Genomic DNA, 114,777 nt, shown 5'->3' with positions numbered 1-114,777 from the left:
CATAACCATAGTGGATAAGTGTATTGTTTTACCGTAACAGGACAAAAGAAATAAGGGTCTTCCATTACTGTGATGAGAAAAGGGGTGGAGGTATCATAATGGAATAAACTTGAGTTACGCTTGGCCTTACGCCCCTCAAAATTGTTCAGCCTTTTGTTTGCCTCTTTTGCATCGTGTTTCATCTCGAAGTAAGCAAGTATTTTTATGGTAAACGGATACATTTTACCCAACATGATAACCCAACCTAAAGCATCATCCGAGTGATCCGTAAATCACGAGTAAATTAATCACGCGTTTCCCAGATTTGCCGCGAGTAGATCGCCCACATCTCTTCGCAGGTATTGCCTACTCTCATCATCTCTGTGTGGAGATTGGATGGTCGCGTGACGTGGCAGTGCCCTATTGGATAATAGTATTCACGGGGCTGCGGCGAATACCTGGGGAATTAACAATGGTATCATTGGTGATTATAAAATGGAACCCGCGATGCGAAATTGGACACAAATCAAGGAAGGAAACACTACGCTAGACCTGTTGTCTCATCATGTATCTTTAGAGCAAGGGAACGAAAATTAGGTAAGTGATTTTTTTCTTCTTCTCCCTGTCTAGTTGTTGTAGAAGTCATGTATGTTCTTTAATTCTCAGCGAAAACCACCATGATTGTCGAAAGGGCTAACTGGTAGGCCAATTGACATGAATTGAACCGTTGTTTGTCAACGTATTCATAGTTCTCCTCACGCTTATCGTTCCTGACGAGATAGTAAAACAAATATAAGCCAACTAGCTTAAACCCGTGCTCTGCACAGTGGTTGAGGGAGCTTATATAAAATAAAGTGTCAGTTTCATTTGTGGTGAAGTTGTTAGGAGCGTTTTTTGCGTACCAGTATCTTGCCGGGAATGTGATTGTGTGCGGAAAATGTCATAGATTGATCTACAGTATTTCTTTGAAGACAACGTTCCGTGTTATGGTTTTGTCCTATCGTAGTCCTTGGTTGCTGTTGTTGTCGACTTTGACGTGTATGTTGTTGAATGTCCTAGCGCCGGAGAAGGCGACATAGAGTTGGCCATGTGGGAAGACCGGGGTGGGCAGATATATGCCTAGTCTATTGAATGTTTTTCATTGGGCCTTGCTGATTGTAATTGAGTAGGCAACGCGCACTGGGAACTGTATTCGTTGTAGGGTGAACGTTGGCGTCGGACGGCGCAAGTCTAATCCTGGGTATGAGTGCCCTAACTGCTGAAAACAGCTCTGAGGCTGCCTGGCAGGTCAAGTAACTTACATATTTTCCTCATAGATAGCAGCACTTGCTGATGATGGAGGTGGCCCATTCATAGGGCAAAAATCACGAAAAACAGCATATTCCGATGAAAATTTGGTTTCGAAATATAGCGGATCGTCTTCGGGACGTCCAAATACCCCTAAATAACCCTCAACATGGCCAATTCATTCAGTGGTTTCAGAGGAGATAGAGCAAATTACTCTCCAGACGTCTCCAGTAATAATATATAGATCAAGAGGCCCTATTCGGTGGTAGTTCAGATGTAGAAGTTTGAAATGTCCCAAGGTAGAATGTCAGTCCCAGGAACTAAGTAAGGATTCTATCATGCGATTTAATATCTGAACGGCCACGATCAACGATATACATTACAGTAATCCGTCAGAATATTATACGGCCGGACACTTTTCCTTTTTTTACTTTTACAACGGTCAATTTCAGTTTTGGATGATTGTGTGGTTGTAGTTGGGATCCTTTTCAATTTGGCATATAGCCATTTTGGTCAGCGCCCTCAGTCCATCACGTCCCGAGACTAGGTCCCAGCTTCCTTCGGGGATGGCTCTGTTATCTATCAGACCGCCCCCGTAGTCCGAGACTTGCTCGAAATAGCGGTGAAAGTTGGTGGCCTGCACTTTGGAGTTGTCAGTCCACATCCATGAGCCGTCCACCCGGTCCCTGAACAGCCCAAACCAGAATGTTGCAGCGGCCTTAACGCCCGTCGCTATTTGCGTCAAGGTGTAAACTTCCTCACGTGAATTTGCACAGGCTAAATTCGGCTTGTAATACGGGAGAGAAAAACATGTCTGCTCTGCCACCTCCCAGTCTAGTTCCGATGAATGTTCGAACGCCATGTAGCACCTGTTGGTCCCGGCGTCAATCCAACCCTGTGGGCAGTTGCTCGTGACCTCAACCGGAACGGGCAACGTCCTTGGCGGATTGAATCCATTCCTCCGTCTGCAAATAAACGCTGGTAAAAAATCTCCGCAATTCATGGTCTTCCATGAGTGAACTTTAAGGCGCTGCCACCAATCTTGCTTCGTCGGCTGCTGGACGCGAAGTCCGGCACATCTTTGATTTCGATTGTTGAGCCCGATGCTCCACAGAACCGTAGTATCCTCAGTCATATCCGAAAAAGTCCATTTGCTAGGGTCTTTTAATCTATTCGCACCTGTCCAGTAGTACACACTCGAGACATTTTCTCGTATCACTTGTGTAGGCATGACGCTGTCTTCACGATAAAATGACAACAGTTCCCCTTTTTCTGAGGCGCAAATTTCCTGGCCATCGTACCATGTGTATCCTTTCTCGAGTTGGTGCGTCTCCACGACCGCGTACTCGTAGACAGGGTCCTGAATCCAAGTGAGTTGGGACGCGAGTCCGCGAAACAAGCAGAGTAACGTGCAAGTGACCAATAGTTTCGCCATGTCTTGTGTACTCTCTCCTTTCATCCTGTTTTGATAGTTTAATTTGAAAGTAGGCCAACTGTGAACACGTCATAATTGGGTCATGCTTTACATTGTCTATGGCTGAGTGTTTCGTATCAACGATGATATAAAATGTATACGACAATAAACAGACCTACTCGTTTAGCATCCGTTTTCTTTTTAAGCACGGGGCAGCCGTTTCTTTTTAGACTTAATGACATTTCATGTTGAGTGACCCGATATCTCACGTGATAGAACTTGATATTTAATAAGGTTTGAATGGCGTGGAATGTAACATATAAACCCTCCTGTTTTTACCCGCTGAATGTCAATGGGGTAGACTTTGGTGTTGGTAAAAGGACTACCCATAGGCACCACTTTGGCTAGAACTTGAAATCTTACTAGAACTCCTTCAATTTGAAAATGAAGTGAATGTAAATTTCAAGGGTCAAAGACTGTTCTCTGAAAAACAAAGAACGGACTCCCACCTTTGAAATTGGTATTTACATCGTTTTGAAAGAGTTCGCATCGCTTTTGGATCTCAGGTTCTCGCCGAAATGGTGCTACCGATGGTCAACCCTTAACGTTCCGTCGCTGTCAAAGCCCCCGAAAAACCGACCCTAACGCCGATCACTTTTGTTCGAAATATGATGTCGAGCAGTAGGATAGGCTGGATATGCATTACGCAGGCATTTTGCAATAAACCCTTAATACATTAACTGCATTACCCGGTACTCATTCAAAGCGACTGTCAGCTTTACAGGGCATATACCGTCATATCATCAGATAATACCGATTGGACCCCCAAGTAGAAATGTCAAAATGATATATTTTATCTCAAGCGGTTTTTCTTTTTCTCTTTTCAGTTTGGTCTATTCCACTTCCGGTTCCTGTTCGAAGAGCGTCGCCATGACGACCGTACAGACGATGGCTGCTCTTTTGTTTCTTTTAATCTGCGTCACGTGCCATTCGGTGATCGCAGAAGATTGCTCAGATTTGACGAAATGCGCCGTAAAAGAGGAAGGTATACTTAAAGAGGAGGAGGAAATAGTCGATAAGTTGTTAGAAGAGGATGGCAAAAGAGGTTTTGGTGAAAAGAGAGGCTTTAGTGACAAAAGAGGTTTTGGTGACAAGCGCGGTTTTGGAGACAAGCGAGGTTTTGGAGACAAGAGAACTTTTTTCGATAAGCGAGGTTTTGGTGATAAACGCGGATTCGGCGACAAACGTGGTTTTGGAGACAAAAGAGGTTTTGGAGATAAACGCGGCTTCGGTGACAAGAGAGGTTTTGGTGACAAGCGCACCTTTTTTGACAAACGTGGCTTCGGCGACAAACGAGGTTTCGGGGACAAAAGAAACGAAGCCGAAATATTTGAATTCTCTCAACCTGCAGAAGAGTACGCTTATATTTGTGAAATATTAGGTTATCCGTGTGAGCCCGCTAAATACGCAGAAATGGCCGCTCGGGATTTGTTAGAAGAGGAAAGACGTGGATATGGTGAAAAACGTGGTTTTGGTGATAAACGTGGTTTCGGTGATAAGCGAGGATTTGGTGATAAGCGAGGCTTTGGGGACAAACGTGGTTTTGGTGATAAGCGCGGATTTGGTGATAAGCGAGGCTTCGGGGACAAACGTGGTTTTGGTGATAAGCGTGGATTCGGCGATAAGCGAGGTTTCGGTGACAAAAGATGAAAGTTTCCTCCAAAACACTTTTGATGACCGAACCCGCCCGTTTTAAACATTTACCACTAATTTATGGCGCTTCCACTCTTTACTCTGATATTGACAAGGAAAATGATTGCATTTGTATACAAATGTACACTGAAGAAAACAATAAACCACGTCATAGAATACATAGTTTGACCATGTGCACAACGGACAAAGATCGAAATGATCAGTTTTATTTTAGACGTAATAGAGAAACTTTATAGGTTGAACACCCAGATAACATTATCTTACAAGCTAATTCTTCGTAAAGATCCTATTCAGTTCTGTATGCTCTACATGTGCATCTACGATACATGTATTTACAAGATTCGAGTAAGATTCTTAGTTAAGAGTTTGACAATCTGAAGGAATCTTGTCACTTCTCAGTAAAGAACTGAACTGAGAATCTTACAACAATGATGTCACGCATGTACATGTGCATTTACATGTGCATGTACATGCACAATTAAAAACACTTACATTTGCATTTACGTTTACACGGAACCTAAAGAATTATCGCATCTCGATTTTCGACCCGGGTACTTACATCCAATGACATACTTAATAGGAAGGTTTCCCCAACCAAAATAAACGATGAAGTACTAAGATCATCAATTCCTACGCGAATATGATGACCCACTCTCTACTAAAAGACTTACACTATTTGAGGTATGTATTTTGTGACAAGGAATCGAGCAACAACCAGTCAATTAGTAGCGATAGCCATTGAATAGAGACCGAATTATCTTGTAAAAGTCCCCTATTGTCAGAATTTAGTACCTTGATCGAGCTAGTTAAGATGCCGTAGTAATGCTTCCACATTCTTAGTCTTTATTAACTTCTGGTAACAGTGATCAACTTACATGGGTATGATCTTCAACAATAAAAAACACAAACTGTTTCAGCAATTTTTTTTTCAAAGCCAATGGAACAAAGGGAATAAGAAAAATCTTTACTATGTCTTACAAATGTTCTCAGTCTTCCTTTGGATAATGTCTGAAACTCTTCCCAACTTTGCCTTTTTTACCCAAACTGAATATGTGTATAGTACATAACTTGCCAATATATAGCAGTTCGTAGGGTACCGCTTGCATGTCAATTTGAAATGAAATGGATTAAAATATTATTTGTTTAATAAATGTCTTATGATTTTGTGATATTACCATTTAGTTTACCTTTATAGGTTTGAAAAACTAGGTTTTTGAAAAAAAACCATAAGGGTTTTTCGGCCAACACATATGTACACCCCGAAGAGTTTTTTTGCTAAAATGAAAAAAACTCATGGTTTTTGAGATTGCGAACACGATACAAAAAATGTGGGCAAGAAAGAGAGAACGTCAACCTTTCGACCACATCGAACCAGCCCCGCCAAGATCGTATCCGTGAGCCTTCAGACAGCAAACGAGACCGAAGCGGATTGGGCTAGATCGGTTTGGTTCCGTGAATGGTCACTTGGCATCAGCGGGATATCATGGATAAGGGTATAATGATCAATGATGGCAAAGTACGGATTGCGGTTGCGGGATGTCGTTTCACTACCTTAGCTGCAGCACACAGTTTATTATCATGCTATTATACTTAGATAAGTTTAGATTAATTAGAAAAGTGACGAGGGTGATTCTATTCTATCTCCACAACATTACTGAGCCTCGGCATAGTTTGTAGGTAACATGCCGTATTGCCCGGTTCTTTGGACACGTCCTTGCATCCAACCCTCATCTATGACCGTAGCGTCAATGATGATGTCGCCCTCCTGGAAACTGACCTCATCTTCATCAGCTGCCGAGTAATCGTATACTGCCACGTACGTTTTTCCAGCTACCTGGAGATAAGGTAAAACAAAACTTTAGTAGGCTGTTCGCACTCGTGGTGCCAGTCGGACACGTCGCACTAAGTCGCCAGGTAAATAACTGAGATCTGAAATGCGCAAATGTAAGCAATGTACCCAAAAAATTATTTCCGTCGGGGGTTTTGAAAAAGGTTTTTCGCAAACCTATATATTACCAAGCATAGATTATTAAAGAGAACATATGCTTGATCTTACTTTATGTTACTTATTCAGGTGCGAAAATCTTTGAAACGCAAAATCTCGTACAGCAGATCCCAGAACGAGAATGAGAACGGGTTGACGACGGATCACGCGTCGAATGTTGCCACAATGTATTAAAACAGTGTGTCTTCGATGTCTGGTATGCCTGGAAACATTAGTACAAAAAAACAATCGACTTGACTTGATGACGTCAACAAGAGAAAAATGACCTCCTTCTCGCTGTCGTTCTCGTTCTTGGATCAAAATCTGTACCTCTCTCATAAAGAAGGACAAGCGTAATAAATCTGTTTGCGGGATTTACCGGTGTTGGTGGGGGGACTTCAGTTGGCAGTCTATGTCTATTGGGTGGTTTGGTGCTGATCCTAGGAGCTGGTTTTCCCGATATATTGGTGGTGTATCCAATATCACTGGCTTGGGCCTGTGCTTTCTTTATGCGAAGTGACTCCGGGTCATCCGCTACGACTGTGTAACTTCCCTTCCCAGCCTCGAACTCTTTGTGGTACACCTGGTCAAAGACAGTTTACAGGACATTTAATACATCGTATCGGGTGGCCCATTAAAAGTGCATTCAGCCTTGGGGAGATGAAAAATGTGAGGCATTTTTAACATGTATGTTATATCATGGAGGTATTATTAATAATACCTCCATGGTTATATATACTGTGGCCAATTTAGCCAATTATGTCATCCTTCACATAGGCCTATTACACATAATATGGGTATTTTGTGCAGGTGCGTATCAGCTGGCTAAATAGTGTCTACACTGTGCAAGAGCGCCTGCACAAAGGGCTATTTCACGCGTGATAGGTCTCTCCGAAACAGACCAACCAAATCTGGCTAAATAGCGTCGACACTGTAGACATCTAGAAAATAAACTGGCGTAGAAAAGCTACATGAACAAGCGCACACCTTTGCATGTTATATGAAGGAAATACGTCGTAGAGTTCGTTAATTTAAGTGTCACCCCTAATAAAAGGGCCAGTCAGCTTGAGACTATGAGACACTCTTTATTTACACTGTACTTTCAAACTCGTATCTCCAACAGCGCCTGGCGAGAAGGTAGTTTATACCATATTTTTAACCAGTCGGCGGCTGACCAACCGGCCGCATCGGAAGAGGCAACCTTCGACCTTCCAAGAGGCATACGCCTTAATCACCCAGCCATCGGTAGTTTAACGTATCTATCACACGAACCTTCAGCACCATCTGACAGTAATTTTGAAACGATGCACTTGGACTTTGGAGCGCTACCAAATAACCGGTACCCATGCGAGAATACAATCGACTCTCTATTAAGGATCTTGCATTGCTCGCTTACCAAAGTCGATTGTTCCTTTTCGGCCTGTGCCAGACGCAAATTTTCCGGAGTATCTGCCACAGTGGTATGCTTCGTTGTCGGGTAGTGACTGAAAGTATGAGGAATGTATTAGTGCATCACACTGACATACGTTACTGAAGGATACCTTATGCATGCAAATTGACACGTTGACCCGATGCAAGTTTTCTCCCGCGATCAAGGTTTATAATCTAACCAAAATACATGTACTAGCATCATCACAAATAATAGTCGAGTGGTATCACAATCAACTTGGTTGAAAAGTAGTGCTGGCTTATCGAAGGAGGTTTGTGGACCTACTTATACATCGACAAGTCTTCGTCATCTTGGATTTTTTTAGGGTTCTTTCTCCTGTAACGGTTTTTGCACTTCTTGCTATTCTTCAACGCACTTATTGACGTCCAAAGACAATGCACAAGATAAATATTATTGGAAATATTCCTCAGAAAATTTGAACCAAAATGGCTGCTGGTAACAAAACCCTAATTTATCTATGTGATTAATGATAACTTACGCATTGCAATACGGCAGCTTATTGAAACCCTTGTAGGTCTTCATGTCTAGGGTCTGGTGGCATGTTTCGCAGTTAAAACATGCTTTGTGCCAGTACTGAAAGTTAACACATAAAAAGATACAGCACCGAAAATGTGGATACGGATACAAAAAAGAGCTAAGATTCTAAACTGTGACGAAATCAGCCGAGTAGCCTTCACACAGCAGCCCAAAATGACGTCCACATTCATCTCATCCGAAGAGAGCTTCCAGTTATCATAAATAAGGAGTCACTCGCAACAATTTCTCACCTTGTCCAAACAATTCAATTTTTCCATTGGGTAGACTGTCTTCGTGCACCTGCTGCATTGGGGATTCATCTTCAGTGTTAGAGCTGTAAACAAGCGGATAGATCAAGACCTGTGCGGTTTGCTTTCCTTCGTCTGAATGTTAGTTCAAGAGGCCTAACATTTCAAATTAAATACATCATCAGGCCAACTTGCCTGCCACCTTTTGTCCAGCCACCTTTTGTCCAGGCACCTCATTCCTATATACGTGTCGGACTAACATTTGTTGCCTGCGGGCCTCTGTTGTCTGTTGATCAGTGCATGTACTGCATTCATCAAAAGGCCATACATTGAACACAGTGCAAGGACTGGTATGAATGGGGCAATATTTGAAAAAGTTTATCACACACTGGTAACTCTGCAATGCATGTCAAAATGTTTAATGGTTTAGTGGTTTAACAGAGTTCATGACATTACGACATTCTGATCCAGAGAATGCAAGTGTGCGGCGAACCTTTAGAATTGGCAAATAGTGTAACTTCACTTTCTTTTGGAAGAAGTTTTCTCCAAGAGGAGGAGGCGTTTTTATCCAAAGTAAACATCTGATGTAACAGATTCCTAATTAAGCTGGGCGCAAAGATAAAAAACGTCTGCTATGCAATGTGTTAATTGTTTGGATATATATTTGCATTGTCTTCGCATTTGGAATTAACCTACACGACCGTAGTATCGAGCGAGATATATGGACGTGGTGGGCCTTCACCTACCCACATCTCAAAGTTGACTCCAGGCCCTTGGAATGTGTGCAACAGCCAGGTATACATCAAAGCTGTATGTCAGGGTCGAGTCCAGGTCGTCCTCTTTTCCTGTGCCCTTCATCCTGGATTCGCGTCCAAACGTTTCTATATTACTTGTATACATCTACCGTGATTGCAGATGTTTACGGAGGACTGCGTGAAGAAAAAAGACAGAAATGAAGAACACATCGAACGCACGCGTCTTAAAATACTACTCAGTAATTTTTATTTATCAACTTTTATAAAAAGCGGTGAGAACCAGACTCCACCTGACATGCACATCTTGAGAACAATGCGTTGACGTCTGATTTTTCATGGAAAGGAAAGTGGAGTGCTGTCAGCTATGAGTACACAGATAAAGCTGCATCAATGATGAACCTCTGTCAGTAAATAGTATTAAGGTCAGAGGTTGCTAATACACTTAACTCATTTTTGACCAAATTGTTATTTTATAGTAGACTCTGGTTTTTACCGCCCGATTTATAGTAGTATGCTCTATCTTATAATAAAAATACATAAGAGCAAAGCCTTTGAGCTAAAATTCATTTTCAAATCTGTTCACGAAATGCCCTTGTTTTCTTGAAAACGACTCCTTTTTCTGAAAATCTTAGCTGCGCCAATGGATATGATACACTGGGTGAGATCATGGTTTTTTCATGTAGGCCTATATATGGTTAATCAAAAACACTTTTCTTGAAGAAATGTGTTCTTGTTTTGATAGAAACTAGAGGTGCGAAAATAAGAGTTCTTGACCTTTATCTTGAAGGATTGTCTTCTTCGACCACGATACGCGCGGGAAGGGGGTGGGTAAATGATGGTTTCTTCACTAATGTCACTATGTATCATCCCAGTACTGATCTACCCAGACCCAATAGTACAAAACGAATTTTTCCTTTTTTTTGTCATTGTCTTTATCTTCACTTCCGCGGTTGAAGGATTTCTGCGGAGTTTCCTGACTTATGCCGGCACTGTTACTTTTATTTTCAATATATCTATTACCATGGTCACCACCATCACTGTTGCTTTTTCCCTTTTCAGCAACACTGCCATTAATATTTTCCTCCTCCTCCTCCTCCTCTTCATCTTCATCTTCTCCCTTGCCACTACCACCACCAGTACCACTGTCATTCCCATTGCCACCAACACTACTTATGTCACTACTGTTGTTACTGCCACTACCACCACCACTACCACTGTCATTCCCATTGCCACCAACACTACCGCTGTCACTACCGTTGTTACTGCCACTGCCACTACCAGTACCACTGTCATTCCCATTGCCACCAACACTACCGATGTCACTACCGTTGTTACTGCCACTGCCACTACCAGTACCACTGTCATTCCCATTGCCACCAACACTACCGCTGTCACTACCGTTGTTACTGCCACTGCCACTACCAGTACCACTGTCATTCCCATTGCCACCAACACTACCGCTGTCGGTACCGTTGTTACTGCCACTGCCACTACCAGTACCACTGTCATTCCCATTGCCACCAACACTACCGCTGTCGCTACCGTTGTTACTGCCACTGCCACTACCAGTACCACTGTCATTCCCATTGCCACCAACACTACCGATGTCACTACCGTTGTTACTGCCACTGCCACTACCAGTACCACTGTCATTCCCATTGCCACCAACACTACCGATGTCACTACCGTTGGTACTGCCACTAGCACCACCACTACCATTGTCATTCCCATTGCCACCAACACTACCGCTGTCGCTACCGTTGTTACTGCCACTGCCACTACCAGTACCACTGTCACTGCCATCGCCTCTACCACTGGCACTGGCACTGCTGCTGCCACTGTAATTGCCACTGCCACTGCCACTACCTATGCCAGTACCACTGTCACTGCCACTGTCACTGCCACTGCCACTGCCACTGCCGTTGTCACTGCCAACTACACTGTCACTGCCACTGTCGCTGCCACTGTCACTGATGTTGTCACTGCCAATTACACTGCCACTGTCACTGCCACTGTCGCTGCCACTGTCACTGATGTTGTCACTGCCAATTACACTGCCACTGTCGCTGCCACTGTCACTGGCACTATCACTGCCGTTGCTACTGCTACTACCTATGCCAGTACCGCTTTCCCCAAATGTAGGAGTCTTATCTGTATTGTCGTCATCATCATAATCTTTATTGCGACCACCACCACCACTGCTACTGTCACAACTGCTTCCAGAACCGCACTCACTACCATTTTCCTGAACAGTAACAGTGCCATTAGTGTTATCGTCATCACCATCATAATCTTTATTACCACTACCACTACGACTACCACCACCACCACCACTGCTGCTGTCACAACTGCTTCCAGAACCGCACTCACTACCATTTTCCTGAACAGTAACATTGCCATTAGTGTTATCGTCATCACCATCATCATCTTTATTACCACTACCACTACGACTACCACCACCATCACCACTGCTACTGTCACAACTGCTTCCAGAACCGCACTCGCTACCATTTTCCTGAACAGTAACAGTACGATTAGTGTTGTCGTCATCACCATCATCATCTTTATTGCCACTACCACTACCCATACCACTGCCACTACCGCTGCCACTGTCACAACTGCTTCCAGAACCGCACTCGCTACCATTTTCGTGAACAGTAACAGTGCCATTAGTGTTGTCGTCATCACCATCATCATCTTTATTACCACTACCACTCCCCATACCACTGCCACCACCGCTACCACTGTCACAACTGCTACCACAGCCACTACCACTACCATTTTCCCGAACAAAAACAGTGCCATAAGTATTGTGGTCATCACCACCATCATCTTTATTGCCACTATCACCACCAACACCAACATCACTTCCACTATTGCTGTCACTACCACAACCACTGCCACTACAAATTTTCGGAAAAGTAACAGTGCCATCAGTTATGTCGTCGTCGTCTTCATCATCATCTTCACTGCCTCTACTGCTGCCATTACCACTACCACTACCACTGCCACTGCCACTTTCCCAAATAGTCATATTGCGATCAGTATTGCCATCAGTATTGTCGTCATCTCCATCATCATCTTCGTTAGCACCACTACCACTGCCACCAACCTTACCACGACCACTTCCACTTCCCCAGCCAGTCATAGTGCCATCAGTATCATCGTTTTTATTATCACCACTACGATTTCCGCTTCCCTCAGTAACAGCAACACTACCATCAGGATTATCATCGTTACCATAATTATCAACAAGGCCACTGGCATTGCCACTTCCACTTCCGTCGATAGCATTAAGACTGCCATCAGGATTATCATCGTCATCATAATCACCACTATGACCGCTGCCATTGCCACTTCCGCCAGCAGCAGTAACACTACCATCAGGGTTATCATCGTCACCAAAATCGTCACTATTACCCCTGCCATTGCCACTTCCACTTCCGCCAGCAGCAGTAACACTACCATCAGGGTTATCATCGTCACCAAAATCGTCACTATTACCCCTGCCATTGCCACTTCCACTTCCGCCAGCAGCAGTAACACTACCATCAGGGTTATCATCGTCACCAAAATCGTCACTATTACCGCTACCATTGCCATTTTCACTTCCTTCCAGAGCAGTAACACTACCATCAGGATTATCATCGTCACCAAAATCTTCACTATTACCACTGCCATTGCCATTTCCACTACCTTCTATATAAGTAACAGTACCATCAGGATTATCGTCGTCACCATAATCTCCACTATTACCACTGGCACTGCCACTGCCATTTCCACTTCCTTCAACAGCATTAACACTACCATCAGGATTATCATCATCATTTTCACCACCCTTTGTAACGAGGTCTTCATCAGGTAACCACTGGTACCTGTGGCCGTTCCACACCCATTTTCCAACTATCCACTTGGAAGTAATGAGTGGTGGTCTGCCATCAGCTTGTACATTCGCCTCTTGCTTTGTTCCAAACCGACGAAACATTGCTGCCATCCCCCTTTCACTCATTTTCGACAACGCGGCCAAAGTTGGAAACTAGAAATAATGATACAAGTACAATCCATTATTGCAAATGAAAAAGGTAACATAGAGGGCGTTAGGTGTTGACATTTTCGAGCATGTGGTTGGAAATGTCCTACTCTGATAAGGTTCGTACTATACCACCATCCCTCCATATAGACCTCATCTTCCCTCAGCAAGCCTTTGGGTCGCGTCTACTTTGTGTGAGTGTGTTTTACTAGTCATAATAACCAATTCCGTAGCTATATGTACGTCACAGAAGAGAACTCTCGCACAATTGATGGCTTGACCCACTGTGTCGTAGTGTAAAGGTAAGTACGTAAGCTTCAGACCGGCGATCTGATGCATCGTTCTCCATCTGGCTATTGTCGCACAACTCTTGTCCCTTGACCCAAAAAAACTGCTAATATACTCACCGACATTCCGTTACTAGCACTGTTCTTCTTTGAGCAAGTAGTGGACATATCAATTCTCGACCCTGTCTCAATACCGGTGACGAAAAATCGTATGTGCACTGTCTCTGAAAGAAGGTAACCACATAATTTTCGGCACAACAAGTTCAGTGCAATTTGTATTGTTGGAGAACGGGTCCGCCCTCTTTATGATAATAGTTTATTCAGATTTCATAAAATGTTCTTGATGGTATATCCGGTTTTCTTCTACCCTCTCTCACTCTCCTCCTACTTCACCTTCGTGGCTTAAATTCATAAGAGCCCGCTAAAATCTAAGAATGAAAATTGTCCGAGTACAACGCCCGGGTGAGTTCTTATAATTCAAGTAGCACGAAAGAAGAAAATGAAGACCAAATCTATGCAAATTGACGTACACAACATGTAGAATTACAAAAGTAAAGAGGCAATTTGATTTTCAGATCAGGTTGCTCAATGAGCGCAAGGCCGCATAAAAATCATACAATATGTACAAATCCTATGTTTTTCGTCCCATCTTTACAGCGAAAAGTAAAGAAAAACTGCAAAAGGTCATGTTTTACATCTAGCAAGTCTTTTACAGACCACTTTTTTGAGACACGGCGTATACTTACTGCCTAAGCCCGTCAATATGGCGATTGTTTGTAGTCCTCGAGGTTCGCAAATATGATAGTCGTCATCTGTCCGTCTGAAGGTACCGAACATCTTCGCAAACTTTCCCAGATGAACCTTGTACATGTAGGATTGTCGAGTTATCCTTACAAACTTCTTGTTCTCTGAATATGAAATAGACACGTTTCATTCCTTATAATTTACGACCATTTCGGATCAAAAAAGGGGTAAGCATCGACGCCGAGATACGGGACAGACTTGGTGAAATGCATCCTTCATGTATCTTATTTTCGACACCACCTTTAGTTTTTCGCACAACAGAAAAGCCTGTAAAGCGTTCACGTTTTTAACCCAACTGATATCAATAAATCTGCAAAGGAAACATATGAAGCAATCTTTCCTCGTCAACCTTCTGCTTTTAGCACTACAGAAAAATTTGTAAAGCCATTAAAAGTCGAAAATTCCGATAAGATTCGTATCAGATTCTTAAGATCGTATTCAGTTTTTGTGTCCATGAACATATGCATTCGTTACAAGATGCGTGTATAAAGTTACTAAGTTAAGATCTTGACAAAGAATATTACAAGGATATCGTGGACAATGTACATGCACATGTGTACAAACTAAATATTTAAGTTAAGATTCTTATAACAATCATATCAGGATTTTCGACCAGCGATAAATATTAAACGATGTTGTTTTTTGGCGGAACCGATTTGAAGACTTACCGAGGAAGCATCTATAATCCTTGCCCAACTGGCCGTGGAGAGGATGAACATCACACACGGTTGGCTCGTTGTTGGTCCGGCGAGTATACAATAATTCACGCTGAAAAATAAATTCATCTTATTTTTATGAACGTCTGCCAAAATTAGTTGGTATCTTAGGTTAAGCAATATATGCTTTCGTCTCTTTCCCATGGATCTTCACCAGTATTTCCAACATAAAGTATATGGATATATTCCAAAGTTGTGCCATTGCACGTGTTACATACCTGGCAACCTCATTGATTGGGGGAAATTGAACACTCGGCAGGTTTGCAAGCCTTCGTAGACGATTTCTTTTAAAAACTTCCCCGATTAATCCTAAGAATATGAGAAACCATATATAATTTCCCTTGAATGAAATAGCACGGTGCTGTTTCTCAAAGAGATTTGGTCAGTTACCTTAACGAAGTCAAAAGTCCATCGGTTTTCGACAGCTGTATCCCCTGGTTCCCTGGTGAAAATACCGAATTTCTGCTGGCCGAAATCAGCACCGAATCTAAAATTGAAACATCAAGTTATAAATTATGCATCCATGTTGCCATGTATCGTAGTATATGATGTTACACGACATATATTCATTTTACTGATTATTTTAAGAGTGTACCTACCTCCCAAGAACATTGTACGTACGCCTATCGCCATTTTGTTTCATCTCATCGATTCCGGCGAGGAAAGTCATAACGAACCTGTTTGGCAGACAGCACGCGTAGGTGGCAGTCAGCAGCGCAAGCACACCGAAGAAGAGGGACAGGAGGGCCCGATAGTACTGCATAACTGAACCTGGAATGCCGATTCAGTAAATATATCAAAAGGGGTAGAAAAAAACGGGTCGTACTTTATTTGGCATTGAATATCTATGGAGTTGATTAAAGGAACGTCTTGGCGACATAGTCCTATCCCAGTCTTGTAGTCGTCTATTGCTTAACTTTTTGCAGCTCAGTTAGGAAATTAAGATCCTGTAGTGCATAAATGTTATCCCAGGTCGAGAAAGCATAAAAGATTCTTGTAAGATTCTCACTTAAAATCTTATTAAGTTTTGTATGTATGAAAGACCTTAACTGGGTGTCTAACTTTGTAACGAATGTCATGTACATGATGTACACGAACTTAATAACATCTAGACTAAGAATCTAACAGGAAACGCCACGGTATCTGGATTTTTGATCTAATAAAGGTACATTTGATAGGTTATCTGTTGAAGTTTGCGCGATTAATGGAGTAGAAAGCACTAAGGTCGGTTGTAATAGCTTACCAGAGTGATCTAAAATCCGCTTAATTTGATGGCGTCATAGGTCATGTTTCAGCCAATAGAGTCTTTACGATATTTGGAAATGTTTTCATTGGATGTGAATGTATTTCAGAGAGAGAGATACATTCAGCATGCTCATGCCGATACCGTATTAAGTAGGTGTGGACATTAATATGCACACGACTGTACATGTCAGGCAAGCATTTTAAAGTAAAGCATTTTAATAAGGTCATTTCAAATGTTAAGAAGTTGCTGCTTGTAGGCGGAACATTCGGTAAAATAATAGTTCAGAACAGGGCCTTACCGTTTATTCAGTTCCTGTTGTCGTCTTTTGACCCCTCCAAGACTGTTGATTCACATCCCTTGATATGCCATCCAACAGAACGTACATGCGTGTAATTTTAATTCATAACTAGTATGATATAATAAGATAAAAGAACAACCGCAATTATCGACGGCCTACTAACATTGCGTCTTTTTTATTGTGTAAACTGCAACGGATACACTTATGCAGTCAGTTTCCGAATAAATTATTAAGTTTTTCCGCGGTTAATTAGGACAATGACAAAATAAATTGACAGTAACAAAATATTTGCTCATTTGCATTTAAGATTCAAACTCCCACCATGCAAATATTTCACATACAAACTAACAAATTCATTTTTGTGGGCTGTGAAATTGTACCTCCTTTTTCAATCCTGACGTGTTCCTTCTAAACCTATCCATGTGAGTTCTCTGACGAAACTCGCATCAGGCATCCTAATACAGTTTTTGCTGCACAGAATGTGGGTCTGCCGTGTATGGTACTCCATCCCAAATGAGTCTTTTGAGGACAAAGTCGAGTGACAACCAGAATGCCGGCGTAACATATATATCCCAGTGTTCTCAATATTTCAGTGTTTTTCAAACCTTGATATATGGCCTTTAAACAGAATAAGGCCATCACTAACGTTCGTCAATTGACTCAGGCGTAATACCATGACATGTAACGATATGAAGGTGAAACGTGAATCATATGTAGCCCGCTCTTTGGAAACGACTAGTTCGTCTTAAAGTGAAACGTTATAAAGTGACAACGTGAACCCTATTTAAATACGCTATATATAGTATGTGAAACTTCTTTGCGTTCAATTAACAAATTCATGCAGAATTGTGGCAACCTTTTGGTGACTAACGACCATCATACTGCGCTTCCCAATCTTCTATAGCCTGGTCTTCGTCCTTCCAATAGTACGACCAGTACTCTCTGTCATAGTCATCATAGTCCCCATCACCATCGACATCACCGTGGCCTGAGTCGTTTACAAATTCTTCCTTACTTTCGCTTTTATCACCATCATCATCTTCGTCGTCTGTATCTCCATTGCCACTACCACTACTACTTTCATCGACAATAGTGCCATCGGTATTGTCATCATCGTCGTCGTCGCCACCATCACTACTTCCACTGCCTCCCTGAACTACAACTTCATCAATCACCCAAGCCCAGCTATTACCTTGCCAAACATATCTACCACCGGGCGTCGGAGTGATTGGTTTTTCGGTGGTTGGTTCGATAGTAGTTGGCCGGGCAGTGGTTGGTTCGGCAGTGGTTGGTACGGCAAAGGGTGGTTCGACACCAACACTACTACTTCCATCTTCGTCGTCTGTATCTCCATTGCCACTACCACTACTACTTTCATCGACAATAGTGCCATCGGTATTGTCATCATCGTCGTCGTCGCCACCATTACCACTTCCACTGCCTCCCTGAACTACATCACCATCAGTCACCCCCACCCATGGCCTGGCAATGGTTGGTTCGGCAGTGGCTGGTTCGGAAGTGGTTGGTTCGGCAGTGGTTGATGTGGTAGTGGTTGGCCTCGCAGTGGTTGGCACGGCGGGCACATCAGTTGACCAGAGCTTACTGAACATTGAGGCGATACCCTTTCCACTCATTTTCGAAAATGTGGCCATAAGGGGAATCTGGAAATGATAAAAATTATACCGTTATATAGAGAGGGCTTTATTTTTCGGCGGAGTAGCTTTTTAATGTATTTAGGGTAATCTACGAGCAGAAAATTAGAATTTGAGGGAAATTCTAGTCGTCGTTGATAACAATTGTCAAGTCACCGATTTTGATAGTTTTCCGTCAATAAATCTAGGGAAAGAAACCATTACCAGTGAATTACTTGATGGATGAGTTAGGTACTGATGCCAATATTCCCTACCCGTTCTGTCCACGCACGCGTAACAGCCATGTATTTTACATCGAACTGTATAGAAATAATATTTCACCGCACGTGTTGACAAACGGCATATTACACGCGGCTTTACAATCTAAAAAAAAACCTAAGGCATTTTCTTTTTCCCGACTGCGAGACGATCCACCTTGTGCGGTGCTAGGCTTCCAATTTTAGAACCGGCCTCAGATCCGTAAAACAATACTCGTATGTGTGTTCATCTGCCCATCCACTCACCGTAATGACATTCTGGCTGAGTGGCCGCTGTTCGGTACAAGTTGGAGTGACGTCGATCAAAGGCCCTGTCATGAAACTTGTCACCAAGAGCCCCACTCGCAGTGCTTCTGCAAGAATAAAATGGTAATTTTTGTGTAACAATCATCTTAATCATGTAATTTATATATAACAAATCATATAATTATCATTTTAGGCTTCATGATAAATTTTTCATCGTTGCATTGGTATTTAGAGAATCGGCAAAGGCACTAACGTTGGTGATCAGTCCTAACGGTTAAATTGTAAATGAGATTTTCTGGAGGAGGTCTCTGTACTCTTGAAAATAAAGGCTATTGAGCTTTTTTAGAGTTTTTCAGCAAACACAAATATATGCACCCAAGTCAAGCAGTGAGAGTTGGCCACCTCATGATAATTTCACAACTATCACTGCGCCGGTGTATCAGTGTATCAGTGTATCAGTGTATCAGTGTATCAGTGTAGCCTGTACTTACTGCCCGACCCAGTCACTAGTGAGAATGTTTGTAGTCCCTGGAGCTCACAAATATCCACATATTCACTCGATCTCTGGAGAAATCCCGTCATCTTCATAGATTTTCCAAGTTTAAGTTTGTATGTTTTACCAATAGTCTTAACGAGTTTCTTGTTTCCTGAAATTGAAAGTATCATTTTTACGCTTTAGTCCCTTTTGATCAAAATTCTCTTGTGCTTTATACTCTTGGCAAATTCATAACTTGATATAATCGTTTCGGAGGGCATGCTATCATTGCATACAATTTTTTAATCATGCTGTGATTTCAACTGATATAATGGGCTCTCAAGTTATCTCGACCAAAGCAGTATACGGTAAATAATGAAAAGGAAAGTAGTGAATACTTACCTAGGAAACACCGGTAGTCCATGTTCAAATAGCCATCAACACCCTGAGCCACGTGGCAGACAGCTGGCTCGTGATTGACTTGGCGCGTGTGGAGGAATTTATCCTGGAAAAAAATGTTTTTCCTTATTATATCAAGTAACGGATGTCGATTTGGGTGTACATCTTTACTAGCAAACTTGTACATAATGATGCACATACAAAGTTGACTGCTAGATACCGAGAAACGGAACCAAAACGCAACCCTTTCCCTGCTTTATCGCTGCTTTTTTCGATTCCCCGCTTTTCTGTCATCACAGAGAGTCTAGACTGCTGAGTTTTGTTTGATCAGGCACAAATATGCGAAAAAAATGTATCATTTTCCTTTAGTTATAATTGAAAACATTTAAAGCTTTTCAAGACCTCAAGGGTTTTTATCATCATCACCATCAAGTTCGGTGTCATGCTGGTTCACAGTATATCGGTTAAAAGCAATGGATATCTCTTGGAAATCTTCCGTGACTTGCCTGTAAAGGTTCTAAGATCAATATCTCTTTGACACGCGAGTCGAAACTGTATTGAAGGCTGAATTTCTGGGTGTAGAAGTTGGCACCAATGCTAAAAGTTAAACAAATGTTAGCATCACAAAACACATATAATAGAATTCGCAAGTTAGGATGAATTTATTATTAGTACCTGATTTGCTAATACAATGTATATGTAATTGTAAGGTTAATTTACTTAACGATAATGAGTACAGCACAATTTACACAGATTGCCATCATAGTGCATTCATGTACTGTACTGTACTGTACATGCATACGTTGGTGTACGCACTGAGCTCCAGTTAGTTTTTAGGTCACACATTTCAATACTTTGTAACACCAACTGGCACTCATCGGCGCCAGCTGCCGTCGTCGTCGACATCATCGTCATCATCACCGCTATTGTTACCATACAGGCTTCTTCATTTTAATACTTACGCTAACCGCGCTAGTGAGTAATATTGACCAACCAAGTACAGTTTTGACGTTGTGACGATCAAATGCTCCAGGAAATGTTTTGAAAAATCCTACCTTCCAGTGATGTTGTAGATTTTCTTGGCACCATAATATTCCTCGTCAACCTCTCCAATGAAATTCATAACAAACTTATGCGGCAGGCAGCAGGCATTGGCCATGGCCAGCAGCGCAAGCGCTGTGCAGACAGCAGACACGAGAGCCCGAGAGTGCGACATTACCTTATCTGCAAAGGGATGATAAAGAAAGGTTCAGGGATGATAAAGAAAGGTTTATTTCTGAACAGACTCCTGATAATAAATATTTTGCCAAACGCCGAACAAATATATTGAATGTCCAAAAAATTAAGCGAATAGTCAAAACATGGAAGGTTCTCGTGCCTGAGTGTCTCATTTTATGTCACCCCGATGATGGCCAGTATGAGTGGTGTTATCGGGGTTAAGGGTGAACGTCACACTGTCATCTCCAAAGCTCCACGCTACACATTGCTTATGCACCGATCGGCACACAAACTCACGATCAGGTTAGAGACTCGAAATCAAAATCGGAGAAACCCAGCAGTTCTCGGTGTTTAAATTTTACCGTGTATTTTGATGATAGACAAGCTACTATAACTGTACTGTGGTAGGCGACTGGGCAGTCGACAGTGTGGAAATTATGCACCTATAACCACTCCACCATGTGCACTCAGTCTGGTCCTTCAATAAAGCTGGAGACTCCTACAAAAATCCAACGTGTAAACCAACCCTAAATCACCATAAGGCGCTGTTAGAACTCCACTTTACCGGGAGATGGAACGAGCGTAAGAAAAGAAGGAACGACAAAATTTAACAGAATTTGGAAATGTTGACTTGCCGTTCTCGACGCTTATCCTGGCCACTTCCAAGCTCTCCGTGGCAGTTGATCCAAATAACTTGACATTTCAATATTCTACATATACATGCTCCGTCAAATCTGTGTAATTACACAACAATCGTCATTATTGCAACCTACTTATAATTGCCTATTTCTATTAACAGTAACGGAAAAATATTATATATTTATAAAATTATCCGCTGTTTCCGATGGACACAGATTCTGTCTGTTTACCCTTAATGGGTTGTCTGAATATCACCAAGGATAATCCAATTGATATCACCTACACATAGACATTCTGAATATCTTGATTATGATTGGCTGGGACGCTGTGTTGTGTTAGCAATGATGCCGACTCCCGCCCGTCGACTTTTCGCCATATCGCTCGATCGGTTCACAGTTGTCGGGCGACGCCCATATAGTTGACGAAAGTTGTTTCGGTGAAAATGTACTGCATGTGAATGTATTTTTTGATGATAAGCAACCGTTAGAACATCTCAAATGAATTTTTATGACATCGACAGCAAGTTTTGTGTCCGACAATTGATCGCTGCCGACCAGAGAACGGTAGGCCTACAGTTATTATCAAGATGATTTTTGTTGCGAGATAAGCAATATACCCCAACTCGCCGGGCAACATACCGAATGTCGTCACTGTAAGGTGCAATGTACATACATGGCTGGTTAGACACTAATGAATCGCCCATGGAACGCACTGCGAGAGGACCCCAGCAGGTACACGGACAAACTATCACAAAACATTTCCCTGTGTACCTGATGACATTTAACTTTTACCGCGATGTACATTGAGTAGGGAAACTTGGCTTCGAATGTACTTTGGGACGCTATTTCACTACTGAATGTGGGTGTCACCACACACTCGCACCATTCTATTATTTTAGGGGAGCTTCAGTTGAAAAACGGCCTGCGGAAAACATTTGAAGAGGCTCTGTGTGAGAAAAGCCCGGATGTGGGCAAATTAGAATGTTGGATGACCATGACTGTAGTGATAATTGCGCCATTGAGAGATACCCGCACGCCTTTGTCAATCAATCTGCCGGTGTGACTGTACATCATTTGTCGATTCAGCTACGTATATGTATGTTAGCTTGAGCCAACCTTTGAGACGGCCCAGAGTTAATAGCTAACACACTTGTGGTGACATTTTGCAACAATGACCACTTACATCGGGGTCAAAACATCTCTTCATTTTATTCTGATTTAATGAGTGTTCGTAATTGGGATAGGATTCAACCGTTTAACTGATAACATTATTGGGTACGATAGACTAACTGTTATTTATGAATGTCGCAATTTTTCCAAACATAATTGGCGAATAGTAGCCTACTTTGCGGTTGTTGTCATCAAAGTTATGATAGAATAGAAAGTTTCATTTAAACATATTGAAGCAGGTTCTCGTTATTTTTCATGAGGGGTTAGTGCCGAATACCGCAAAAAACACTTAATGACAGAATCTCCCGTCTAAAATTTTGTAGCTATGGGCCAAAACTCACATTTCTGATGGAGAAAAAGAAATTTGGCTTACATTTATAAAGAGGAATAAGATTATGCGTTAGTTCTCCTTGGATTTTTTCCCTTAAATATTGGTACAAACGCAAGTATTTGTGCTTTCCTTAAAAGTACATTGACATGAGTCGATTACATACGTCAACTGCTCTCGCAAATTTCGAAGAAAGGAAGCAGCCTGACCATATAGGCCTCCTGCCGATTATTTCCTGAGACTTGGAACTTCGATCAACTGCTCCACTTGTTTAATTGTTGAATATGGATTGTACTTCCTCTGCAATTATCAATAATTAGACAGAAGGAGGCATTGTTACTGGAAGTTGAGGCGAAGAATTGGGTCATCTTGGTAAAAAAGTGCCTGCCTAATAATGTTATTGTAGGATGCAGAACAATGCTCCTGGGGACAAAGTTGTAATGTGCATCACCTATTATAATAATATACTAGTATCTTGGTAGTGGGAAGTTCTTTCTGATCATCCTCTCCGATTTTCATAAAGGATTCTGTTGAGTTGTATTCGTGACCATATCGTATCTAAAGGAGTTTATTATCACCATTCTAATTGTTTGGAGAAGGTAAACTTGAAACGAATTTTCTTCGCATTTTGTTTTACCTGTTCAACATTTCATCGTTGACTTAAACGTATACACGGTTGCAACCAATGCATGGTTTGCTGTGTCGCAGTAGTAGTAGTAGGAATAACGAAAACGTTTGGCGCAGAAAAAAGTGTCTGTAAGTTTGTAATGCTGACTGCACGTTTATGAATGCAATGTTGGTTGGAGTCCGTCCAGGTATTTGCCAAGCCCAGGTAGAAACTTCAGATAAGATTCTTATAAGACTTCATTTTAAAGATCGTTTTCAATTTCGTGTACATCGCACACTCTTTACACGATTTTGCCCACTCTTTATCCGATTTTGCCTACTCTTTCCACAATGTGAGATTCAAAAAGACTGTAATGTAATGTATAATGCACAAACCCACAAGACTACATAAAACAAAACTGAGTATCTGAACCAAACAATTAGCCATAATAGGCCAATGGCAGAGAACCAATTTTCTGTGTTTTTCTTCAGATATGAGGATGAATTCCCTGATCCTGATGACCTGTCTCGCGGTCATGGCCAGCGGAATTAAAGCCTGTTGTCTACCGGACAAATTCTCCATGGACTTCTCTGCTGAGATCCACAAAGAAGACTATGAGGGGAAAACGGCCCGGGAAACGGAAGTTTACGATGTATCCGGAAGGTAAGGAGCATGGGTAATTGAGTGACGTCACAGCCAAACTTACGCATCGCCAATTTGGTCAAACATTTCATGTACATGTATGTGCTGTATTTCGCTGTTTTAATGTGACGACCTGAGATGACCTACACACATTAAAAAAATCAGTTCTGAAATTGAAGCTGGTTTCGGTCATGAGTAGTACAGCAAAAGAAGGACGAAGGCATGATGCATGAAAATGTTCATTCTTTGAAATACCATGGGGCACCTAAGAAACAGAAATTAAAAAGAAGTTTGGCCTTGAACGGGGACTATATAACGTATTAGGCATGAGCCATGGGGTCAAATTGGTCATCTGCAGGTGACTAGGATCGTGATTGGTTAGGAATAAAATATATTTTCCTAAAAGCATGTCTGAATACCGTTGATGTACTGCCAAATGGGAGAGACCCCTATAGGTGGCATTATGTAATTAACTTTGTCTCTACTTCTTGGCTCCTGCCAAAAGACTACACTGCGACTAATTGCACCACTGACTTCTAGATATAAATGTTTTTGAGCTTCTGAAATACCTTATAGGTTTTTTAAGCAAATATTCACCCCGTAGAGGTTTTTCATCGAAATAGAAAACCCTTTAAGATGTTTCATGAACTCAAATACATTTAGGGGATTGTCAATTCTCTGAAAAACCTCTGTGGCTGCATATATACAAAATCTTTGTGTTGGTTGAAAAAAAACCCAAAAAGGCTTTTCAGAAGATAAAAAACCTTCATCTTTAAGAGTGCAGGATATCTAACTGCCATCTTCTTCTTCAGCCTCGGCGCAGATTTCGAAAATGAACGATTTCGTCTTCACTACACTGATCACAAGAAGAAAACATCCAACACCTGGTTCTTCGACTTTGCAAAGGTATGTTTTTGCAATATTCCTGGTAGAATGATAAAACATTGCTGAACAACAAAAATGACGAAGGCCAGTTACTAAATAGGTCTTAAATGATAGGAAGAATGACAAAAAGTGGCCATTACAAGGTAAGCAATACATTAATGGTAGGCCACTACATTCAGGGTACCGGTATGTCTTTGATATTGAAGAGAAAGAGCAAAATTGGTAAACGGACTTGGCAAAACTCCAAATTATTATGAGATTCTTAGTCTTAACAGATCAGATTCATGTAGTTCATTCGCTGCACGATTCATATGCATACGATCAGAGTTTTCCTTTTTTTCAGGGCGAATACGTCTACCATCACAGAGTGTCGACAGATAAACGCTCAGAAACATGTCGGATTCATCCACTCACCGGACAGATCAACAAAAGCTACAAATGCATCCTGGGTAAGTCCAGGGGCGAAAATGGCGCCAAAGAAAAAAGTTGTCTTGGATAACATGCACCAGAAGCACCTCCTCCTCGCAGCCGTCACCCCTAGCTGAGTGGCGGTATACTCGAACATAGCTCTTGGTACACAGCTCATAAGGCGAAGAGATTCTCGTCCCCAGAAGAAGCTGGGAGATGTAAATGAGAACAATATGCAGATTGATTTCATACATTGATTTCTTGATAGACTATTCGTGAAATAAGTGAAGATTGAGTTTGGGCTGATGAGGATCAACTGGGACATTGTTGGCTCTATAAGCAATATCGAGCGATTGAAATGTAAAGTAGGGGTAAACCTATCTCTATCACGTGGGTATAGAGTGACCTACAAATATTTGAAACCGGGACTTCAGAGTTGACATGTTCTGCATGATGTTACCTCTGATTATTTTATAATCATTGTCATGCACTTTAAAGCATCGTCCACCATAAGACCGTTGCCAGTTTTATTTTTTTCATTTTTTGTGCCAAGAACAGCTACAAATTAATATCGTAAAGCAATATTTTTACCTATCAACCTGACCAAAAATTGAGTCAGGCAATTTTGACGTTATTCTTGAATTTCAGGCAACAAGAACCTGGTCAAGAGGACAAAGAAGAATTATCAACTGGTGCTCGCAAATGTTGCCAAACTGTACGGACACTTAGACATGAATGAAGAAAACTGCCAACTATTTGGAAAACAAGTGCTTGCCATTATTCTTGGTGCTGACAGTAAGTATTAAATTATGTTACACATAACGTGTGATGTCTTACTTTGCAAAAAAAGAAAGGAGATGGTTTCCTTTATGACACAAAAATATTCATACAATTTAAGGGTGAAAAGACCAACTCATGACGTCAAGGTTGACACGGAGAAACATCTAAAACAATTCCTTCTTATTTTCCTACTTTAACAGAATACGTACAGGCGCGAATCGACGTCCTGGAGGTCAAGACATTTGGCATCAAGCTCGTGGCCCCGTGCTATGAGGGACGGAATAACAAATATGCCATATCGGTAAGTTAGCGTTCTGTACAATCATTTTACCTCGGAAGTTTAGTGTCTTGGTCCGGATTTATGTCATACGGAGGTTGCGCCTCACTTACGGCTTCGACTTCAACTACGAGTGAATTATGGTCGTCTTATGACAACTACGATTAAAACTAAACTAACGAACGTTTTCACATTGATAAACAACATGAAAATGTATCGGTACAAACATATTTGAATTCTTGATCTTTGCCTGTGCGTGCGGAAATAATGAAGTCGTATTTCGAAGTCCTGCTGACAGCCTCCGACTTACAAAACGAATTCTTACATCCTACTATTCTCAGGGATTTTAATTATCAAACATTGCAGGTGTAATAGCAATACGTGTTAAGCTTTGGTCAATTAGATTAATCTAATATATCCCGAGATAGTTGTAATTCAACTTCGGGAATAAAACCGAAGATGGGAGTAAGGACGATGTGCACTCTCTGTCATGTCATCACCCTCCAGAGCGCCAGCCGGGACCATTTTTGTAATGTTTATCATGCATTTATTGATAAACTAGTCTCATATAATTACGATCATACAAAATCCAAATTCACTTTCATCTTCCGCGCGTTGTTGTCAATGTTCAGTGAGGAATGGGTAGTGCATGTTCATGTATCGAAATCGTTGTCTTGAAGAAACTGATCAAGAATTATGATGAATTATGATTATAATGCTTGTTTTCAGTTCCCAAGCGTGGACGAACTGTCAGCTATGCGCAGTGAGACCCTTACAGTGCTCTTCGACAAAATTACACAGTTCCATTCTTCAACGGTCGTAGACGTAGACGAAAACGACGGGGAGACAAGTCCGCCACCAGAGACATCAGGAGAAGACACTGACTTTTCCGGGCACGGACCCTCGGAAGATGATTCGTCCGGACACGGGCATGCTGTCTCGGAAGACGATGAGGATCAATACTATGATGACACCTACTACCCTCATCTTTATCGTGACTTGTATGATGATGCCTCAGCGGATGGGGAAGGGCAAGATTGGTAAACTCTTAAACATGAATTTGGTTAAAGTGATGTCATCCCACTGTCAAATCATCTATTTCTGTGGACTGTTATGTAAGCTACATCCCGCAATATCAGGGGTTCGTGTACGTGGACGCGAGTGCATAGTAAGGCATTTTTATGATAGGAACTTATTAGTCTACCATTATGAGGGCTGTGCGAAGAAAATATTTTTTGTTGTCTTTCGATTATAGTTTTCATTCGCTCCAAGTTGGTCTCAGAAGACCAATGCATTTAGCTTGATCCTTTGTTTATACAAAAATGTCTGAGACAAAGTCACAAGGACGTTTAACGGAAACGATCGAAGCCCATTTCCCACTATTATATTGTAGATAGGCTCATCACGAATCATCATCGACGAATAATAAAAAAATCATATTTCAGTAATTTTCCATCTTCTTCGGCAACTCTTAAAGACTTCCCTTATCGAGAAACCCAATTGTTGATCATCTCCCGGCCGCCATTGCCACCAGAAGCGAAGACAATGCAGCTGGTATCAGCATGGTGACTTTGCGTTTGCGATTATTTCTCCGGCGTTCAAAAACCAACTTGGTGTTGACAGTCGGCGTGATTTCTAAACCTTGATTCTAAGTGTGTTGCCAAACGTGTTGTCAATTTCTCGGCTTAATAGGAATTAGTAATTCGTGAAATTTGCGAGCACACGATCATGTGTGTATTTAGCAAACTACGACCTCCGCTACGTGGCGCTAACTGTCACAAGGTCGAGGGTAATCGCATTGTTGTAACAGACGAGATGTCCATTTTGTTTTGGTGTCCTCGTGAAAATTAGCGCCGCCTATTGAGATGCCGACACGTTATCATCGAAATATGATCCTTCAAATTTTGTTTTTCAAATTAAGAGATTTTGAAGGAATTTGTGCCAAGAGGGGTGGAGTAAGATGCCCTTGTGAATGTCTTGATTACAAATATACAAATATTTTAATGGTAAACAACAATGTATTTTGTTAATAAAATAACGAATAAACAAACAAATAAGTCTAACACTGCTTTAATTAGTAGACAAAATACGTCGTCTGCATGAATCATTTAAAAGCAAAAAATGTAATAAAGGTAAACTTGAGTACATGTATTTTGATTGGTAAATGTCCAATCTTATTTCTAAAAGAAAGAAAAAGGGTGCCTTTCTGTAATATACATGCTAAAAATATGTCAGCTTTATCACAGGGATTATGCTTGATCACAGATGCTGCTGATAGGCAAGCTAGCAAGCTTGGCCAATGTAGACTTCAGATGAGTCTTACATTTTGACCCTACAATATACAAAAACTATCATAAAGATATGTACATTAAACAAACCGGCCATGATAGTACAAATGTGATCTTAAGACTATTTACAGAATACGCCAATTTATCTCATTGACGTTACGTCAATCAAATCGATTCCTACGGCCGAGGTGTAAATTTGATGCCACTCTTTACAAATTGCGTAATTTTCATTACTGTAGAAGGGTGTTCTAGCATGTCCAGTTAGGTCATATTACTTTCAGATGTATATGTTAGGCTGGAGCTACACAGTATTCACGCTGTCACTTGCCATGTCTCACTTGTCACGAGTTAACAGACTTAGACCTGAAAACACGATTTGTGGATGAAAAGTGCCACAGTGAGTCGTATGTAGCCCAATCTTTGTTCCTTCTTTTTGTCACGCATGAAAGAGAGCGACACCATACAGGGAGTGCCTAATCTGAGAGCCACGAGCCGAAGAGCCCAAGAGCCCAAGAGCCACGAGCCAGGAAGGACTTCCTTGCAAATTTCGTTCACCTCATTGTAATTTTAGGCTTAGGCTTAAAGGGACAGTTATGAGTTAGTCATTCACAAGAGCCTGCTGTGAGCCTATTCAACTTTTTCGCCGGGGGGGGGGGGGGGGGGGCGGCAATAGATCTTTGGAGGGGATGGGGGCAGTAGCAAGTTTAAAATCAGGCTTTCGCAGGCTAGGCATGCCACTTTCCTCGGTCTACTCTAAACAAGACAGTAGTTCAAATGCATGGAGAATCTAGCACCTCCTCCTCCATTGTTATGTAGGTGATGAGAACCGAAAGGGATTCAGGAAATCAAGACTTCCTATGCAAAGTGTATGGGTGGGAGAGGAGACCAGTCATAATTTCACATCTATTAATTTCAGGCGGTGAAGAGCGATGACATATTATGTTGTGACTCGTGGCTCTTGGGCTCTTGGGCTCTTTGGCTCTTGGCTCTCAGATTAGGCACTCCCCACCATACACGGGAAAAGGTTAACTGTGTAACATCGTGGCCTAAATAATGATGCTATATTTCTATCTCTCGCTTCGTATGAAAGTGACCATGCTAGACATCGGACAAGGGGTCTGCAATTCGTCCATTTTATGGTGTCAAAGCAGGCGTTATGAAATTAACGCTGACACTTGACAGTTTTCTCTCTGCATTCTCTGGCGTTTCGGATGCTGTCGATTCTGATGCGCGTGCTTCTGTTTTGATGTCAGCGGCGGAGGGCGGGCCGACAGATTTCTTCCTGAAAAGATAATATGCATGCGTGCATAAGTTGTAACAGGCTTTTAAATATCTGTTACCAGGTCGCAAATTCAGATAAGATTCTAAGATGTTTCATCCAGGCCCCACCTTTGCACCAATGTCACTTTGACAAATACATGTACTCACTTCTACTTCATTTCTGTTTAATTTCTACATTCTTCACTCCCTTTTTTACAGATACTCTGGCCAAACATGATTCGTTTGGCCAAAAACTTCACGGAGAAGAGGTTGTTAAGTGTTCAAATAATGATTCCTCAAAAACTAGAAGGTGTCGCGAGGCGATTTGTAACAAAGACGATCAAAAAACGTACCTTCCACAAAACTTTAGTGTTAACACAACAATGATGATGATGGCTACCACAAGAACTGCAGCTGTGGTTACTCCGGCTATGAGAGCAATATCATCACCTGGAACCTTTGTACAGTTGCTGTATGCTGTAAAGGATTGAGGTGGTATTTACTTGTTGGAAAATATTCAAACTACATGAACTAGTAAATTATTTCATATGATCGACAGAAAGTCGATCAATGTGTTAAACCATTCGCTGAGAACTCGAAAGTAAATTAGTGGTGACTCCTGACCAGGGGTACGCGTTTTCCATTGACCTCTGCAGTACTTGGCCCGTATCTCTTCAAATTCTGTTTCAAACAAATTAAAGGCCTATGCCATTCGTTAAAAATTTGAAAATTGTAATTGAATTTGAATTTGAAAATTTCATAGATACGTACTAGACTTCAGCATTGCGGTTGTGTGGACAGCTGTACAGACACTATAAATACCAAGTTTCAGCAAATTCATATGCACAATAACTGCACTTAGTCTGAGGCATTGTGCATAAACAGCATTTCTATTTTCCTGGGTCATCAGTTATGGCGAACGGCGTGTTCCTATAAACGTGCACAGGTGAATTAAAAAGAGCAAGGTAACTTGCCTGTGTTGACAGACCAGTTATCGATGTTTCGATTTGTGTCGCATATCCTGCATATGCTTTCTTCGTCGACTTCGCCGTCAAGGTAACAGGCTAATCCAACAGCGCACCCAGTAGTCTGAAACAATACAATTCGATGTGTATTCGGACAAGACTTGCAGAACCCAGCTGGGTTCGAAATTATTATACACCGTATGAATGCATTTTGATTTAATGATTTGCGCTTGTAATGATATTCTTGTCAATTTTAAGCTAAAGAAATCGACCATGCTTTAAGCTTAAAGGCGAATGTGTATCTATGAACAATCTGCATACACACGCATCACAAGTCAACGTCAAAGAGAACATTCTTATGAAGGATTTCTCTCCCGCTTGAACAAAATGATTGTCAGTAACGTGCGCCCACCTCTTGTGTGCATATTGCTTTCTTGTCTTCCTGGTCGACAGATGAGCAGCTGTGACAAGCGGAGTCATAGGCCAAGAAGAGTAGCTCATCCTTGCTGTAATCTTTTCCGTTATTGTTGCTGACCGCCACAAGGAATGTTCCGTTCTTCTCGTTGTGGGGGCAGGCTAGCTTGTTGAAGTTAAGGTAAATGGCACTCGAGGTGAACTGACTCTTTAGGTCACGAATGCCACTGTGGTACTGGAAAGATTATATTTAATGCATTAGGTTCGAATTTGCTGCTTGCACCTAACAGAAGAAAATATCACAATTATGATATATCGTAGACCGCCAAATCTGAGTTATACATTCACATTGATGAGCCAGAAACAAGAAAGCGAGGTATCTCTCATTGACGACCGAATAGAGAATTGGCAGGTTTTGGAACAATTTCGGAATTTATACCCTATGTACTTACATTATACGGTGTCATCCTGCACTTCAAATCTGACGAATCGATTTGTCCAGTTCCATATATGTAGCTCTTCGTACAGGTCCGAGTTCTGGTGTTGCAGAGACCATTGCGGGCCATGTAGACAATATTCGGTGGGACGTCCTTTGTTAGGGAACATGTACTGCCGTAGAATCCTGGGTGGCACACACAAACAGCTACGAGAGTAAAAACCAGCATATTATATCAGCATATTATATTAAAGTGTTAAAGTGTTAAACTTTCGTTTTGTTTTCAAGGTGATATCATAAACGGTAGAGATTACCATCCGGCTTAACCGGCACCTTTACCCCAGTCTATACTGAAACCTTTTGTTAGAACGCAGATGATCTGCTCAAGCAGCACTATAAGGCATTTCCAATCGGTATACCCCTTAACACTTTGGTGTAGAATTGATTTGGAGCAGAGTGTCTTTCACTGACAATGGGGATCGAACCAGGGACCCCGTGATCGCGTATCAATTACTACAAACACCACGGTAGCTCTTTATCATAATGATTTGCAGTGCCGGAAATCGCGCGGTTTCCTATTTGACGGATATCTGGACATCTAAATCTAACCACCTACCATCCTTGCACACTCCATTATTGCTGCAATTGTCCAAACAGAGTGATTCGTAAAGAAAAGACCTCTGTAAACCGCCTGGCAGGACTGTGGTCGTAGCAGGATACTTGTGTGCCTCAGAAAGACATTGGGTAATGATACTCTCAAGGGTTGATTGGGCAAATTCGGTTCCATCTGTGGCCTAGAATTAAATATAATTTCAACCTGGTGGCAAACCTCATACAAAAACAAATTTACAAGCGTGCAACAAGATTTTTTGGGCCATGTAATTAAGCCATCCTCCGAACATCAAAATCTTCTACTCTCAGATAAGTGAATTGAATACATGTAGTTATTCAAATAGTGTATGAAACAAAACTTCGGTTCTCAACTGACTTTACTTCTCCAAGTGCATCACTTTGAGAAAATGGCCTTCGCCTACACCATGAAGAGAAAACGTATCAAAGTATGGAGGAAAGTCGTCATTACTCTCTTTTTTTAGTTCTTTGAGCGAAGTCAGAAGTTTGACTTATTTTCAACTATCATTTATTAAGCTTTGCCCTTTTTCTAAATAAAATTAGAGTTGTATCAAAACCTATACAGCCCTTCGTCGGATTTCTAACCCTTTAGACAAGGCAGTTATTCGACAAGCTCTCTAAATGGTTATCGAAATGGCTATTTGGTTCCCATTTTTTATCATGCCACATGCCTCGCCAGTATTTAATTTGCAAAACAAAACTTTGGTGAAAAAGAACGGTTTTTGAAAACTTATAATTTTTTACCAAGAATTAGCAATTCATTTATCAAATTTATGAGTAGTAAAAAAATAACTCAGTCGATTATTTGTTTGTGAAGCGGATGCCAGAGGGTAATGCTCAACCCTTTGTGCTTTGACCAAGACAAAAATGTTCCCCAAACCGGGGGCATTTCACCGGGCATACCTAGTTTTGGGGCAAGTGATACATGAGATATAAACCTAAGGAAGTAATTAAATCATTGAGGAATCTTTCTTTGGAAGCAATCAAGTGACTATGACGATGACTTTTACCATTACCTGAATGTCAAATACACAGGCGTTGATTTCATTCTCGAAGGTTTTTCCCATAAATACTTCGCAATTCTTCACAGCGGCGTTTGTACTAAGGAAATCTTCGCAGTATTTCTTCGCCTTTTCCTTAGTCCAGCCACTGGCTGTCGGCCAAGAAATACTCTGAAAAACAGACGGCATTAAATAACAAGTGGTTAGTGAAAACTGATCGAAACACCAAAGACCTTAGCACATCAAATGTTTTCTGTCTGTCATTTCGCATGCAACTATTGGCTTTGTTAGGCCAGAGTCTTTCTAGAGTCAGGAAACGAGGGAATATATGGTTTAAAGCTGAACTGCATGCACAAAACAAGAGCATCCCATGCGGCAATAGTAAGAAATTCAAACGACCGAAAGGTTCTTCTGAATACGGCCTGAAATATGACAGACCTCCAATGCTTCGATGCGCTTGATTTCACAAACCAGCAAGCCACAGGACGATGCGGACAGTCTCGGAGAATTATGGAAGAGAAAAAAATATAAATATTCTCCAGGGATTCGAACCCGGGAACTCGGGCTCAGAATACGAACGCTCTAACCGTCTAAGCGAGGGGGGCTTTCTTGTGAACTGCTGCCAGCAAATATATCTTATATGAATGGCGATTATGCTTTATTTTTGAGAGATGAACCAGAAATTTTCTCAAGTACATGTAATAGAAGAAGATACCAAGACAAAGGTGAACATTGCTCAGAGAAAACGCATACATAATCACGCACAGCAAAGAAAAAATGACTTTCTTCCTGCAATTGCCCACTGGAAGCCGCTCAAAGATGTTGAACAAAGATTACACACAAATGCTTGCACATTCTATAAATGCGTATAAGACGACAGGCATTTCAAGCAGTCCAGTGGCCTTGAGGATAAGAGTGTTGGTAGATAGAACCAGAGGTCTCGAGTTCGAGTCTCGAGTTCGAGTCCCGATGAGAGGACCTTTTTATTTTTTTCCTTCCAGAATTCTCTGCGAAGGTCCGCATCGTCCCACGGCTTGCTGGTTTGTGAAATCAAGCGCATCGAAGCATTGGATGTCTAACATGTTTCAGGCAGTATTGAGAAGGGCTTTTCAGTCGTTTGAATTTCTTACTATTGCCGCATGGGGTGCTCTGGTTTTGTGCATGCAGTTCAGCTTTAACATCAAAGTCACTGCCTGTTTCGCTAGGCGCGTGTTATGACAGAGCTCTCTCGTCGGGTCATGCATTGATGGCTGTAGACAATAGCGTAAATATATATGGAGCTTTATTTATTTATTTTGGAGCTTTAATCACCTTTGGAACAAACTTGGGGTCAAAGACAATTGACCGATACTCGTCATCCTCACCAGCAGGTGGGGAATATACCGCTTCACGTTTCTTTCTTCCCTTGGGAATCGGTTTCTCTTCACATGTATTTAGGCTTGGTCTTCTAACCGGTAATTTCTCAGTATCATCAGTAATATCAGTAACTGTACAAATAAGAGAGATATGCGCATGAGTAGAATTCAAAGACGTTTAGTAAGGAGCCTACTTTGATAACACAAAAGAATTTGAATAAATCACGAAATAACTTCATTTGTAACGAAGGGGTTGTTCGGTCAGGGATCTATTTCCCAGAGTCATGGATATTTTATTTCGTGGTGAGAGTCTGATTTCATGGTCGCAGGATTTGAAAAAGTGATATTTTCATGATGGTATTTTGCACGAAATGTTTTTAAACTGCATGGAATCGGACTCATTGGGTAAAAAACGCTGAATCACACCAGAAAACACTCGAAATATTACTTACAGTAGCTAAAGGGAATCCACAAAGTGGAAAAGAAATAAGAACCTGTTGCTCACCCCATGAAGGAAGGCAGGGCACGGAGTCCGTGTTTTCGCCACAGTCCCACGAGTCCGAACCGACGACACAGGCACAGTAAGTTTTGACAGGGACCGGCTTCGGATCCGGGGTGACTCCCTTAAAGATTGATTCGCACGGCTTGGTGTCATCTTTCCTGGAAATATCAGGGTGAATTACGCTATTAACTAAACAATAACAATGTTCTATTCTCAATCATATCAAAAATAATACTAGTTTCAGTTTCAACACTGATCTTTTGTTTATATGCATGATTTTTAGTAGATCGTGATAAAGGTTGGTTACCCTATAGCAGGTTTGCGCGCAAACGTTGGGTTATATCCTTATTGATATGCTTGATGTTGCGAAAGTTCAGGGCAAGTTTCATATTTTTGATATCGCCATCAAGCAGCTTAACATTTAACCTCATTTTGTCATATTAGAATGACATCCTAACATGTCTAGCGGTGCAATAAGCAATTGTTATGTTGACTTACCATTTCTTTGTATAATCATTGAGAAAAGGAAAATAAGAGCGATTATTTGGCACCGAAAACACATTGCCACTCTTGTCTCTGAGGTCATCAGTTCGATTTCCATCGTGATACCCACACAGGCCTGGAAAGACGACAGAAAAATTTAGGAACTTATCGTTTTCATTTTGCGACACACAGTCTGTTTTAACTCGACGCCACAAAATTGTTCCAACGGAAGCTGCGGGTAATAAAACTGCGGAAATGGCCTTGTATCCCAGTGGCCGGCCGCGTCCGAGCTCCGGTAAGAGCATTGCGAGACCACGCTTGCCCCGATAATTCAATAACGAGGTGTTCAGAGAGTCTTATAGGCAAACCTGTCCAATCACCCACGTGTATCAATATACATAGAACCCCAGTAGTCAAGACACCCGAAACACAACACTTACTTCCCCATTACCCCAAAGTTAAACCCCTAAAAACCCGACTGGATCTCCTTTACATGTATGCCACTAATATTCATAATTTCTATGCAGCTCTGTGGATACTCGTGTAACCCTGTGCATACTCCTATACAACCATTTGTGTCTACAATATATTTCTGCACATTGGGCCCTCCATGCCATGCATCAACCATTTTGCTATGCCCTGAATAAAGGTTATTGGCTCCAATTCCTTGCCTAATGCTGCTCTTACCGTGTCTAAAGTTAATCCAGTTGCTGGACATAACCAAGGCCAAGGCACGGGTTAGCCTTATTCCTTTCCAACATGCCCAATGTAACCCCGTACCCTTTCGTCCAATCAGCATTAGTAAAGCCTGTGTAACCTTAACTTCGCGGTGTACGCCAGCCTGGGGGGCATCACTCTCCATTAACTGCGTTATAACGACGGAGTTACCTCGTGAGTTTAAAAGATTTACTGGAGGGCTTGAGTTCAAGATGTTTCCGAGAAATGCCGAGCTGGAGACTTCGGAAGATTAAATGCAAACTTTTTTTTCCATTTTAAGGGTTCGTTATCGATGAAAGTTGTTGGTACAGTCTAAAGGGTTTAATTTATGGAGCAGGGCTCAGTAAAAAAACGCACATTTAGCATCGTATTCCTCTAAAGTACCATTGGTATCATCAAGGGCAATATTACCAAACTGTCGGCTGCCCAGTCACCTCCTATTCTATAAAGTAGTTTCCATCAACAAATTGCACCAAAAAGGAATTCAAAATCTGACTGAATTATCACGCTTTTCCGATGTTGACTCCGATTTGACCCGAGTTAGCTCTCCATGCGTCGATCCTTTACATGTTGAACGATGCACTAGTAGGCGCTTCCTGGAGCCATAGATCTATCCCGTGACGACCTGGTGTTGACATCGATTTTTCCGACGTCACTCTGATTGCGCTCGATTATCCCGCTACTGCGACGATATTAGGAATGACGTTGCGTCGTAATAGCGGGGTGTCGTGAACTCAGATCTCGGTGTACATTCACGTGGCGGGAAAGGTCTTTCGTGCCAGGACTTGTGCGTACTTAATATGACGAATAACGTTTTTTCCTACTATCTAGGAGCTGAAACAAAATTGGAAAAGCAACAAACACGTTCAGAAAAATAGTTTACTGATGAGCTCGAAGAAAAACAAACATACTGCAGAAAAAGCGGCCAATTCCTTTAACGCAAACCTGCACATACCTTCCGTTTCACCTATATCGCCCAGGGCTGCTTGAACCAACAGGTTAACAGTCCATGGATACGACCACACTATAATGTACGTACCTATAGGTAGGTACACCTGAAAAAGACAACATAACATTTTCAATGTAAGAGGTAAAGAGAGATTGTCGATCTTAAAATGAAGTCTCACTTAAGACAGCCGCGACTGTTCATCTTATTTTTTAGGTGAAGGATTTTAATCAATACTTTTCAAAATTGGTTTATCTGTCACAAAATAAAAGAATAGCATTCTAGGAAAGTACTGGTGTAGCCATTGCTATCGTGATTCACTTCTAAAGAAGTTGTTGTTTTTTGATATTGCAATTTTAATATTTGAGGAACGCTGTGTGTACTTTAGTATATACTAGTATATTTCCTTTATTACAAATCGAAATGACGTCGAGGAATTTCACCAGCTTCGGAAGCGCGAAAGCAATTCCCGCGCTAGGAATTCATTGAATCTTTAGGGGCAAAGATGACCGAAAACTGTGTTTTTTCAAAAAAAGCGTAATAACAAAATTAAAACATCGTCAAAATGTTTCAGAAGTATACGTTGCTTATACAAACAAGGGGAAAAGAACCGTATTGAAGTAAAAAGGTGCCCATTCTTTTAAGCGACCTATTTCGAATTTTGGCTCAGCCTTGACTTACAAAAGGTACCGCTGTGATATTTACTCACGTGATATTCGAAACGGCTGGAGGTGTAAATCCTAAAGCCTGGAGTAAGGTCTCCATTCTGCCAGACGTAAACATTCAGGAGATTTGAACTAGGCGTTTCCGTTGGACAACGGCTAAGAACAACTACGTCGTCTCCTGCTTTGACCGCAACACCGCAGGTGCAGGTTGCCTCTTTCGACCAAGAACACGGAGTAAAAATAGCGTTAATCTGGAATAAACTATGAATGCTTAATGCTGTTACCGGTGTAGTTAGGGCGGGTGTGATGAAATAAAATGCATCATCCATTAGCCATAGATCCAATGTTAAGCTCGTTTTTTAGCACCACCAGTGACTCCGTTTCCACTATTTTTGTAACGTTTCAGAAAGAGACTGTGGCTGTGTTGCCTGCCAATCATGTTTTCTGTACACTCTTGGGACTGACCTCTTAATATGTAAAATAGAGTATCACACATGCAACACGCGTGCAATAAGCCAATATTGGTTTAGAGAATATGCTTGAATATCATGTCTGCTTCATTCAAAGAACCATAATCTGTATTCATGCATAGAAGAAAGAGGCTAAAAACTTACTTGTAATCTGTGTTTGTTGTTTCTGTAAAGGATGAATTCGCCTTGAACGTGAGTCTGGTAACGTCTGAAGAAAAAAAAACCCAAATAATTCGGATTTGGTTCCGCCATTCTTTGATTTGAATTATATCAGAATTAAAATAGGTTTATCTCCTCGGTTTATCATAAGTTTATAAATATATACCCTGTTCATCGCTAACAGAGGAAATATCCCTGTAGTCAATCGACGACACGCCAAAGAACATTAGTCAAGCTGACGAACTCGGGTCGCAGAGAGTACAGACGAAATGCAATAGTCATTTTTATGGTTTGCTGGTCGAGGGGGTGTTGCCGAACGTGCGCTTGGGCTCTGCAGATTCGGCTATTCCAATCAAAGCAACCAACGTAACCATCGCAACGGACCCCAGGTGCATTTTTCATTCAGGAAATACCTACTAGCAAATCCACGTCGAGTGCCATAGAACAGGAATTATTTGCTGTTGAATCTGCCTGAGTTTTCAAATTTGTGATTGTCGTCTGCTACAGCGCTGTGGCAACCACAGTAGAGTGCCTTGCTGACACGGTCCTGTAATCCCCACACTGGTCTGAATATTTTTTTTTTGTGTCACAATGCATCGGCTGCTACGTACATACATGAAATAATACGTTAGTAACTGCATCGATTGCAAAGATTCTTAAAGTAGAATGGACCCGCTCCATCATAACGTTTAGTGTTTTGTCGGCAGCGTTTACCAAATAGATTTGTGTAAAAAGTAGGATGACTTACAAATGGTCGAAAGTATAAAGGTGTGGATCAGAGAATACACTACATGCATCCCATCCACGACGCCAGGAGGATTCTACTACAACCTGCAATATACGTAACAAAGTTTGCATTGAGAGTGAATTGCAACGCATCTATTATCGTGCATATGGGCAGTGAGTGATATGGCCGAGCGTATGGTGCTGTTGTAATGAATGTTCCATTAGAAGGTAACGTACGAAACGGTATGGTTATTCACCTCCATTTGCCTGTAGTAACCAAGGACATATAAATGCGAAAGGAAATTTTCAAATATTTCACTTTACTTAGTGTTTTGTCGGCAGTGTTTACCAGATAGATTTGCGTAAAAAGTCGGATAACTTACAGACTGTCGAAAGTATTCACGTTTGGATCAGAGTATACCTTACAGGGTAGATGTATATCTTAACTGAGAATCTTAGAATCTTATCTGCTTTTCGACCAGGATATGATGTCATATTTTCCAGGTTACCAGACTAATCCCACATGAGCGCAAATTTCGGCTGAGATGTACCACTCTCCAGACCTCTACAAGGCACTATTCATGCTAGGTTGCTAGTTAAGTTGAAAGGCATCCTAACGATCAGATTGTCGGTCATTTGGGGAACTGATTTTCATCAGAGACGAAAAATCCTATCATTTAAATTTCATGGTGGTTCCTGAACTGGTCCTTAGTATCAAAAGTGTGTGTGGGCGGGGGGGGGGGATTAGATTTGATTTACCCAGTAAATTCATAATGACACGGGATGTTCAAATTAGGGATAGTGATGTTATATAACGAGAAACAAAAAATGGGGAAGGGGAGGCAAATTAGGGAATCAATGAGTGGAAAGGACAGGGGACTGGGCATTTTGACAAGGTAAACTGATGATGTGCTTTTTGAACAGTGTGTCCGTTGTATTATCCTTTGTATTATTTGCTAACTGAGCAAATTAATGCTCAAGTCACTGTGATGCACCCTCGCACAAATTGTACCTTGAGTGTACGAATAAGGTATATTTACTAAAAACGATCCTTTGCATTCTACAGGAGCAGTTTCCATCCTTTAGAAGAAAGGAAAAAGTTATTTATTCATACACATGGATTAACAAAAATCCAAAAAATATTGAATTATTACGGACGCTACATGTATTATGGTTTTAAGTGATGAGATTGACCATCTTGATCGATCATTGGAAAAACTAAATGTACGTACGTCAAGTAGTGTCTTCGTTAAATTGGTTTTCCATATATGGTTACTACTGTTGTCAATGTGTTTCAACTCGAAAGAAAATCTTCGGGTGACTTGTGCCGGACTGTAGAGACCATGCGTTACTGCCTTCAGTACGAGCTTATGCGATGTTGCCCAATTTACTGAATTTACATCGCGACCACAGCTGCAAGAAAACAAGATCCAAAATGATAAAAAAGAACCCCCTCGCTCTGCCAGTGTCCTTTTGAGGATTTTTGCATTCAAATTGGTACATCATTTGCTAGAAATGTCGTAGCCAGGCCATAAATTGGCCAAAAGAGCCAGTGATGCACTCATTGAACGTCAATAAACATAGTTATTCGATTCAAGTTTTCTCTCGTCATGTTTTACACGCCACTAATCACTTATGTCACTTTTGCGGCAATGCAAATGGGGTTCACAATTGAGCGCATTTTGTGGTAATTTTAGAGATCCTGCTGATTGTTCCTTCAGGGTAAGAGCTTATTTACGTAATGTAGTAAATAAATAGGTAAATTCGTTCCCAATGTATATGGATTACGGTGTGTAGAACCGCTATGTTTTAATTTAAAGGCACGGTGGTGCTATTTTTTGTTTTTATTATCGTCATTGCGTGCCATACAGCCAAACGGTCAATTTACATACATGGCAACATACATGTACCATAACAAGTTGGTGATATTCTGGCCATTCGTTAACGAGCTAGAGTTCTTTTTTTGGTGATGTTTTAACATGTTGCCCCTCCAACCGAAATTAGTTTTGATCGGAACACAATTAGATCTTTCCTAGTGCTACATATGTGTAAAGTTTCAAGTGGAAAGCCCCAGCGGTCACGAACCGTGCCGTGATAATGACCAACGGTATTATGCTCACCAGGTGAGCAAATATTGTTACTGTGCTAATATTTTTGCAGGCCAGTGTACTTTGCCGTGTCCAAAATGGCCAGGACTCCTTCATACTTTGTCGATATTATGAACAAATGAAATGGCCCGGGCCATTGTACTCACCTACCTCACAGAAATGTGATTGTTTTCAATTTTAGCCACCTGATGGCCAAACCAGGAATTGAGCCGGAACGAAATTTAGTCTGCAAAGTTTCAGAACAAAGGGCTACGTACCGAGTTTCAAGTCAATAGCTCTAGGAGTTACGAAACATGGTTAGCTACTTACACATGCAGAAGTTTTACGTCGTCTCGTCCTTTCGTAGATGTTTTGCATTGATCGTCAGGGCGTTTCTCGAATAGGGCTTGGACCAATACGCTGCTCCCATGACTTTTCAAATAGTCTCTCTTGAGGAAAAGAACTGGCGGAGCATTCAGTTTAAAGTGTATAGGAACTCCATCCCTTCCCATTTTAAGTGTGACATTGCTCTTTCCAGTTCCTAAATCATACTAAAATAAAGATAAAGCAACAGTCGAGAGCAATCATAAATAAGCCGTAGTCTGGAACGAAATTAAACAAACCATTTACTTTGTGCAGCTTACTCGTCAAATTCATGCAAACTCAAATGAGAGCTGAGAAACTGCATCTAATCCTCGCTCTCTCGCGGGTGCCCATTCTCCAAAGCAGATCGCAGGAACTACGAACACTGCTTTCAATTACACTGATGAATAGATCAATTAACGACCCATTGTATAGTTACAACAAAACATACATGCAACCTGGACATATAAGAGTAAAATGTACAGAGTTAATTCAAATATCTGGACATAATTAATTCTGGGCTGATCGATTGCTACGATTGTGGTGACTTACGCTCCCCACAGATCGACGAGTATCGATTCCAAAATGGCGACCTGTATTGGCAGTCACATCGAAACGATGATGGCGTTTTAAGACATGTTAGTTCCAGAGGTGATGTGCGCGTGTGGGATCATTACCGTGTTTCTGGTTTATTTACGTAGGAGTATCATGTTCCTCGAGTTCCATACTTCCGGATATTAAGAGGGTTCTATGTTATAATTGTTCTCTCTTCTTCTCCATGTGCACCCGTTGTGTGCGTTAACTATAGGGTTCGAACTGCACATGAAAATATAGCATCACGACCAATATCAACACTGCTCGCCACATTTGAAATGTTTGCAGCCGACGTGGTCAGAAAGAATCAATCACTAATATTTTGCCAGTATTTTTGAAAGAAGAAAAAGCCAACCTACCGTGATGTTTGGCAGCAGCTCGTTGCTCTCCTTTGGTGAACTCGTCCAATCAGTACAGCCTGTTGCAGGACATGCAACTACAGAACACTTTAACCCCTAGCCAAATCAAAGAAACAATGTTGGATTTAACTGCCTACATCATACGAAGTCGGAGGTTATCGCCCGCTGTCAAGTAATGTCAAGAGAGCTAGTTCATCTTCATTATCAAAAACTCTTTTATCGTCTTAAAGCTTTAGGCCCTTAGTGTTTACGCAAAAGAACCTTTGTTACCGATAACCATCACTGTAGGTATTCGAAAACCCTAGTCACTTAGCTTAATAATGGGCATTGGCCTCTGGGGAAGGTCACCTGGATCAACCCTCGGCAGTTGTAGGTCTCACAATTGCAAGGTCTCACTCCAGAAATGGGGTGCAGACAGCACCTCGCGCGGATCAGGCCCTGTGGCCTCCATGTGTACTGTCTGCAAGATTGTGAGTTAGCGGGAATTTTAAATAAATAAGGGGAAATAAATTAACTGCGGGTTATTTTTGGAAAATATAATTTAAATGACAATTTTTATCTTATGAAGAGGTTAATTTAATAAGCTGATTAAGTCGTTGTCAGCAAGGAATTATCTGAAGAACCTTTTATAAATACAAAATGTATGTCAAAGATGGCCCATGCAGTGAATTGTTATGAGGCTAACGTATGATTCAACTCCCTCGAAACGTAAGTACAGTAGCACCTCCCTATTAAGGACACCCACGGGACTGAAAATTGCTGTCCTTAATCAAGAGGTGTCCTGATTAGAGAGGTGACATTGAATGGAAACAACCCATTTGGGACCAAAACTAGTGTCCTTTATAGAGAGGTTGTCCTTAATGGAGAGGTACGAGGTGAAACATCCTATAGATGCAAGGTTGATCCAGGTGACGGAGAACAATGACCTTCTCCTCAAATGTTAAGTGCCTATGTGTTTTCGAATACCCCACTATGCTGTTGTTGTAATATGGTTATCTTACAGAGGGCGGGTAAAGCAGACGGGTCAAATATACATTCGCGAGTAATAAAGTATAAGGTCGATGCCGAGCATGCGGAAATGTTCGTGAGTGTATATACATTTCTGGTGAATATACCTCAATCTCATTGAAATCTCCAATCCGCGATCTCAAGTTAGAATGCATTTTGAGAAAGTTAAGAAAGTATTTTAAGACCTATTTGATATTAAAAATTAGAGTGATGCATTTACGTTGGTGTTGATTTTTAGAAGGTAAGACAGTTTGGTCAATTTATCTTTGCACTACAGTGTTTTAAAAAAAACAATATTTGGCAGTTTACGGTTCACTTTGCTGATCACTTTATCCAATACTTAATCTTGTTGATCACTTGAGTATCTTATACTAACCCCGTTGTGTTGATTCGAACCGATGAGTGGAAGGTGGTCATAGAATTTACTCTGATGCTGAGTGCTCACGATAATGTCTTTTGTTGGATTGGCCGTTTCATCTATACTCAGATTTTTGCTGTCATAAATCCAAAATGCTTTGTGCAACACGCCATCTGGTTTCGAGTCACGATCACTAATACGGCACCGGAAATGCACAGCGTTTTCATTCGCTCCTGTATCCACTGCATCCAATATTGGTGGATTCCACATCAAAGGGCAATCTGGATAGAATATAACAGTGGATATGATGGGGCAAACTGATGAGACCATTTTTATTGACATTTGACGTGGTTGGATCTTTTAAGGTTCAAATAACTTCCGAGTTGCCGTAGAATCGTTCACTTTTTCAATTTTGAGATTCGCGCTATTAGTAGACAGAATTTGCGAGAGAAGAAAATATAGAAAGTTAAATAATGGACCAATTTAGACATATTCGTGACAGCAAGTTTGATCGATGTCACAATTCGCCACTCTTCCTCGATTGAAGCCTGCCAACAACTGGCCGGAGGCCTTTGCCGATCACTACGCCCTCAGTGTGGGGATTCGGACGGTGTCAGCAAATCACAGTCCGCTGTGGTTACCTAAGCAGCCAGCAGACGACACCAAATAAATTGAAAGCATAGGCAGATTCAACTGCAAATATTTCCTGTTCTATGCGCTCGACGTGGATTTGCTGGTTGGTATTTCTAGATGATAGCTTAAACACACCCGTTAAAAGGTTTTTATTGATGAAACTGTCCTGAATAACTAAATAAATCGTTGTTTTTGTAGCTCTATGCCAAATGAATGGCACAATTTGCTCTTATTTTTACCATAATTGCCTGAGTTGTGGAGATTATTGTACGGGCTGTGTTGTGTAGCATGTACACCAGAATAGGAAGATGTGATTTCAAGCGCTTGGCTCAAAGTATTCTATAAAGTGACTTAAAATGCAAAAATATACAACAGACTACTGATTACCTCTGTGCACCTTTTTTACTTTCCAGAAAATCGCTATGGGGCCAAAGCTGAGGAGCGACTATTCGCTGGTTAGCAGATTGTCAGAAATGACATTTCGTCAACTTACTTCTTCTGCGTTCGGAATTTTTGGATGCACGATAGAGATTTTGTCAACCAATTTTGATGACAAATCATAGCACTTAGAGGATTTCCTGTATCAATCTCTTGTCTCGCGAAGATAATAATAATAAATGATAATTCTGACTTTAAGGGATAAAATAGTGTAAAACACATCTTCGGAGCACAGTGCATGAAGACAACAACACAGTTTCAAACTCTACATAAAATCCCAATCATTTCCATAATAAGATTCTGGTCCAGACCAATGTTGTCGAAGTATGGTCAGTATGGATTACTCCAGACTACTCCAGAAGCATTCTCTCTTTCGCAGGGGGAGATATCCTGGAATCACGATGAAATCACTCAAAATGAAATGAATTCTTACCAGTTTCCGAGCATCCCAGGACTTCCATTCTCAGACAAGGCTGGTTTTGAAACGATTCAATTTGAATAATAAACTTTTCCACTATAAGAGCTTCTCTCCCCGCTAACGAAATGGTCTGTTCTTTATCACTTATCGCCGGATCATTAGCAAAAACAGTCCATGTCTAAAAATGAAAAGACCAAAGGCCATGATTGTTCTCATCGATGTAGAAGTAGAAAATGTCCCCCTGGAAAAAGTCCCCAACCATACTTCTGTATTCTGATAGATTTGGTTTATTGTTCCATAGAGGCCATTATACCCTCAACAGCTTAAAGGTTAAAGGTTCAATCGACAAGCGTGCGTTTTGACTCATAGGAGAACGATCGGTACAGGGAAAGGCATACTAGTATTTAATTCCAGCGCTTTCTGGCGCGTACGAAACGCAACAAAAAAATATTCCATCACATTTCAAGGCTAAGTAATTTAGCTCACACACAAGTGCACACACCCTTGTTCCAAAATCTTTAATGGCTTCCCCGCGACAACAAAACACGAATAAAATGTTTGGGGCCGTATAAATGTGGAATCAGTATTATATATCCATGAGGCAGGATGGGAAAAAGTACAGCACAATGTGTATCATCAGTTTGTTCTTCCTGCACCACCGGCAATGTCTGAATTTTCTACCTTCCATATCTTGAAGATGGGTAGTTCGATATTTATGCGGTTTTCACCACTATGATTATTATCCTATGCCAAATTATTTTTTCCCCTAGTGAGCATCATTACCACACTGTTGGCTGCCCATTCTTCTGACAGTACTCCGCTATTTGTTTCCATCACTTACGTAATGGAGCCATATCCTGAGCTAACTCTTAGACTGATTCGCTGCGAATGCTTCCACCGACAGCTGATGACATTTTTTTTATAACGACGGCGGAGAGTCACTTCAAAAAGTAATGGCCTTGATTAAATAATACGTGCAGAAAAAAACTTTCTATCATCACTTACTTGTTCAGGTTTAGTGAAATATAATACACCTTTATCGGCTTTTCTCTTCTTGTACATGATTTTGAACGTCTTTATATAGCCGTAAGAGAAATCTTTTGGCGTCTGGATTAAGAGAGTGTCGACTAAGGTTTGGTGTTCGAACTCAATTTCAATGGTTAGGTTGCTGGTGGGGCTGAGACAAAGTCCACTTGCGGTTCCCGCTGCTGTAAAACAAGTACCGAAAAGGAGATAAGACTTCTGCAAGCGTACAAGTAAATATAACTTATTTCGGTTCTCTTATCATAGGCATGCTATTTTGTATAGCACAATTTAAAAAAAAAATGTATTCATTATTTCTTCGTCAATTTTTTCATTTTGGCGATAAAGTCTAATCTTGTGACTGCCGGCCGGATTTGGCAGGTTTGGTTTTTCAAAACAGTGCACCTATGATTTTTTTGGGCAATGAAAACAATCTGTCTGGTGCCGCTTTGATCTTCATTTTGTTTACATACTACAATGTACATAGACGGTTGTTGCTGCCTGACCCACGACGGCGAGAGTGCGGAGGGGACTGCAGGCTATCAAAATTACAAACCGCTGTCGATACCTATTGTGTTCAAAACACCTCATGAGTCTCAAAATATAATTTACATCTTTTGAATACTTAATCTACGGTGGCTAGGAAAGGACATGGGGATTTTTTCTTTTCTTCAATGACGACATTTATTTTTTATCTCAGGCGCCTGCCTTGGTAACTCAGACGCCTGACTTACTATCTCAGGCGCCTGAAAACTTACGGAAACGTGGTTGGTGAGTTCAAGATGGAAGTCATCGTAAGTGAGGCGCTTGAGTTAGTAAGTCAGGCGCCTGAGATAAAAAATAAACGTCGTCATTGAAAAAAACCCACACACTATGTCCTTTTCCAGCTACCGTATTAACTAGTCTACACTCAAACAGAGCTAGAGCTATCAAATTGATTTACCCGTTTCGCAGCAATCTTGTTGCAGTCTTTGTAGTACTTTGTTATCCGTGATCCCAGATGCCGTAATCTGTGAAACCTTGAACTTTCCATCACTATCCACTAATAGGGCGCTACTTGTTTTTTCTGAAAAAAAACAACAATCAAGTTAGAAAGGACGACTTCGATGCAAATTCTGATTAATTTCAAGTATTCCTACTTAAAGGATATCGATCCCCCACTAGAACCTCGCAAATGAGATGGGGCAATTTAACTGTAGCGTTTTTGTGTCTCTTTCTAAACCACAGTATACTTTGCGTTGAAACTTATGCAGTGTCCAGAGAAGACAAAAAGGGTAAATTGGGTGAATTTGCTAAATCCAGTTCACCTTAGCAGCTCAAGTGGTCATAGAAAGCGAGGTATGTGTGATCGAAAAACAGGCTCACCTTGTGCTACTTAGTATACCGTATACATATATCGTACATTGCATACGGCAGAATCAGATCAAATTTGGGTGAGGTGCACCACAAAATTAGGAGCGCGATATACAGAAAAAAGACACGTATTTCTTTAGTGATATGGGCGGAGGCTATATATGGAGGCAATACCGCTCGAAGTTCAGTACGGTAAAACTCACCTGCATCCGATCCTTCGATTCCAATGAACAAATTCACCCACAGTGTTAGCAAAAATATTTGCAAATAAACCGACCCCATGTTGACATATCAAATTGCGATAGGGTCTTATCTCATCTCTGACTTCCGAAATTATGACGAAACATCACGAACTTGAAGTATCTATACCCACATTGAACTGGCAAAAACTATTTTTAAGCCAAGCTCGTCAATCAGCTGTTAATGTTTTCAAAGTCAGACGACCAATCTACTGTTGATATTGCCATTCAGGATACCCGGAAGATGTTTTGTACTCGGAAAAGGTCTATAGGCCTTTTAAGTATTTGGCATCGATGAAGGTTCATTGTGCCGGCACTTCTCCGATTGAATGCCATAAAGGCGACTTAAAAATTAAAAAATCGTTTCATACTTGCAATTATAATGAAACATAATCAGGAATCCCGGGAAAACCGTGCAATAGGAAAATCCTGCAGAACAGCCTTAATAATGCATATGAATGGTCAACGAAAACCCTGTACCCCCCCCCCCCCCCATCATGATATATTCAGCAGTCACCCTGCATGAAATTCAAAGGCAATATAAACATTCATCGTTATTGTCGATCGGCTTTAGCATTTCCATTATGCACCCGGGATTTTCCATCCCGAAAAAGATTTGTTGGCAACATCGCAACTTATCTCCAGAAGGCCAGGCCAATTGAACGTGACTGTCCATGTGATATACCGGATGGTCCAAGATCAGTGCACCCAACCATCTAGCATGCGAGTAGATGAAACGATAGTTAATGTAATTTTGCAGGCGTCTAGACATAGATCTTTCTACCTCCTATAAAATTACTTTTGAAATCAGTTTATCAAAAAATGCGAATTTTTCGCTTTCTACTGGTAGTGAGGATGTTGGTTAGGAGAGATTGAAGTAGTCCGAGTTTGAATAAGCTGACTGCAGCATCGAGGGCGTTCCGGCACAGACTACATGTATATACAACGCTATGACATTGGAAGACGACAAGTACAGTTGAAAATGGTAGATTCGTCCCTTTTATGAGGTCTTAGCAGGAAGCCCAGCAACACCATAGAATGATCAAGGCGAAAAAAATCGCGTTTTTGATGAGCCGAATACCACGGTGTCCGATCAGAGACAAAATTATTTTATTTGCAGACGATTTCGCTCATGCATATCTAATCGTGGTGATTACTTTTACATTTGTTAACGGAGGCAGCAAGGGTAACAGTGTATTATGTAATCACCCGGCACCCCTTCAATTTGCCAGATTAACTGCGAATACGACAACCAAAATTAGTTATACACGAGCGATATCGCGTACGAATAAAAAAAAAGTTTTAGATCAAACACCGTGAATACTCAATAAATTTGATGTGTTGGTCGCCCAGAGTGACATCACGTACAATGGACATATCTCAGCTACCTGAAAATTTGAGGCATAGGGTTAGAATGTTTAATAACACACGTAAGCTTACAGACCGAAGGTATTTTCGGAACAATTCATTGACATCATGTTATATTCAGCAGTCACCCTGCATGAAATTCAAAGGCAATATAAACATTCATCGTTATTGTTGATCGGCTTTAGCATTTCCATTATGCAGCCGGGATTTTCCATCCCGAGAAGGAAGTATAATCCTGACCAATCAGGTGTCCGATATTACAACCCCCAGTGATTCCAAAAAAAATTATTGTTTGTTGACAACATCGCAACTTATCTCCAGAAGGCCAGGCCAGTTGAACGTGACTGTCCATGTGATATATCGGATGGTCCAAGATCAGTGCACCTAACCATCTAATATGCGAGTTGATGAAACGATAGTTACTGTAATTTTGCAGGCGTCTAGACATAGATCTTTCTACATCCTATAAAATTACTTTTGAAATCAGCTTATCAAAAAATGCCAATTTTTCGCTTTCTACTGGTAGTGAGGATGTTGGTTAGGAGAGATTGAAGTAGTCCGAGTTTGAATAAGCTAACTGCAGCATCGATGGCGTTCCGGCACAGACTATATACAACGCTATGACATTGGAGGACGACAAGTACAGTTGAAAATGGTAGATTTGTCCCTTTTATGAGGTCTTAGCAGGAAGCCCAACAACACCAGAGAATGATCAAGGCGAAAAAATCGCGTTTTTGATGAGCCGAATACCACGGTGTCCGATCAGAGACAAAATTATTTTATTTGCAGACGATTTCGCTCATGCATATCTAATCATGGTGATCACCTTTACATTTGTTAACGAAGGTCGCAGGGGTAACAGTGTATTATGTAATCACCTGGCACCCCTTCAATTTGCCAGATTAACTGCGAATACGACAACCAAAATTAGTTATACACGAGCGATATCGTGTACGAATAAAAAAAAAAGTTTTTGATCAAACACCGTGAATACTCAATACATTTGATGTGTTGGTCGCCCAGAGTGACATCACGTACAATGGACATATCTCAGCTACCTGAAAACAGAATTTTCCCGGAAAATTTGAGGCACAGGGTTAGAATGTTTAATAACACATGTAAGCTTACAGACCGAAGGTATTTTCGGAACAATTCATTGACATCATGTTATATTCAGCAGTCACCCTGCATGAAATTCAAAGACAATATAAACATTCATCGTTATTGTTGATCGGCTTTAGCATTTCCATTATGCAGCCGGGATTTTCCATCCCGAGAAGGAAGTATAATCCTGACCAATCAGGTGTCCGATATTACAACCCCCAGTGATTCCAAAAAAAATCATTGTTTGTTGGCAACATCGCAACTTATCTCCAGGAGGCCAGTTGAACGTGAGTGTCCATGTGATATATCGGATGGCCCAAGATCAGTGCACCCAACCATCTAATATGCGAGGAGATGAAACGATAGTTAATGTAATTTTGCAGGCGTCTAGACGTAGATCTTTCTACCTCCTATAAAATTACTTTTGAAATCAGCTTATCAACAAATGTCAATTTTTTGCTTTCTACTGGTAGTGAGGATGTTGGTTAGGAGAGATTGAAGTAGTCCGAGTTTGAATAAGCTGACTGCAGCATCGAGGGCGTTCCGGCACAGACTATATACAACGCTGTGACATTGGAGGACGACAAGTACAGTTGAAAATGGTAGATTTGTCCCTTTTATGAGGTCTTAGCAGGAAGCCCAACAACACCATAGAATGATCAAGGGGAATAAATCGCGTTTTTGATGAGCCGAATACCACGGTGTCCGAACAGAGAAAAAATTATGTTATTTGCAGACGATTTCGCACATGCATATCTAATCGTGGTGATTAGGAGGATCTGAATAATAGTTCTCATCATGTTGTTTACGCCTAACAGATTTCGACCTCTTGATTTCACGCACTGGAAAATCTCCCACGTCACAGACGTCTATTTGTGAGCTAAATAAAAGTTTCCTTCCCAGTATTCTGCACAAATCATAATCGGGTCGAGTTGGCACCGAGGGAAAAAAATGATAGCATATCATTGCCTTTTCTTATTCTACCTGTGTGATTTTTTTATATTGATATACTACACTCAAACCGTCTATAGCTGAGAGATATAAGCAGTAAAGGATACAAGATGAATATCGAAGACCATCTATAGCGTTTTCTCAAAAATTCAATCGACGACAAGTAACTTCCTTGTTGAGAGTAAGTCCCTAAATTTACACGATGACGCGCGAACGTGGAATTTTTTGTCCTCATTCGAACACATAGGCCTACTGTGTAGACGCTATTCAGTTGGTCGAGGGACGACTGTACAAAAGTCCGCTGTAAAAAACCTATTTCACATGCACAGGCGTATATGTACTGGTGTAATAGACGCATTACTCCCTTTCATCGTATGGAGCATGGCTTAAAAAAGAACAACATTTTTCATTTTTTTCTGAGTATTGGTCAAAAATCGACCAGCATTATCAAAAATTCATGTTTTTTAAATTGTTTTTTTGAGTCCGAAATTTCCACGATGGGCATGCGTAATATTTTTTTTCGTAAAATACGTAAAATGTCTACAGGGAATCCCTTATTAGCCATTGACAGCGAAAAGTTGCCAGAAGGGCTACTCCTCGGCCCTGATATTTACTGCGACAATACTCATTACATAAAGTGTCGTGTCCTTCGTGTATACTACCTTACTGCTGGCACATGCACGGCATTTTCGAGACGATATTTTGAACGACCTTAGGCTAAATGATTGTATTTGTTGTATATTTAGGATTAAAAACCAAGGAGTAAGTCTCTTGGTGCAAGACGTCCAAATGAAAGGATAATACTACTATCTTTGAGCATGTTTCGAAATTTCAACGATCTGCGCAGAGCGCGGATTATACAAATCTAACGACAGATTTTGTCTTCACTATTGTCCGCTAATCTCAAACACTTAGGAAAAGCGTTAAAGGCCGGCTCCATTCGTGTTCAAGATATTTTCTTGTAACTTAAGTAAATAGAAGTCAACTTCCCCATGGTGCAGTTATTAAGCACTCAAATTTGCTGAAATTTGGCATGTATAGTATTAGTTTATCAGTCCACACAACGATATTGTTGACATTTATGCTAAGTACGAATTTACATAATCAGAAATATTCAAATTCAAGTTCAATTTTCAAATTTTTGAACGAAAGAAATTGGCAGTTAATATTCCAAACTATTTTGAGCTAGAAAACACACGAAAGCGCTGAGCCTGTTGAACGCCTGTGCGGTAGACTTTTCTATTTGGTGATACTTACTTTTGAAGCAATTTAAAAAGGAGGCAAGATGACGGTATTCTGGAGTATTTTACTCCTTCTCTCTCTTTTCCCTTGCTCTTTCGCTTTTCTGACGGAGTCGCCGCTTGTTCGTAAGTAGAAATTTTTTCTTTGTTTTTGTTTTTTGTTGGATCATGAATTACTCCAAGTTTGTCGTTTTTCATTGTTTTTAAACTCTGCTTCTGATGATAACCATCAATTCAATACATTTTTAAAACGTTTCCTTCAACTACGAATTTTAAATCATAATCTCAAAGATGGGACCAAAACATATGAAAGTACCTCATAAAAATCGAAAACACCTTGGTTACATGAATCTTCCATTTTTATAACGTATTGACCACAGATGTTTTGGTGAGACAACCATAACCTTTTGAGTTGGTATGTGTCGAAAGCAGGTTCATAGTCTGATCTACGAATGCCTCCCGTGTTTTTCATTTAGATTACGCCTTGTGTAGTTGTCGCCCTTGTCGTTAATTTCAGACAAGACTGGGTACACTTGGCGACCAGGTTCATGTTCCGCCAACAAGATCAAGGGGCCGACCAAGGGAACCACAACCGACGCCTGCCTGGCCACATGCACCGGCACCTGCAAGGCAGTCAGTTGGAACTCGAAAACTTTGAACTGCATCACGCATTCCAAGTCTTGTGCGAAGTTGGACAACGTACAGAACAAGCACGACAATTTCTATGATAAGTTTGGTGGGTAGTCCTGGCATTTTACATTCTCTACGTTTATGTCAAATGTTCAATCATAACACAACAGGAAACCCACTGCTATTTTGCGCGGTTGGCGCGATTGCTGCGGTCAAATGTCTGTGACTGGTAACTGCACCCTTCAGTGGAAGGAAATATTTTAAGACAAGCAAATATTTCATTTTGAGGAAATGATTCAATGACAAATGTTTCAAAGAAAGCAAATGTTTCGATTGAAGCAAATAATTCATTTGCAGCAAATGTTTCATTGGACCCAAAGCAGATATTTCAATAATGAAATGCTTCAATGGAAACAAATCTCATCAATGTTAAAATTGGTCAAACCTTTGATATTCTGTTGTCAATCTACACATTGTCAATCATTGCATCCACAGAATTATGCAACCCATCTCATTATGATACTATTTCTATTTGGTGAATTAGCACACGCGAAACAGGTGGCATGGGCAACCGGTATGTCATCATCAAGTGAGTACAAAGTTATTTCAATTGTACTTTTTTAACTTATACATAAAATAGTTTCTTCTGTTTTGTGTTCCTCCTGCATCCTACTGCATTAAGCTAGAAAAACACCATCGGCAGGTAGCGTTGAGGTGGCCACCCTGAGCAAATTTGAAAATGTTACAATTTTGTCACTGTGAGTGGATTTTGCTTGATTGCCCTACATAGAGTAGGGCCCTGGTATTGGCAACTGGTACAAGGAATCTCAGTCACATATCATTCAGACGGCGTTCTAGTTGGGGAACAAGGGTGTGCCCAGGGCTTACAGGCGATGTGCTAGGTAGCAGACCAGAAGTGATTGAAGCAAGTAAGATGATCGTAGTATGCACAACGTCATTTAACTCGTTCAGTATGACTTGTGTGGAATCTCATAACATTCTTCTTAATGAGATTGAATCTAAAATGTGTTTTTTTTTCAATTTAGATCTTGCCTATCGAAAGCCCAGCGCTCAGATGCGAACCAATGGTGTCCAATGGGCCGAACTGGCTACGGACGGGAACAGGGACAACAAGGACGGGAAGTCATGCGCCATTGCCGACAAAGACACTACCATGGGCTACACTTGGTGGTATGTTGATCTTGGCGCTGCGTATGAGGTCAAAGTGGTTACCATCGCCAATAAACAGGACGTCAAATGTAAGTTAAGAGTGTAAGACACCTATGATGTCAAGGTGGTAACCATCACCAATATCAACAGGACGGTAAATGTAAGAATAGTGTGTATCAAAGAATGTAATCATGACATTGTTTTCCACTTGCTTCGCTGCCATCTTGTGACCAATGCTTGGCCTGAATAAAAACACTGAAATATGATTTGGAATTGCGATCCTGCTGAAATTGCATCGTATGCATTTTGCCATCGACTCGGCAGTTTAAAAGCCCACAGTAACGTATCCTGTAAGAAATGTTAACCCTGTCAGTAGAGTATCTTCCTCTAGGCACACTAATTCGTGAAAGTCTTTGAGGGCAAGACAGCTGTGTGTGGACACTACTGCATCGCCTATATCTTTTTGATAACACTGACAAAAACGGCCGTATTTCTTACAGCAACGAAAGCTAGAGACTTTAAAATCTTCGTCACGAATCACTTCGATGCCTACGACGTTTACAAGTATCGTAATAACTTCACCTTGTGTGCCGAGCAGGGCAACGCCCCGATGACACCCGGGGAGGTCAGGCCCTACCACTGCCAGTACCCCAAGCTCGGCCGATACGTCGTGATCATCAAGCATCCAGTCTGGGAGGCCATGGAGCTGTGTGAGGTTGAGGTCTATGACACAAATGTCTTTGGTGAGTTGGGAACAGTGACTTGTTGGAAGGCAGGCAATGAAAAGGTAGTGATTGGGCAACGAGAATGCAAATACCTTTTCATTCCCCCGTCACGACCTGTTCATTGCCTTTTTTATCTTTTGTTTCTAACTCAAGTCTGAAGCTTACGTTGCACTACGGCGAAAAAAGCAGGAAGCCGCGCAACCTTTGCAGTTACGTTCTTAGCTCTGACATGGTGCCTTTTACAATTGCAGAGAATCTTGCACTGCAAAAGGTGGCCTACCAGTATCCATCCCCCAGTACTAATCCAGCAACTAAGGGCCTTGATGGCATTCTCAACCCCGAGATTGCCAATGGCGGTTGCACCGAGACCGCGGCGACAAGCAGTCCGATGTGGTGGCAGGTTGATCTGGGCGCTCTGTATAATGTCCGAGTCATCTACTTGTTCAACCGTGGAGAGAAGAAGGGCCCAAACACGGCTGATTTTCACATAGCAGTTGATTCAAAGGTAGAGAGAGTATCAAAACCCCTCTTGCACTTCTCTTCCGATTTAGGAGTTCCCGGGAATTCACAATATTAAATTTATATAACTTCAAGTGACCATGCAGACGATCATTTCTATTTGCACCTGTGACAAAATAACCTTTCTAATCGAACACCGGAATCACAAAACTGAGCTGATGAACATGCTTCATTCAAAAGAACAAGATACTGTATTTTTTATCTTGAACAAACGAAAATCGTATTATTATCATTTTTTCGAATTCCTTTTTTGCAGGTGTGTCAATATTTTAGTGGAAAACTCACTGATGGCGCCGTGATGCGTTACACTTGTTTCCTACGCACTGTTGGCAGATATGTTAGGCTGGAGAAACGAAGTGCTCAGGCGCTGAGTTTCTGCGAGTTGGAGGTTTATGGTCATGAACCGGGCGGTATGTGAAATTCTAGTACTCGTATGATAAGACAGTAGAACAATCATGGGAATCTAGGCCTGGGTGCAACCGGCCTTTGTTTAAAGACAATAGACTGTGTATTTAGCTAGGCCTGATCAAATGATTTAATTGGGAGGTGAGGGCCAAACAACGCACGCTTAATTAATTCGCCGCACGTTTATTATATTTCAGAAAACGTTGCTTATTTGAAGCCACTCATCATTTTGGACAAGAAAACCGCCAACAGCGCGTCGACCAATGGTATTGTGAACCCTGGCCGGGGCGCATTCTCTGCTGCGGCTGTCTCTGGCAAAGAAGCCGAATTTCTAATTATCGACATGCTGGCCATTTACAAGCTGCGGTACTTCGTTTTGGCGACTTCAGGAAATACCGGTATGTCGATCTGGGGGAAATTTCTTCCTTAGCCCGCCTAGTGGGCAACCAGTATAGGAGAGAAAGCTCCGAAATTAAACCGGGTTGTCCCCGGCTCGTCGGCCAGGAAATTGCAGCTAGACAAGAAGACGGAAACTCCAAAATACTGAATCGGGGCGCACACAACTCGAAATAATGCTTAGTATACAGACTACTTTATTTCTTTGTGACGTCAGACCTTTGGATCATCAACAATTCTTCGCCATAGCCCTGCAATTAAAGTTTAGACAGTTTGAACGCAGAAGAAGGAGGTTTGTTGTTGTTACTCAGGGGTCCGAAAAAATAAAAAAAAACGTATCGAACTAAACATTTCGTCAGCTTGTTCATGATCAGCTTTCTATTGCAAGGAAGACGCTGTGTAAATAATGATAAGTTAGTCCCTCGAAATTTCAAACTAAAACTCTTGATGTTGCATTGCAGCGAACGCCCTTAAACAGTTTTCAATCTACGCATTCAAGGAACTGAGAGATGCTACTTGGAAAGGTGGAACCGGCAACACCGACGGCGGAGAGCTGTGTGCAAAATATGATGGGACGGTGCCACCCAAAAGCATACTCCCGATTTATTGCACCGGTGGGAGGCAGGTCGTTGGAAGATATGTCTACTTGTGGAAGAAAAGCAAAGGGACTGGGAAGCTTATGTTATGCGAGATGGAGGCGTACGGAGAACTCCACGATGGTAGGTTTGGCGTCGTTGCGTAGCTTTTGTAACATTTTGCGATGTCTAATGCGGGATCGTCGAGGTTGAACTTGATCTCAATCACGGCGTGGTGATAGCAAATAGATCAATTAGAAGAGCGTGATAACATGGTTATTATTATATTATATTCAGATGGCCAGTGTAAAATCTCCCTACCCCCTCTGCTTCAGACTCTATCACCTGTGCCTCAGGATCTTTGCGATCCAGTAGAGATTTAGAAGAGACTGATGATTGACGTGCTTCACAGTGCTTTTGATGGCTCGTCATTTCAAAATTTGCAGATCATAAATAAATGCATAATGTCATTTATGTCATAACGCCAGGTGACCTAGCACACAACAGAGCAACCAACCAGAGCACCTTGTATTCCGTGTTCGATTCCGACCTTGCCGTTGACGGGAATGAAGACACAATGTTCAGCCGAGGCTCGTGTTCGCAAACTCTTACCCCCAAGGCGGGCCAAGCTTGGTGGTCTGTTGACCTTGGGGCCAAGTTCGACATCCATAAACTTACTATAGTCAACCCGGATAAATGTAAAGGTAAATCTTGTGTTTGAAAAACTAGGCTTTAAACATTCCATGTCGATGATGTCCTTGGAATCATTGCTAATGTCAATTATTGTTCGATTGAAATGATATCGGAATAAACTGTGTACATGTATTTCGATAAAACGGAGGACTAACTCTCTTGCAGAGACATGTCTACGTCAATATCAAGTTCTTGTGGCCAACTCGAGCGATACGCCTACCGTTTTGGACACCTCAGACTATGTTGTATGCTACGATGATAGCGCCAAACTGAGGGATGGGGAGGCGAAGACAGTCTTCTGTAAACCAGGCAGCGTAGGGCAGCACGTGATCATTGCTACGACGGGGAAATATCCATTGACGTTATGCGAGGTGAAGGTTTATGAGCGAGGGAGATTGGGTAAATATACTCTCAGCCTGTTCTAATGCCTGTTAAACTTTCCTGTGTAAAGTTCTCCCTTGCTGACATCATGCTCAATTATCTCGTTTTGTTATCATTAATAAATGGAAATATATCTGGACGTAAGAATCTTCTTGTAGGTTCCTGGTCAACGACCTAAGGGCATAAAAATCCAACATTGAATGATATTTCAGACAACGTTGCTTTGAAGCGACCAGCCGCTCAAAAGGGAAACAAGCTCAACAGACACGGCCACGCCCAAGCTGCTGTTGACGGGCTGTCTTACACCAACTTTAACACAGGGACCTGCTCCATGTCCTGTGGGTCTAGCAAGGACGAATGGTGGTCGGTCGACCTGGGCTCACGACACAGGGTGTATCTCATTAAACTGGTATCGGCAAATGATAAGGAAGGTACGGGGATATTAGTATTTTTCTTCTTTTTTGCGTTCAGTCTCAGTTATAGGAACGTAACACGTAGGCAGCGCAGAAAGCAAAGACCAGAGAGAGTCAAGAGTGGGTCTGTACAGTAACACTTGTAGAACGTCACAAGTGGGCATCGCAGAAGACAAAGAAAGGTCTAGGGTCGTGGTGTTGGTTAGTAATATAAAGAGAACATGTATGGAAAAGGTGAAACAGTAACACTTGTAGAAGGTCACAAGTGGGCATCGTAGAAGGCAAAGCACAAAGAAAGGTCTAGGGCCGTGGTGTTGGTTAGTAATATAAAGAGAACATGTATGGAAAATGTGAAAAGCAAGGCGATCCCTGTCGTGTATTTTTGAAACATCACGCAGTATCCATGCTATTTTTGGTTAAAAATCAATTTTGGTTGCTACCGGGCCTATACCCATCAAATAGATCCTTCCGTGATTGTGTACTTATGCCATGTACTTATCTCACTACGGTTATGCCGAAAGCATACTTTTATGTTCGTGGTAATCCTTTTTTTCATCTTGCTCTCCTACAGCAAGCACAAATGGCACCCCTTTGATGACTACGTCCTTTTTTCTGATAGGTTATTTGCAGAACTTTGAGGTCAATGTAGCAGAGACGTTTGATCCTCGTCAACTCTCAAAAACACTCTTTAGTCCCTGTTCAAAACACCAGGATGCCCTAAGTTATGGAATGAAGAAACACGTGAGATGCCATGGCATGGCAACCGGGCGCCATGTTGTTGTTTTGAAGCGGAAACCAAGTTACGTTCCCATCGTGCTTTGCGAAGTTGAAGTGTTCGGGCTACAGATATGGGATAATGCAGGTAGTTATAATTCAATACATGTCTGGATATTTGTGATCGAAACGAATCGCTTCGAAGTGTTAATGTTTCAATTGAAAATGATATTCTGGCGATTGCAAAAAAATTTCTGCACTCAAAAGCGATATCGTGTCTGCTGTCGGGAAAAGCCGACAATTTCAACCCGGTCGCTCTCCCAAGTTTAATGATGACATGACATTTACAAGCTTTCGTGACATGTTTCTCTTATAATCGAGCGGGAATGATTAATATCATGCCTTCTTTCGTGTTAGAGAATATTGCGCTCCGCAAGACAGCCAAGCAAGCGAGTGACCAGGCCGGGGCTACCGCTGACAAGGCCGTAGATGGCAACACTTCCCCGTCCTACTTTCGCGGCTCCTGCGCAATCACTGGTGGTAAAGCTGCCAAGGAATGGTGGGTGGTAGACCTCACTGAGATGTACGACGTGGACAAGATTGGCATCGTCACGAAAGGTAGGCTTTCACTTCCTTGATGTGACTCTAGCTATTCAAGCCAAGCCCCACTACTGCAATGATTACTATCATGCTTTATGATATCAGAGTTTACCAGCGTTTCCTTTAATTGATAAAACATGTGCCTACAAAGTCCTGGTTTCTACGCAAATCATCACCAATGTCATTCAGATGTGTCCCAGCCTAAATTAAGTCACCGGCCTTTTTTTTAATGACCATGGTCCTTTTCGATATGTTTTTGTAAGATATTGACTATAATCCTTCACGTTGTGTTTTCTTCTCAGCATATGGTGGTCCTACTCTGCACTACAAAGAGCAAATGACGAAGACAGCTAACCACAAGTATCCAGATGCTGCCACCGGAGTAAAGGTTATAAATGTCGCACAGCCAACTTGGGTCGGAACGGTAAGTCCGTCACATAGTTCGGATTACCACTATTGTATTGCACCTGGTTAGATGCCAGTATGGCCGAAACGCTCCGTCTTCGGTCAGGATTTTTTTAGTTTCAGTCTCTAAGCTACCATATCCTGGCCGACGAGCCAAGACTAACCGGTTGGATTTCGGGGTTTTCTCTCCTAGAGTAGGCTGGCTCCTACCAGGGCTAAGGAGGTCAGTCTCCCCCAACGATTCTTTGAATGTAATCTTTAACATATTCAACAGGGAAATCTCTTGTTGATGTTTTAGGTAAACCAAGACAATGAATACGAGTGTCAACAGTGGTGTCGAGAGCTCGATTTCTGCAACGCAGTGACCTGGGACACGAAGAAGAAGGAATGTGGTGTTCACGAGTTAGTTTCCAAAACCACAACGGCGTCTACCGGATTTAACTTTTACAAGAAATCATTGGTGACGGTGCCGTCACTCGACAAAGGTACGAATAATGGAGAGCATACTAGTATTTTGTTATATAGTCCTTTGAGAAAAATGTATAGTCTAATAAAAAAAAACTGTTTTCGCATTTTGCTTTGGTGATTTCAAATGTCAATATTCCAATACATGAATATTGTCGGTCAGCTTCCAGATATCAGGTCAAATGTTTAGCTGGTCCAGCTGAAATGAATAAAGCCGACGATGCAACTTTTATTTTATCACATCATGGATATAAGAAAATATATTCCGTGATTACAGCTGCTTGTGGATGTTTCTTCTCCAGCTGCCTACCTTAACGAAGCAATGATTGGAGTCTTGCGCTCGTTCAGCACAGCCGCAGCGTACAAGGACCACGGTTGGTTCCCGTGCTACCAGAAAAAGACTTTCACCGCGCCAGGAGACATCCTTGGGGCACATTGTCCGAAGGGGGCATTCGGCCAGTTCATCATTGTGGAGAAAAACGGGGCGAACTCGGCGGACGGGCCTCTAGCTCTGTGTGAGGTGGAGGTATTCGGACGAAAGACGAATAACAAGAGTAATTGCATATTTTTTAATGTTTCAAAAGTGGCCTAACTTTTTAGTTCAAGAATGAGATTGTTTATAGATGGACAAAATAAAACAAAATAAAATAAAAGATACATGTAATCTTTATCGTTATGGCCAAAGAGATTTCCAGTGTTCCTCTCTCGTGTTAGTGCAGAGATCAAAACCCGAGAACCCAACAGCGAAACACGCGTGGCCAAAACAAGCGATCCTTGTATATTTTGCTTTATCGTTGTTTTCTCGTTTCAGCCCCGATTTCAAGTAATCATACGGCTCAACAGGTCAGCACAAAGTCTGGTAACGTTGCCAGTAGGGCCGTGGACGGAAAGTTTACAGCAACCATGGGCAGCGGGTCGTGTTCCCAGACTGCCGGGACGGAAAATAACGAATGGTGGACGATTGACCTCGCCAGAGGCCATAATGTCACTAACGTGCAGATTGTGGCGAGGGGAGACTGCTGTGGTACGTCTGCCGAAGATCGATGTTTCTCTATCTTAGATTTCACTCAATTGTTAATACCTTAATTAGGCGTCTGAAGAACTTTGTCAGGGTACTTTTTGCTACTTAAATACTACGTCCCTGATTATATGCCAAAAATACTTAAGCATGGGCCAGAAATCAGCCAAATCGGCCTTAAAATACATTCAAAGCACGCTCAAAGAATCCATTTCTTGAGCGCATGAAGTCACAGCCATGAGAATGGCCCGTCTTGGCGTGTAAGGTGATGACATCTTTGAATAGTTTACTGTATGTTCGAGTCACATTCGATGGGAAATGCCGGCAAGATATTGAAAAACAATTGTCACCATTCGCATGTTAAATTTAATTTTCTTCAAAATGGCATTGCGCTACGACCTCCTGATCCCGAACTACATGTAAAGTCATTTATATTTGAATTCTTTTTGATTTCAGCTTCTGACTTGACCGAGTTTACAATCCTGACTTCGGCAACCTTTAGCGATGCCGAAATATCCACAGTCTACTCCCGAGCGGTCAATGTGTCAGTGAGCCCGCTGATCCCACCAGGGTCAGCCACGGGATTCAAATATTCGATCTGCCAAGCAAGCGTACAGGTCGCCCTGAAAGATGGGCAGTCTTTCATGGTGGACTGTGAGCCTGGCGCCGTTGGCCGTCACTTGACAATTGTCAAGCACAAGTCGAAGGCCAAGCCCCTGGAGCTGTGCGAAGTCGAGATTTATGGTGTTGCCGTGCCTTGATTTAAAACTATATCGGCCTTTCAGAAATAATTGACCATGTCCATTTGGGCCAGTGTTAACACTACTAGACCGATTCCTTTCAAAGGTACAGGGCGGAAATTGCTTAAAAAATCTCTCTGGGTCTCAAAACGAGTAGTTTTGGTACAGCTGTCCAAATGGACGTGGACATTTAAGTAGGACACTGCTGATGTTGGTGTTGATTTTAAAGTTGGGCTATCAAACTTTGATATTCATGATACGAAAAATATTGCACAATCTTTTAACCATTGTGTATATTTTTAAGCTAATTCCAAAAGCCATAAAACTTTTAAAATGTGTTTTCCGATCAACTCATAGTTGTAATTGGTTGACATCAAATAAAGCAAAACATGACGTCAACACACTTCCCTTGATAGTGTACACATCACTTGTATACTGTGCCGCGTGATGCACTGTTTGTTATAGTTTGTGCTACACGCAGGAGTTCTAGCTACATGTATGTACTCTGTGCAAAAATAGTCTTGCTCTTTTGAACATTTCTTGACGTTTTGACGTCTTCTTTCTTTCAAAGACTGGTTCTGCGAGTGACGAAGGAGGGCCGGGTGGACCAGATTAAGATGCCCTCTGTGATCACTAGGTGTCTCTTTTACCTATCGCCAATCTATGCTAATTACACCCCAGTACCGATATCCCCAGAGAGTCCATGAACGTCACCTCCTAGCGGTCAGAATTGAAACCAACAACACTCCAGCTTGTACCAGTGGTACTTTATTGGATGACATGAGTACATTTAGTTCTCATAAAAGAACTTCAGTTTGATATAAAAATGACATCTACTAATTCATTATTTTCTACGTTTTTTAAGCTGTTGGTTTACGACATTTCTGTGGTTATCACGTTCCTTGATAGTTTATCAGGCAATAAATTTTAGAAGCTACATGAGAATTAAGCTAATCCAGACTGTAACTCGTAAAGGTTTGTCAAAAATCTCACAGCAAGATTTTGAATCGTTTCGTAAATATACGACTCACATACAATGTGTAGTTTGTATTTTAGGAACGATACTACGTCCTACTGTAAGAGGATGTGGTTCACCGTCATTCACGCATACAGTGCAGCTTTACCTAATCTACAACATGTTGCGTATCAAGATGGCGGCGAGATGGTCACCCGGATGTGAAACGGATATGACGTCGCATCTGAATCGTTCTGCGATGGTCCTCTGTTGGATGGAATTAGTTTACGGCATCTATGTTGACATAATAGTTTGACAATGCGTCATCATTCTTTTATCAGCGGCAAAGCATCTGATGTTGATATTTAGGATGATGGTTGGAATAAATATTTCTGTTACCAAGGTTTTCTGAGCCATACTTGCTATTACTGATGCAGTAAGAAAGTACATTTCACCCCCTTCGGGTGTCTCTAAATGATATGAATTATAGCGTGGTTCTTCTTACAAATTAATCGTGAAACAAAATTTATATATAATTTCCATGGATAACTATACAAGCATGTAATATATATTTTCTGTCGGGGAGTGTCAGAAATTACAAAAGCCTTATCTTTAGGAGAAGCATAAATATTTGCGATTTGGTTCATAGTGGGGTTGTTATGCCGCTGGTTCCATTGTAGCCGAAGACTGATGTAGCAACAGTCGAATTAATGGCTTCACACAGATATTTGCGTTACCCCTCCATGTAAATCTATGAAAATCCTGACTTCAATAGAAATGCTTGATATTTGACATTTATTGTCCTTTTCCTATCCGAGTATTCGTTCCAGTGCTGGGCTTCTCCCCGACAGAGGCTCCCTATTGCGACATTTACTTGCACTTTTCACAGCAGGGCAGGTTGTTCTTCACGTAGAAGGATGAGCCTACATCTCCGCCACATTTCTAAAAATAGAATGTGACGATTTCTAATAGAAGCCAGGAAGTCACGGAGCTACACGTTATTTCTCGCAGGGGTCGTTCTTTAGATATTTTACACACATCCAAAGCTATAGATAGCTTCCGGGGCTATATGCTTCGTCCCTAAACTTTAATTTTCTTACTTGGCGATCAGATGGTTAAGGCATAGCGATATATCCGAATCTCAAGCGGCCATATGAGAGACCGAAGCTATCAACTAGATTAAAGTGATGCAAGCCCCTCCGAGACAGCTTTTGGTTAAGGTACTGCCCAAACTAACAGCGATTCAAACATAAATACTTATACGTCACGAGCTATTGTGTAAATACGTACTGTGATGACGTCATCAGAAATTGTGTACTTACGCAGCATTTGAAGCAGTCGCTGTGCCAATCCTTGTCCATGTATCGCAGGACCTTCTCGGTTGCAGCTATCACCTTGTCGCACATTGCGCAGGTGGCGCCTCGCAGGTTTTCATAGTCTGAAAAAGTAACAGTCCTGCATTTGACGACCGAAACTATGACAGAATTTTTTTTTTTTGTATCACCAAGTACAACGACCTTCTCATTAGGACCAGTGTTAACAAGTATCACCGGAGTCTTTGCTATGTTGACCAATAAACACTCTTTAAAGTGTGGGCAATGTCTACACATCGATATCCTGCTGTTTTAAACTTCACGTACAGGTACGAAACTAGTTTTGACGCACAGAAAAATAATTGTAATGCCAATACGTACCCTTCTGGCAATAAGGTTTGCCATTCTTTTCGTAAAACTGCTGGCCATGCAGGGAGAGCTTGCACTCATGGCAAATAAAGCAGTCCTTGTGGAATTTCTTCCCCATCACAGTCGACACGCTCTAAATCGATATACATGTTAGACGTATAAATGTTTAGTTTCAACACGGAGTATTCTAATCGAGGGTTCCAAAAATGTATATTCTTCAATAAGCAGTGAGATACAATCGTTTTGCACCGATTAAGAAATGAACGACTATAGATTTACCTAATAAATGTATTATGCAATAGTTCGTAGTTAACTTGAAACAATGTCAAAGTTGTGTAGAAAAAATCCCTATCATTTTGAAGTTGTTGGCTTGCTTCATTCATCATTCAACCTACCCCAGCAAGTGCCTTGTTACAGGACATGCAGTTTCCCTTGCTTGGGTCATTTTCGTCCGTGATCCCGGCGCTGAAAAATAAGATGAAAAAGCAATGCATTAGTGACGAGAAAAAACCGTTGCTCAGAATATCGATAACGTCGACCTCAGGAGACGGCTTTCACGGGGGTAGGTATTGACTGCCATTTGTAAACAACAACGCACTTGCGAGCATTCAATCTGTCGTCATTTGTAATTCCCCGCTAAGGCGATAAAAAATTCAGCAAGTGTGAAATATCACCAAGTTAACGTTTTTGGTGTAGAACTAGTTACATTTTACGCCATGACAGTTTTTGTCAAAGTCTGTGAAGCTAAAATGAACGAAAGGATTGCAGCTGTATGCATGCAGGTACGAACGTAACGTACAAGAAACGTGATGTATGCGAGGAGGTAAATCCGTCTGATGAATGACTTGGAAAAACGTGCAGACTGTAGTGTAAACCACCAAGAAACCCACAAGGTAGAACAATGTGGAATGTTAGTTTATCAGCTTGTCAGTACTCTCGTCGAGGTAGAATGTACACTAAGTGACCACAGGATCTACATGTGCATTCCACATACCTTCGGTGGAAGTGTTGCCGTTGTGTTAGCGGTTGACACTAGGTACCGCCACTTTGGCCAGAACTTGAAATGTGGTCAACCATTATACAGACTTGGTTACCACAGAAGGATGTTGATCTTTGCAGTTGTTCATGGTCTCCCACACTCAATGCAGCGCCTCAAACCATGTATGGTGTCAGCCATGTCAGTGGTTGTGTGTTTGTCATTCGATGGAGGAGGGCGGTCTGTGGAGCTATCTAGTGAGGTCTTTTTTTCACGTGTCTGTGTTTCAAAGCCCGTTTTGAGATTGCTACGAATTCCAGCTGGTTGGTCAGTTTCAATCGTTCCACGGAACCAGACTCGCCCTGCTTGGCTCTTTCACTCTCCTTCCCACATTTATCTCTCTTTCATCACAGCTTCAGCAGTTCTGTCCGGAGACACCGACCTCCCTTGCTAGCTTCTCTACTTTTTCATTGTAGCTGCTGCCGCTGTGCCCGGGAATGATAGCAAGTTTTTCGCTCATCTCACCCATCAGGTGCACCAGGATTACTTGATGATATTCTTTTTCAGCCTTGTTTGCATTGGCCGGTAACAGCTGATGATGAGGAATACCTTAGAGGAACGAGCCTACTCTAAGGGAATACCGACACCAATAGACGTATGAATGAATGGGTGATTCTCGCCTACAGTGAGCGTGCATAGAACTGGGTCGATCTCTCCAACGGATCCATACTCGCGACTCAATCAAACCCACCTGACTGGCTTCATCAACGGGTTAGTAATGGCCCAGCTGTGCTTTTCTACTCCACTAAATGCGATTCTTTCACTACACCAATTTACCATTAGACTTAAAAAGGATTTCGCAGTGTATATATTGTAAAGTAAAGTTTGTTTATTATAGTGTCACCCCTAATGAAAGGGCCAGCCAGCTTTTGGCTTTAGAGACACTCTTTACTCCCAAACTCCTCTCTGACAAGCGCCTGGCGAGAACGCAGTTTGTTAGTTTGCGGCTATAACCAACCTTCGCCTTCGTTGATACCAAAAAGTCGTAGACAGGGATATGGTTTATTGCGGGATGCCTTAACCAAATGGGCCAATTTGTCTAGATTTGTAAAAAGTAGGCCTAAAACACCTGCGCTTTTCAACCCAAAGCCCGCACAAATATGAAAATTTATCATGCATCCAGTGCAAAAAGTCTATTGAATGGATTGGGATTTATTATTTCTGGGATTCGGCATATGTCTACCAACACCAATACCGGTACTGCCCCTATCAAATGATCTGCGACCCACGGTCAAAGTGGAACAAAAGTCCATCACCACGGCTCTTAGGCACCTATTCCATAGAGCTATACCCTATACTACACTATACGCGAACAATGGCTTCACAAAGGGTGCATGACCATGAAACTATTGTTCGCGTATAGTATAGTATAGGGTATAGCTCTATGGAATAGGTGCCTTAGGCACCTTCTCCATAGAGGTATACGGTATACTACACTATACGGGAACAATGGCTTCACAAAGGGTGCATGACCATGAAACTATTGTTCGCGTATAGTATAGTATAGGGTATAGCTCTATGGAATAGGTGCCTTACAGTCCATAAGGCTGGGTTCACATAGAACTATACGGTATTCGGTATACGCTATTCGATATACGCTATTCGGTATTCGCTATACGCTATACGGGCACGGCGAGTCACATAGGGTAGCATGCGTGCGGTATTCGGTCTTTTGGCGCCGATCAGATGGACAGTTCAGACGAAGAAGATTTGGCTCTTCTCCTCTTAGCCGAGGATGAAGCTGACCAGGCACAAAGACCAAAGAAAGAAAGAACAGAATGGGTGCGGCAGCACTTTAAGATGATACCTTTGTTGGGGGAGTACCACAGGACATTTAAAAACCTCATGGATCATCCAGATGTTAATTAAAAGAATCATTTAGTTGATTAGTAATAAAACATGTAATGAAGGCCTGTACTTAGAAATTGCAATAAAATGAGTAAAATGAGTACTATTGTTTCTAACTTATCCTATAGTATGCAATAAATCGTTTAATAATTGTGATAGATAACATTAAAATGCATGTTCTTACCAAGTCCTCTGGTCACTTCTCAACAGGGTGGTATACGCTGCAAGAAAATCGAACGCGCACGATTCCCACTATACTATACTATACGCAGGTATACGACCTTTTCGAATAGTGCCCTCTTATGTGACCCAGTATTGTGAAATTTCCTTGTTCGATTTCAGGTACCCGCGTGCCCTGGCAAAACGTGCACCGAATACCCGAATAGTATAGTTCTATGTGAACCCAGCCTAAGGTCGACTCCTATGGGCCGTGAAAACCGCAAAAAATCTGTACATGTTTTTGTAAGCGGTCGTCGCTCGCGCAATCTTGTCTTGCATGTTTTTGTGAAAGAGGACGTCGAAGAACGCGGTCGTATATCAAAACAGACGTTGGGTGGCGCTCGCGCAAACTTCCCTCACATGTTTTTGTGAAAGAGGACGTCGAAGAACGCGGTCGTATAAAAAACAGACGTTGGGTGGCGCTCGCGCAAACTTCCCTCACATGTTTTTGTGAAAAAGGACGTCGAAGAACGCGGTCGTATAAAAAAACAGACGTTGGGTGGCGCTCGAGGCGGGTCATCCTACTTAGCGTCCAGTGGCGACCAGTGGCTTCCAACGCGAATATGGTTAAAAATGTTTTCAAGCTCCTAAAACACTTTCAATAAACAAGATTTAGAAGTTTGGTGGAGTTTGCAAATCTAGTTTTTGAATAATTATCACCAGAAAACGATCTTAGTATGCGTCCAGCTGAAGTACTACTACTTCTAAATCTTGTAGTGATGCCTTCCTTCTCCTCTCTTTGAGTGTATCCCACTGTAGGGTTTGGAGTTGGCGGGTGAAAGATCCTTGTCTTCGGTCTCTGTATTCATTTGTGACAAAAAAAATCGCGCTCCTCTTCGTTGAATTCGCTCTAGTAGGTCGGTTGTGACTGCCCTTTTTACGACTATCTGCATCTTAGTAAGGACACCTTGGTCTTGCCAATGTAGGACATTGTCAGCAGCACAGCAGCAGTATGTTCTTCTTTGCGATCTGTCTCATCTTGGTAGGCCTAGCCCCCCCCCCCCCACAGGACACATTGGTTCTGTCTATGATATAATGGTTGACGGTAATAAAGGCACTGGAAAAAAAGGCACTGGAAAAAAAGGTACGGAAAAAAAGGCACTAGGTAAAAAAGGCACTGGAAAAAAAGGCACTGGAAAAAAAGGCACTAGGAAAAAAAGGCAGTAGGAAAAAAAGGGACTGGAAAAAAAGGCACCAGGAAATCACTATACTAGGTAAAAAAGGCACTGGAAAAAAAGGCACCAGGGAAAATGGCACCAGAAAAAAAGCCTTTATTACCTACATTCGATATAATAGGTTGTGGCTGCCCTTTGCGACTATCTGTCTCATCTTGACGCAAGGGCCCAACGCGCCGCGTAGCGGCAAAAAAGCGAAGCTGGCGAAACATTTATAACGGGTCACCGTCACTTATTATTGGACTTATAGCGCATTTACGGGGTTGCAACTATTTTGCTTTATAGTGTCACCAGGAAAGAAAAGCATGCGACCTAACGCCGATCTATTTGTATAAAGTGATAATTGGAAGGTATATAGTAGGAAATATCAATAAAATAATCATTCCATGTCGTCTTTTGAGGGCATTTTTGATTGTAAAAAATATATGTGTACGTCACCGCAGTCTCTGCAATGATAATTTTATCAGAGCAGTCTCGCGCAAGTAGAAGTTCTTTACCTATTAGTTCTTCACTTATTAGTCTCAACGTCTGGCGCAAAGCCAGACGTTTTCCATTACGATTTCACTACGATGTTTGACAAGAAGGAGCAGTGCGCGAGATATGCTAATGAGCAGACTTCCCTCGCTTGAGTTTCTGAAGAATGTTCCATATCGCGCTAAGCTCATCACTGCTGATTATGACAGGCGTGCAACGGTAGGTATCTGCTCCCCAACTTCCACCCTAATACGGTACAATAAGTTACCATTTGATGGGAATGGGACAATGCCCTCACTGTGTATGGAGTCATAGGGATAAGAAGACATTATTCATTAGTGTTGGTACAAGTGATTTTGCCCAAAAAGCATGCGCATTCAAAAAACAAAATATGCCAGGTATCACGTACATGACCATGACGACGTACAGAAAGTGCACTGGCCAGTGCATACCCTATGGCTATGTACTAGTAAACATGGTAAACATGAACAACATCATTATTCATCAGCAGATCATTTTACTCCGAGCTTTTCCTGAAACATATAGCCATGATGATTAGGCCTACCATGTACCATGACCAATAACAGCACTAGATCATGTCAATGTCAACAAGTTCACATGAACCGAATAATCCCGCATGGCGCATGTGGGGCATGCGTCTAAACCAAAGCCCCAAAATCACTTGTTTTGGTCTATTTCACTTGTGTTTCCCCCGTCTCCCAGTCCATAATACATTTACAGTTTACAATCCCCGATCATGGCCCAACAAAAGGTCATCGGTTGACTAAAGGAACACAACTGTTCAATGGATTTATAGTTGAATGCGATCAAACTACGTCTTTTCAATCGTGGATTGTAAATTTAACCCCATGGGCCTAGGGAAGGCCCTATAACAATACTTTCGACACAGTTATTATCTCCGCTGCCTCCACCATGTTACACACAGTGCTCACTGAGCCTCATGGAATAATGTCTTTCACCGTTGAATAATTTTTCATATTCCATGCCTACAACTTCAATTTCTTCATATTCCATGGCTAGAAGTTCAATACTAATATAATATCCAAGATAAAATTACAAGAAGTAGTCAATAGGGGTCTCTCACCTCTCACTGTATGTCCACACTATTCACGCTTGTACCAGGAATACATTCAATGCTGAATCTAACAACACCCAGTGCCCTTACTCTGTATATTAGTCACTGGAAGATGGCCCATTTCACTCCTTGCTTCTACTTCACCTATAGTCTCATTGCAAACGCCTCAGTTCTATGATATCACATTCACTTTCAGCTGTCATGCAACGCAACAACTGTGCTATCTGCCATCGCACATCAACGAAGAAGTGCAGCCGCCCACATTCCACCTCACGTCTGTACGACCAGCTGCAATCCTCGAGGACGCCCCACTGTACCACGATTTCACTACGATGTTTGACAAGAAGGAGCAGTGCGCGAGATAGGCTAATGAGCAGACTTCCCTCGCTTGAGTTTCGGAAGAATGTTCGATATCGCGCTAAGCTGACCACTGCTGACCATGACAGGCGTGCATTGGACTGGTACAGGTTGGAACTGAACATTGAATATGCTGGTGGTGACGCTTTCTGATGAGAAGTTGGTCGTGACTGATGCAGTATCCTTGGACTTGTCCACAGCATCGTTCAATCATTGCTCTCTGAGCTGCCTTGATTCTGTACTTACCCAAATACTAAGACCAAATGCCTGTTGACTGTGCTTTAAGAGAGACTGGCGCCATGCCTAGAGATATGACTCACCCCTATTGGCAAATTTGTATGACTTTATCTTGCCTACCTAGCTGCTGCCTATAGTCTCCCTTTAACTGCGGAACACTTCAAAGTCGATAAAATGCCATGTTCCACCTTTTAATGTGTTCAGACCGCCATTTTCAAAATAATCAAGTCAGGACACTGCCTTCTAGTCTCATAATAAATTTTGCTTTCCTCAATAATAACATTTCTTCTTCTTCAATGCTTTCATCATTCCAAACTTCTCCTCCTCTGACTTTTACAGGGGTACAGTCATGGCAATCAAAACCCAAATACTGAGACCAAATGCCTGTTGACTGTGCTTTAAGAGAGACTGGCGCCATGCCTAGTCTCTCTTAAAGCACAGTCAACAGACACCAACCCCCTCAGACTCAGAAACCACAAACGCCCAACCCTTCCTGCTACCTTAATACTTCTGGGTACAGCATGACACATTGGTCCTGTCTATGGATATTATAGGTTGTGGCTGCCCTTTGCGACTATCTGTCTCATCTTGGTAGGCCTACCCCCCCCCCCCCCTCCCACAGTACACATTGGTTCTGGCTATGATATTAAAGGTTGTGACATGCCCTAGCTTTGCGACTACTGTGTCATCGTGGTGCAACAGGACACCTTGACGCAAGGGCCCGAAGCGCCGCGTAGCGGCAAAAAATCGAAGCTGACAAAACATTTATAACGGGTCACCGTCACTTATTATTGGACTTATAGCGCATTTACGGGGTTGCAACTATTTTGCTTTATAGTGTCACCAGGAAAGAAAAGCATGCGACCTAACGCCGATCTATTTGTATAAAGTGATAATTGGAAGGTATATAGTAGGAAATATCAATAAAATAATCATTCCATGTCGTCTTTTGAGGGCATTTTTGATCGTAAAAAATATATGTGTACGTCACCGGAGTCTCTGCAATGATAATTTTATCACAGCAGTCTCGCGCAAGTAGAAGTTCTTTACCTATTAGTTCTTCACTTATTAGTCTCAATGTCTGGCGCAAAGCCAGACGTTTTCCATTACGATTTCACTACGATGTTTGACAAGAAGGAGCAGTGCGCGAGATATGCTAATGAGCAGACTTCCCTCGCTTGAGTTTCGGAAGAATGTTCCATATCGCGCTAAGCTGACCACTGCTCACCATGACAGGCGTACATTGGACTGGTACAGGTTGGAACTGAACATTGAATATGCTGGTGGTGACGCTTTCTGATGAGAAGTTGGTCGTGACTGATGCAGTATCCTTGGACTTGTCCACAGCATCGTTCAATCATTGCTCTCTGAGCACATGCGGTTACAGACAGGTCGTCATCATTGTATTTATGCATGCGCAAGTAACCGCATGTAAACAAATTAAGTCACGTGCATTTGATTGAAGATATTTATAGCTCTCCACGTGCTTTTATTTACAGAATGGGTATTCCATGAATTAACTGGATTTCTCCTGGCTTGTCATCATGCAATCTACAGTTATTTAGTTGAGCCACACCTTTTAAAATAATTTGGATTTTCCTTCCCCTATTAATTAGTAGAAAATAAAAATAAAAACAACTCCCCCCATTATGGGCATTTATGCCTGAATTATTTTATTTCAACCTTAGAGTAAAAGGACTTTATTACTCCAAACACGTTACTCGTAAAACACGTGGATTTGTTTACATCCGGATACTCGCGCATGCGTAAATACAATGATGACGACCTGTCTGTAACCGCAGGTTCTCTGAGCTGCCTTGATTCTGTACTTACCCAAATACTGAGACCAAATGCCTGTTGACTGTGCTTTAAGAGAGACTGGCGCCATAGTCTCTCTTAAAGCACAGTCAACAGACACCAACCCCCTCAGACTCAGAAACCACAAACGCCCAACCCTTCCTGCTACCTTAATACTTCTGGGTTCTGTCTATGATATTATATGTCCTTTGCTAGTCTGTGGTCTCATCTTAGTATATACAACACGACACCTTGCCCTGCCTTTTATCAAAGGTTTACATGTCCTTTGCGACTATCGGTTTCATTTTGGTACAATAGGACACCAATCTTTCATACCACATTATGTATGAGCATGGAGGTATAAATAAGACCTTATTTATACCTCCATGGTATCAGCATGACATTTTTGAATGACGATCATCTTCACAACGAATAACAAGTAGGGCCTTAAATGTCATTTATTTGTCTTTCCTTTGGTGAAAACTTAATCTAATCACAGTCATACAAAGCTATGTTATAAGCAGAATACTAAAATGCTATTTTCAGAAGATTTTGTATCTGGGCTGAAGCATAAAAGAGGTGCAAACAATCATCAATATTTATACAGAAAAACTCCATTAAAGTCATATTTTATACACGACAGTGCATACCTAAACCTATCCAAGATGGCAGCCCAAAAGAGCCTATAATAATACACGCTGCTTGGTTCAAGGCAAGCTGGTTCTAACAAACACAATAATTAGGCCTATATCCAATCTTAATTACTACAACACAATCGCGTGGCATACAGATGGGTGAATTCAGGCCTTTTATGTAATCCCCACGCGTTTATTAAGCGGTCGGGGTGAGGAACTGGGTTGCTTATTGGGGGTCGTGTGTTGGCGTCCTGTACTATAAGGTCTACCTTGCTATAGGGTACAGGCCTACATAGGCCCCTACTGAACATATATTTCGTCTCTCCTCATAGGCCTATGCTTCATGATAATAATCCCGGTACTGAATCTAATTCATTTCGCCAGAGTCATTCTAAACAGTTGTTTAGAATGACTCTGATTTAGCCCTGTGGATCCGGTGTAGAAGTTTAAAATGTCCTAGGATAAAATGTCCGGAAACAAAGGATTCTATTATGCGCTGAGCTATTGACAGCCATGGCCTCTATAGAACTATATGCCATAATCTGAATAAAACAGTTTTTATCCATTTATAGTCCCTATGAAGATCGTGGGACAGGGTCAAAGTTACCACTTTTGCCCTTTTTGACCCTCCCTGGGGGCTCCCACGGTTCGTTAAGGGGGCCAAAAACTATGCAATGTTAAAGTACCCCCATAGACCTTCATTTTGATACCCATGTTGACATGTTTCGATGACATCAACTTTTTGACCCCTACTTTGGTACCATTAGGCCCTATTAAGGGTATCATTTCTGACTTAATGTGCAACTTTACGCGGGAAAAAAATTGGTTTTTTGAAATCAGCACCCCCATATTACACAAAAACGACTGTTTTCAATTTGCCCGCTAATTTGTCAAACGGAACTTCACATTTTTCACACTCGTCCCATGGCCTGTTGTTGTTATTCGCCACCTCTCTCCCCATTATTCCAACAACTTGTTGTAGGAGGTTGACACAGTTTTCTAACTTATCTCTATCCATGGTTATGATATACTAGTATGATTGATGATGTTGAAAAGAAAGGGGATCTCAAAATACGACAGTCTACTACGAATAGATGCAATAGTGACATAACAACACTTGCATTTTCCCGCTAGTCGCTATATCAACAAAAACGTCGAAATCGTTTTTACTTTTCCCAAGACGGTGGCGCCGCCTGTTGACTTCATATCGTTATCTTTGACGTGGTGTATGGTCCAGATGTCTTTGATGTGGCACACATAGGAGTATCAATCTACGTGTCCTTGATATGCTACACACGTGTCTTTGCTTTGGTTTGTCTTTATTTGCGGTAATAACCACCCAGGAGTATCAATCTACGTGTCCTTGATATGCTACACAAGTGTCTTTGCTTTGGTTTGTCTTTATTTGCGGTAATAACCGCCCATAGTGCACGCCTAAAAGTTATTTCTATTTTTGAATGCAAATACTAGTATGCAGGGTTTTTTTTCATATATTGCACGATGTCTAGAAGAAAACTATTAGCAACCAACAAATATCTAAATGCATATACAATAAACACTACTATCAGCAAATGACTGTTTGCATTTCATACTACCAAATGCAGACATAAAACAGCCCTCAAATGATCAACACTGAAGCTATTCGCCAAAAAGGACCATCAATTGTAGCTGAAGACCACTGGCACTGACGCAAGGCTGAACGAACACAAACGGGTTTGACTTACCCGCTGTCAGCCATCTCTACGCTAGTTTTTTCCCTGCTGATAAATCCCGTCAGCTGACCCCGACCTTTCCCTTCAGTAAACCGCACCGGAATACCAACATACTACCTGACTTTGACAGGTGAATCGCTTTGCACACGGCGCGCAGGCTGCCATAAGTCTGCCTGGACGAGATCTTTGCGCACGGCCCGAAGCTGGTCTCAAAATGAACTAATCTTTTGTATGTTTCTTTTGTGTGGTCATTTCCTCTTCAGGTAAGCATGTAACTGACGGTGAATCATCGACGAATTGCTCTAAAATGGGCAAAAAGTAATTTTCCAAACTTTACACCTGTCTGTCATACCCTTTTATGCACCTGAAAATATACACGCTGTGTTAGATTATTTGCACATTATGTTACGGGCGGAAGAAGAAAAACTAATAACTCATCTTATCGTCTAAGTATAATTTCGTTAATAGCCTCTATTTGTTGTAATCGTTCTATTATGTAGCGTATTTTAGAACTTTTTCACGATTTATTTTGTACAATCTTTAACAAATTTTCTTACTAATTCATAGAACTGTCCAGATTATTAGGTATGCTTATCAATGTTAACGTAACTACTTTTCACCAATTTAAGCTAAACAATATTGTCTAGGACACGTCCAGCAACTCGCCTGAACGTGAACGTCCACTTCACTCTCTTTTAATGACATCACTCCCTGTCATCATAGACTGGACAATGGCACGTCATTTACTTGAGCATTTCGAAGATCGGTGTAACTCTGGGTTAATCATCCGCTTCGGCAAAGATCAATCAAATCTCACTGCCACGATCATTAATTAAATACTACGTGCCCGAACAAACCCTAGGGACCGGTCAACATTTTATTAAAACGGCACGTTTCAGATTAACGAGACCGTCCGATTTACAAGTTATATACATTCTTAAGTTCGCGTCTGGGCACGACAGGGTCCAGCCAAAAATGTCCCTTTTCCAACCGTCCAAACGTGGAGGACGTCGATTGGTCATCCTAGTGAGGGTCACAGGATGTCGTTTGTGGTTCGAGCATTTTGATTGGCTCCGGGCGTGGTCTAGGCTTGCTTTATAACATCTTGACCCAGGCGGAATCGTCAGATCATGTTGCAGGAGACCAATTAAACTTCATCTAACCATAATTGACATTCTTGTCTCCTTTTCTACAGGTAAGCGAACTTTTTACTACAATTTTCATCGGTTATATTTCACCACACCTTTAGCTCTCATGACGCGTCATACATGTACTTAATTTAAGTCTAGAAACTATATGCCTGCTGCCCAAATACTTCTCGAGTTGTATTTAGCTTATCTAATATTGACATGTACAATCTGTAGCTAGCTTTTATATCACCATGTGAATCCGTTACTGCAATTGTATATATATTGTATTGTATTGTATTATATTGTATTGAGATCATGTTGCAGGAGACCAATTAAACTTCATCTAACCATTATTGACATTCTTGTCTCCTTTTCTACAGAGTCTCGTTATAATAGTTCTTTAGAGTTATGACATGACATTGATTATTACCATCTGATACAGATTACGGTAATTAGACAGTTAATGAGGCGTAAACCAATTAGAAGAGTCTAGTAAACAAGATAAAGTTAGGAGAACAAGAACAAGAAGGAGGAGGTAGAGGCGTCGACGACGACGACGACAACAACAGCAACAACAACCGGAAAAGGAAGGAAAGGAAGAGGAGGAGGAGGAGAAGAAGAAGAAGACTGGACCAGAGAAATATATCAGTTGCCCATCGACTTGCCCTGGATAGAATTTTTCTTGCTGCAAAACAAATCACTCGCATCTTGGAATGCGTTTATGGCAATCTTTGCGGAGATTACAATTGCTTTGCGTGAGATTCGTTGCTCGGAATCTCCCAGCAGCAGAATGGTTAACATTCTGAACGATGACATGCTTCCACCTATCGAGTACCTGACAGAACCTTTTTTTCGAACACTGCTACAGGGCAACCGCCAGGCATATCAACACTGCAGTCCGTTTTTTATTCAACCGGTGAAACTATGTTCTCAAGCAGTTTACCAGACTTCCTTCGACATTACGTGTGTAGATGGTGCAAATCGAGGACAAAAATGCGATTTTCGACCCACAGACCGAGGACCGATGACACAACGAGGACGTCCTCAGTTTGGATGACCTCGGAATGCCATGTTTCGCCGCATTATATACCCCTGGAATAAATCGGATCGTCTAAAAATAAACTGTCCTCGGTTATGTACATTTTTGCGGATTCGTGTGTGTAGGCCGTGTGTGTCGTGTGTGTGTGACCTCATTACAACTCTAAAATGCGGACCATTTTCCCGGGTTTTTTTTGTTTCATCATTTAACAATAGGAGGCGCTTAACCGGAAATGTCCTCGATTACCATTGTCTTCATGCACGTGGAACGAAGCCTAGTTCATTCATGCTGAATTTTGGATTGCTGCAGGAAAACTTGGAGGAGTGAGACACGATAGGGGCCTACCGAATTGAGGTGAGTTTTCAAACTTTGCAATATAGGCCTAGGCTAGTTCATGTGGGACCGGTAGTCTGTCCGTGGCACAGGTAGGCCTAGGCTATAGTCGGATTCAATTCGTATGTAAATGTCACTACCTTTAGCCAGTTTTGGGTCACTGTGAAAAACTACTGGGCCGATTTCTTCTAAGCATGCTATGTTTGGTTTTTCTTAAATCTAATTTTGGGACCCAACACAATTTCCAGGTTAGTGATTTGCAAATCAAGCAAAAATTTCATGAAATAAACTACAGAAGTGCGTGAATGTACACACAGCAGTGAGCAGTGAGCTGAGCATGACATTCATCTCTTCACTGTCACTGTCCACTGCACTGACAGTGTACTGTACATTAGAGCATTGGGCCTAGACCTGTTAGTGTTAGGCCTAGATAGGCCTACAGGTACGGCGATTGAAAAACTTTCTGAACTCAAAAGCGCTATCGTGTCTGCCTGTCGGGAAAAGCCGACAATTTCAACCCGGTCGCTCTCCCAAGTTTAATGATGATATGACATTTACAAGCTTTCGTGACATGTTTCTTTTATAAATCGAGCTGCAATGATTAATATCATGCCTTCTTTCGTGTTAGAGAATATTGCGCTCCGCAAGACAGCCACGCAAGTGAGTGACCAGGCCGGGGCTACCGCTGACAAGGCCGAAGATGGCAACACTTCCCCGTCCTACTTCCGCGGCTCCTGCGCAATCACTGGTGGTAAAGCTGCCAAGGAATGGTGGGTGGTAGACCTCACTGAGATGTACGACGTGGACAAGATTGGCATCGTCACGAAAGGTAGGCTTTCGCTTCCTTGATGTGACTCTAGCTATTCAAGCCAAGCCCCACTACTGCAATGATTACTATCATGCTTTATGATATCAGAGTTTACCAGCGTTTCCTTTAATTGATAAAACATGTGCCTACAAACTCCTGGTTTCTACGCAAATCATCACCAATGTCATTCAGATGTGTCCCAGCCTAAATTAAGTCACCAGCCTTTTTTTTAAAGACCATGGTCCTTTTCGATATGTTTTTGTAAGATATTGACTATAATCCTTCACGTTGTGTTTTCTTCTCAGCATATGGTGGTCCTACTCTGCACTACAAAGAGCAAATGACGAAGACAGCTAACCACAAGTATCCAGATGCTGCCACCGGAGTAAAGGTTATAAATGTCGCACAGCCAACTTGGGTCGGAACGGTAAGTCCGTCACATAGTTCCGATTTCCACGATTGTATTGCACCTGGTTAGATGCCAGTATGGCCGAAGCGCTCCGTCTTCGGTCAGGATTTTTTTAGTTTCAGTGTCTGAGCTACCATATCCTGGCCGACGAGCCAATACTGCCCGGTTGGATTTCGGGGTTTTCTCTCCTAGAGTAGGCTGGCTCCTACCAGGGCTAAGGAGGTCAGTCTCCCCCAGCGATTCTTTGAATATAATCTTTAACATATTCAACAGGGAAACCTCTTGTTGATGTTTTAGGTAAACCAAGACAATGAATACGAGTGTCAACAGTGGTGTCGAGAGCTCGATTTCTGCAACGCAGTGACCTGGGACACGAAGAAGAAGGAATGTGGTGTTCACGAGTTAGTTTCCAAAACCACAACGGCGTCTACCGGATTTAACTTTTACAAGAAATCACTGGTGACGGTGCCGTCACTCGACAAAGGTACGAATAATGGAGAGCATACTAGTATTTTGTTATATAGTCCTTTGAGAAAAATGTATAGTCTAATGAAAAAAAACTGTTTTCGCATTTTGTTTTGGTGATTTCAAATGTCAATATTCCAATACATGAATATTGTCGGTCAGCTTCCAGATATCAGGTCAAATGTTTAGCTGGTCCAGCTGAAATGAATAAAGCCGACGATGCAACTTTTATTTTATCACATCATGGATATAAGAAAATATATTCCGTGATTACAGCTGCTTGTGGATGTTTCTTCTCCAGCTGCCTACCTTAACGAAGCAATGATTGGAGTCTTGCGCTCGTTCAGCACAGCCGCAGCGTACAAGGACCACGGTTGGTTCCCGTGCTACCAGAAAAAGACTTTCACCGCGCCAGGAGACATCCTTGGGGCACATTGTCCGAAGGGGGCATTCGGCCAGTTCATCATTGTGGAGAAAAACGGGGCGAACTCGGCGGACGGGCCTCTAGCTCTGTGTGAGGTGGAGGTATTCGGACGAAAGACGAATAACAAGAGTAATTGCATATTTTTTAATGTTTCAAAAGTGGCCTAACTTTTTAGTTCAAGAATGAGATTGTTTATAGATGGACAAAATAAAACAAAATAAAATAAAAGATACATGTAATCTTTATCGTTATGGCCAAAGAGATTTCCAGTGTTCCTCTCTCGTGTTAGTGCAGAGATCAAAACCCGAGAACCCAACAGCGAAACACGCGTGGCCAAAACAAGCGATCCTTGTATATTTTGCTTTATCGTTGTTTTCTCGTTTCAGCCCCGATTTCAAGTAATCATACGGCTCAACAGGTCAGCACAAAGTCTGGTAACGTTGCCAGTAGGGCCGTGGACGGAAAGTTTACAGCAACCATGGGCAGCGGGTCGTGTTCCCAGACTGCCGGGACGGAAAATAACGAATGGTGGACGATTGACCTCGCCAGAGGCCATAATGTCACTAACGTGCAGATTGTGGCGAGGGGAGACTGCTGTGGTACGTCTGCCGAAGATCGATGTTTCTCTATCTTAGATTTCACTCAATTGTTAATACCTTAATTAGGCGTCTGAAGAACTTTGTCAGGGTACTTTTTGCTACTTAAATACTACGTCCCTGATTATATGCCAAAAATACTTAAGCATAGGCCAGAAATCAGCCAAATCGGCCTTAAAATACATTCAAAGCACGCTCAAAGAATCTATTTCTTGAGCGCATGAAGTCACAGCCATGAGAATGGCCCGTCTTGGCGTGTAAGGTGATGACATCTTTGAATAGTTTACTGTATGTTCGAGTCACATTCGATGGGAAATGCCGGCAAGATATTGAAAAACAATTGTCACCATTCGCATGTTGAATTTAATTTTCTTCAAAATGGGATTGCGCTACGACCTCCTGATCCCGAACTACATGTAAAGTCATTTATATTTGAATTCTTTTTGATTTCAGCTTCTGACTTGACCGAGTTTACAATCCTGACTTCGGCAACCTTTAGCGATGCCGAAATATCCACAGTCTACTCCCGAGCGGTCAATGTGTCAGTGAGCCCGCTGATCCCACCAGGGTCAGCCACGGGATTCAAATATTCGATCTGCCAAGCAAGCGTACAGGTCGCCCTGAAAGATGGGCAGTCTTTCATGGTGGACTGTGAGCCTGGCGCCGTTGGCCGTCACTTGACAATTGTCAAGCACAAGTCGAAGGCCAAGCCCCTGGAGCTGTGCGAAGTCGAGATTTATGGTGTTGCCGTGCCTTGATTTAAAACTATATCGGCCTTTCAGAAATAATTGACCATGTCCATTTGGGCCAGTGTTAACACTACTAGACCGATTCCTTTCAAAGGTACAGGGCGGAAATTGCTTAAAAAATCTCTCTGGGTCTCAAAACGAGTAGTTTTGGTACAGCTGTCCAAATGGACGTGGACATTTAAGTAGGACACTGCTGATGTTGGTGTTGATTTTAAAGTTGGGCTATCAAACTTTGATATTCATGATACGAAAAATATTGCACAATCTTTTAACCATTGTGTATATTTTTAAGCTAATTCCAAAAGCCATAAAACTTTTAAAATGTGTTTTCCGATCAACTCATAGTTGTAATTGGTTGACATCAAATAAAGCAAAACATGACGTCAACACACTTCCCTTGATAGTGTACACATCACTTGTATACTGTGCCGCGTGATGCACTGTTTGTTATAGTTTGTGCTACACGCAGGAGTTCTAGCTACATGTATGTACTCTGTGCAAAAATAGTCTTGCTCTTTTGAACATTTCTTGACGTTTTGACGTCTTCTTTCTTTCAAAGACTGGTTCTGCGAGTGACGAAGGAGGGCCGGGTGGACCAGATTAAGATGCCCTCTGTGATCACTAGGTGTCTCTTTTACCTATCGCCAATCTATGCTAATTACACCCCAGTACCGATATCCCCAGAGAGTCCATGAACGTCACCTCCTAGCGGTCAGAATTGAAACCAACAACACTCCAGCTTGTACCAGTGGTACTTTATTGGATGACATGAGTACATTTAGTTCTCATAAAAGAACTTCAGTTTGATATAAAAATGACATCTACTAATTCATTATTTTCTACGTTTTTTAAGCTGTTGGTTTACGACATTTCTGTGGTTATCACGTTCCTTGATAGTTTATCAGGCAATAAATTTTAGAAGCTACATGAGAATTAAGCTAATCCAGACTGTATCTCGTAAAGGTTTGTCAAAAATCTCACAGCAAGATTTTGAATCGTTTCGTAAATATACGACTCACATACAATGTGTAGTTTGTATTTTAGGAACGATACTACGTCCTACTGTAAGAGGATGTGGTTCACCGTCATTCACGCATACAGTGCAGCTTTACCTAATCTACAACATGTTGCGTATCAAGATGGCGGCGAGATGGTCACCCGGATGTGAAACGGATATGACGTCGCATCTGAATCGTTCTGCGATGGTCCTCTGTTGGATGGAATTAGTTTACGGCATCTATGTTGACATAATAGTTTGACAATGCGTCATCATTCTTTTATCAGCGGCAAAGCATCTGATGTTGATATTTAGGATGATGGTTGGAATAAATATTTCTGTTACCAAGGTTTTCTGAGCCATACTTGCTATTACTGATGCAGTAAGAAAGTACATTTCACCCCCTTCGGGTGTCTCTAAATGTTATGAATTATAGCGTGGTTCTTCTTACAAATTAATCGTGAAACAAAATTTATATATAATTTCCATGGATAACTATACAAGCATGTAATATATATTTTCTGTCGGGGAGTGTCAGAAATTACAAAAGCCTTATCTTTAGGAGAAGCATAAATATTTGCGATTTGGTTCATAGTGGGGTTGTTATGCCGCTGGTTCCATTGTAGCCGAAGACTGATGTAGCAACAGTCGAATTAATGGCTTCACACAGATATTTGCGTTACCCCTCCATGTAAATCTATGAAAATCCTGACTTCAATAGAAATGCTTGATATTTGACATTTATTGTCCTTTTCCTATCCGAGTATTCGTTCCAGTGCTGGGCTTCTCCCCGACAGAGGCTCCCTATTGCGACATTTACTTGCACTTTTCACAGCAGTGCAGGTTGTTCTTCAAGTAGAAGGATGAGCCTACATCTCCGCCACATTTCTAAAAATAGAATGTGACGATTTCTAATAGAAGCCAGGAAGTCACGGAGCTACACGTTATTTCTCGCAGGGGTCGTTCTTTAGATATTTTACACACATCCAAAGCTATAGATAGCTTCCGGGGCTATATGCTTCGTCCCTAAACTTTAATTTTCTTACTTGGCGATCAGATGGTTAAGGCATAGCGATATATCCGAATCTCAAGCGGCCATATGAGAGACCGAAGCTATCAACTAGATTAAAGTGATGCAAGCCCCTCCGAGACAGCTTTTGGTTAAGGTACTGCCCAAACTAACAGCGATTCAAACATAAATACTTATACGTCACGAGCTATTGTGTAAATACGTACTGTGATGACGTCATCAGAAATTGTGTACTTACGGAGCATTTGAAGCAGTCGCTGTGCCAATCCTTGTCGTTGTGTCGCAGGACCTTCTCGGTTGCAGCTATCACCTTGTCGCACTTTGCGCAGGTGGCGCCTCGCAGGTTTTCATAGTCTGAAAAAGTAACAGTCCTGCATTTGACGACCGAAACTATGACAGAATTTTTTTTTTTTGTATCACCCAGTACAACGACCTTCTCATTAGGACCAGTGTTAACAAGTATCACCGGAGTCTTTGCTATGTTGACCAATAAACACTCTTTAAAGTGTGGGCAATGTCTACACATCGATATCCTGCTGTTTTAAACTTCACGTACAGGTACGAAACTAGTTTTGACGCACAGAAAAATAATTGTAATGCCAATACGTACCCTTCTGGCAATAAGGTTTGCCATTCTTTTCGTAAAACGGCTGGCCATGCAGGGAGAGCTTGCACTCATGGCAAATAAAGCAGTCCTTGTGGAATTTCTTCCCCATCACAGTCGACACGCTCTAAATCGATATACATGTTAGACATATAAATGTTTAGTTTCAACACGGAGTATTCTAATCGAGGGTTCCAAAAATGTATATTCTTCAATAAGCAGTGAGATACAATCGTTTTGCACCGATTAAGAAATGAACGACTATAGATTTACCTAATAAATGTATTATGCAATAGTTCGTAGTTAACTTGAAACAATGTCAAAGTTGTGTAGAAAAAATCCCTATCATTTTGAAGTTGTTGGCTTGCTTCATTCATCATTCAACCTACCCCAGCAAGTGCCTTGTTACAGGACATGCAGTTTCCCTTGCTTGGGTCATTTTCGTCCGTGATCCCGGCGCTGAAAAATAAGATGAAAAAGCAATGCATTAGTGACGAGAAAAAACCGTTGCTCAGAATATCGATAACGTCGACCTCAGGAGACGGCTTTCACGGGGGTAGGTATTGACTGCCATTTGTAAACAACAACGCACTTGCGAGCATTCAATCTGTCGTCATTTGTAATTCCCCGCTAAGGCGATAAAAAATTCAGCAAGTGTGAAATATCACCAAGTTAACGTTTTTGGTGTAGAACTAGTTACATTTTACGCCATGACAGTTTTTGTCAAAGTCTGTGAAGCTAAAATGAACGAAAGGATTGCAGCTGTATGCATGCAGGTACGAACGTAACGTACAAGAAACGTGATGTATGCGAGGAGGTAAATCCGTCTGATGAATGACTTGGAAAAACGTGCAGACTGTAGTGTAAACCACCAAGAAACCCACAAGGTAGAACAATGTGGAATGTTAGTTTATCAGCTTGTCAGTACTCTCGTCGAGGTAGAATGTACACTAAGTGACCACAGGATCTACATGTGCATTCCACATACCTTCGGTGGCAGTGTTGCCGTTGTGTGAACGGTTGACACTAGGTACCGCCACTTTGGCCAGAACTTGAAATGTGGTCAACCATTATACAGACTTGGTTACCACAGAAGGATGTTGATCTTTGCAGTTGTTCATGGTCTCCCACACTCAATGCAGCGCCTCAAACCATGTATGGTGTCAGCCATGTCAGTGGTTGTGTGTTTGTCATTCGATGGAGGAGGGCGGTCTGTGGAGCTATCTAGTGAGGTCTTTTTTTCACGTGTCTGTGTTTCAAAGCCCGTTTTGAGATTGCTACGAATTCCAGCTGGTTGGTCAGTTTCAATCGTTCCACAGAACCAGACTCGCCCTGCTTGGCTCTTTCACTCTCCTTCCCACATTTATCTCTCTTTCATCACAGCTTCAGCAGTTCTGTCCGGAGACACCGACCTCCCTTGCTAGCTTCTCTACTTTTTCATTGTAGCTGCTGCCGCTGTGCCCGGGAATGATAGCAAGTTTTTCGCTCATCTCACCCATCAGGTGCACCAGGATTACTTGATGATATTCTTTTTCAGCCTTGTTTGCATTGGCCGGTAACAGCTGATGATGAGGAATACCTTAGAGGAACGAGCCTACTCTAAGGGAATACCGACACCAATAGACGTATGAATGAATGGGTGATTCTCGCCTACAGTGAGCGTGCATAGAACTGGGTCGATCTCTCTAACGGATCCATACTCGCGACTCAATCAAACCCACCTGACTGGCTTCATCAACGGGTTAGTAATGGCCCAGCTGTGCTTTTCTACTCCACTAAATGCGATTCTTTCACTACACCAATTTACCATTAGACTTAAAAAGGATTTCGCAGTGTACATATTGTAAAGTAAAGTTTGTTTATTATAGTGTCACCCCTAATGAAAGGGCCAGCCAGCTTTTGGCTTTAGAGACACTCTTTACTCCCAAACTCCTCTCTGACAAGCGCCTGGCGAGAACGCAGTTTGTTAGTTTGCGGCTATAACCAACCTTCGCCTTCGTTGATACCAAAAAGTCGTAGACAGGGATATGGTTTATTGCGGGATGCCTTAACCAAATGGGCCAATTTGTCTAGATTTGTAAAAAGTAGGCCTAAAACACCTGCGCTTTTCAACCCAAAGCCCGCACAAATATGAAAATTTATCATGCATCCAGTGCAAAAAGTCTATTGAATGGATTGGGATTTATTATTTCTGGGATTCGGCATATGTCTACCAACACCAATACCGGTACTGCCCCTATCAAATGATCTTCGACCCACGGTCAAAGTGGAACAAAAGTCCATCACCACGGCTCTTACAGTCCATAAGGCTGGGTTCACATAGAACTATACGGTATTCGGTATACGCTATTCGATATACGCTATTCGGTATTCGCTATACGCTATACGGGCACGGCGAGTCACATAGGGTAGCATGCGTGCGGTATTCGGTCTTTTGGCGCCGATCAGATGGACAGTTCAGACGAAGAAGATTTGGCTCTTCTCCTCTTAGCCGAGGATGAAGCTGACCAGGCACAAAGACCAAAGAAAGAAAGAACAGAATGGGTGCGGCAGCACTTTAAGATGATACCTTTGTTGGGGGAGTACCACAGGACATTTAAAAACCTCATGGATCATCCAGATGTTAATTAAAAGAATCATTTAGTTGATTAGTAATAAAACATGTAATGAAGGCCTGTACTTAGAAATTGCAATAAAATGAGTAAAATGAGTACTATTGTTTCTAACTTATCCTATAGTATGCAATAAATCGTTTAATAATTGTGATAGATAACATTAAAATGCATGTTCTTACCAAGTCCTCTGGTCACTTCTCAACAGGGTGGTATACGCTGCAAGAAAATCGAACGCGCACGATTCCCACTATACTATACTATACGCAGGTATACGACCTTTTCGAATAGTGCCCTCTTATGTGACCCAGTATTGTGAAATTTCCTTGTTCGATTTCAGGTACCCGCGTGCCCTGGCAAAACGTGCACCGAATACCCGAATAGTATAGTTCTATGTGAACCCAGCCTAAGGTCGACTCCTATGGGCCGTGAAAACCGCAAAAAATCTGTACATGTTTTTGTAAGCGGTCGTCGCTCGCGCAATCTTGTCTTGCATGTTTTTGTGAAAGAGGACGTCGAAGAACGCGGTCGTATATCAAAACAGACGTTGGGTGGCGCTCGCGCAAACTTCCCTCACATGTTTTTGTGAAAGAGGACGTCGAAGAACGCGGTCGTATAAAAAACAGACGTTGGGTGGCGCTCGCGCAAACTTCCCTCACATGTTTTTGTGAAAAAGGACGTCGAAGAACGCGGTCGTATAAAAAAACAGACGTTGGGTGGCGCTCGAGGCGGGTCATCCTACTTAGCGTCCAGTGGCGACCAGTGGCGTCCAACGCGAATATGGTTAAAAATGTTTTCAAGCTCCTAAAACACTTTCAATAAACAAGATTTAGAAGTTTGGTGGAGTTTGCAAATCTAGTTTTTGAATAATTATCACCAGAAAACGATCTTAGTATGCGTCCAGCTGAAGTACTACTACTTCTAAATCTTGTAGTGATGCCTTCCTTCTCCTCTCTTTGAGTGTATCCCACTGTAGGGTTTGGAGTTGGCGGGTGACAGATCCTTGTCTTCGGTCTCTGTATTCATTTGTGACAAAAAAAATCGCGCTCCTCTTCGTTGAATTCGCTCTAGTAGGTCGGTTGTGACTGCCCTTTTTACGACTATCTGCATCTTAGTAAGGACACCTTGGTCTTGCCAATGTAGGACATTGTCAGCAGCACAGCAGCAGTATGTTCTTCTTTGCGATCTGTCTCATCTTGGTAGGCCTAGCCCCCCCCCCCCACAGGACACATTGGTTCTGTCTATGATATAATGGTTGACGGTAATAAAGGCACTGGAAAAAAAGGCACTGGAAAAAAAAGTACGGAAAAAAAGGCACTAGGTAAAAAAGGCACTGGAAAAAAAGGCACTGGAAAAAAAGGCACTAGGAAAAAAGGCACTAGGAAAAAAAGGGACTGGAAAAAAAGGCACCAGGAAATCACTATACTAGGTAAAAAAGGCACTGGAAAAAAAGGCACCAGGGAAAATGGCACCAGAAAAAAAGCCTTTATTACCTACATTCGATATAATAGGTTGTGGCTGCCCTTTGCGACTATCTGTCTCATCTTGGTACAGCATGACACATTGGTCCTGTCTATGGATATTATAGGTTGTGGCTGCCCTTTGCGACTATCTGTCTCATCTTGGTAGGCCTACCCCCCCCCCCCCTCCCACAGTACACATTGGTTCTGGCTATGATATTAAAGGTTGTGACATGCCCTAGCTTTGCGACTACTGTGTCATCGTGGTGCAACAGGACACCTTGGTTCTGTCTATGATATTATATGTCCTTTGCTAGTCTGTGGTCTCATCTTAGTATATACAACACGACACCTTGCCCTGCCTTTTATCAAAGGTTTACATGTCCTTTGCGACTATCGGTTTCATTTTGGTACAATAGGACACCAATCTTTCATACCACATTATGTATGAGCATGGAGGTATAAATAAGACCTTATTTATACCTCCATGGTATCAGCATGACATTTTTGAATGACGATCATCTTCACAACGAATAACAAGTAGGGCCTTAAATGTCATTTATTTGTCTTTCCTTTGGTGAAAACTTAATCTAATCACAGTCATACAAAGCTATGTTATAAGCAGAATACTAAAATGCTATTTTCAGAAGATTTTGTATCTGGGCTGAAGCATAAAAGAGGTGCAAACAATCATCAATATTTATACAGAAAAACTCCATTAAAGTCATATTTTATACACGACAGTGCATACCTAAACCTATCCAAGATGGCAGCCCAAAAGAGCCTATAATAATACACGCTGCTTGGTTCAAGGCAAGCTGGTTCTAACAAACACAATAATTAGGCCTATATCCAATCTTAATTACTACAACACAATCGCGTGGCATACAGATGGGTGAATTCAGGCCTTTTATGTAATCCCCACGCGTTTATTAAGCGGTCGGGGTGAGGAACTGGGTTGCTTATTGGGGGTCGTGTGTTGGCGTCCTGTACTATAAGGCCTACCTTGCTATAGGGTACAGGCCTACATAGGCCCCTACTGAACATATATTTCGTCTCTCCTCATAGGCCTATGCTTCATGATAATAATCCCGGTACTGAATCTAATTCATTTCGCCAGAGTCATTCTAAACAGTTGTTTAGAATGACTCTGATTTAGCCCTGTGGATCCGGTGTAGAAGTTTAAAATGTCCTAGGATAAAATGTCCGGAAACAAAGGATTCTATTATGCGCTGAGCTATTGACAGCCATGGCCTCTATAGAACTATATGCCATAATCTGAATAAAACAGTTTTTATCCATTTATAGTCCCTTTGAAGATCGTGGGACAGGGTCAAAGTTACCACTTTTGCCCTTTTTGACCCTCCCTGGGGGCTCCCACGGTTCGTTAAGGGGGCCAAAAACTATGCAATGTTAAAGTACCCCCATAGACCTTCATTTTGATACCCATGTTGACATGTTTCGATGACATCAACTTTTTGACCCCTACTTTGGGACCATTAGGCCCTATTAAGGGTATCATTTCTGACTTAATGTGCAACTTTACGCGGGAAAAAAATTGATTTTTGAAATCAGCACCCCCATATTACACAAAAACGACTGTTTTCAATTTGCCCGCTAATTTGTCAAACGGAACTTCACATTTTTCACACTCGTCCCATGGCCTGTTGTTGTTATTCGCCACCTCTCTCCCCATTATTCCAACAACTTGTTGTAGGAGGTTGACACAGTTTTCTAACTTATCTCTATCCATGGTTATGATATACTAGTATGATTGATGATGTTGAAAAGAAAGGGGATCTCAAAATACGACAGTCTACTACGAATAGATGCAATAGTGACATAACAACACTTGCATTTTCCCGCTAGTCGCTATATCAACAAAAACGTCGAAATCGTTTTTACTTTTCCCAAGACGGTGGCGCCGCCTGTTGACTTCATATCGTTATCTTTGACGTGGTGTATGGTCCAGATGTCTTTGATGTGGCACACATAGGAGTATCAATCTACGTGTCCTTGATATGCTACACACGTGTCTTTGCTTTGGTTTGTCTTTATTTGCGGTAATAACCACCCAGGAGTATCAATCTACGTGTCCTTGATATGCTACACAAGTGTCTTTGCTTTGGTTTGTCTTTATTTGCGGTAATAACCGCCCATAGTGCACGCCTAAAAGTTATTTCTATTTTTGAATGCAAATACTAGTATGCAGGTTTTTTTTTCATATATTGCACGATGTTTAGAAGAAAACTATTAGCAACCAACAAATATCTAAATGCATATACAATAAACACTACTATCAGCAAATGACTGTTTGCATTTCATACTACCAAATGCAGACATAAAACAGCCCTCAAATGATCAACACTGAAGCTATTCGCCAAAAAGGACCATCAATTGTAGCTGAAGACCACTGGCACTGACGCAAGGCTGAACGAACACAAACGGGTTTGACTTACCCGCTGTCAGCCATCTCTACGCTAGTTTTTTCCCTGCTGATAAATCCCGTCAGCTGACCCCGACCTTTCCCTTCAGTAAACCGCACCGGAATACCAACATACTACCTGACTTTGACAGGTGAATCGCTTTGCACACGGCGCGCAGGCTGCCATAAGTCTGCCTGGACGAGATCTTTGCGCACGGCCCGAAGCTGGTCTCAAAATGAACTAATCTTTTGTATGTTTCTTTTGTGTGGTCATTTCCTCTTCAGGTAAGCATGTAACTGACGGTGAATCATCGACGAATTGCTCTAAAATGGGCAAAAAGTAATTTTCCAAACTTTACACCTGTCTGTCATACCCTTTTATGCACCTGAAAATATACACGCTGTGTTAGATTATTTGCACATTATGTTACGGGCGGAAGAAGAAAAACTAATAACTCATCTTATCGTCTAAGTATAATTTCGTTAATAGCCTCTATTTGTTGTAATCGTTCTATTATGTAGCGTATTTTAGAACTTTTTCACGATTTATTTTGTACAATCTTTAACAAATTTTCTTACTAATTCATAGAACTGTCCAGATTATTAGGTATGCTTATCAATGTTAACGTAACTACTTTTCACCAATTTAAGCTAAACAATATTGTCTAGGACACGTCCAGCAACTCGCCTGAACGTGAACGTCCACTTCACTCTCTTTTAATGACATCACTCCCTGTCATCATAGACTGGACAATGGCACGTCATTTACTTGAGCATTTCGAAGATCGGTGTAACTCTGGGTTAATCATCCGCTTCGGCAAAGATCAATCAAATCTCACTGCCACGATCATTAATTAAATACTACGTGCCCGAACAAACCCTAGGGACCGGTCAACATTTTATTAAAACGGCACGTTTCAGATTAACGAGACCGTCCGATTTACAAGTTATATACATTCTTAAGTTCGCGTCTGGGCACGACAGGGTCCAGCCAAAAATGTCCCTTTTCCAACCGTCCAAACGTGGAGGACGTCGATTGGTCATCCTAGTGAGGGTCACAGGATGTCGTTTGTGGTTCGAGCATTTTGATTGGCTCCGGGCGTGGTCTAGGCTTGCTTTATAACATCTTGACCCAGGCGGAATCGTCAGATCATGTTGCAGGAGACCAATTAAACTTCATCTAACCATAATTGACATTCTTGTCTCCTTTTCTACAGGTAAGCGAACTTTTTACTACAATTTTCATCGGTTATATTTCACCACACCTTTAGCTCTCATGACGCGTCATACATGTACTTAATTTAAGTCTAGAAACTATATGCCTGCTGCCCAAATACTTCTCGAGTTGTATTTAGCTTATCTAATATTGACATGTACAATCTGTAGCTAGCTTTTATATCACCATGTGAATCCGTTACTGCAATTGTATATATATTGTATTGTATTGTATTATATTATATTGTATTGAGATCATGTTGCAGGAGACCAATTAAACTTCATCTAACCATTATTGACATTCTTGTCTCCTTTTCTACAGAGTCTCGTTATAATAGTTCTTTAGAGTTATGACATGTCATTGATTATTACCATCTGATACAGATTACGGTAATTAGACAGTTAATGAGGCGTAAACCAATTAGAAGAGTCTAGTAAACAAGATAAAGTTAGGAGAACAAGAACAAGAAGGAGGAGGTAGAGGCGTCGACGACGACGACGACGACGACGACGACGACAACAACAACAGCAACAACAACCGGAAAAGGAAGGAAAGGAAGAGGAGGAGAAGAAGAAGAAGACTGGACCAGAGAAATATATCAGTTGCCCATCGACTTGCCCTGGATAGAATTTTTCTTGCTGCAAAACAAATCACTCGCATCTTGGAATGCGTTTATGGCAATCTTTGCGGAGATTACAATTGCTTTGCGTGAGATTCATTGCTCGGAATCTCCCAGCAGCAGAATGGTTAACATTCTGAACGATGACATGCTTCCACCTATCGAGTACCTGACAGAACCTTTTTTTCGAACACTGCTACAGGGCAACCGCCAGGCATATCAACACCGCAGTCCGTTTTTTATTCAACCGGTAAAACTATGTTCTCAAGCAGTTTACCAGACTTCCTTCGACATTACGTGTGTAGATGGTGCAAATCGAGGACAAAAATGCGATTTTCGACCCACAGACCGAGGACCGATGACACAACGAGGACGTCCTCAGTTTGGATGACCTCGGAATGCCATGTTTCGCCGCATTATATACCCCTGGAATAAATCGGATCGTCTAAAAATAAACTGTCCTCGGTTATGTACATTTTTGCGGATTCGTGTGTGTAGGCCGTGTGTGTCGTGTGTGTGTGACCTCATTACAACTCTAAAATGCGGACCATTTTCCCGGGTTTTTTTTGTTTCATCATTTAACAATAGGAGGCGCTTAACCGGAAATGTCCTCGATTACCATTGTCTTCATGCACGTGGAACGAAGCCTAGTTCATTCATGCTGAATTTTGGATTGCTGCAGGAAAACTTGGAGGAGTGAGACACGATAGGGGCCTACCGAATTGAGGTGAGTTATCAAACTTTGCAATATAGGCCTAGGCTAGTTCATGTGGGACCGGTAGTCTGTCCGTGGCACAGGTAGGCCTAGGCTATAGTCGGATTCAATTCGTATGTAAATGTCACTACCTTTAGCCAGTTTTGGGTCACTGTGAAAAACTACTGGGCCGATTTCTTCTAAGCATGCTATGTTTGGTTTTTCTTAAATCTAATTTTGGGACCCAACACAATTTCCAGGTTAGTGATTTGCAAATCAAGCAAAAATTTCATGAAATAAACTACAGAAGTGCGTGAATGTACACACAGCAGTGAGCAGTGAGCTGAGCATGACATTCATCTCTTCACTGTCACTGTCCACTGCACTGACAGTGTACTGTACATTAGAGCATTGGGCCTAGACCTGTTAGTGTTAGGCCTAGATAGGCCTACAGGTACGGCGATTGAAAAACTTTCTGAACTCAAAAGCGCTATCGTGTCTGCCTGTCGGGAAAAGCCGACAATTTCAACCCGGTCGCTCTCCCAAGTTTAATGATGATATGACATTTACAAGCTTTCGTGACATGTTTCTTTTATAAATCGAGCTGCAATGATTAATATCATGCCTTCTTTCGTCTTAGAGAATATTGCGCTCCGCAAAACAGCCACGCAAGTGAGTGACCAGGCCGGGGCTACCGCTGACAAGGCCGAAGATGGCAACACTTCCCCGTCCTACTTCCGCGGCTCCTGCGCAATCACTGGTGGTAAAGCTGCCAAGGAATGGTGGGTGGTAGACCTCACTGAGATGTACGACGTGGACAAGATTGGCATCGTCACGAAAGGTAGGCTTTCGCTTCCTTGATGTGACTCTAGCTATTCAAGCCAAGCCCCACTACTGCAATGATTACTATCATGCTTTATGATATCAGAGTTTACCAGCGTTTCCTTTAATTGATAAAACATGTGCCTACAAACTCCTGGTTTCTACGCAAATCATCACCAATGTCATTCAGATGTGTCCCAGCCTAAATTAAGTCACCAGCCTTTTTTTTAAAGACCATGGTCCTTTTCGATATGTTTTTGTAAGATATTGACTATAATCCTTCACGTTGTGTTTTCTTCTCAGCATATGGTGGTCCTACTCTGCACTACAAAGAGCAAATGACGAAGACAGCTAACCACAAGTATCCAGATGCTGCCACCGGAGTAAAGGTTATAAATGTCGCACAGCCAACTTGGGTCGGAACGGTAAGTCCGTCACATAGTTCCGATTTCCACGATTGTATTGCACCTGGTTAGATGCCAGTATGGCCGAAGCGCTCCGTCTTCGGTCAGGATTTTTTTAGTTTCAGTGTCTGAGCTACCATATCCTGGCCGACGAGCCAATACTGCCCGGTTGGATTTCGGGGTTTTCTCTCCTAGAGTAGGCTGGCTCCTACCAGGGCTAAGGAGGTCAGTCTCCCCCAGCGATTCTTTGAATATAATCTTTAACATATTCAACAGGGAAACCTCTTGTTGATGTTTTAGGTAAACCAAGACAATGAATACGAGTGTCAACAGTGGTGTCGAGAGCTCGATTTCTGCAACGCAGTGACCTGGGACACGAAGAAGAAGGAATGTGGTGTTCACGAGTTAGTTTCCAAAACCACAACGGCGTCTACCGGATTTAACTTTTACAAGAAATCACTGGTGACGGTGCCGTCACTCGACAAAGGTACGAATAATGGAGAGCATACTAGTATTTTGTTATATAGTCCTTTGAGAAAAATGTATAGTCTAATGAAAAAAAACTGTTTTCGCATTTTGTTTTGGTGATTTCAAATGTCAATATTCCAATACATGAATATTGTCGGTCAGCTTCCAGATATCAGGTCAAATGTTTAGCTGGTCCAGCTGAAATGAATAAAGCCGACGATGCAACTTTTATTTTATCACATCATGGATATAAGAAAATATATTCCGTGATTACAGCTGCTTGTGGATGTTTCTTCTCCAGCTGCCTACCTTAACGAAGCAATGATTGGAGTCTTGCGCTCGTTCAGCACAGCCGCAGCGTACAAGGACCACGGTTGGTTCCCGTGCTACCAGAAAAAGACTTTCACCGCGCCAGGAGACATCCTTGGGGCACATTGTCCGAAGGGGGCATTCGGCCAGTTCATCATTGTGGAGAAAAACGGGGCGAACTCGGCGGACGGGCCTCTAGCTCTGTTTGAGGTGGAGGTATTCGGACGAAAGACGAATAACAAGAGTAATTGCATATTTTTTAATGTTTCAAAAGTGGCCTAACCTTTTAGTTTAAGAATGAGATTGTTTATAGATGGACAAAATAAAACAAAATAAAATAAAAGATACATGTAATCTTTATCGTTATGGCCAAAGAGATTTCCAGTGTTCCTCTCTCGTGTTAGTGCAGAGATCAAAACCCGAGAACCCAACAGCGAAACACGCGTGGCCAAAACAAGCGATCCTTGTATATTTTGCTTTATCGTTGTTTTCTCGTTTCAGCCCCGATTTCAAGTAATCATACGGCTCAACAGGTCAGCACAAAGTCTGGTAACGTTGCCAGTAGGGCCGTGGACGGAAAGTTTACAGCAACCATGGGCAGCGGGTCGTGTTCCCAGACTGCCGGGACGGAAAATAACGAATGGTGGACGATTGACCTCGCCAGAGGCCATAATGTCACTAACGTGCAGATTGTGGCGAGGAGAGACTGCTGTGGTACGTCTGCCGAAGATCGATGTTTCTCTATCTTAGATTTCACTCAATTGTTAATACCTTAATTAGGCGTCTGAAGAACTTTGTCAGGGTACTTTTTGCTACTTAAATACTACGTCCCTGATTATATGCCAAAAATACTTAAGCATGGGCCAGAAATCAGCCAAATCGGCCTTAAAATACATTCAAAGCACGCTCAAAGAATCCATTTCTTGAGCGCATGAAGTCACAGCCATAAGAATGGCCCGTCTTGGCGTGTAAGGTGATGACATCTTTGAATAGTTTACTGTATGTTCGAGTCACATTCGATGGGAAATGCCGGCAAGATATTGAAAAACAATTGTCACCATGTTGAATTTAATTTTCTTCGAAATGGCATTGCGCTACGACCTCCTGATCCCGAACTACATGTAAAGTCATTTATATTTGAATTCTTTTTGATTTCAGCTTCTGACTTGACCGAGTTTACAATCCTGACTTCGGCAACCTTTAGCGATGCCGAAATATCCACAGTCTACTCCCGAGCGGTCAATGTGTCAGTGAGCCCGCTGATCCCACCAGGGTCAGCCACGGGATTCAAATATTCGATCTGCCAAGCAAGCGTACAGGTCGCCCTGAAAGATGGGCAGTCTTTCATGGTGGACTGTGAGCCTGGCGCCGTTGGCCGTCACTTGACAATTGTCAAGCACAAGTCGAAGGCCAAGCCCCTGGAGCTGTGTGAAGTCGAGGTTTATGGTGTTGCCGTGCCTTGATTTAAAACTATATCGGCCTTTCAGAAATAATTGACCACGTCCACTTGGGCCGGTGTTAACACTACTTGACCGATTCCTTTCAAAGGTACAGGGCGGAAATTGTTTGAAAATGTCCCTGGGTCTCAAAACGAGTAGTTTTGGTACAGCTGTCCAAATGGACGTGGACATTTAAGTAGGACACTGCTGATGTTGGTGTTGATTTTAAAGTTGGGCTATCAAACTTTGATATTCATGATATGAAAAATATTGCACAGTCTTTTGACCATTGTGTATATTTTTAAGCTAATTCCAAAAGCCATAAAACTTTTAAAATGTGTTTTCCGATCAACTCATAGTTGTAATTGGTTGACATCAAATAAAGCAAAACATGACGTCAACACACTTCCCTTGATAGTGTACACATCACTTGTATACTGTGCCGCGTGATGCACTGTTTGTTATAGTTTGTGCTACACGCAGGAGTTCCAGCTACATGTATGTACTCGGTGCAAAAATAGTCTTGCTCTTTTTAACATTTCTTGACGTGTTGACGTCTTCTTTCTTTCAAAGACTGGTTCTGCGAGTGACGAAGGAGGGCCGGGTGGGCCAGATTAAGATGCCCTCTGTGATCACTAGGTGTCTCTTTTACCTATCGCCAATCTATGCTAATTACACCCCAGTACCGATATCCCCAGAGAGTCCATGAACGTCACCTCCTAGCGGTCGGAATTGAAACCAACAACACTCCAGCTTGTACCAGTGGTACTTTATTGGATGATCATGAGTACATTTAGTTCTCATAAAAGAACTTCAGTTTGATATAAAAATGACATCTACTAATTCATTATTTTCTACGTTTTTTAAGCTGTTGGTTTACGACATTTCTGTGGTTATCACGTTCCTTGATAGTTTATCAGGCAATAAATTTTAGAAGCTACATGAGAATTAAGCTAATCCAGACTGTATCTCGTAAAGGTTTGTCAAAAATCTCACAGCAAGATTTTGAATCGTTTCGTAAATATACGACTCACATACAATGTGTAGTGTGTATTTTAGGAACGATACTACGTCATAATGTAAGAGGATGTGGTTCACCGTCATTCACGCATACAGTGCAGCTTTACCTAATCTACAACATGTTGCGTATCAAGATGGCGGCGAGATGGCCACCCGGATGTGAAACGGATATGGCGTCGCATCTGAATCGTTCTGCGATGGTCCTCTGTTGGATGGAATTAGTTCACGGCATCTATGTTGACAGAATAGTTTGACAATGCGTTATCATTCTTTTATCAGCAGCAAAGCATCTGATGTTGATATTTAGGATGATGGTTGGAATAAATATTTCTGTTACCAAGGTTTTCTGAGCCATACTTGCTATTACTGATGCAGTAAGAAAGTACATTTCACTCCCTTCGGGTGTCTCTAAATGTTATGAATTATAGCGTGGTTCTTCTTACAAATTAATCGTGAAACAAAATTTATATATAATTTCCATGGATAACTATACAAGCATGTAATATATATTTTCTGTCGGGGAGTGTCAGAAATTACAAAAGCCTTATCTTTTGGAGAAGCATAAATATTTGCGATTTGGTTCATAGTGGGGTTGTTATGCCGCTGGTTTCAATTGTAGTCGAAGACTGATGTAGCAACAGTCGAATTAATGGCTTCACACAGATATTTGCGTTACCCCTCCATGTAAATCTATGAAAATCCTGACTTCAATAGAAATGCTTGATATTTGACATTTATTGTCCTTTTTCTATCCGAGTATTCGTTCCAGTGCTGGGCTTCTCCCCGACAGAGGCTCCCTATTGCGACATTTACTTGCACTTTTCACAGCAGGGCAGGTTGTTCTTCACGTAGAAGGATGAGCCTACATCTCCGCCACATTTCTAAAAATAGAATGTGACGATTTTCGAATAGAAGCCAGGAAGTCACGGAGCTACACACTATTTCTCGCAGGAGACGTTGTTTAGATATTTTACACACATCCAAAGCTATAGAAAGCTTTTAGGGCTATATGCTTCGTCCCTAAACTTTAATTTTCTTACTTGGCGATCAGATGGTTAAGGCATAGCGATATATCCGAATCTCAAGCGGCCATATGAAAAGACCGAAGCTATCAACCAGATTAAAGTGATGCAAGCCCCTCCCACGCAGCTTTTGGTTAAGGTACTGCCCAACCGCGATTCAAACATAAATACTTATACGTCACGAACTATTGTGTAAATACGTACTGTGATGACGTCATCCGAAATTGTGTACTTACGCAGCATTTGAAGCAGTCGCTGTGCCAATCCCTGTCCATGGCTTGCAGGACCTTCTCGGTTGCAGCTATCACCTTGTTGCACTTTGCGCAGGTGGCGCCTCGCAGGTTTTCATAGTCTGAAAAAGTGACAGTCCTGCATTTGACGACAGAAACTATGACAGAAATTATTTTTGTATCACCCAGTACAACGACCTTCCCATTAGGACCAGTATTAAGTATCATAGGAGTCTTTGCTATGTTGACCAATAAAAACTCTTTAAAGTGTGGGCAATGTCTACACATCAACATCCTGCTGTTTTAAACTTCACGTACAGGTACGAAACTAGTTCTGACCCACAGAAAATAATTGTAATGCCAATACGTACCCTTCTGGCAATAAGGTTTGCCATTCTTTTCGTAAAACTGCTGGCCTTGCAGGGAGAGCTTGCACTCATGGCAAATAAAGCAGTCCTTGTGGAATTTCTTCCCCATCGCAGTCAACACGCTCTAAATCGATATACATGTTAGACATATAAATGTTGAGTTTCAACACGGAGTTTACTAATCGAGGGTTCCAAAAATGTATATTCTTCAATAAGCAGTGAGATACAATCGTTTTGCACCGATTATGAAATGAACGACTATAGATTTACCTAATAAATGTATTATGCAATAGTTCGTAGTTAACTTGAAACAATGTCAAAGTTGTGCAGAAAAAATCCCTATCATTTTGAAGTTGTTGGCTTGCTTCATTCATTATTCAACCTACCCCAGCAAGTGCCTTGTTACAGGACGAGCAGTTTCCCTTGCTTGGGTCATTTTCGTCCGTGATCCCGGCGCACTTCTTGCAATAAGGCTTCTTGTCTTCGCCCTCGCCCTTGGGGTAGAATGTCCCCTCAATCTTCTTCTCACAGCCCTTGCAAACGAAGTGGTTCTCGCACCACAACTTGTCCATGGCCGTGATGTACTTCCCACTGAAATCCGATTGGTTAAACATGCAGTGCAGTGACTGGGCACGTAAATTTGCTGAAATTTGGTATTCATAGTATTCTTATATAGACAGCGGCATCTCTTGAATTAATATTCAGTATGCATTCACACAATTTTTTTCTCAATTAAGATTCAATTTTCGATTTATAAACGAACGGAGAAGACCTTCAAAGATAATTCTCCTCATGTTCATACAAAATTAATACTCACGTAATGGGCTTCTCGCAGTGTCCGCATATTTTCGCTCTGAAAAATATGTTGAAAAGCAATGCATTAGTGACGAGAAAAAATTGTTGCTGAGAATATCGATAACATCGACCTCTGGAAACAGCTTTCATGGGAGTAGGTATTGACTGCCATTTGCGAGCATTCAATGTGTCGTCATTTGTAATTCCCCGCTGAGGAGATAAAAAATTCAGCACCTGGGACTGCACGTGTGAAATATCACCAAGTTAACGTTGTTTTGTAAAAATAATTACATTTTACGCCATGACAGTTTTTGTTAAAGTCTGTGAAGCTAAAATGAACGAAAGGATTGCAGCTGTATGCATGCAGGTACGAACGTAACGTACAAGAAACGTGATGTATGCGAGGAGGTAAATCCGTCTGATGAATGACTCGGAAAAACGTGCAGACTGTAGTGTAAACCACCAAGAAACCCACAAGGTAGAACAATGTGGAATGTTAGTTTATCAGCTTGTCAGTACTCTCGTCGAGGTAGAATGTACACTAAGTGACCACATGATCTACATGTGCACTCCACATACCTTCGGTGGAAGTGTTGCCGTTGTGTTAACGGTTGACACTAGGTACCGCCACTTTGGCCAGAACTTGAAATGTGGTCAACCATTATACAGACTTGGTCACCACAGAAGGATGTTGATCTTTGCAGTTGTTCATGGTCTCCCACACTCAATGCAGCGCCTCAAACCATGTCTGGTGTCAGCCATGTCAGCGGTTGTGTGTTTGTCATTCGATGGAGGAGGGCGGTCTGTGGGGCTATCTGGTGAGGTCTTATTTTCACGTGTCTGTGTTTCAAAGCCCGTTTTGAGATTGCTACGAATTCCAGCTGGTTGGTCAGTTTCAATCGTTCCATGGAACCAGACTCGCCCTGCTTGGCTCTTTCACTCTCCTTCCCACATTTATCTCTCTTTCATCACAGCTTCAGCGGTTCTGTCCGGAGACACCGACCTCCCTTGCTAGCTTCTCTGCTTTTTCATTGTAGCTGCTGCCGCTGTGTCCGGGAATGATAGCAGGTTTTTCGCTCATCTCACCCATCAGGTGCACCAGGTATTACTTGATGATATTCTTTTTCAGCCTTGTTTGCATTGGCCGGTAACAGCTGATGATGAGGAATACCTTAGAGGAACGAGCCTACTCTAAGGGAATACCGACACCAATAGACGTATGAATGTATGGGTGATTCTCGCCTACAGTGAGCGTGCATAGAACTGGGTCGATCTCTCCAACGGATCCAATCATAGAATATAGAGTACTCGCGACTCGATCAAGCCCACCTGACTGGCTTCATCAATGGGTTAGTAATGACCCAGCTGTGCTTTTCTACTCCACTAAACGCGGTTCTCTTACTACACCAATTTACCATTAGACTTTGCACGAGTATTGATCTCGCCAATTGAGCGCAAATGCTTACCATCAAAATTGATAACATGAATGATCCATGGCAACGCCGCTATTGGAATGGAGCAGTGATAAAGCAAAAACTCTTTGTCCATCCACACAGTATGTCTATGATACTACGGATCTTTGACGATGTAATTTTAGGAATGAATATGATATCGGAAAATCAAACTGTGAACAATGTAAGCAATACTATCAACCCATTATCAGACCTCCACATCTAGTCACAGTCTTCTTTAGTGGTGCGACCCTTGGTCTTACTGAATTAATGCTTGGTCACAATTATCATCAGAGCTCCGAAAAAAAATTGGCCGCGCTTTTGGAAAAGACAAGTATTTTGCATTTCTGAACTTCCAAATTTCTTAGTCTTTATTACTTCATGATTATAATACACTGACATAGTTCTTTTTGGTGTCAAGCGCTCTTCAAATGTCTCATGATTGCCATGGTACATTTTACTTTTATTCGAAAAGTTTTGAGGGAGAACCTGCTTCAATTTATTTACCTAGCTGACATCAAATATTGAGTAAATACACTGAAGTGTTGATTATTAAAAAAAATTTAAAGCACAGGTAGAACAATGTAAATTTTTTTTGAATGAGCTACTGTTGACACGAAAAACTGCCACAAATACTCAAGTCACGATAAACGAACTCATAAGCGCATACATAAATAACAGCATAACCACCTGACACACCAAACGTTCCTGACCCACACTATAACTCATTTCGTACTCGTTTGAAGCTTTTCACTTTTTCATAATAAAAGATGTTAACCTATTTTCTACCTTTTCAGCCTTTAATAAGGCTAAACCCACAGCCGACAGTGACCGATGGTTCAACGCTCTGTGACAGCTCATCATCAAGGTGGTGGTAGATTAAGACCCTTGCAGGGGCAGGAATCCTGATAGCATTATCGACTTCCTACACCGTTTGGAATGGTGAAGGGTGTCTTTCTTGTGGTGGTGTGCCAGTGGAACTGCCACGATTGAAAAGGAGAGATCCTACACTTCTCTACAGGACTCTGGGTATCTCTGTTGTCAACATCTTCACAAAATACCTGATACCAGCTAGTATTAAGATTTAACAAAGAGTAGTCTTTATTCATTCTTGCTAGAATCAACTGTATAAGAATTCTTGGATTAGTAAGGAGGCAGTGCGAACATTGTTAATACTAGTAACACTCCTGCAACCAGGTCAAGATAACTGCCTTCTCATTTCACAAGGGTCGGGTCTTGATCTGATCACGAACGGGACGATTGATATTCCTGGTTTGCATTCGAGAGAGTCGAGATAACGCTTGATTGTTTTCGATGACCAGGCCAACTCACATCAAATAGGGGCAAAAGCAACTTTCGCATTCACTCAAGTGGTCAAGTGCACTGATATTCAAAAACACAATGATTGATATTAAGCCAATATCACCTTGGCCCATAAATCAAAATGGATAAATATTTGGTCCAGGTCTTTCCGTTCTAGAAAACGAATGTCAATGGTTTGAGTCTTTCATGTTTTAAGTGGTCCTTTGTAATACCTGACTAAAAGGACACTCTGATCCATTTTCTGCTGGAAACCCCACGCCCTCCGTCCGACATGGACGGAGTTGGTCAAGTTGGTACAAGTCGTGAAAATAGATTTGCTATATCGACAAGGAGAGTGTTGTCCCAAATGGGATAAATGGGGTCTTAGTGGGGGCCCCTATGATAAAAAGCTGCCCATCATCATAGCTTTCTTCCTAGCTCTCATATCGTTTGCTTGCCGGTGTGATAGTTATAAATGTCATGGGATAAAATATCGAGGTACAGGATTCTATTATTTATGCACTTTTACTCTTTGATGAATTAAATGTCTCGAGTCTCTATTGGACAGTATCTGAATCTGTCCTAGAGTAGGGGCCTTTTTTCATGGGAGATGCATAGATAAACGTGCCATCTGCCTTCCATCGTTTTCCATCAATGATGGGAAGCATTCAGAAACGGAAAAACTCAACAGCGTTACAGCAGTGCAAGCCTTTAGGCCTAGTCTAGTGAGTGTAAGTGCGGCCAGACGAAGTGATTGCACTTTCCATTGCAATTTGCGGCTCTTTAGGCTGCTATCCGTTGCTGTAACCGATAATTTACCATTTTCGTGTTCAGCTCTCATACATCAAGATAAGTCTGACACATACCAAAACTCGCAACAATATGTACAGTTGTTTACCAAAGTATCGGGGACAATGAGACTTCGGCTAGCTATACGACCAAGGTGGAACGCTTCGTGATCAGATCGGGCAGAGCCACCAAAGATAAATTCTTTTTTACTTTTCTTTTATTTCCACTACGGGTGCTTGGCGGCGGCGGTGGCGGCGGCAGTGGCTCATTTTTGATGTCCATGGCGCGCCAGAGTGAAATAGCTCTCCACTCTTGATGTGGATGTTGGCCATAGCTTATGGCGGCGTGGGGCCAGGAGCAGCCCAACCACCAAGCCGGATAAAATCCTCGCAATCTGCTTCACGGTGAATATCGCTTAATCGAGCTTCTAAAGAGAGACGATGTCTACCTGAAGTGGTGCTTCGAAGGTGATAAAGGCACTTGAATGTAGGTCTATCTCAGGCCAAATTTTCCGAAACCAACATTGCATTTTACAAGGCAAGTGCACATAATTGTACGGTCGAGACGGCAAAACCTGATGCGTGATGAACTTATAAATGATTGATTCACGCCTGAACCGCAAGAAGGTGGCCAATAAAGGTGGCAATTAAAACTCCTCAGCTGGTAAAATTCTTCAGACAAGAAACTTGTAGTGGCCATGTTCGAACCACAGGACATCAACATTTCTGCAGAGAAGACCAACTCTTTTTGTGCAAACTTCTGCACATCAATGCTCAGGGTATACAAAGGAAAGAAAATGAAAACGGAACACCTTTGGGAAAACATCATCTCAAGTAGATGTATGGCTTAGTAGAGAGTGAATTGAAAGCGGATAGAGGCTTTACAACCTCAGTAGTATATCGGTCATACTCATCATCTAATTGGTACCTAGAGTGTGAAGAAGTACTTATTTGAGGGCAGCAAATCATCGCCTAGGCCAGCAGATGATGGAACAACTGTTCGAACTTCGTAATCGGTAACGCATGAGATTGAATAACAACTCCTGGCCAATGAACCAATTCCTTCATACCTAATCTCGAAATTTTTGTTCAAGCGTCTGCCAACTACAGCGTTGATTCATATACCACGTAAGCAGTCCTCAACGGAGTATATTTAAACAGAAACCATAGCCGTGCACTACTTTCTTCTAGACATGCCTAAATAAATATCGAACGATACGATTTTTCTCCACTGCTCCTGAAGCGGAACTGGTTTTGTTGCAAGAGTATGTATTTGTTAGTGTGGGCGTTTTATCTACAGGTGGTTCATCTACAAGTTACTCTTCTAACGATCTCTTTCGTCTAAAGTAGCTTTCGGAGCTCATCATAACCTTATGGCTTTAAGTGTGACTCATAGATCATGGGTGCTCCAAGGACAACAATTCGTGTACAAAATGATATCAAAGGCTGAAGAGAGAGACAGACTACTCGTGGGTGAGGAGGGGAGGCTGCCGTCTTTTATCTCGTTCGTCTTTTAAAGACGCACACTTATCAATGACCGGTTATCTGCCAATATCGCGACACCTGTTCTTGAAAAGTGTGGTCAGGAATGGATACGGGCAATTTTACCGCTGTGTCGAAATTTGAAAGGTGATCATTAAGAAAAGCTATTTTATTTGTATTTCAGAGTTGGATAACAGTATAACGAAGTTGCTTCGTGCCAGTGAGTGCACCATGCAACAATGAAAACGAACTTGATTTAACTTTTATCCATTTTCCATTCTTCTTTCTCCATTTCAAGCAAGTGTCTGCAGATGAAACGTATCAGTCGATGGCGATAACCACACCAACAACAGTCGTAACCCAAAACCCTCTTTACCTGTGGTATGTGTAGTAAAAAGAATTGAGGTTATTGACTGCTTTGGCTAACTATCTTCTCGATGCACCTTAAGCGTGTTGAATGCGATCATAAGCACAGAAAAAGTATACTAATTTCAAGAGGAATGCCTGGTGCACTAGCGGAACATAGGCCAAGCCTAGAGGGACAGATTTGAAGGTTGTACACACGTGTCTTCACTTCAAAACGGTAGATACCACGTTCTTCTGCCTTGTACCAGAAGTATGTGCACTCGTTTTCGCTTCGAGCGACTTTAAGTTGGCAATTTCCTTTTTCTGATAGATATGTAATGAACCATGCCCGAGAACCTTTAATTAGTTAAAGTTGAATTAAAGTCTTGGGTATATAGTCAGATATCAACTACATGTACGGTACATATTATCATTCGACTTTACATTTTAACCCGTTGATAAGTTGTTCAAAAACACGTTAAGATTTAACAAAGACGCCGAGTCTAAAAATAATTTAAGGGGATTAACTGAAAGCGCTAACGTTTCTGAGTTATTCATGATACCTAACGTAACCGTTAGAGATAACTGAGAGAATGTATGTGCTTTTGCACAACCGGGCCTTGATCTATCCTAAAACCTTTTAGTAGACATCAGATGAGCTGCTCGATCAGCGCATTTCGGACCAGAGTGTACCCATTATCACACCTGATGGAGTAAGGCAAGGCAGGGAGACCTGCCCACAGTCTCACGCCAAACTGTGGGGATGGAATCAGGGCCCCCGCTTTAACCACTAGTTCTGATGAGTCCTAGCACTAAACCACAGCGACTCCGGTCCTTTGAACATATGAAATGGACCGCCGAGAATGTCGCTCGTCTCTGTAGAAGCAGAGGAATGCCAGCATCGTAGCTTATTCTTGCCTGAGTCACGATAGGTTAGTGGAATTATGAACCATTTGCTTCCACGTGCCAAGAGCATTTTTCCGACATTACACCCAACTGTTGCCTACTAAGTACCTGTGTGCCCCAGATGCGTTACTGACATATATCACAACATCATGGGAGAGATGAGTGGTATCTTAGATTATGTGGCATCATACATCTTAAATAATCAAGCTCTCCGGTTGCATTCGCTTCTTGATTGCATTCCCTCTAACATTAAACTTTATGATATAGACTTCTGTTCCAAGCCTTTGATTGGTTACACCCACGTCTAGGGTCCATTTGTTCAAAATAAGTTTTGTCACTAACGTTGGCGATAAGTTATCTTAGCGGTAACTCTAAAGGCTTAATTGAAAGAGATCACGCCCAGTTAAATTAATGCCAAATGTTTTTGTAAACCGGGTCCAGGACCTCAATACAATTTTTCAGGAACTGTGATAATGGCCATGTGCAGTAGCCATGTGCAGTAGGGGGACATCGTGAAATTATTAGATCCAAAGTCACTTAAGTTTGAAATGCTCGTTCAGGATGCCGATTATGACTTTTATCCTCAGTAATATTATCTCGTGAATGGAACACCAAGAAAATGCAGAAGGCATATCTAGCATTCGTATACCTACAAGCAAGGCATGCGCAAATTGCACTGAGAAAATAGAATGCTTCTCGCAAAGTATATGAGATTGTTTGAGGGTTACAGGTGGGTGGGTTCGTACAGTCCAAGATAATATACCACCACCGTTATCGCTTTGTAGGAATATTATCAGCTATTGGCGCTTCTTCTCTACTTGTACCTTTACATTTGCTGCCACTACAGATGGGCGTCCATGGGCAAACATCTCAATGATTGCCTGCTATCTGGTAGGTTCCTCCAGACACATCAGATTTCAAAGATAACATTCACAGATAAGTTTCACGGTATGAAGAAAAATAATGTGGTTACACATGCATTGTGTTATTTAGTTTGTAATAGGGGTTTAGTCGGATGTAACAATACGTTTAGTGTTGATATGAAAACATATAATGCATTATTTATTTATCAGGTAATAAACTACAAGGTGCTTCTTCAAAGACGAGGACAATATTAAAGCTGTCAAGATGTCGTAAGATGTCGACTCTCTTTGGCAGCGTTGGTTTCTTCCGGGCTCTCCGGTTTTCTTCTACTTTATAAATCGCCCAATATTTTTTACATGTAGCTATCAAAATCGTAGTTGCTGCTGTCCTCTTAACATAAAAGCTGTTATAGGGCTTTTCAAACATAGCTGATCATTGATTTTGATTTGCATATTTTATATGGGGTGTCCATGAACATACACAAATGTAGTTGAATTCTACAGATACACCGCTCACGGTTTAGAAATCATTTTGGAATATTGACTGTCTGAACACATGTATTATGCATATACGTGGGCAATTTGTGACAACAAATCGAATAGCCCAATATTTGTTGCAACCATAGGCATGAACATGATGTATACCGCTTCTGTTTCGTTTCAACAACATCGAGGGATGAATATTTCTCTCTATGAGCATTATGGCTCCATAATCGTCCTCGAACATACACTAATGTAGACCTTTACTCTATAAAGTGTATAGTCATCTAAATCGATCCAGAGTCCCAGGCCACTGCAGCTCTATGCAATTAGTGTATAATATTGTATTGTGTCGTTTTCCTACGCCAGCTGTTAACCGACCAGGGACGGTAACTTCACAACGCAAAAGAAATTTGATTATTCTAGTATCATGAACGCATTGCAATTCCACTTGAAATCTCATTGAAATCGGGAGATTAATAGCATATAGCTGATCTCTAGCTAGCTCTCATTAGCTAGTCTTTATTCATAACACCCTATGCGCCGATATTGTGACCAATATGTCTAACGTGATATATTTTTAAAATCTTTTCGAAGAGGTCGTGATTATGCATAATATTTGCATGCATGTCATAGGCTTTTTAAAAAGGATTTCGCAGTGTATATGTTTATTGTAAAGTAAAGTTCGTTTATTATAGTGTCACCCCTAATGAAAGGGCCAGCCAGCTTTTGGCTTTAGAGACACTCTTTACTCCCAAACTCCTATCTGACGAGCGCCCGGCGAGAACGCAATTTGTCAGCTGGCGGCTATAACTAACCTTCGCCTTTGTTGATACCAAAAAGTCGTAGACAGGGATATGGTTTATTGCGGCAGGCCTTAACCAAATGGGCCAATTTGTCTAGATTTGTAAAAAGTAGGCCTAAAACACCTGCGCTTTTCAACCCAAAGCTCGCACAAATATGAAAATTTATTACGCATCCAGTGCAATAAATATCAGCATGCAAGGCACGTTTTATCGTCCCAGGGAAGTATTTAAGACGTGTTTAACATATAAACTGGTTGATTGAATGGTTGAATGGTCGATTGATTATCTGCATTGTAGCATTGGTTTCAATCTACTGTCACCTTTTGGCGTGTGAGGTGACAAAATATCTATTGGCTCTATAATAAGATATATATTTACTCTGTATTCACTTTCATAAGGCCAAAAAGTTGCTTTTTAGCCTTGCAGAAGTATGCTCTGCATTGGTCGCGGGTATCGTTGCCGAATCGGTTCATTTGTCATAAGCGCCAGGCCTGGGACGCTTGACTTACGTGAAGGAATGATTGTGATTGCAGGACACTATATGATAACAAACTAAACTTTCAGTTGATTTACACCAGTAGAAAAATCGCAATTGACCTTTAAAATGAAATTTCAATGTTTGGACTTCGTGCACTGACTGTGAAATTTTCACAAGTACTTAGCGGCATTAGTCCCATAGGCCTTGCCGGCAGATTGTCATGATAATCACCAAGGGCCTCTTAAATCGAATACAAATTTATATGTTTAATGTCCTTAACATTTCTCAAGTGATTATCGGCCTCGTTTGTCTAGATGCAAGTCACAAGGTCAAAATGAAGTGTGTTGTCGAGGCAAGGTTTATAACTCAAGCGATTCATGTCGAAGGCTTCATTTCCAATACCAGTTGTCATCGCTGAGGACAATCATGTCCTTATCACTCTGCTAGGAGTAATCCGTCCGTAGAGCAATCTAGTTTCTACCATATCATTTCGGAAACCTAGGCGCAAACTAATACATGCACAATTTTGCAAACACCATTCAGAGTTCTTTCGGGGACGTCGTATATCGTCTTCGGTTTGAGTAAACAAAAAAATTACATCCAATGATCGACTCTCTATCGCCCCACAATCGCACGACATAGTTAGATAGACTACGCCTAGTGTTACCCTAATTGAATTCTGCCAGTGAATATCGCAGAGGAATTTCTCTTTTGAATAGTTAAATTGATATCTCAGTGGTAAGACGCACTGACGCACCGCGGGTCGGGGTTGGACAAAGTGACGGGTACCTGTGGTAAAAGTACTCTCCTTTCACTTCGTCGTTGCCCTGCATGGCGATGACCAAGCAATAGGACTTGATCGAGACCAATCTGACGTGTTATAGGTGTCGCCGTTTGGTGACTGAAAATCGTCTGGCCTTATATAGGTTATAATACAGTACATGCATTTCATTTTTTATCTCACATCAGCATCAGGTGTGCACGCCTAAAGTGATTTCTATTTTTGAATGCAAATACTAGTATGCAGAGTTTTTTTTCATATATTGCACGATGTCTAGAAGAAAACTATTAGCAACCAACAAATATCTAAATGCATATACAATAAACACTACTATCAGCAAATGACTGTTTGCATTTCATACTACCAAATGCAGACATAAAACAGCCCTCAAATGATCAACACTGAAGCTATTCGCCAAAATGGACCATCAGTTGTAGCTGAAGACCACTGGCACTGACGCAAGGCTGAACGAACGCAAACGGGTTTGACTTACCCGCTGTCAGCCATCTCTACGCTAAAGGTTTTTTCCTTGCTGATAAATCCCGTCAGCTGACTCCGACCTTTCCCTTCAGTAAACCGCACCGAAATACCAACATACTACCTGACTTTGACAGGTGAATCGCTTTGCACACGGCGCGCAAACTGCAATTCAAGTCTGCCTGGACGAGATCTTTGCGCACGGCCCGAAGCTGGTCTGCGATATCTGGATATTGGAGCTATCAATATTAGTCTCGAACACATGTTCATATTTATTCGTGTTGTGTTATGATTACATGATTTTCTGTCATTTATCAGAGATTAATGGGTTTGCTTCGAGACTAATTCAACCATTAATCCTTGAGCTAGGTGACAGAAAATTTCGTCGGTATACGACATGCAGTAGAGAATGCTAGTTGTATTTCGAGACTAAAACTAATTGAACACTTGAGCCAGGCGAGACTGCATCTCGTTGCCAGGTAACCAGTTTACCTGTATTCATCATGGCTACATTCTCTGAAATCGAGGCTGTAGGTGCGTGGGCGTCACATTATGGAAGCTGATATACTGGCGGCAGAGAGAATAAGCTTGAATATTGTGCCTGCTCTGGAGAATGGCGGTAGACCTATGGCTTGATACGGCCGCCTTTCGCACAAACGGTGGTGAGCCTTCTATGACCCCCGATATACAAACCAATATTACGGCACATTATGCTTTAAAGCTACTTGCCGGGCTTACAAATTGAATCGAGGTAAATATTAGTCAAAAATCAAAGCGAGAAAATCATTATTGGTGACCTAAAATGCCATTTGGGTTTTGTATTATACGATTTGGTCATCATTCACTTTTTGATAATGGCAAGTACTCGCCTAAACGCACGACTAGACATTTCCCTAAATTGAATGTTTGTACATTGTTGACTGAGAATGGACTGTAAATCGATGGAGGAGTTGCCTGTGGGCCATTTTTCAACAACCGTGTAGACAAGTTTCCATTGAATGTGATGTTGCTTGAATCGAAAAGAGGATGCGTATTTGCAGAATCAAATCATGTGTTTGCACAGTGGGTAGAGGTATTGTTTTACCTTTGCAACACAATAGAAACAAGGCCTTCCCATTACAGTGTTGGAGGGGTACAATAGGATGAATACAATAAATGCGGGCCTTACGCCCCTCAAAATGAACTAATCTTGTGTATGTTTCTTTTGTGTGGTCATTTCCTCTTCAGGTAAGCACGTAACTGACGGTGAATCATCGACGAATTGCTCTAAAACGGGCAAAAAGTAATTTTCCAAACTTTACACCTGTCTGTCATACTTTTTTATGCAACTCAAAATATACCCGCTGTGTTAGATTATTTGCACATTATGTTACGGGCGGAAGAAGAAAAATTAATAACTCATCTTATCGTCTAAGTATAATTTCGTTAATAGCCTCTATTTGTTGTAATCGTTCTCTAGAGTTATGACATGACATTGATTATTACCATCTGATACAGATTACGGTAATTAGAGAGTTAATGAGGCGTTAACCAATTAGGAGAGTCTAGTAAACAAGCTAAAGTTAGGAGAACAAGAACAAGAGGGAGGAGGTAGAGGCGTTGGTGGAGGAGGTGGAGGAGGGTGATGACGACGACGACAACGACGACGACGACGACGACGACGACAACAACAACAACAACAACAACAACAACAACAACAACCGGAAAAGGATGGAAAGGAAGAGGAGGAGGAGGAGAAGAAGAAGAAGACTGGACCAGAGAAATATATCAGTTGCCCATCGACTTGCACTGGATAGAATTTTTCTTGCTGCAAAACAAATCACTCGCATCTTGGAATGCGTTTGTGGTAATCTTTGCGGAGATTACAATTGCTTTGCCTGAGATTCATTATTCGGAATCTCCCAGCAGCAGAATGGTTAACATTCTGAACGATGACATGCTTCCACCTATCGAGTACCTGACAGAACCTTTTTTTCGAACACTGCTACAGGGCAACCGCCAGGCATATCAACACCGCAGTCCGTTTTTTATTCAACCGGTGAAACTATGTTCTCAAGCAGTTTACCAGACTTCCTTCGACATTACGCTAAATTTGTCAGAAAAACTTCCACGGTATGGTTTGAATCAAGTCATGTTAAAAATGCGGTGGATCGAGTTTAGTGTTTGGGTCTTGGCGGCTTTTTAACTAGAGCACGGGCTGCGCATTCATGTAAGTGTTCTGATGTAAAACGTAATGAAGTTGTGGCAAAATGTGAAATAGAGAACAAAAATAGTTCCAAGGCAGCGGCGGTGGCCAAAATTGGAAGGGCGAGGACGAGAATCTGTTTTTCTCTCCAATTTTAACTAGCTGTGGCCTCATTTACAGCCTGTACGTGGTGATAGTGGAAGCGCCGTCACGATAAGAACTGATGCTTTATGATCTAAAAAAAGCATTGGCAATATCTTGGTTGTTTGCAATAGACTAGCATAAGCCTGAACCTGCCAGAGTCGGAATTGGTATTCAGAGGACCATAAAAGACCTTTATTGGCCTAACTGCTCGAGATAGGCAACTAGGAATACTTCGTTCCCCGGATTTAGAGCTTGTATAATGAAACCTATGAAACCAGAAGTCACAAAAAAAGTGCTTTTGACCATGATTTTGGCCGAAAAATTTCAGAAAGTGTCATTTTGCCGCCCCCCTCGACTGAAAGCTAACTCATGTACGCCCCTGCAATCGGGTTCAGTGTGAATGATCTAGTTGATTTTTGAAGAGAGATTGACTCAGAAATACCCTTTAGAACACTTTCGTCTATTTCACAGCAAATCGGCCGCGCAACTTAATATTTGTATATCATTCCAGCAGCAATTGCAAAATGCATTGTTGCACTAATATTGCACATACCCTGGTATTTCGACATTATGTTTGCAGGCCGCTAAGAACCAAATTCGAACAATTGAGGTCCTTCAAAGATTGGGCCTATTGTTCCGTGAGCGTAATCCCTGAACAGCTAGCCGAGCATTACAATGAGGTATCAGCTCTCGGACAATGGGCGGGTTGGTTCAAACAATGGACAGCGCGCGATGATGTGACGTATTGGCCTTCTAATAATTACAATTTTTCAGCCAATTAAAATTTTTTTAAAGCTATTTGTTAGAAAATACCTTGTAGGCAAACTGTCTAATTTCCCAAAGCATCGCAGCAAAACGCTGTACTTTTTTTTCTTTCGTGACTGGACGATCACACAACTGATTTGCTTGTCTGAAGATTGTAAGACAAAGTCTTGATAATTCGTACCGCTTCAAAAGGTGTTTTGAGAGCTGTACGAATGGTTTTATCTTCAAGGGGCTGTAAACGAAATGAATAAATATCCGAAGTAACATTTTACCAACTGGTTATATTTTGAGAACTACTCTCCAGCTAGACAGTAGTATCTTACCCTCTTGGACGTGCTCCTTGCGGCATCTTATAATCCTAGTTGTCTAACTTCCAACACCGAAATCCGCCAAGACGCAATCAAATATCCCTCCAAAGCCACACTCCAGCCAACCTGACACAAGATGGTAAACTAAGAGAAGAACTACGCCCGGCTACAGCAGGTTGAACATTATCTGCAATGTGGGCGGCGGTATTTTTCAACTCACTTGACCTTTCCCGTTATGATGCGGTTATCTTCGTAACTGAAAGATTTGTCGGGAAATAATCGACAGGAGCTCGCCCCAAGGGAGTCTTATGCATTGCAAATTGCGTTTCTATGCCGAATTTTAAAACCTTTAGAACGAGGATAACGTTGAGATAGATTTTGCAGTTATTCTGAG

At 41.7% G+C, this 114,777-nt stretch overlaps 11 protein-coding genes across 12 annotated transcripts; 4 read left to right on the top strand and 7 right to left on the bottom strand.

Annotated features, from left to right (window-relative positions):
- Window positions 1-5,657: 5,657 nt before the first annotated feature.
- LOC135497781 (LIM and SH3 domain protein 1-like) lies at window positions 5,658-8,828 on the bottom strand. Its single transcript, XM_064787670.1, has 5 exons — window positions 8,595-8,828; window positions 8,306-8,400; window positions 7,774-7,861; window positions 6,757-6,960; window positions 5,658-6,227 (listed from the first exon to the last, which is right to left on the bottom strand). The coding sequence occupies exons 1-5, from the start codon at window positions 8,661-8,663 to the stop codon at window positions 6,045-6,047; spliced, it is 639 nt and encodes a 212-aa protein (XP_064643740.1). The 5' UTR covers window positions 8,664-8,828; the 3' UTR covers window positions 5,658-6,044.
- A 740-nt stretch (window positions 8,829-9,568) lies between these two features.
- On the bottom strand, window positions 9,569-16,860 carry LOC135497879 (fibroin heavy chain-like). Its single transcript, XM_064787863.1, has 7 exons — window positions 16,728-16,860; window positions 15,783-15,954; window positions 15,574-15,670; window positions 15,136-15,235; window positions 14,410-14,571; window positions 13,784-13,887; window positions 9,569-13,382 (listed from the first exon to the last, which is right to left on the bottom strand). Exons 2-7 carry the CDS (start codon window positions 15,944-15,946, stop codon window positions 10,203-10,205), a joined length of 3,807 nt encoding a protein of 1,268 aa, XP_064643933.1. The 5' UTR covers window positions 15,947-15,954; window positions 16,728-16,860; the 3' UTR covers window positions 9,569-10,202.
- An 11-nt stretch (window positions 16,861-16,871) lies between these two features.
- On the bottom strand, window positions 16,872-21,701 carry LOC135497878 (uncharacterized). The gene is made up of 7 exons (XM_064787862.1): window positions 21,610-21,701; window positions 20,812-20,980; window positions 20,263-20,353; window positions 19,760-19,862; window positions 19,374-19,529; window positions 18,883-18,989; window positions 16,872-18,388 (listed from the first exon to the last, which is right to left on the bottom strand). Exons 2-7 carry the CDS (start codon window positions 20,970-20,972, stop codon window positions 17,594-17,596), a joined length of 1,413 nt encoding a protein of 470 aa, XP_064643932.1. The 5' UTR covers window positions 20,973-20,980; window positions 21,610-21,701; the 3' UTR covers window positions 16,872-17,593.
- A 1,822-nt stretch (window positions 21,702-23,523) lies between these two features.
- LOC135498496 (uncharacterized) lies at window positions 23,524-28,863 on the top strand. Its single transcript, XM_064788800.1, has 7 exons — window positions 23,524-23,709; window positions 24,209-24,380; window positions 25,172-25,265; window positions 25,588-25,693; window positions 26,301-26,447; window positions 26,633-26,733; window positions 27,439-28,863. The coding sequence occupies exons 2-7, from the start codon at window positions 24,211-24,213 to the stop codon at window positions 27,751-27,753; spliced, it is 933 nt and encodes a 310-aa protein (XP_064644870.1). The 5' UTR covers window positions 23,524-23,709; window positions 24,209-24,210; the 3' UTR covers window positions 27,754-28,863.
- LOC135498493 (uncharacterized) lies at window positions 28,764-48,720 on the bottom strand. The gene is made up of 22 exons (XM_064788797.1): window positions 48,564-48,720; window positions 47,951-48,073; window positions 46,990-47,192; window positions 46,000-46,162; window positions 44,514-44,776; window positions 43,130-43,225; window positions 42,144-42,364; window positions 40,959-41,139; window positions 39,749-39,831; window positions 38,986-39,049; window positions 38,416-38,622; window positions 37,716-37,815; window positions 36,059-36,179; window positions 35,564-35,718; window positions 35,015-35,190; window positions 33,719-33,874; window positions 32,689-32,866; window positions 32,089-32,279; window positions 31,635-31,871; window positions 31,232-31,346; window positions 30,611-30,734; window positions 28,764-30,279 (listed from the first exon to the last, which is right to left on the bottom strand). The coding sequence occupies exons 1-22, from the start codon at window positions 48,640-48,642 to the stop codon at window positions 30,132-30,134; spliced, it is 3,384 nt and encodes a 1,127-aa protein (XP_064644867.1). The 5' UTR covers window positions 48,643-48,720; the 3' UTR covers window positions 28,764-30,131.
- Window positions 48,721-53,247: 4,527 nt separating this feature from the next.
- Window positions 53,248-63,871, top strand: LOC135498155 (uncharacterized). The gene is made up of 19 exons (XM_064788331.1): window positions 53,248-53,389; window positions 53,781-53,999; window positions 54,438-54,482; window positions 54,940-55,152; window positions 55,564-55,806; window positions 56,040-56,293; window positions 56,564-56,717; window positions 56,910-57,110; window positions 57,570-57,827; window positions 58,172-58,387; window positions 58,542-58,775; window positions 58,970-59,188; window positions 59,790-60,032; window positions 60,302-60,502; window positions 60,787-60,908; window positions 61,188-61,374; window positions 61,657-61,908; window positions 62,166-62,378; window positions 62,829-63,871. Exons 1-19 carry the CDS (start codon window positions 53,308-53,310, stop codon window positions 63,131-63,133), a joined length of 3,861 nt encoding a protein of 1,286 aa, XP_064644401.1. The 5' UTR covers window positions 53,248-53,307; the 3' UTR covers window positions 63,134-63,871.
- A 23-nt stretch (window positions 63,872-63,894) lies between these two features.
- LOC135498156 (paxillin-like) lies at window positions 63,895-76,425 on the bottom strand. Its single transcript, XM_064788332.1, has 5 exons — window positions 76,348-76,425; window positions 66,145-66,214; window positions 65,762-65,882; window positions 65,390-65,505; window positions 63,895-65,009 (listed from the first exon to the last, which is right to left on the bottom strand). Exons 1-5 carry the CDS (start codon window positions 76,359-76,361, stop codon window positions 64,938-64,940), a joined length of 393 nt encoding a protein of 130 aa, XP_064644402.1. The 5' UTR covers window positions 76,362-76,425; the 3' UTR covers window positions 63,895-64,937.
- A 2,360-nt stretch (window positions 76,426-78,785) lies between these two features.
- LOC135497754 (uncharacterized) lies at window positions 78,786-82,926 on the top strand. Its single transcript, XM_064787604.1, has 7 exons — window positions 78,786-78,858; window positions 79,466-79,666; window positions 79,951-80,072; window positions 80,352-80,538; window positions 80,821-81,072; window positions 81,330-81,542; window positions 81,993-82,926. The coding sequence occupies exons 2-7, from the start codon at window positions 79,630-79,632 to the stop codon at window positions 82,295-82,297; spliced, it is 1,116 nt and encodes a 371-aa protein (XP_064643674.1). The 5' UTR covers window positions 78,786-78,858; window positions 79,466-79,629; the 3' UTR covers window positions 82,298-82,926.
- A 201-nt stretch (window positions 82,927-83,127) lies between these two features.
- LOC135497757 (paxillin-like) lies at window positions 83,128-91,528 on the bottom strand. Its single transcript, XM_064787608.1, has 5 exons — window positions 91,451-91,528; window positions 85,309-85,378; window positions 84,926-85,046; window positions 84,554-84,669; window positions 83,128-84,173 (listed from the first exon to the last, which is right to left on the bottom strand). The coding sequence occupies exons 1-5, from the start codon at window positions 91,462-91,464 to the stop codon at window positions 84,102-84,104; spliced, it is 393 nt and encodes a 130-aa protein (XP_064643678.1). The 5' UTR covers window positions 91,465-91,528; the 3' UTR covers window positions 83,128-84,101.
- Window positions 91,529-94,190: 2,662 nt separating this feature from the next.
- On the top strand, window positions 94,191-97,917 carry LOC135497755 (uncharacterized). The gene is made up of 7 exons (XM_064787605.1): window positions 94,191-94,205; window positions 94,586-94,786; window positions 95,071-95,192; window positions 95,472-95,658; window positions 95,941-96,192; window positions 96,450-96,662; window positions 97,107-97,917. Exons 2-7 carry the CDS (start codon window positions 94,750-94,752, stop codon window positions 97,409-97,411), a joined length of 1,116 nt encoding a protein of 371 aa, XP_064643675.1. The 5' UTR covers window positions 94,191-94,205; window positions 94,586-94,749; the 3' UTR covers window positions 97,412-97,917.
- A 224-nt stretch (window positions 97,918-98,141) lies between these two features.
- Window positions 98,142-114,533, bottom strand: LOC135497756 (paxillin-B-like). Of its 2 annotated transcripts, none has more exons than XM_064787606.1 (6): window positions 114,399-114,533; window positions 100,845-100,880; window positions 100,414-100,618; window positions 100,031-100,151; window positions 99,666-99,781; window positions 98,142-99,288 (listed from the first exon to the last, which is right to left on the bottom strand). In XM_064787606.1, the coding sequence occupies exons 1-6, from the start codon at window positions 114,422-114,424 to the stop codon at window positions 99,217-99,219; spliced, it is 576 nt and encodes a 191-aa protein (XP_064643676.1). In that variant the 5' UTR covers window positions 114,425-114,533; the 3' UTR covers window positions 98,142-99,216. The 2 variants fall into 2 exon arrangements, with proteins under 2 accessions (XP_064643676.1, XP_064643677.1); XM_064787607.1 differs by lacking the exon at window positions 114,399-114,533 and adding an exon at window positions 110,998-111,126.
- Between the last annotated feature and the right edge of the window lie 244 nt (window positions 114,534-114,777).

Source organism: Lineus longissimus, chromosome 13 (assembly GCF_910592395.1).
Source record: "Lineus longissimus chromosome 13, tnLinLong1.2, whole genome shotgun sequence".
In the NCBI taxonomy this organism is placed as follows: Eukaryota; Metazoa; Nemertea; class Pilidiophora; order Heteronemertea; family Lineidae; genus Lineus; species Lineus longissimus.
This window is presented reverse-complemented; position numbering and strand designations above follow the sequence as displayed.

Excerpts from the sequence above, each read along its gene's own strand:
- LOC135498496 (XM_064788800.1), top strand. The coding sequence starts at position 24,211 with ATGAGGATGAATTCCCTGATCCTGATGACCTGTCTCGCGGTCATGGCC. Across the intron at positions 25,694-26,300 it reads AAGCTACAAATGCATCCTGG|GCAACAAGAACCTGGTCAAG; the intron begins GTAAGTCCAGGG and ends CTTGAATTTCAG. Across the intron at positions 26,448-26,632 it reads CATTATTCTTGGTGCTGACA|AATACGTACAGGCGCGAATC; the intron begins GTAAGTATTAAA and ends CTACTTTAACAG.
- LOC135498493 (XM_064788797.1), bottom strand. The coding sequence starts at position 48,642 with ATGGGGTCGGTTTATTTGCAAATATTTTTGCTAACACTGTGGGTGAAT. Across the intron at positions 42,365-43,129 it reads AGCTGCTGCCAAACATCACG|TATGATTTAGGAACTGGAAA; the intron begins GTAGGTTGGCTT and ends TCTTTATTTTAG. Across the intron at positions 32,867-33,718 it reads CCTGTGTATTTGACATTCAG|GCCACAGATGGAACCGAATT; the intron begins GTAATGGTAAAA and ends ATTTAATTCTAG.
- LOC135497756 (XM_064787606.1), bottom strand. The coding sequence starts at position 114,424 with ATGCCGCAAGGAGCACGTCCAAGAGG. Across the intron at positions 99,782-100,030 it reads CAAACCTTATTGCCAGAAGG|ACTATGAAAACCTGCGAGGC; the intron begins GTACGTATTGGC and ends TCACTTTTTCAG. Across the intron at positions 99,289-99,665 it reads GCGACTGCTTCAAATGCTGC|AAATGTGGCGGAGATGTAGG; the intron begins GTAAGTACACAA and ends TTCTATTTTTAG.
- LOC135498155 (XM_064788331.1), top strand. The coding sequence starts at position 53,308 with ATGACGGTATTCTGGAGTATTTTACTCCTTCTCTCTCTTTTCCCTTGC. Across the intron at positions 54,483-54,939 it reads AACCGGTATGTCATCATCAA|ATCTTGCCTATCGAAAGCCC; the intron begins GTGAGTACAAAG and ends TTTTCAATTTAG. Across the intron at positions 56,294-56,563 it reads ACATAGCAGTTGATTCAAAG|GTGTGTCAATATTTTAGTGG; the intron begins GTAGAGAGAGTA and ends CCTTTTTTGCAG.
- LOC135497755 (XM_064787605.1), top strand. The coding sequence starts at position 94,750 with ATGTACGACGTGGACAAGATTGGCATCGTCACGAAAG. Across the intron at positions 95,193-95,471 it reads AGCCAACTTGGGTCGGAACG|GTAAACCAAGACAATGAATA; the intron begins GTAAGTCCGTCA and ends TTGATGTTTTAG. Across the intron at positions 96,663-97,106 it reads GGCGAGGAGAGACTGCTGTG|CTTCTGACTTGACCGAGTTT; the intron begins GTACGTCTGCCG and ends TTTTGATTTCAG.
- LOC135498156 (XM_064788332.1), bottom strand. Across the intron at positions 65,506-65,761 it reads CAAACCTTATTGCCAGAAGG|ACTATGAAAACCTGCGAGGC; the intron begins GTACGTATTGGC and ends TTACTTTTTCAG. Across the intron at positions 65,010-65,389 it reads GCGACTGCTTCAAATGCTGC|AAATGTGGCGGAGATGTAGG; the intron begins GTAAGTACACAA and ends TTCTATTTTTAG.
- LOC135497757 (XM_064787608.1), bottom strand. Across the intron at positions 85,047-85,308 it reads GTAACAAGGCACTTGCTGGG|AGCGTGTCGACTGTGATGGG; the intron begins GTAGGTTGAATG and ends ATATCGATTTAG. Across the intron at positions 84,670-84,925 it reads CAAACCTTATTGCCAGAAGG|ACTATGAAAACCTGCGAGGC; the intron begins GTACGTATTGGC and ends TTACTTTTTCAG.
- LOC135497879 (XM_064787863.1), bottom strand. The coding sequence starts at position 15,946 with ATGCAGTACTATCGGGCCCTCCTGTCCCTCTTCTTCGGTGTGCTTGCG. Across the intron at positions 15,236-15,573 it reads GGACTTTTGACTTCGTTAAG|CGTGAATTATTGTATACTCG; the intron begins GTAACTGACCAA and ends TTTATTTTTCAG. Across the intron at positions 13,888-14,409 it reads CATATTGACGGGCTTAGGCA|AGACAGTGCACATACGATTT; the intron begins GTAAGTATACGC and ends ACCTTCTTTCAG.
- LOC135497754 (XM_064787604.1), top strand. The coding sequence starts at position 79,630 with ATGTACGACGTGGACAAGATTGGCATCGTCACGAAAG. Across the intron at positions 80,073-80,351 it reads AGCCAACTTGGGTCGGAACG|GTAAACCAAGACAATGAATA; the intron begins GTAAGTCCGTCA and ends TTGATGTTTTAG. Across the intron at positions 81,543-81,992 it reads GGCGAGGGGAGACTGCTGTG|CTTCTGACTTGACCGAGTTT; the intron begins GTACGTCTGCCG and ends TTTTGATTTCAG.
- LOC135497878 (XM_064787862.1), bottom strand. The coding sequence starts at position 20,972 with ATGTCGCACTCTCGGGCTCTCGTGTCTGCTGTCTGCACAGCGCTTGCG. Across the intron at positions 19,863-20,262 it reads TGATCTTAGAACCTTTACAG|GATAAATTCCTCCACACGCG; the intron begins GCAAGTCACGGA and ends ATTTTTTTCCAG. Across the intron at positions 19,530-19,759 it reads GGACTACCGGTGTTTCCTAG|GAAACAAGAAACTCGTTAAG; the intron begins GTAAGTATTCAC and ends TTTCAATTTCAG.
- LOC135497781 (XM_064787670.1), bottom strand. The coding sequence starts at position 8,663 with ATGAATCCCCAATGCAGCAGGTGCACGAAGACAGTCTACCCAATGGAA. Across the intron at positions 6,961-7,773 it reads AAAAGGAACAATCGACTTTG|GTGTACCACAAAGAGTTCGA; the intron begins GTAAGCGAGCAA and ends GTCTTTGACCAG. Across the intron at positions 6,228-6,756 it reads AAGTCCCCCCACCAACACCG|GTAGCTGGAAAAACGTACGT; the intron begins GTAAATCCCGCA and ends CCTTATCTCCAG.